General features: G+C 38.0%; 4 protein-coding genes across 12 annotated transcripts; 3 read left to right on the top strand and 1 right to left on the bottom strand.

Moving 5' to 3' along the window:
- Positions 1-16,536: 16,536 nt before the first annotated feature.
- On the bottom strand, positions 16,537-18,644 carry ugt5d1 (UDP glucuronosyltransferase 5 family, polypeptide D1). The gene is made up of 2 exons (XM_055208499.2): positions 18,361-18,644; positions 16,537-18,165 (listed from the first exon to the last, which is right to left on the bottom strand). Exon 2 carries the CDS (start codon positions 18,156-18,158, stop codon positions 16,557-16,559), a length of 1,602 nt encoding a protein of 533 aa, XP_055064474.2. The 5' UTR covers positions 18,159-18,165; positions 18,361-18,644; the 3' UTR covers positions 16,537-16,556.
- Positions 18,645-22,947: 4,303 nt separating this feature from the next.
- On the top strand, positions 22,948-34,440 carry scaf4a (SR-related CTD-associated factor 4a). 3 transcript variants are annotated; one of them, XM_073874255.1, is made up of 20 exons: positions 22,948-23,125; positions 24,783-24,869; positions 25,045-25,086; positions 25,167-25,328; positions 25,421-25,550; positions 25,643-25,791; positions 26,176-26,355; positions 28,711-28,799; positions 28,908-29,001; positions 29,100-29,255; positions 29,339-29,409; positions 29,529-29,719; positions 29,823-29,923; positions 30,045-30,158; positions 31,928-32,084; positions 32,186-32,289; positions 32,386-32,545; positions 32,706-32,786; positions 32,863-32,925; positions 33,020-34,440. In XM_073874255.1, the coding sequence occupies exons 1-20, from the start codon at positions 23,096-23,098 to the stop codon at positions 33,859-33,861; spliced, it is 3,003 nt and encodes a 1,000-aa protein (XP_073730356.1). In that variant the 5' UTR covers positions 22,948-23,095; the 3' UTR covers positions 33,862-34,440. The 3 variants fall into 3 exon arrangements, with proteins under 3 accessions (XP_073730356.1, XP_073730358.1, XP_073730357.1); XM_073874257.1 differs by having other exon boundaries at positions 22,949-23,125; positions 25,649-25,791; positions 29,100-29,254; positions 29,338-29,409; XM_073874256.1 differs by having other exon boundaries at positions 22,949-23,125; positions 25,646-25,791; positions 29,100-29,254; positions 29,338-29,409.
- Positions 34,441-35,061: 621 nt separating this feature from the next.
- sod1 (superoxide dismutase 1, soluble) lies at positions 35,062-42,399 on the top strand. Its single transcript, XM_055208500.2, has 5 exons — positions 35,062-35,219; positions 37,247-37,346; positions 37,511-37,580; positions 38,139-38,256; positions 42,077-42,399. The coding sequence occupies exons 1-5, from the start codon at positions 35,148-35,150 to the stop codon at positions 42,182-42,184; spliced, it is 468 nt and encodes a 155-aa protein (XP_055064475.2). The 5' UTR covers positions 35,062-35,147; the 3' UTR covers positions 42,185-42,399.
- A 4,877-nt stretch (positions 42,400-47,276) lies between these two features.
- tiam1a (TIAM Rac1 associated GEF 1a) lies at positions 47,277-142,143 on the top strand. 7 transcript variants are annotated; one of them, XM_073874254.1, is made up of 28 exons: positions 65,236-65,396; positions 92,823-92,915; positions 94,516-95,452; positions 96,412-96,889; positions 99,264-99,436; positions 100,179-100,403; positions 102,731-102,916; positions 105,709-105,855; positions 106,179-106,253; positions 107,291-107,461; positions 109,798-109,902; positions 110,595-110,676; positions 112,336-112,422; positions 114,419-114,631; positions 116,451-116,566; positions 126,676-126,723; positions 130,335-130,562; positions 131,021-131,089; positions 131,263-131,388; positions 132,545-132,658; positions 134,142-134,316; positions 135,224-135,342; positions 135,413-135,521; positions 135,880-135,938; positions 136,669-136,765; positions 137,911-137,998; positions 138,704-138,876; positions 140,675-142,143. In XM_073874254.1, exons 3-28 carry the CDS (start codon positions 94,526-94,528, stop codon positions 141,202-141,204), a joined length of 4,920 nt encoding a protein of 1,639 aa, XP_073730355.1. In that variant the 5' UTR covers positions 65,236-65,396; positions 92,823-92,915; positions 94,516-94,525; the 3' UTR covers positions 141,205-142,143. The 7 variants fall into 7 exon arrangements, with proteins under 7 accessions (XP_073730351.1, XP_073730350.1, XP_073730355.1 ...); XM_073874250.1 differs by lacking the exons at positions 65,236-65,396; positions 126,676-126,723 and adding an exon at positions 47,277-47,447; XM_073874249.1 differs by lacking the exons at positions 65,236-65,396; positions 126,676-126,723 and adding an exon at positions 52,762-52,895.
- Positions 142,144-144,179: the final 2,036 nt, after the last annotated feature.

Below are 144,179 nucleotides of genomic sequence, written 5' to 3'. Positions count from 1 at the left end.
CCTTCAAGTACAACCTGGACATACAAGGTGAGACCATTCCCTCTATTAAAGATAACCCGATTAAGTATTTGGAGAAGTGGTATGATGAGTCACTAAAGGACCACAACAATGTCCGCACCACTGAAAAGCAAGCAGAGCTGTGGCTGAAGAAAATAGAAATATCTAGACTTCCAGGCAAATTCAAAGCATGGCTGTATCAACATGGCCTGCTCCACAGACTGATGTGGCTACTGACTGTATTTGATGTCCCTCTCACTGCAGCGGAAGGGGTAGAGTGTAAGATCAATAAACACCTTAGAAAGTGGCTTGGAATTCCACCTAGTTTTACATCAGTTGGGCTATACATCAGATCAGGGCAACTTCAGCTACCTCTCTCTTCTGTGGTTGAGGAGTTTCAAGTAGCCAAGTGTAGGGTGGCCATGACGTTCAGAAAATCCAGAGATAGGAAAATCAGTGAAGCAGGTATAAGAACAAGGTCAGGACGGAAGTGGGATGCCACTGCTTCGCTAGCCCTAGCTGGAGGGAACTTAAAGCTCAAAGATATCATTGGAGCACCCTGTGTAGGACGGCAAGGCCTAGGTATGTCCCACTTTCATATATGGGGGAAAGCCAATTCGGTGGAAAGGAAAGCCATGATCCAGGCAGAAGTAAGGGATTTAGAGGAAGAGCGAAGAAGGGCAAAGGCAGTGTAACTTGGATCCCAGGGTGCCTGGACTCGGTGGGATCTCCCTAAGCGGAAAGTGTAATAGAATGATCTCTGGAGGCTGGAGCCATACCGAATATCCTTTTTACTGAGGGCCGTTTGACACACTTCCTTCCCCTGTAAACCTCCACAGATGGGGGTTAAGGGAAGACCCTCTGTGCAAGCTCTGCAGGAAGAAAGGAACAATGGCCCATGTCTTGACAGGTTGCAGCACAGCACTTGCTCAGGGCAGATACAGATGGCGCCATGACAAAGTCCTAGCAGTCGAGGGAATAGAGGGAGGAGTCGAGCTGGCAGCCAGGAGGGAGTGAGTAGTGTCTGGCCACCACTGCTGACCCGCCAAAAGGAGAGTGTTATGGTCAGGGTCGAAACACTCAATGATAGTTGGTAACCATCTGATGACACAACCTCCTGGCTAAGAGCTACAGTTATTGCAAAATGACTGAAGGAGTAGCATCTAAGGATGTATGCTATCACTATCCAAGTTAATACATTGTAGGGGTTTCTTTTCTCTGAGATTAAATAAATCCAACCTGCACTCATGTCATTAATGAGAAATTGACACAATGTTTCTGAATGATCGTGTGGTATGAACACACATTCACTGCAAAATATCTCCCTGGCTGTACAGGGTGTATTTCGGTGACCATTTGGCTGCAAACTACAGTGTTATATATTTAATTTGTTGAGTGTTCCTCGTAATTTCCTTAAAGAAGTTGCCAAAAATCAACCGTAAGGGTGAGGATTTGTTCTGTACGGTAGAAAACATGAACATTAAGAAACAGCAGGAGACAGTGTGCTTAGCTAACAAGCTGACGCTGCCAAGAAGAGTTCATTTGAATGAATCAATATGAATATGCAAGCATTGGGTGTCTGACTAGATTTTAACTTCTAGGGGATGCCAAAACTATTGCTCTTCAGCATTTTGAATAGTAGCAGATGTTTCTTTTCTGTGTATAAATACTTATCATAAAGAGATCTTTATTCTTTTTTGTCTTTGCTGAAATAAACCAAAGGTTCAATGATATGCCGTATAAAGAGTGAAACTGTACTTGTTTGTGAATTTCATCTTGTCGGCAAAGGAGGTCTTTTGAAGTTTCTGAATGGTGTGAGTTTGACGTTCACATAATGAAGCAGTGTTCAATACTTTTTCTTTCTCCTTTGTGTCTCTAAACTCTCAATTTTTTTCTTTCAATTAAATCTTGTCTGTGTGTCTTTGTTTTCGAGCATTATGATTCGCATAAGCATTTAATGTCCCCTACTGTGAAACACTGTGTTTTTCCATCAGGGCAGAAATGTTTTGCTCTTGCCCTAAAAACGAAAAGAGGGAACCAAGTACACATGTGAGGATAAATGATAGCAATTATTTTACCCTTTTATCAATGAGCAGTTACAATAATTTGGATTTTACTGTACCTTTTTTGTCTCTGTGGTGGTACCCTCAAAGGTTCAATATTGTACCATTATAGGTATCTTATAAAACACGTTAAAAAATTGCCTTTGGGGGTACAATGTTATACCTTAAGGACACCAATGGTGTACCTAAGGAACAATTTTGTATCAGTTAAAATTTAGGGGTACAAAACACTTAACTATACCTTCAAAGGTACATAATAGATCCTTAAAGCGATACTCTAGCCAAATTTCAAAAGCAATCTGAGATAAATATGTCCATCATCTTTTAGACAAACACATTTGGAGTTATTTTAGTAAATGTCCTCTCTTTTACAAGCTTATAATTGTAGAAAACAGGGATCAGGGAATCTTTTGGCATTGAAGCCCAAAAAAGTGCATCCATCCTTCACAGAAGTAATCCGCACGGCTCCAAGAGGTTAATAAAGGTCTTTTGCGTGTAATCGATCCAATTTTTTAAGAAAGATATCCATATTTTAAACATTATGAACTATAATAACTAGCTTCTGGTAACAACACCATTTTGGAGTCACTGCACAACATACCCATGGCAACCAAGACTCACTACGTTAAAAACTCTCTCATGAATCGAAAGTTCAAGATGGCGTTGTTACAGAAGCTATACATATAGTGAGTTCAATAGAGATTATAAGTTTAGTGAGTCAACTATGAGGTCACAAGGTCTAATTTACATATCAAAATGTTATCTATCCTTTATAAAGATCATTTAATATTGATTTGTTAGTTAATTTCTCATACCACACTAAACCTCCTGTTTCTGTTTGTTAATCTGATGATGTTATAATGTAAAGTATCACTATCTCATGGCAATTCGAACGTATTATGAGGTGGCTAATAGGGGTGTAAATCGGACAGTTCATTAAGATTCAAATACGAAATCGATTTTCGCCAACAGCAATGCAATTTTTGTTGATACATCAAAACTTTTTCTATGCAATTACGATTCGATCCGTTTCGATTAATTTGGCGATATTTTATGTTGCGTGCCTAGTTAAGCAGTTAAGATTTTTACGTACAAATGCAACCAATATATAACTTGAACATTTAATTAAACTCTTTAAAAATGGCACAATCTCTGTCTCAATTAGAACATTTACAACAACAAACGAACAAAAATAAAATTTTTTAAACAAAGAAAATGAATAATGAGGGACAAAATGTCACATAAAATTAAGCTTATATGGCAACAGTCAAAGTCTTTCAGTATTTTGTGCCAAAATGTGCAATAGTGATAATGGTGTGGTAGTATTAAATCTAAAAAATAAAGCTAGCAGAAGAAAATAAACAAAAATGTGCGCTTTGGCGGAAATGCGTAGAAGGACGTTACGTCAAGGAATGAGGACGTGGATTTTTTACGTGTAGCATCGATGCATCGGATCCATATATATGGATTGTTACACCCCTAGTGGCTACTTCATATTAATTTGTACAAACACATTTTTTATGATTTGTTTTTGCCCCTGTGACATTGCGGTTAAGGGTGAGGTTTTCGTTAATGTTTTTATGATAATTGTACAATTTACTTCATGCGAATTAGCCAACTCATAAAATCTGTACTAATTCTTCTGAGTTCAGGCTGGGTAAAGATCTCTGTTGCACCACAGGCGCATGTTCACCTAAATTCATTGACTGAGCTTATTTTCAATCTCACAACATGAGTCACCATCTGAAAGCAGGCCTAGTTGGCGAGTCAGGCCATAGTCAAGACAGAAATGTTTGAATTGCCCACAGTGACATAGGGCAGAATGATGTAGAATAGGCATTGAATAAACAATATACATCACATTACTATATTTTAATTACAACATGACTTATGGTTCATTTAGAAAGTGAGCCCCATTACAATGAAGTTGGGTTTCAGCATGTTTTGTAACCATGTACACACACGATAAACATTATTGAGTCATTTTTTTCCACAGATTTTGATTTCAACGTTTATGCAATAACTAATGTCTTTTTATAACACTATAATAAAGTCAAGATTTATTACTCAATAGCTTGTCTCTTAAACGTATAATAATGGCCATATTCCAATATAGATTTCAGTGAGATAATATTTCATCGGCAAAAAGATTGATGGGCACTGTATGTGTTTAGATGCTTAAAGGCTTATAGCCTGTATTGAATGTGTATACATGTAACTCTTTTAAGTAAGGCCTTTGCATTGTTATCTATATCTTTTGGATTGCAGACACATTAAGACAGTTAGACAGATTGATCTGAATGTGTCTCAAGTTGGATCATCATCATTGAATGACGCAGTGTATGGGCTACACATGGTGTTTGTGCAGGTTTGGTGCATATTTGGTGCAAAAAGGTTTGTGCGAATATTAAAGCTGCAGTGTGTAAATTTTAGCGGCATCTAGTGGTGAGGTTGCGAATTGCAACCAACGGCTTAGTCCACAGCTCACCCCACGCTTTTGAAACACATAGAGAAGCTATGGTAGCCGCCACCGGACAACTTAGTAAAAAAATGTCTGTTAAGGGCTTCTGCAGAAAAATGGCGACTTCCATGTAAGGGGTCCTTCAGTGTATGTAGATAAAAAGGTCTCGTTTTAAGGTAATAAACACATAACGGTTCATTATGAAAGGTTTTTATACACACCTGATAATATAGTTTTGTATATTATTTTGCATTTCTGTCAAGAGATCCTTCTAAAAATTACACACTGCACCTTTAAGATCACTGGTCCACGGGCATCATGTTGGAGACCACTGGTGACAACTCATTTGTCTCTGTGTGAGGTCCTCAATATATTTTTTACAATACTTGTTAGTAATAATTTCACTTTTCATACTGGTATGTTATTGTATTAGACAGTGCTGTAAAATATCTATTTCACTATTTCACAATTATATTGCAAAATGTTTCTTCATGGAAACAAGAAATATGTTCATTTTTGTTTGTAAAGAATATTATTTTCTTTTTTCGGATGATGGAAAAGATTGTCACTTTGTCGACAAAATCCACACAATGAAGGCAAATGTATTTCTGTGTAAAATTGCTGTATTGAACTGAAAGAAAATAATGCTACAAACAATTTATGAAGAATGAGGCCCGATGAGATTTACACAGATGGCAGAGGTCTGTTTTCTAGTTCATGAGGAAATCATTGCATCATTTCCATTGAATTTCTCATTTGCTTTTTATTTTCCTAAAGCAGCAAGCAGCTATAGGAGGTTTTTCATATGAAGTTATTTCGTCCTTCAACTGTGTAACTCTTCCATCCAGGCTAAAGAAATATGATTCCATTTTTAATGAGGATAATCATCTTTTAGCCATTAAGTAATGATTGTGAGTCAAACTCAATTTCATTCAAACTAATAATATTTTTACAAGCGCACAGTTAAATGACAGTCAGAATGAGTTAATTGTTGTAATTTTAGAAATTTATATTTGTGGAGTAATAGAGAAAACTTGGCATCTGACCTCCAATCTTTGAAAATTGTTTTAAGATTGGCTGGTTAGCATGGACAGCCAATCGGGCAGCAAAATTCAGCATTTTTGTCAAATTAACATATATTTTTATGTTATATTAAATTTAAACAATTTCAACTCATTTAAGTAAGTTATGTTAACTTATCAGAGGTCAAAACATAAAATACTAGGTTGCATTGACTTGCAAAACCAAGGCCCTGTCCCAAATGGCACAATTCATTTGGACTTTTGGTCTTGTGGTCTTAAATTGCGCGTGCTCGCTTACTCTACGAGTCCGTAGGGTGTCCCATTTGTAATTTTTAAGCTCTGAAGTGTGTTCATCAGTGCCCCCTTTGCATCAGTGCCCTTAAGTCGTGTCAAGGGTCCCTAAAGTCTGCACTACATGATGTTATCAAAGTGTGTACTGTGAGGAAGTCCACAAGTCCGGAGTGTGTCATTTGGGACAGGGCCCAACTTCATGCCGCATTTTTTATAGTGTACATAAACATTCAAAAGCAGCCATACTGCATGTTCAGCCAATCAGTATCATGTTTGCAGTGATTAGTCACATGATGTGTACGACTGTGAGATGAGATGAGCCAAGCAACTACCAGCAAAACTAATTTTTCACCATTGATGAACACTTCATTAACCTTCATCTTCATTTCTTCATCAGCAGGTTAAAGGATTGCCAAGTATAACATTCCTGCAACGACTAGTAATGCATCTAGCGAGGTTGTAAATTATTACAATGTCTGTGTTGTCAATCTCTTTATAAATAACACTCACCTGAGATATGTTTTTTTTCTCCAGACAGTCCAGCTGTAGTGATGATTAATGTTGCCTCATGTCGAAGGAAAGAGAAGAGCTCTGAGAGGTTAAAACAGCCATATCTTGCCATAACTCATTTTTGGCTTCTAAAATGTTAAGGGCTAGATGAAACATATTCTTCAATTTCCTGAAACGTAGCCTTTTACTCTTTAATAAAGACCTTGGATTTTAATAACATCAGTATACTTTTACAAGCATGACATTTCAATTAACTTATTCACTGAGTGGTTAAGAGGACTTTATTTGTTGATCAGTTGCCATAACTCTCTTTCATTAGTACACCATCTGAGCCGAACCAGAAAGTATGGTAGATCACACTTCATATTTCTTTTTTTTTATTGCATCAAGGAAATAAGATAAATGTATGTGTCACTGAAAAAGATATGAATGTTCAGCTGTAAGTTATGTGTATGGTGGGTAATTTGTCAAAAGTTCAGTCAAACTTTCTGCAACACCCAAATTCACAAACAAATCATAAATTGTTTGCTGACTTATATTTTTACGTATAATGAAATTGGCTGTACAATTCATTTTAGCTTACTGTTTTAAATCTTTATTTGTGACGAATTGCTATACATAAAAAGAAAAGTTAAAACTGCTCAAATTATTTTGATGAGTTAAAGGGGACATGTCACAATAATTTTTTAAGATGTCAAATAAATCTTTGGTGTCCCCAGAGCACTTATATGAAGTTTTAGCTCAAAATATCATATAGATAATTTATTATAGCATGTTAAAATTGCCACTTTGTAAGTGTGTGCAAAAATGTGCCGTTTTTAAATGCATGGTGCAAATGATGGTGGTTTGTTGAAATTCAAACTCAATTGTGCTGTCAATAATTTTTTCTCTTGCTCTTTCTCTCTGCACTAAATGGCAGAACTGTGGTTAGATAGTGCAGATTAAGGGGTGGTATTATTATAATAAGATCCCCTTATGACATCATAAGGAGAGCCAAATTTCAATTACCTAATTTTTCACGTGCTTGCAGAAAATGGTTTACCAAAACTAAGTTTTTGGTTCGATCTTTTTCACATTTTCAAGCACTGGGGACCCAATTATAGCACTTACACATGGAAAAAAGTCTGATTTTTTTCATGTCATGGCCCCTTTAAAACAATGTAAAAATGTTTGCTGCATAACTTACAGATCACATATTTTTTAGTTCAGGGAGGACAAAAAATGTGACCCTGTCTGTGAAAACCAGGCTAAAGTCTCATAATTATGATATCAAGGGCATAACTCATCAGTCAGTATTAAAGATATCACGGTTATATTTTTTACAGAATATTTTTTACTTTATGTAGGAGGATTTTATGTTGAAAACTTTAAACCACAAAAATGACTTTAGCTGGGTTTTCACAGGCAAGGTCACAAATCACAACCCAAAATTTCAAAGAACTTCTAGAGCCTTACATCTTATCTTCATAAGAAGTTCATAAATCATTTGGTCTGCATGGTTTTACTTCACTTTATTTTGGATGATACATGATGACATCATCATGGTGGGCTTTATGCGTCTCATCAAGCATCTTAGTTTAAACTCGTAGAGGCTTCTTGTATTTGAAAGTGACATAACACAGTCAAGGTTTTTGTTTTTTTAAAGAGTGTGATATCTTAGCTTGTTCGAATTCGGACATGTGTGTTTTTCTACTGACTCAATGTTTCCGTTTCCCAAAGGGTGTGGGAGTTGAAAAAGACAAAAGAAAAAAATAGCAACAGCATCATCAGGAGACTTGACCTATACATTTATTTAAATATTTTTAAAACTTGAATCCAGATTTTTAAACTTAAATCCATCTCTCCAGGCAGTCAAAAACATGAGTCAGGAACTCAACGGAGCAAATATTTATAAACATTAAAATGACTGTTTCTCGTGGAGGAAAGCACCAGATCCCTTCCAAAAATCAATTTATTTCAGCTGACTTTACCATAGCAAATCGCTAGGGCAGATGTGCAATCACTTTTATGTTTTGTTAATCCTGCAGAAATTCTCTTCTTTGACAATTGTCTGACATAACATAACATTTCTATTAACACATACACTTTTAAGCAGACTGAAATAATAGCTGCAAGCGATGTTGTTCCACTCATCGAATCATCTCACAAAGAATTATTGCTTTGATAGAAGTCAATGAAATACAAAACATGCTAAACTTCAAGAAAATGTTTTGTAATGTAACCTTTATGCAGGACAGGATTATCGCACAAGGCGACCGGACAATCCGTACATGTGAATTCTGTTTTTAAATGATATCAACATATATTTTATGTTACTTTAACTTAACAAATTAAGTTGAACAATTTCAACTTATTTTTCTAAGTTATGTCAACTCATCACAAATCAAAACTTTAAAAGTAGGTTGAATTGCATAATTAAGTTGTTTAACCTTATGCTGCATTTTTTTACAGTGTGTTTGAATTTTTATCTAATGCCTTAAATTTGTACCTTAGTGTTATTTTTAGCAAAGTTATAACAATTTTCAGATAAATCAAGATGCATTAGGCACTCTGTTAGCTTTCCACATAAATACTTGATCTATAAAAATCCCCCTGAACACACAATAGATATATGAGCACCTTCTTCCATATTTGGTTTGATTCAAACCTCTAATGGCTCGTTCTGACATTAAAATATAGTTTTGGTAAACCACCTGGCAAATGATGTGCTGTATCTAACACAGCTTTATGATACGTTTGTAGCTCAGTGAACATTTATATAGCGAAGCTTTTAGATGAGATTTACAATAAGTTAATCCTTTCCTGCCCGAGATTGTGCCAAAGTCATACAACTTTACTCCAAAGAAAAGAAACAGGATATATTCATAGAGACCTTGTCTTAACAGTACAGAATAATAGAGGTAATATTGGGCTGCAAACGACTGCATGTGCATGTTGAAACAGAGACTCTGTTGAACCCTGATCATAAACATGTCCAGATGAGATGAGGTTGTTTGAGGCAAATACAGTTTTTTCTGTTTTTATTTCTGTCCATTTACAATTATGCACTTGGCAATGGCAGACTATTTTATGCAAAGCTAATCTCATTGCATTCAATCTAAACATTTTTTCATTACAGCATGAATGTTCCCTGCAGATGATTTTTTAACAATAAATATTTTATGAATCATATCGTTGGGATCACTCCCTGAACTTTTTTTTCCTAACTGATGAACGATAAACCATTGACAGCCAAATAAATCTATTTGAACTTCAAGTGCATGCGCATTTGAAATGACAGATGACACCGTGGAGAAGTTTGCTGAGGTCTAACATTAGTTATAACATAAATTTACCTCAGGTATCCAGCGCTGATCCAGTTGCTGTGAAAATCACTTTGTAATGCTTTTTTCTACTACATTGACTACGCCAAAAGGTAAAATGTTAGATTACACAAACTACTAGATTCACCGTTTAGAGATACACAAACGGCGCGTGTTGAGGACATCTGCTGGTTATCCCCGCTGTGTAAATGCATCAAAAACAGCATATTTATATTGACACATGAACAATTACAAGCGTTTTAATAAAAGAAATATACAATATTAGTTAATGCTATTAAAGGTAAATTATCTGTGCGAGTTGGCTACTGCGCATCACGTGCGAATTAGCATAAAGTTATCATTTGGTGGTGTGGACGCTAATATAGTAGTTATCGTCAGTGTTGGGGAAAGTTACTTTTAAAAGTAATGCATTACAATATTGAGTTACTCACAAAAAAAGTAACTAATTGCGTTACTTAGTTACTTTCCATGGCAAGTAATGCTTACGTTACTTTTTAGTTACTTTTGTGTTACTTTTTCTTGGCTGAGGCTTATCTGTTTCAGGCCTTGCAGTTGTTTTTTATGACTGAAAAATTGCATATTTCACCACAAAAATGTCGAGCTCTGGCCTGCCATCTCAGTTTCAGACTCCCACACAGGCGTGTACGCATAGAGTGCATAATGTGACTACGTTCAGTTTAATTCAGTACATTTTTTTATCAAATTAATTAAACTAAAAAAGTAACTTGCATTACTTTTTTAAAAAAGTAACTCAAATATTAATGTGTACATTTAAAAAGTAATGCGTTACTTTACTCGTTACTTCAGAAAAGTAATATTATTACGTAATGCACGTTACTTGTAATGTGTTACCCCAAACACTGACGGCCTTTATCACTTCACACCTAACTTACAGCAGAGCTGTCACTTTCTGCCACCCGTTTGGCTCCGCCCACAAAAAAAGTCATCTTTGTTTACAAACACGCAATAGGTCTATAGCCCTGTTGTTTAGTAGCAATATATCCTTTTGGAGCTGAACAAAGCTCTTACTTTTTCTTAATGATCAGTTGTTTTGGTTTCTGTGTTCTTCAGCTATTCAATGCTTGCTCCTGTAGCTTTGTTTTTCTGCCTGTTTAGCATTAACACATCAGGAACACAGAACAGTATGTGGTTTGGTAAATGCATAATAATTCTGAAAAAAAAGATGTTTCTTTGTTTTGAACATGATTTCATTCATCACGTCATTATAATTGAAAGATGCAGTTGGACAAACTAAATCAGTATGGTGACTTGCTCTTTTGTATTTATGAATATTAAATCAAAATGGCAAAATCCATCCCACATGAGCGAACATAAAACATTACCAACACATAAATTTGTTTCCCTTTCTTCCTACATAACAATAAGTACAATGAAATAAAGCATGAAGTAAAAGAAATGAACGCAGATTTGGAAACACGGATCCTAGGTGGAAGAAACAGACTTAAAAAGATAGCACACCCTAAAATAATAAGATTAAATATTTCATTTGTTTTTCTAAGCACAGAAAGTTATAAAACTGCTTAAAGGTATATGAAATGCTATAAACCAATGTAAAGTTTTGGGTTTACTGTCTTGTCGAGACCCCATATAGTGTCCCACTCCCAACCCAGTATCCCGAAGGTATTGACGTACCTATAGTCACGTAAATTTGTGAGTCTTTTCCGTGACACTGACACGTTTTTCCGCCTTTTTGCATTAACATGTCACATATTTCTGTTTAACGTGTCACTGTCACGTATTTGTTACTGTTTTGTCCCATTTTCTTACTATCGTCGCATTTGTTTAGGATTAGATTTACATAAAATGACATCCTTACCCAGACCCCCAAGGTGAACGTGATTTCATCAAGTAAGATGTGATCCTGGATCAACACCATTGTTGGTCCTGGATCAACATTTTCATTAACCAATCAGATTGCAGGATTAAGATTAGTGTGCATGTTAGATTTAGGTTAAGGATTGGGTTAGGGGCTTTTAAGAAATACTCCTCAAACTATTATTTCACACTAATTTGAGGGTTTAAAAATGGTTAGGGTTTGAGTTAAGGGTAGGTCGGGGTATCTTTGATTAAAACGTTGATCCAGGATCAACAAAAAATTTTAATCCGGGATCACATCTCGGCGACTCAAACGCAACTCTAAACCGAAGCGTGAATGGTTTGAAAATAGGACAAAACTATTAAGTAACAAATATGTGACAACACGTAAACAGAAATATGTGACATGTTTACGCAAAAAGGCAGAAAAACATGTCAGTGTCACAGAAAAGACTCACAAATTTACGTGACTATATGTACATCATTTCGTGATACTGGGTTGAGTGTCCAGTAAGAACCATAGACTAAGAGAATAACAAAGAAGGGGTTAAGAAAACCATGACTTAATCGAAGGAGGTCTGGCCAAGTTGTGATGTGGCTGCTTGGATGGAGTTTGGATCAATGATTGGCGTTCATAATCATTAAATAACTTCTGCCAATCAAATCACTTCCACTTCCAGAGTAAAATGCTGGAATCTCTCAAAGGATCTTAAGTTTTTTTCCCTTTTTCGAGTTCCAGAGTCATTGAAGCCCAGAATGACTCAATATACAGTATACACACACATTGATACACCTGCCACAATAAAACACTTAACATCTTTGATATGTCAATATGATTTCATCTGTACTTTCCATATTAAAATGAACATAAACATGAGCACAGCCGTAAAATTTGCATATGTTTCCATATTTTTTGCAGTCCATCCTTTCTTCACTGTGATATGTGAATGTACAACCCCACTTTTTTCCTTCCAAACTTTTATCGATGACAGATCCGCTGTTTTTTTACAAACATTTTCACATGCTTTTACATGTGCACCCTGGACAGTCTTGTCAAAGGATACTGCAAAACTCTACTTTACAGTTCCTGGCTAAAAATGCTGAATTGTTTCAATCCATCAGTGTATAAAATGTTGGTTTATATTAACCTATGCTGGTTTGTTTCAATCTAGTGTTGATTCAAGTATAGACATATAAACCAGCGGTTAATAAACTGTTGGTTCAGCAGCCTTTGACCCAGAACAGTTTGTTACGGCCTGTTACAGCTGCTATGTATCTGTGCATTGGTCAACGATGTGCAGTTATGTTCACAGTCTGTCAAGGTCTCCATTCAACAGCAGAAATTCAGCAATCCCTACACATTAGTACACATACTCTGCACAGAGTTTACAAACATTTCCTGTATTAGTACATTGTGGATTGCTTTTATCACTCCTGCATCCTGCTGCAGTTGACAGTTAGGTACCGTCTTTAATCTTTAATGCACTATTGAGAACTTTGAAGTGCGGTATGCATTTATGGGTATGTGTTGTATGACGAAACATGGACTTTATCCAGGACTGACATAATGTTTTTACTCAGAAGTGAAACACAATTTCTCTGGGAATCAAACAACATGTGAAGCATTAGGGAAAGATGTTACTAGCTCCATAAACTCTTTGACCTCATAGCAAGCTAACAGCACGCGAAAGGCCTTGTTTTAATAGTTGTTGAGTCACTGTTCTGTATACAAAATACATTGACTATTGTTGCCCAATACATAAATGAAAGTTTTTTTAAACGTCAATAGCTCATAAATCACACTGCACTTAAAACGCAACTGCTTTCAATGCAACCAACCCATATTATATGCTGGGTAGTTTATGGTAAAGAAAATGTACATGAAGGGTCTCTCGCTCTCTCTCTCTCTCTCTCTCTCTCTCTCTCTCTCTCTCTCTCTCTCTCTCTCTCTCTCTCTCTCTCTCTCTCTCTCTCTCTCGCGCGCGCGCGCGCGCGCATGTTGGCACATGTGGCACAATAACCAATAAATATGTGACCACCATGAAGCTTAAATGATTCCTAACCATGACACATTTATGAAGTCTCTGTCAACCGGTTTTGAAAAAGTACTTCGACCTCAACATAGATTTTTAAAATAAAGGAAAGCACGTGGATTTTGCCAGCTGAATGAAATCTGAATCAGAAGACAGAATGCCCTGCTCAAAATAATACACTGGTATGTTACAATATGATACAGCCTATATGGATGAGAGCTGGGGCATATGCAAACAATTACACACACTCTTTTTATAAGCAAACTATGAGATATCTAATATACTGAAGTAGTAAAAAAGTTGGTTCAACTTTAAAAAAAAATAGTTACCTTACTACAATAGTATTTACATAATAAATCTTATTCTTCTGTTAGCAAAATGTCATATACACAAATGTAAATTTTCTGGACAAAACCCCTGTTTCATATCATTTAAAAAAGAAATGGACATCTATATTGATTCTATAAGATGCTCTTTTAGAGCAAAGGCACTGAAAACTTGTCAGTCAGCGCAGCCGCAGACGTCGCGTCTGAGCGCGCTCCTTTGCTGTTGTTGCTGCTGCTGCATTTGGTTATCTGAGGAATTAAAACGTGTAAGAAACGCTCACAACATTTCCAAACCCCAGTACGGTAATGTGCAGTTATCCTCCTTTGTGTAGAAAATGTGTGGTTTAAAATGTGACCGTCTCATCGTTATATTAGAAAAGATTTATAGATTCATCTTCTTGGTTCAACGCCAAAGTTCGCCAGAGTTCACGGGGGCGCGGAATCACACATGCTCATGAGGTAAATTTTAATGCAAAAAGTCCGTTCCTCTAATAAGTTTATCTAAACATTTTTTTTAAATCATTATTGAACATTAAAATTAATCACGTGGCTATAGCTTATGTCATTTTCGTTGTTTATATACGTTATGGATTTAAAATTACATTAATTTCATAGGATAATGCAGTTGTTATGCAAAATGCATTAATGACACAATTAAACAAGTCATTAAGACTTAAATAAAACATGCCGTTTCAGATGTAAATATGATGCCGATATGTCATTATTCCGATTTAATAGTATTTGATATACAGTCGTGGCCAAAAATATTAGCACCCTTGGTAAATGTGATCAAATAAGGCTGTGAAAATTCACCTGCATTGTTAATCCTTTTGATTTTTCATTAAAAAAATTCACATTTATTGGATAATAAGAATTTAAATGGGAGGAAATATGATTATGAAATACATGTTTTTCTCAAATTCACATTGTCCACAATTATTGGCACCCTTTTATTCAATACTTTTTAAAACCTCCATTTGCTAGTTTAACAGGTCTAAATTTTCTCCTATAATGCCTGATGAGGTAAGAAAGCACCTGACAAGAGTTTAGAGATCATTCCTTCGTCCAGAATCACTCCAGGCCTTTTAGATTCCCAGCTCCATGTTGTCGCTTCTCCTCTTCAGTTCACTCCTCTCATTTTCTGTGGGGTTCAGGTCAGAAGAGTGGAATGGATTTAGCAGAACCTTGGTTTTGAGCTCAGTGACCCATTTTTGTGTTGTTTTTGAGGTTTGTGTTTTGGTTATTGTACAGTTAGAGGATCCAAACATGGCCCATTATAAGAATTCTAACAGAGTCAGTCACTTGCAGATTTTTTATCTGTAGGTATTTGATAGAATCTATGATGCCATGTATTTTACCAAGATGTCCAGAACCTCCAGTAGAAATATAGGCCCACAACATCAAAAACACAGCAGTATATTTCATTGTACACATGGGGTACTTTTTTTCTCTGTGTTTACCAAACCCATCTTGAGTGTTTGCTGCTAAAAGCTCATTTTTTAGTTTCATCTGACCATAGAAGCCATTCCCATTTAAAGTTCCAGTCATGACTGATAACTGAATATGCTTTAGTTTGTTTTTGAATGAGCTAGGAGAATTTTTCTTGTAACCCTCCCAAACAACATGTGTTGATGTAGGTTCTGTTTGACAATTTTTTTAAAGGTTTTCTGAAACAGTGACTCAACAATTTTCTGCAAATCTTCAGCTGTGACCCTAGGAGAATCTTTAGCAACTCAAACTTTCCTTCTCACCGCACATTAGGACCATATAGGCATAGGTCCTCTTTCAGGCAGTTTTGTAACATTTTCTGATGGTTGGAAATTCTTAATTATTGCCCTGATGATGGAAATGGTCATTTTCACTGCTCTAGCTCTTTTCTTAAAGCCACTTCACCAATTTGTGAAGATCAATTATCTTTTGCTGCACATCAGAAATATATTCTTTGGTTTTTTTCATTGTGATGGATGATTAAGGGAATTTAGGCTTTGTTTCCCCTCCTCTTTATATTTTTGTGAAACAGAAGCCAGAGCTGAATGATTTTGTGTTTACAATCATGCTGGAGTTCTGAAAATTGTGAAAATGAATGGGAATATACTTCAGAGATATTTTACCAATAAGAATTTGTAGGGGTGCTAATAATTGTGTCCAACGAGTATTTGAGAAAAACATTAATTTCATAATGATATTTCCCCTCCATTTTAAATTCCTATTATCCAATGAAAGGATACATTTTTGTGATTTTTTTAAATAAAATGAATTTTAGATGAATTTTTTACAGCCTTATTTGATCATATTTACCAAGGGTGCTAATATTTTTGGCCACGACTGTAAAAGTTAGTCAACACTTTTATTTTGGAGGTTTTGCATGAAGGCAGGGGCGCTCAGATTGTTAGAAATGTAAGTGCCATGGAAAAGACTGAAAGTTCTTACTGTAAAGTTTTGTAATTGTTGTATGTTGCTAATTCAATTTAATAATAATAATAAAATAAAAAATAGTTGGAACAACAATTTTCAACTGATATTTTTAAGTTGAATTAACTTTGTTTAAATGAAACAGGTATTTTGGTTTTCTAAGTTGAATCAACAAATCTTTTTTCAGTCTAGGAATGAAAATCTGTAATTTTTTTAAAGTAACTGTACATTTAGTGCATGTAAATAAGCAGAAACATCTTAATCACCCTCAAATATGATTATTTATTCATTTTTCATTTTTCGTTTACAGCACAATCTATAACATAGACATCTGATGAATGCAACTGTAGTCAATGTAAACACAGCAAAAACAGACAACAATACCACAAGCACATCCACCGAATGATAAGAGTACCATGACATGTTGTAAAACTCAGAGCGCAAGTGCGTAGCTCCTTTATGTCTGATCACATGCTCGATCCAGAAGATGGCTGTGTCTAAAGGTCTCATGGGCTGGTCCCTGTGCAAATTAGATATTAGCTGCATATTTGTCCTGTAGGAGGAATTGCTAATCAGTTCCCGTAAGGTTCGTCCAAAAGAATGAACGTTTATCTCCGACAACTTTAGAATTGCGCCACCTCCTTTCTCTTGAACCCGAATTAAGTTGTCAAACTGGTCAAAGAACAAAGGGATGCCCAGAATTGGTACCCCATGGTATATTGCCTCCTGCACTCCATTGGTTCCTCCGTGTGCTACAAAAGCTTTGATCTTTGAATGTCCCAGAAGGTCATTCTGTGGCATCCATTCTACTAAAAGAGTATTGTTGCCAACATTGGATGGGCGAGGTCCTAGATTTCTCCAGATGACTTTTTGCGGTACACTTGCGAACGCAGCAGCTATTTCATTCGTCATGTCAACAGGAAGGCTTTTAACAAGCGTCCCCAAAGACATAATAATAAAGCCATGCTCCCCTGAGCTCTCTACAAAAGCCTCCAGATCTTCAGGAAGAGGTTTGGAGGGTTTGCATTGAAATCCACCCATGTACACGACATTTGGCATGGTGGGCCTCGGAAACTCGAAGACAAAATCGACCCTCATGAGCCAGATATCTGCAGCTTGCGTAAGACTCACAATGTCTGTCTTTTCACCCAAGTACTTTTCTATGACAACATCATAATGTGGACCGACCACATATCTGTTCTGGATCAAAGTAAAGCTTTTGAATAAGACATTTTTAACCCTTTGCGTAAAACTCATTTTATCTGTATTTCCAGTGCCTGGTAAAGGTACGTAAGACATGGGCGATGGTGCAATGAGAAAATGTGCTTCGCCACTTGTGGTCCACCGCACGTTAAGAACCAGAGGAAGTTTTAGGTAATGTGCCAAAACCACCCCACCTGCTAAAGCAGGATCTGTGAGGACCAGGTCGTACTGCTCATCCTGGAGTCTTCTCACAAGCTGCTTATCTTCTAACATGGACGACAGCATTTTACAACCAAATTGATGCGCTTTCGACAGCATGGATAGTAAATCGGCTTGAAGTTTTAAGAACGACAGTCCGGAGCTTTCGCCTCTCTCTATCTCTATCGTTTTCTCTAAATACTCGTCCCAAAAGTCCGCAAATTCATTTATTTCATCAGGTATTGTGATTGAGGAGTAGAAAGGGGAATTTTCTGTGATGTACCAGCTGGATTTGGGTCGGACGACGGTGATGCTGTGACCCCTGGTGTGCATTTCCTCTATCAAAATTTTCATATTGACCCAGTGGCTGCCATCAACAGGATACACCAGCACTTTACCCCCGCTACAGCTCAGAGTAAAAACAGACAAACCCAAAAATAATCCGATTGTGATGAAATGTCTCGGGATGGAAAATGACTTCATTGTGTACCTGACAAAAAACATGCAATATTTTAACATACGGTATTTTTAACTACATGCATACATTCACACTAAATAGACATTTATTTATTATTTTAATAAAATGTTATTCTTTTATTAATTAATAATATACACAATTAGAGAAAGACAACTCTAAAACAAACACAAAATAGTTACTGACTGACAAATCTCTTCATTTACTTACTCATGTAAAACCAAAAGGCTACCAGTGTGCGTAGAAATTCCCCGGCTCCATTCATCCACTGAGTTCAAATTTCAAGCTTGACCAAGATTATGCAAAGTCCAAAGAAATTTCTGACATATAAATCAATTATTAACAGGCCGACACTGCAGATTTTTTAACATACATGACACAAGTTCAAGTTAATGCCTTTACAACTTGCAGCAATCTTATCTGCTTAATGAAATAAAGATGTTGAACATTTCTTTTTAGCTGATATATTTATACATTTATTTCAATAGCGCTTTCTCAGCTTATTAGAAATACAGAGTCGCACAGGCAAGAAACATCATATATAACTAAAACTATATTTATAACATTATCAAAGAAGTCTGTGTATATGAAAATTTCTATCAAATGTACACTCACCTAAAGGATTATTAGGAACACCTGTTCAATTCTTATTAATGCTATTATCTATTCAACCAATCACTTGGCAGTTGCTTCAATGCATTTAGGGGTGTGGTCCTGGTCAAGACAATCTCCTGAACTCCAAACTGAATGTCAGAATGGGAAAGAAAGGTGATTTAAGCAATTTTGTGCGTGGCATGGTTGTTGGTGCCAGACAGGCCAGTCTGAGTATTTCACAATCAGTTCAGTTACTGGGATTTTCACACACAACCATTTTTAGGATTTACAAAGAATGGTGTGAAAAGGGAAAAACATCCAGTATGCGCCAGTCCTGTGGGCGAAAATGCCTTGTTGATGCTAGAGGTCAGAGGAGAATGGGCCGACTGATTCAAGCTGATAGAAGAGCAACTTTGACTGAAATAACAACTTGTTACAACAGAGGTATGCAACAAAGCATTTGTGAAGACACAACACGCACCACCTTGAGGTGGATGGGCTACAACAGCAGAAGACCCCACCTGGTTCCACTCATCTCCACTACAAATAGGAAAAAGCGGCTACAATTTGCACGAGCTCGCCAGAATTGGACAGTTACAGACTGGAAAAATGTTGCCTGGTCTGATGAGTCTTGATTTCTGTTGAGACATTCAGATGGTAGAGTCAGAATTTGGCATAAACAGAATGAGAACATGGATCCATCATGCCTTGTTACCACTGTGCAGGCTGGTGGTGGTGTAATGGTGTAGGGGATGTTTTCTTGGCACACTTTATGGTATACACTGCTTGTCGTACAGCTTCAGGCAACTTTCAGAAGTGCGAGCTTTTGCCACCTGGCAGCCAATTTCTATCTGAATGCGTTATACAATATAGCGTCACCTAAAGTTTGAACATTTTCCCTATTCCGACATCCTACATCAGACGGCGTGCACACATTCGAATATAAACATTTTGAACTATACACACACACACATGCACAGACACACTTAGTTTTATACTTATGGCTATACAAGTGAAGACAGGACTCATTCTGTAATGCTAATTTCTTTGGCACTAAATATTGTGGCCCTCGGGACAAAAATAATAAATCAATGTTAAAGAATGAAAGCAGGAAAGGAGAGTGACAGATTGCTTAATGGTGAAAAATTGTCCTGTGAGCTCATGTGGGCACTAAGTTCAAGTCTAGCTTGCATCATTTCCCCATCAAAAAATGTTTCATTGTTTTTTATTTGATCTAGACATGAACTTGAATTCTATATGCGGGGCCCCAACCTTGAAAGTCTTTACAAAGGAAGTAGGTACGGCAAAATCTGGCAGTCCCCAATGCCATTTTGGATCCCGCCCTACAACTCGCACTTTGCATCTGGTCGCAGCACGAACCAAAAAACTCTACAGCGGACAGTAAACACGGCTGCAGAGTTCATTCTCTCTCCTCCATCCTGAACATTTGTTTGTCATCCGAGAAATTTGACATCGTGGAAATTTGTTTCACAATTAGAGGGATTATACTCAAAACTGGTGCAAAAAAGATGCCATTGTGAGATTGATGTTGTGCGATGACTCAAAACAGTTTTGGTCTTCATATATATGTCCAATGGCAAAGTTTTTCCTTCCCCAGTGAGTTTATATATCATCTTTGAAAACTGCAGCCAAATATGAGGCCAACATCATGGTTTTGATTATGTGGTATTACACAATGTCTTTATGTAAACTAGTTACTATGGCATGCGGATCAAACCATTGAAAATATGGACACAATAGCTGGGACCGGTCCAAGCAGTAAGAGGCAGGCATATAATCAGTTCCCTGTCCAATCGCCCTCTGAAGAACCCTGAGAAAATAAGACCATTCAGAAGAAAATATTCACGCAAAACCGTCTTTTCATGTAATGTAATCTGCATTAAGTTTTAGGTATGCTGGTGCATGGTTCTTGTTTTCTCATGCATGCTCAACTGAATGATGTCACTCTTGGATTCGTGCCATTTATCTCACATGAGAATTCGTGCATGAAACAGAACCATACTGTCAATCAAAAGTTCAACCCTACAGCAAAATACTGTTTTATTTGCATTTGAGCATACGTAAGGAATTTCAAATGATCTAATCTCCTTTTCGTTTACAGATTTTTCATCAAATATTGAACTTACTGACAAATGCATGTTTTAAACTTGATGTTGTTTGCTTTACAATATTACATTTTACAAAACACATATCCAAACCTGTTCAGCATTACATTTGTGAATGCACTCCTATAAATACATTTAGTCTAAATCATTGAATAAATCATGAAATGCACATTCAAGAGTTCTAAATAGCGATCACATTCATCATACTTAATCTTAATAAATTGTGACATTGTTTGTAAAAACACAATGGACTCTTTTGGGGTTACAGCTTTAGGAAGGTGCTAATACCGTTGCACTGATGGTGTGTTTTATATTCATAAGTTTATATGTATCATTTTTAAAATCATTTTTAAAATTTTTAAAGTCTGGTGACTTCCAGAGACTCCGGTAAACTGGTGGGGCGTTTCTAGACACATGGTCCAAGGGTGTGGAAAAGTCTCTGGGCAGAACTAACGCTTTGTCAGGAAAATTTAGATGCATTCAATGTTTTAATCCTTTCTTTGGCTTTTCAAATTATACAGAATCCTCATCTTAACAAACAAGATCAGCTGTTTCCCATAAGAGACCTAATGCAAGATTCAAATGATTGCAGTTGTTCAGAAAAAAAGAGACTGGATCATCAGTTTTATCCACACTGTTGAGGATTTGTTTAAAATGAAGGCCAGGCAAACTTCAAAATGTAAGAAAATAATGAGCTGCATTAAGTAATAAATAAACTGTGTATAGCAGTGGTCTCCAACATGGTGCCTGCATCAGGTTGCCCACCAAAGCGCATACTATTAATAGCCTCAATTTTATTATTTATTATATATATATGGAAGATAATTCTTATAACTGTTCTTAAGCCCTATTCACTTCCATAGTATTATTTTTTCCTACTATGGAAGTGAATGGGGTCCACAAACAGTTTGGTTGCAAAAATTTCTCAAAATATCTTCCTTTGTGTTCATCAGAATAAAGAAATGCATGCGGATGTAACAACATGACGGAGATGCGTATAAATAGCACGAAGTGTAAAAATCGTGCAATACATACGCCAAATTCCACTTTGGCGTGCATATGACACACCAGTCTTTCCCATTCACTTAAACAGCGCATCTTTTTGTCTTTTTATTTATTGCTTTCTCAATTTTTTGCTTTTTTTTACCATTTTCGCTTGGGTTTAGGGTTAGAACAACTTTTTGTTATATAAAAATGACATCCTAAACCAAACCCCAATTCTAACCCCAACTCCAAGCAACCATGGCTTAAATATAGACGGTTTCAGCAGTAACAACATAAACAAACGGCTGCCGCGGTCCGCACGTAACTTCCGGTAAAATTCGCTAATAATAAATAACAAAAAGTACTTTAAACGTAGTTTATTATATAACAAGCAAAAAACCAACACATAGATTACATAGGACACCAAAACATGTGTTATTTTCGACGAAGCATTTGTTCAAGAGATCAGTTTAGCAACTAGTCAGACCATTAAAAAAACAAAACTGTAAGTAAAGTTCGGATTCAGACGTGTATCACGTGCGTCCGATGAAACTGTCTATAGACAAAAACATGGAGAAACCTGTATATTAAATAACCTCCTTAAGCAAATCTGAAATCTAACCCTAAACCCAAGGGAAAATGGTTTAAAAAACAGAAAAAATGGAGAAAGCAATAAATAAAGTGAATGGGAAGGACTGGCGTATCATATGCACGCCAAAGTGGAATTTGCCGTATGTATTACACGATTTTTACACTTCTACATGAGACTGGGTAGACATGAGAGTGAGTAAATGATGACAGAATTTTCATTTTTGGGTGAACTATCCCTTTAAAGGTCCTCAACTGGGCCTGTTTGAGAAACACTGATATAAACCTAAAAAGTAAATTTATTAGAAAACATAAATGAAACCCTGCATCCCAATTTGCATACTATCAGTACTAAATAGTATTTAGATTTTAGTACTTTCTATTTAGTATTTAGTACCTTCCCACACAAAATCAGTAGTGTTTAATGGCCAGCCTTACTGTTAATGTATACTTCCATCTCCATCTAGTGGTGCAATATGAAAAGCACAGTCCCTCAATCCCATCCTGCACCGCGAGCACCGCGCCGACTCCGAGTCCGAGCTGTCTGCTGCCAACACAGGGGCGGACATGTTGGGGCGGCCTACTAGAGGACAGTACCGCATACATTTCTGATTTTACCGGCTAAAGTAGCGGCAAAGCAGGGACGGGACATCATGGATGCCGTCAACGCTTTTAATCACGAGGTTAGTGTGCTGTAAACATGTATTAACCACCGTAAGATCTTGCTTTGTTGTGCACAAGCTATCAGTGCTCCCAATGGCTCATGCAAGATGAAGGCCTCGCTGTTTAAAACACGTACAGATGCATGCTGCCAGTTGTTTTCGGTTCAACATACGAAGCTGTAGTTTGAAAATACATTTGGTGCTTTTTGTAGGTTTAGTCGGTGTGTTTGGATCTTCTGTATTGGACGCTTCGCTAGCCATGGCGAGCAGCTAGCCGTTTAGCTTGTTGTGATGCTAGTACACAGCATAATCTGTAGTTTGCCACTTTGCACGTTAGTATGTTTCTTTGCTTGTATTTATGCATTAGCTAAGATTTATTAATGCAGTTTTGATGCAAAGTTTTGAGGAGACGGGACCGAGTGTCAGACTTATGAGTGTTTACATTTAATGTTTACATTAAATACACGTAAATTTGTTCTCCTGCTAACGTACTATGAGTCTTCATCGTTAAATAGTTTATGGGCACACCAACCTGTTACAGTAAAACATTTATACTTACGTTATAAAAACACGTTATTAATGGGTTATATGTTGATTTAGGACTGTACTTACACTTGTGTTACATTTTATTCTTTCCCCCGAATAAAACAGTCGTAATAGTTTTACATCATAATTTCCAGCCTATTTCTGACCTATAGTCATATAGCTTTTTGTTGTTAATGTGCCTTTAATACTTGTACATGTTAATAAACTGTTAATATTGACAAAATCTTTGTAGATATGGGAGTGTCTATGTTAATTGTGTATTAAGTTGTTTACATAACGTGTGTACTCTGCGATCATTTTGTAATGTTTAATAGTTATGAGATTTATAACATATAATGCACCGTATATAAACCTACCCCTTAAATGGATAGTTCACCCAAAAATGAAAATCTACAATCATTTAATAATGAAGGTATTTTGAGAAATGATCTGGGGCACCATTGACTTCCATAATGTTATTTTTTCTTACTATAGAAGTCAATGTTGTCAGAGAGATTGGTTACAAATTTTTTTATTATATCAAGATATCCTTATTTGTGTTCAGCATGACAAAGAAATTTATACAAGTTTGTAAGTGAGTAAATAATGGCAGAATTTTCATTTTTGGGTGAATCTTCAAATATGGTTTTATTACTGTGACCATAGTTTAACCATGAAATTTGTAGTAAAATTGTAATACAAATGGCAATTAGTCTGACAAAACAGTCACACAATTTTTTTAAGGGAATGAAATATACTGTGTCTAAAAGTCTCAGTTATGCAACAGTATATAGTCATTTGATATCATGTTAAAAAAAACTATGACTAGAGCTCACTATTAAGTTATAATAATGCTCTTCATGTTGACAAGGGGTTCACTTTTTGCTTAAAGTTTGGAAATATAATGCTGTATGTATGTTGATGTGCTAAATAAAATTTAAAAAATGCCCAAAAACTGTTATAGTATCAGATGCTGATACACTATTACAGTTTCATTGGCATTAAATCCAAGGTTGCTTTAATTCCAACAATGCACCGAGTAATAGACAACACATCAGTTTATGAACATACAGTTATGATTTACTTCTTTTATTACCACTTATTATCATCATTTGCCTCCCATGCCTAAAATAAATGTTTGACTTTATTGCAGTTGTTCTCGTTGATGGACACTAAGCCTCCCATCTCGAGGGCCAAGATGATCTCTATCACCAAATCTGCTATAAAAGCCATTAAACTAAGTTTGTTTATTACATTGCTATAGCGCAGTAATAATACTCAGCACAAATGACACTTGATGCTGATTTGGTAGTATTATAATACAGAAAGATAAAGAACAGACGGCTGCTATTTTCGAAACTACATTTCTGGATGGACTAAAACATTCAAAGTCTTCTCTTATTATTTTTCAGCTATACAAGCATGTTGTCCAAATTGTTGAAAAATTCATAAAGAAGGTAAGGTAAACACTGAGATTATGTATGTTGGTCCTCTTAGCTTATTGAATGCATCCTTAAATGTCCTTTCCTCATATCAGTGCAAGCCTGAGTACAAAGTTCCAGGGCTCTATGTGGTGGATTCCATCGTGAGACAGTCAAGGCATCAGTTTGGAGCGGAAAAAGATGTCTTCGGGCCCAGGTTTACCAAAAATATTACAGGAACGTTTGAAAACCTGTGCTTGTGTCCCACTGAGGATCGGGTGAGGAAGCAACGTCTTACCAGTTATACCTTTTTGTATGGTTTAATAATTCAAATAGCTTTTTTAATGTTTTTCGTTCTTTATGTTTCCAGAGTAAGATAGTGAGAGTGTTGAATCTGTGGCAGAAGAATGGAGTGTTTAAAATCGAGGTGATCCAGCCTCTATTAGACATGGCAGCTGGATCCAGCAGCTCAGCTGAGGCGGATGACGGTCCTGATGGAGGTAAGGCACAGCCGTGTCCGGAAAATATTGTTCTCTCACTTTAAACGGTTCACGTATAACATAAAACTTATTTACGAATGCCTTTTTTGCAGCAGCAGCATCTCCGCCTTCTCCTGTGCGGGAGCAGGAGTCTCATCCTGTGGTGACGTCAAACTCCATTGCAGCAGCTGTGCCTCAACTTCAGAATTCGGATGCTTTTGCAGCCGTTGCACAGCTGATTCAGTCCTCTCAAGGACAGAAGGTTAGTCACACCCAGATTGGTTCAATTCTGCTTCATGTCTAGTGTTTTCGAGAGATGAAGATATATTTTAACACATAATGACGGGATTAATTTCATAATTTAATTTTAAAGCTCAGATGAACCTTGCTGTGCCGTAATGGCTCATGCATCGTTATTTTAGTCTTTTAAGTTGTACTGCGTGTGTAGTTTTCACAGACACAGTATCTATTGCAATAAATAGCATAGTAATCATAATGTATGCACAAATGGTGTGCACACAGGTGCTAGAAAAATTGGCATCATACGAACCGTAGTCGGACTCGGGATGTTAAGGAATGTGGACATCAAAATCAGAAATCACTTTTATTCTTTCTGAGGGTTTATGTGTTTTTTTATTTTGTGAAGCTTCAGCAGATTCTGCAGAACTTTCAGGCTCCAGGAAAACCTCAGTCTCCAGCTGTGGATAACAACAGGAGTCACAGTCACCTGCAGGCTCAATCAACGACCGCAGCTCCTTCCACCCACATACATCAGCACCAACATCACACACCACAACCGGTGGAGAAGAAGGCCACTTTCGACACCGTGAGTGCATTTACTTTCAGCAGTGATGGCCTTTTGCTAAGCTGCGCCCACCTTCGGTAACTGTTGCCCACTCAGACAAGCTTTACAGAATGCAATATATATGAAGAGTTTGGTTCCAAAACGCAATAAATCCATTTTGACAAATTTTGGTGACAAACGTGTTTTCTATACCAAGAAAGTGACAAAATGAAAACAACTATTTTCTGTTACAAACTTTCACATAGCATCTTTAGGTTGTATAAACATAAAAAATTCAAATCCATATGTTGATTTTCAAAGATTTATTATAAAAACGGATTATTTTTTCCACAAAATGCAATAAATCCATGACAAGTTTTTATTCAAAATGTTAAAAATCTATTGAATCAATAGCCTATATAAATGTGCATTCATCTTTGCCATGTTACATTCATTTAATTGACTAGTTGTACACACTAATTAAAAATATAAACATTAATGTCATTAATCAAAATACTTACTTTGTCATATTAAGAAAACACTGTCATTGCGGTTACTTGGCGTCGTCGCTTAACGTTTTTCACAGCGATCATCTGTAAAATGTTTTGGTCCTGCTCGATTTTCATTGACTTTGAGTAAAATTATGGAAAGTTTTTCATAAGATCTCCTGGGGTCAATGTGTTAGCATGAGAAGCTTGATGCTGTCGGGAGAACAAGCAACCGTCTCCCTAGTGCCTCTCAGGGAAATTATTAGATGTTGATGGCTTACGTTTCTTTCCCGTCACAGAAAACCACCAGAGGTTTATGAATGCAATTAAAGTATTATTTTGTTTTGTTTGTTGATCACGAAGTACAAAGTAGATGAGGAAAACTAGGACTCCATGTACTCAGCGCGCCGCCATGTTTGTTTACATTGCGTGAATGGTGCGCTGTAGGATTTATTGCGTTCTGTAAAAAAGGGCGAGTGGCGCTTATCGCATATTGGGAAAAAAGGGAGAAAAGATGACAGAATAACACGGCGGATATTGGATTTTGCGTAAAATTAAGAATTTACTTTTAACTACTGACCTGATATAATACTGATTTTGGAAGTAACTCATTTTTTTCAAAAATGGCGTTTATCGCGTTTTGGAACCAAACCCTTCATATATATATATATATATATATATATATATATATATATATACATACAAAAATGAATAAATAATTGATTTGGAGTTAACCTTAAAATATAAAAATATTTTTGTCTACCATCCTTAAGGAAATTGTTAAATTATGCAGCATCAGCTTAAAAAATGGAATTAAGGCATAATTAAGAAAAGGTTAATTTAATTGGGGTTTCAGCTGATAACATTAAAGTTCCTACAATTTCTGCAGTGTATTCAATGTGGTGCTGTAAAATCACTTGCTGTTGCCTCTATTATAACCTGAACTTAAAGGGATAGTTCAGCCAAAATGGAAATGAGACATTTATTCTTTAGCTGTCAATCACTAATCACAGCTAAACGTCGCCAGCTAAAAGTGACTTTAAATGAACTCCGCTAAGGTAACTTAATATTACAGGATGCTCCTCAACAAAATGTAGCGGCTGAAAACAATCGCTTTGGTTGCTATGATACTTCTGCTTTGTTTATCAATCATTAAATGATGCGCAGGGTGGATGTTGTGAAATTTGAAGAGTTTGGTTCCAAAACGCAATAAACGGCATTTAAAAAAAAAAGAGTTACCGCCAAAATCAGTATTGTATCTGGTCAGTATTAAAAAGTAAATTCTTAATTTTACCCAAAATCCAATATCCGCCGTGTTATTCTGTCATCTTTTTTCCCAAAACGCGATAAATGCCAGTCCTCCTTCTGTGCAGAATGCAATAAATCTTTTTTTTTTATTGAGTTTTGGAACCAAATTCTTAATTTATCCTGCCCCCTTCAATTGTGATTGGACGGTAGAGTGAGAAGTGACATTGAAGAGCTGAGATTTTCACCAAACTTTAAAAAATGTTCTCGCTGATAAATAAACACCACCTGCTTTTAACTCTTTCACCGCCAGCATTTTTCATGATTTTCACAAAAGTTTAATGCCTTCCAGAAAATGCCCCTTTTTAAATATATAAACATATAATATATAAAATAAAAGAACAGACCCTTCATCCTACCTTCATGTGTTCTGTTTTTATCACCTCTAAAATATGTGTAGGTTTCATCAAAAACAGCAAATTTTGAGCAAAAAGCTGAGATAATTCCATTTTTGTGAAGGACTTTTGATAGAGATCAGATGCAGAGAGATCTTTAAAACATACACGGACTTTGGAGTGTCCATTGGAGACAATTGAAAACACGCCGGCATAAACATCTTTGTACATGCTTTCTAACACTTCTTGACCGATTTGACTTTTTTTAGACACTTCTTGACCGATTTGACTATGACGATGAACCAGAAACTGGCGAGGAAGTCAAGAAGGATGAAACGCCATCCATTCAACCTAATATGTAAGTGGCGGCTTTTTTTTCTGGAATGTGTAATTCATTAATAAAAACTGCAATCCGTATCCCTTGGTCAGTTTCGTGTTGCAATTTTCATTTATCATTTCTTCACAGAGTATTTCCTGAGCAGACTGCCGCAGGTTTTCCTCCAACAAATCAGATGCAGCACTTTCAACAACACATGATGGGTGTATCGCAGCACCAACAGGTACGTGGCCTAAAACTAATATTAACATGCCGTTTAATGTTACCTGATGTTTTCCTGTTGTTAAATCAACACTTTGGTTCTCGCTGGTGTGTGCTCAGGTTGTTATGCCTTCAAATGGACAGGTCCAAGGGTTTGGTCTTATGACCTCACAGCCTTTCCCAGGCATGATATCTCAGATGGGGCAGTCTCACCCAGCTTTCCCCCCTCAGAACGATAACTTCAACCAGCTCATGGCTGGACATCATCAGGAAATTATTTGTGAATCATTTAGTCGGTCATGACTAATTTGATGTTATTATTTTAATAATAATCATGATACCGATCTCATCAGGAAATGCAGACAAATTCAGATGCAACTTCGAGTCATTACCCCGATGACAAAAGGTCAAGATCACGCTCAGGGTCAAGGTATATAAAACAAGCTCAACTAATTTTAAACCATGTTTATTTGTATATAAGCCACATACCAAGGCTAGATGCTATCATGACACTAGACTATTCTAGCACTCACTTTACGTGTTTTTTAGGTCTCCTAAAAGAAGAAGGTCTCGTTCAAATTCCCGCGGCAGACGAATGCGCCATCGCCGTTCTCGATCCCGTTCACGAGAGCGGCGGCATCATTCGCCTCACTCACGGTCTCAGGAAAGGAGAGATAGGGAGAGAGAGCGAGAACGACGACAGAAAGGTCTTCCGCCTGTAAAGGGTAACACTCTCAGTGGTAAGCAAAGACGCATTTATTCCTGTATCCAGTAGCACCGCTGATCTCATATATATATTTGTCTAAGATTGTACAGTTTATCTAAAATATTTCTCCCATTCAGTGTGCAGTACAACCCTTTGGGTGGGTCAGCTGGATAAAAGGACGCATCAGCAAGACGTGGCTTGTCTGCTAGAGGAGTTTGGGCAGATAGATTCAATTAACGTAAGTTTAATATAAAGTTTTCTTTGCATAGCTATTAACATACATTAGTCCTTCTTAAAACTTTGACATGCTATTTTGGATTTCCCTGCTATGCTCACTTTTTTGTTTTTGATTTGGGTAGATGATTCCTCCTCGTGGTTGTGCCTACATTGTCATGATCCATCGTCAGGACGCTTATCGAGCTCTGCAGAAGCTTAGCAGAGGTCCAAACAAACTTAACCAGAAAGCTATTAAGGTACCAGACAACTGTTTTTTTATGGTGTTAGGTTTGAAACATGGTTACTTTGTAATATTGCATGGTAGATCATTGCATGTTTAGACAGTCAGATTTGTCCAACACAAACGATATGTGTATTTTAAAGGGATAGTTCACCCAAAAATGTAAATTCTGTCATCGTTTTCTCTGAACCTGTATAAGTTTTTTTTTTCTGATAAACACAAAAGAAGATATTTTGATGAATGATGGTAAGCACACAGCTAATTGTAACCATTGACTTTCATAGTAGGAAAAACAAAAACAGTGGAATTCAAACTGTGTGCTTACCATAATTTAGCAAAATATCTTCTTCATCATTTATCACATTACTTCCATATTTGTTTTTTACTATGGAAGTCAATGGTTAAAGGGATAGTTCACCCAAAAATGAAAATAATGTCAATAATGACTCACCCTCATCTCGTAAGACCTCTTGGGAACACAGTTTAAGATGTTTTAGATTTAGTCGAGAGCTTGCTGACCCTCCATTGAAAATCTATGTACGGTATACTGTCCATGTCCAGAAAGGTAATAAAAACAGCATCAAAGTAGTCCATTTGACATCAGTGGGTCAGTTAGAATGTGTTGAAGCATTGAAAATACATTTTGGGTCGGAGCCGATGGTGTAGTGGACAGTGCTCCGACATATGGTGCAAACGCACTTCCGGCGACCCGAGTTCGAATCCCGGCTCGAGGTCCTTTGCCGATCCCATACCCCTCTCTCTCTACCCTGTACTTTCCTGTCGCCTTTCAATTACTACTTTCTATCAATAAAGGCAAAATGGCCCAAAAATATAACTTTAAAAAAAAAAAGAAAATACATTTTGGTCCAAAAATTACTACTTTATTCAACATTGTCTTCTCTTCCACGTCTGTTGTGAAGTGCATGCGCGAGACTAAAGTCACGTGACTGCGGCGATGCGGATGACTTGTTATCTTCAGACATGTTTGCAAAATGTTTTTTTTTTTCAAACTTACAGCATGCGTCTCCCTTAGACTGTAAACGAAACCTGGGTGCACACAAAAAACAGCTGGGGCGCACCAGATAACACGTCAGCTGCGTCACTACAGTTACGTGATTTTAGACTCGTGCATGCGCTTCACAACAGACACGGAAGAGAAGACAATGCTGAAAAAACTCTTAATTTTTGTTATTTTTGGACCATGGTGTATTTTCGATGCTTCAACACGTTCTGGCTGACCCACTGATGTCACGTGTATGTACTACTTTGATGATGTTTTTGTTGCCTTTCTGAACATGGACAGAAAACCGTACATAGATTTTTAATGAAGGGTCAACAAGCTCTCGGACTAAATATAAAACATCTTAAACTGTGTTCCAAAGATGAACGGAGGTCTTACGAGTTTGCAACGACATGAGGGTGAGTCATTAATGACATGATTTTCATTTTTGGGTGAACTATCCCTTTAAGGCAGCTGTGTGCTTTCCATCATTTATCAAAATATCTTCTTTTGTGTTCATCAAAATCCAAAAACTCATACAGGTTTACAGCACGAGGGTAAGTAAATGATGACAGAATTTTCATTTTTGGGTGAAATTTCCCTTGGTGGAAACCCAGGGTTTCTCTTTTTCCGCCCATTGACACAGTATCTCATTAATTAAGAGAAAACGTTATCCCCTGCCAATGAGTTTTTAGGGCAATCCCTATTTCCGCTATTATCCACCAGGTTGGCACTCTTACCTAACTTAATAAAACACTCAATAATGCATTATTATGTTTCTTCAGATTGCCTGGGCTCTAAATAAGGGCATTAAAGCAGAGTTCAAGCAGTTCTGGGATGTGGAGTTAGGGGTCACCTACATACCCTGGTCCAAAATCAAACAGGAAGACCTTGATGTGTTTAGAGAAGGAGGGATGTTGGATCCTGATTCTCTTGCACCAGGTAACTGTTTGATTCCCCTTTGTACTGGTTTCCTGTAGAGAAAACTTTTACCCATTAGAAGTGATGATTTTATTTAGCATTCGACTTATCTTTGTTGACAGAGTGGAGAGACTCTCAGAGTGAGCTGGAGAAACCAGAGGAGTCCCAGAATGGCAGGGCTGAGGTGGGGAAAATGGAGGAGAAGCCTACGGTTGTACCTATGCAGGTAAGCCCAATTATTTTAAAATTCAAAAAATACAATTGATCTTTTCCCAATAGGAAAGTATACAACATATCTATTGTTTGCTATATTTTGTATTAGCCTCAGGTTCCTCCGGTCCAGCCAATGGGAGCAGTTGGCGTTCTACCGCCAGGATTCCCAGGACACATGAATATGCCACCCCCCTCATTTCCACCAGGGGTTCCCCCACCTCCGGGCCACTTTATACGGCCAGGCTTCAATCCCATGCAGATGCCACCGGGTAAGACTAAACTTTCACAATATTGGTGCCTTTTTAAGTTGTTAATCGCTTATTGAATAAAAAATATGCATGTGGTGGATCAGGATTAAATATTTCTTGTTTGAAGAACTTTTTTCACTCAGCATATTAACTGAGAATCATGTCTTGGGTTATGCTTCAGGATTTCTGCCTCCAGGTGCCATGCCTCCACTGGGCACTCCTGGACCTCATCCACCTACAGCAGGGATCAACATGCCTCCAGGTATGAGCATTAGCTTTTAGTTATTATTTACATTATTGGCATCGTTAAGCTGATTTTTCCCATAATTCATTTGCAGTTGGCGGCCCAGTCGAAGACATGTCAAGTGATCCGGCAAGAATCAACAATGACGGAACAGATGGTGAATCTCAGCATCTTTGATTCAGAAAAGATGTACTTTTAAATTTTTTTTCAACCTATCTGTGTTTTAATCTGTGCTTTCATGCATTTTGCAGGAAATCAGGTGCCTCCTGGAGGTCCACCCGGGATGGGCATGCAATCACCACCTGGTCTTTTAGGTTCAAGGCCAGGTTTAATGCCTCTGCAGCGCCCCCCAGGGATGCCGCCCCCGCACATGCAACGATTCTCCATTCCACCTCCTCGACCCGGCATGCCACACATACCTCCACAGATGATGCCACCCAGGGGTCCACCTCAGATGATGCACCGTGAGCCACCACCCAGAGGTTTTGGGATGCCGCCCCCTCCTCATGGCATCCGGGGCCACTTTCCTCCTCCTGGACCTCCCTTTATGAGACCCGGCGGTCCAAGACCAGATGGGCCAAATGACCACGAGGGCAGACCGTTCAGGGGCGAGCGCCCTGGGTTAGGAAGGGGAAGAGAGCGGGAACAAGAGTGGTTTGGAGGGCGCCGTCCATTCGGGGAGGGTCACGGCGGGGAGAGGTCAGAAGGTCGAGAACGATTTGGGGGCTGGCATGAAGAACCTGATAAACAAGGCGGATGGGAAAGAGAGAGAGAACGGAGTGATTGGAGGAGTCCGGAACGAGAGAGGGATCGAGCAAGGGACGGTGGTGAGGAGCGGAGCAGGCGCTCGACAGGGAGTAGAGAACCAGGGACTCGAGAGAGAAGCACACGCTGGGATAAAGACGATAGACTCGATCGACTGGGTCAAACTGTCGAAGAACCCACGGAGAAACAACATCAAGATTCAACCAATACCAATGAGTCCAATGCAAACTCTGCTAAAGAACTTCCTGAAGCCATAGTAGACTCAAAAGCCTCAGAACCTATAGCAGATAACGAATCTGTCCAACAAACACATACAGAAGAGTCATAAATGGCTCTAAATGTATACATTAAGTGTCCCTGAGTCAAAGACCTTATAAGTTTTTCCCCATGTCAGTGCTAATCATGAAAACTGCTGGCTGATTAAGAAACAACAAAGCAGCGTTACTACACCTGCTTGGATGCTTTATACATGTAATACTTGGTTTTTCAGCACAAACCAAGATTTGTTGAAGTTAATTGTATTTAGCGTCTTCGGCACACGTGGAGCGTTGCCTTGTGAATTATTGTCCCAGCTCAACGAAGCTTGAATGTTGTATTAAAACAAAAGAAAAAGAAGCGATTAATGAATTTCTGCTGTAAATATGCTAACATTACTCAAATAATATTTGTAGATTTTGACCTGGAGTTGTTTTCTTTTTTTTTCAGTTCTGTCCCCGTTGAGTTTCAGTAAAGGAAACATTGACTAAAATATGACATTAAGACCCCTTTGCTGTAATGTTTTTAACTTAATGTTTACAACATACAAGAAATAAGATGTTTTTATAATGTTTACGTTTCTGGATGTAGGAACTTCAATATTTCAGCGATAGGGAATTGTTTTTAATAAAATATTTTCATACCAAATGAATGAACTTTTATGCAAGTAGCTTCTGTTTACCCTAGCGTGTTTGATAAGTTTGTGCCAACTGGTAATTCTAGTAATAATAAGGTTATTAAGTTCATAATGATAATGAATAAACTGACCACACTTCACTGGGCCATATGCCATACACAACCAGTTTGCCTCGATTTTGTTGAATTAATCGTGTGTGACATCTATCACAAATGGTTTGTTATATGGCTTCAGTAAAGAAGTGACAACCATGTGATATGATTTATAACTAGCATCTATCATATGTACACATACGTTTATCCTGGTGCAATGCATCAATAGGACTCGAGAAGCTGCCTTGAAATGTGCAGCTTCCTAAAACCGGAACTTGGGGCGGGACATGGTGAGTAGCTCCTCCCTTTTAAAATAGCCGTTTAGTTTATTTCACAGCATGGAATCTCTTTAATGTAACAGAATAAAATATAATTCAAATATAAACCGTGAAAACATTTAAAACCTTAATCCCGAACGGTTTGTATACACTGCATAGTATCAAATTAAATGCAGCATAAAAGATAAACGTCAACTGCATCTGACACACCTGACTTTTGACCAATCAGCGTCCGCCTGTCTATTCCGCGCCTCTATTGGTTAGTTCAGCTCAGGCTCCTCCTTCTCTTATCAAACATTTTCGAGTTCTTTGACAGTCGTAACTTCGTCGCCTTGCAAAATCCAAAGGAAACATGCCATCAAAAGCGGTTTGCGTGCTCAAAGGAGACGGTGAGGTGAAAGGCGTTGTCCATTTCAACCAAGAGGTAAAAATGCTGTGTTTTATGCGCGTGTAACTTACGTTTTAATGACGTTCTCGGAGAGGCTTGCACGCACGCTAGAAGCTAACCTGCAAACACAGCACGAGCTCATTCAGACCGTTATGAGATTAATATTAAATTGTGCAACAAGTGATTTGCTTATAGTTGCATTACAATCAGTGTGGTATTACTGCATAAATTGTGTTTTTGCTAAATCGGCTAATGAACTAACGTTAGAGTGACCTTACGTGTTAATTAAGTGATAGTGAATCTCAGTGTAATTGGATGCGGTCTCAAAATGTGCAAAAACGGTAGTACGTTTAAATGTCGACCTTTAATATGGTGGCAGGTTGGCGTTTAGGCGACGCCCCCGTGCACGCGCATACAATTATGTCCTTATAGCAGATTAAGTGTTCTTAACATGAAATTGCCACGCGGTTTACTTCTTAAATTAAAATATGTATGACTCCGGTGCATAATGGAACCAACAGTTAGAAATATGTTGACAAAAAAAAACAGAATTAAAAGTTTGCTGAGTCATTATGATGGCACTGTTTGATGTTAAAATTTAGCCAAGTAGGACACGGATCATATATTACAATTCACGCTGTTTATCTAGTTTTCAACGTTTTTGTAAGCCGAATCCCATTGACCCAAGTTACGTGTAGTGCCCTTTAAGATTTTAAGAATTTAATAGCACATTTGCATGTTTACCTGGAAAAAAAATTATTTATTATTATTACATTATTGTGCCTTCATCTGGAATTTTCTTTATTGTGACAATGTATCTGTCCATTTTGCAGGCGCTTTCAATTTTCTGTAGTGGTCACATGACATATTAAACGAAATGTATTTTAAATATTCATTTACATTTTATGATTTAATTTTAATTGGGCATTTTTTCATCAACTCACAAACCCCCTGCAGTTCCCCCCAGTTTGGGAAACGCTGAACTAGTTAGCAAGACTGAAGTGATGTTGTTGCAGGTTCAGTGTTAAAGGGATAGTTCACCCAAAAATGAAAATTCTGTCTTCATTTTCTCACTGTCATGTTGTTACAAATCTGTATAAATGTATTTTTTTCTAATTAACACGAAGGAAAATATTTTGAGCAATGGTTGTAACCAAACCGATCATTCCCCCAATTCATTTCTATAGTAGGAAAAGGAATACTATAAAAGTAAAGGGGGCTCATGAATGGTACTTCATTATTACACCCTTATTTTGAGGTAGATCACACCTAGTCTCAGCCTCAGACGTCACGCCCACAAACTGTTGGCTGAACGTCTGATGTTTTTCGTACACTTTTCTGGAAACCCTGTGAGAATGTTAAAGTCGTCTTTGATTGGTTGGAAAAAAACTGATTTTCAGGAGACGCGAGTGTCGCGATTAGTTTCAGTCCCTGGAAAACAAAGCTATGACGTTCCATTGAGGAAGAGAATCAGTCGTGTTCACGTGGATAATAATGAGCAGGTATCATGATCAGCTAAACATTGGATTCTCAAAAATATGCAAAGTTCGCGGCATCGACTCTCTAAAAGACGTCCAAGAGTGTTCTTTAAGGCAGTTAGTGGAGTCAAAAAGTTTGGTTCTCCTGAATTGCTTGTATGTGTTTAAAAGTGGAGAGATATGCTTCAAACAGACGTTTAACGGGAGCGTCTCATTGGTGTGGCTGTTGATGAAGTGCACAACGTTGTCCTATGGTGAGTAATGTGGTTTATTTAGATACTATTTGGTTGCGGCTGGTTATTTCATTAACTGACTTGTTGCCAGCCGGCTCTTTATTGTGGGGAGTCCGAAACGTGACGCTAGATGAAACAAACTGTGATTGGTTGTTTGACATGTCGGTCAAACAGCTCGTGGGCGGGCTTTGTCCCGAAAAAGCAGCGAAAAACACCAGACCTTCAGTATTGAAGGTCTGGCTACGCGAGACTAGATCACACCTGTCACGTTGAGAAGTCAGTACATATGCTGTTCACAAATTAAAAAAAGTTTTAGTTAAACTAAACAGACAAGTATTTTGTTTGTGTTTAGGATGGTGACAATGCTCCAGTGGCGGTCTCAGGCGAAATCTCTGGTCTTACACCTGGAGAGCATGGTTTCCACGTCCATGCTTTTGGGGACAACACAAATGGTGAGAGCACCACTGCTCCTTTCATGGACCTCGAAATATAGGTTAATCCTATTAGGCCATTTAGATAAAGTTACAATTTTCATTTAAGTCTTTGCTAGTAAAATTACATTATAGTTATAATTGATTCCAGACATGAGCTTTTATTTCCTGTGTGTTGTATGCAGGCTGCGTTAGTGCAGGACCACACTACAATCCTCATGATAAGACTCACGGGGGACCCACAGATGCAACCAGGTGAGATTTGTATGACGTTGCTGACATAGGAAATGCTGTAAAGCAATATAAGCTGTAATGGTATAAGGATATATGGTAAATAAAACTTGCAAAATATATAATTTATGCATTCACGGTTTATTTGGGTATATATTCAAATTTCACTTTTTAATGTTTAGTTTTTGCTCTCTGTAAAGTCTGCCTATTCACCTAGTTTTAAAATTACACAAACGTACCTTGCGTACTTATGGCATATCTAAAGAGCAGTAAATCCACTTTAACATGCATTTTTCAATGCTTAGGAGGTCACATGACATGTGTAAAGTTGTCACAGTACAATAGTACAGAGATACAATCAAATGGTACTATGAACATGGGGGGGGGGGGCTAATGGTTAGAAGGCGGGCATATAATCGAAGGTCACAAGTCTCACAGCCATCGGGTTGTGACTGACATGCATTTGAGCAAGGCACCTAATCCCCAATTTCTCCCTAGGCATTGCAGTGATCGCTGCTCGGTGTTTACTAAATTGTATTTTAGCAGATGTGTGATTTCATTACTGTAATGTACCTGCTTTAGACATGTTGGCGACCTTGGTAACGTGGAAGCGGATCCTGACGGTGTTGCAAAAATCAACATTAAGGACAACATGTTGACACTGAGAGGGCAATACTCCATCATTGGGAGGACCATGGTGGTAAGAAAACAAGAACTTAATTACATGAACTCTCACAACTTAATGCTGCATATTTATAACAGGGTTCCCACGGGTCCTAGAAATCCTTGAAAGTTTGTGAATCTGGGGGGGATTCAAGGCTCTGGGAAGTTTTTGGAAATATACATGCATAGATACAGGTCATTGAGAGTGCTTGAATCTATTTTATGCATGAAGTTTTCTGGAAAAAAAATCCATTCCCTGTGTAGTGTAGGATGTTATCTTAAAAATTCAAGACTTTTTAAGCGCGTGCTGAACTGTTCGCTTTAAATGCTTATATCTTCTCTATGCGATTGTTGATTCATACCAAAATGCTTTTTTGCATAGTTGTGTTTGACACATGAAAACGTCTCTTGTTACGTATGTAACTGTTGTTCCCTGAGAAGGGAACGAGGTGCGGCGTCTACCTTGCCATACTTCCTGCGTCCCTGTAATGCCGTCTTTGGCAATATTTCAGATAGCGATATACTTCCTGGCTCCCGCGTCACCCTGCCTTTGTAGTTAAGCCTCACCATTGGTTGAATTTTATATACACATTCATACGCTCTTACCCCCTGGAGGCGTCCCCAAAGTGTCACTGCAGTGACGCAACGTGAGTTCCCTCAAAAGGGAACTGTAACAATGTATCTTAAAAGTTAACACGATGTAACCTTGCTCTCACTTGAACTGTGTCCCCACATTTAGTCCTTGAATTTTAGAGTATTGGACTTGGAAAGTCCTTGAAAGGTCCTTGAATTTGAAGTTGACTAAAGTGTGGGAACCCTGTTAAAAATAAATCTGTGTACTATGCATATACTTGACAATAATACGATGAATTGTTTATTGTGTGTGCTTGTGTGTTTACACACAAATACTTAAAGGATAATTCCGGTATTTAACACTTTGAGTCTCATTTCTGGTTTGTTTTGGATGGACTGCAGTGATGGACACAGAGGTGTTGACAATGGGTCGTGTCTTGACTTTTCGACTGGTTTGGAGGCGTCTCTTGACTGCTTCAGAATGGAGGTCAGTGGCCATGCACAAACATGTCATTAAAACAACACTTAACGTTCATTTTCAAAACTGTACTACTCACCGAGTGGTTCGTGGTGTTCGTTGATGATTAAAAACAAATATATTGGCGCAATGTATGATTTCAATCCGTGTTATTTGCTATAGTGGAACTATTTTTTCAGATACCTCACAACCGCGTATATACTTCCGCTCTATATTTGAGTCTGAAGCATGAATGAACGTAGTCCAACAAACTGTAATAAAACGGTAGCATACTTTCAAAATCAAGTTTATTTGTAACACTTACACCATCCAATATGTTTTTTCATCAGCATAACAATAAAGAAGATATTTTGCAGAAACCCCAGTGCTCCGTCATGCAAGTCAACAGATCCGCACACTTTAAGAGCTAAAGCATATATATCCAATACAACAGCAATCCCCCATAACTCCGTGTGACATATTGACATCTTGTGAAGCAAATCAATCAGTTTTTGCAAGAAACTGAACGTTATTTACAACACTATTAGCGTGAATGACAACGCAGGAAGCGCGCTTTCCGTTTGAGGCGATCTCTTGCACTGGTGAAGTTTGGTGGCTGTTGGCTATGGATGTTGGTCTCTCTGCGCCACCTATAGAGCGGGAGCGTGAAGCGCACTTCCTGCTTGGCAAAAGCTCTGCATTAACGCTGAAAAATATTTATATATATATTCGAATCTCAAAACTGAAAATCGAATGTCAACCCACGGAACGAATATTCAAATATTCTGGTTCAGCCCTACAAATATGGGAAAAATTTCTTCTGAGAGAAACCAAGCGAAAAAACTACAAGCACATGTAAACCGACCCTTTTCTGTTTCCCGGCGGCGGAGTGATATATCAGCAAGCAATGAGTCTTCCAATTGAAGTCAATGTAATTTTACAAAATGCCAAATAAAACACGACAGAAACTGTATTTCGCTACACAACTTGTTTTTAATCATCAACGAACACCACGAACCACTCGGTGAGCAGCACAGCTCCGAAAATGAACGTCAAGTGTTGTTTTAATGACATGTTTGTGCATGGTCATTGACTTCCATTCTGAAGCAGTCAAGAGACGCTTCTAAACGAGTCAAAAACTCAAGACACGACCCATTGTCAACATTTCTGTGTCCATCACTGTAGTTCATCCAAAACAAACCAGAAATGAGACTCAAAGTGTTAAATACCGGAATTATCCTTTAATGACTGTTGTTGCAACATTACTCATGAGTTGCACTATATTTAATTTATGAATGGCACATTTAATGCCTGTTTACCAAGAGATATTAAGAAATGATAGAAGTTGAGAAATACATATGCAAATCTTGTTGATGCTTTGAATGTGCATTTACAAATTCTACTTAGAAAAATGATTTTTACAGATATTTGTTATGCTTGTTATTACAGCTTTTTTACAGACGCTAGGACACATTTCTCAATACTTGGGTCACACTTGCAAAACTCTTCACACAGTTCTCATAACCAACTTTCAGCTTGGCAAAGCAGTTCATTTCACATTCAAAATGCACTACAAATACCAAAACACTTTATTCAGGTCTCAGATCAACTCATTCTTCCAGAACACTAGCAAAGGTTGACAGCCGACAAACACAAGCCGTTTCTCAATATGCGTTCTTGTCTGTACTTGCGTTCTTGTGGACTTGTGAAACGTCATCAGTCGCGGCCCAAGTACTGTTCCAATTCAAAGTTCGCATCAAGCCCAAGTTCACATAAAATCCAGAAATTTTATCGAGGATGCATCAGAGGCGACTTGTGTGGACTTATGAGAGCGAAGTTTCCCAGAATGCATTTCGCGTCAGCAGTTCGTTCTTCCGAGTCCGAACTTGCAAGTTCGAACTACGAAGGACACAAGTCCGAGTTTGGCGTACTTGGTATTGAGAAACGGCTACAGTTTGTCACCCACAAAACAATGACCTAAAAAACACTAACAACATGTAGCATTATCGAATGTTTTCTTGTGTAAAACAAGGACACATCTGTTTATAATTCACTGCAATATATTTTACTGGAATGAATCAGACATGACGCAGAATTCGTCAATATTTTATGTAGTTTATTTAAAAAATTTTGTCATTCCAAAATACAACAATTTGTATACACACCATCCACTGATACAGATACAATAGTAATCTCCATCTACTCTGTCTTCTCCATTTGGCCAACTGTTTTTATAGCATTTAATTTTAAGATTTAAAATAAATTTCATTAAAATATTAGCAATTTGCTGTCTTATTTGTATCATGTTATTGTTTTGAACATAAGTTTAAGAGTTTTGAAAACAGTAGTAAGCATGTGCAAATTGGCCTGTATAAAGAGTTTTGGCAGTTGTTGTGTCTGAGTGAGAAAAGAATTCATGAAATTTGAGAGATGTAGTCATTGAATGCATTTTGTGCCAAAGCAATGATAATTGATCCTCAGTTTAGCCCACAAAGACTTCTGTTGTGCTCACTGTGTGAAGAGTTTTGCAAAAGTGACCTAAGTATTGAGAAATGTGTCCTATAGCGCCTGTAAAAACTGTATTTAATGCGGCATAATGTCTCTTCTCAGGGTGGTTTTAATAAAGATCATGAATGATTATTTAACAAAACTAAACTTAAGAGAATTGCCATGACTTCAAAACCACAAATTTATTTTAGCATTATATATAGTATATTATGAAATAAATGTTACAAATGCTAAAACAGAGTAGATCTAAACTAAAAGCACAAATTGAAATAAAATTGAAATAATAACCCCATTCTGATTTGTGTATGTTCTGCTTTAGATCCACGAGAAGGCAGATGACCTGGGGAAGGGTGGCAATGAGGAAAGCCTTAAAACTGGAAATGCTGGAGGTCGTCTGGCCTGTGGAGTTATAGGCATCACCCAGTAAAGCCCAAAGCCAGTTTAGAAATCTTGGTGACCAATTGCCTTCTGAAAGCACTTAGTCCGTAAATAATTCATTTCTATTTTTACAAAATATTGTTCAAAGAGTAGTTTAGCCATACTCTACCTGTGCTTTTCGTAATGCACGTCTGTATGTTTGCATCTGTAAAGTGACTTTCATTTCTGACATTTGCTTTACTCAATAAACAAGACCGTTTACCAGTTGTGTGTGCATGTTTGTTGTGTCATCATGTGAACTACAGACTGTGAAAAAGTTGTAAACCGGTTCCTGTTACTTGAATGAAACGGCTTTTGTATGAATACATTCCTATTGTTTCTGCCATAAAAATATTTTCTGTTACTACAATAAAGCTATTCTAACATGTGATTAGGTATCACTAAACAGCAAGTTGTGTAGTTTTAGTAGGACCCATATCTGGGGCAACTGTGATTTTTTTTGGAAGCTGTTTGTCATGGTTAATGTTTGTGAGGGAAGTGGAACGTGTTTGACAAGTTCAGGCCATTATTCATTATTTAGGTTATACCACTAGATGGTGCAGTATTCACATGCCTGCATAAAAGACCCACACTATCAGAAATGAGGTACAACAGCTGACATTGGGACTGTATCCTTTGAAAATGGTCCTAATTTGTACCAATTAATTTTATCTTTCTTGACTAGTGAGGAGGTGCTATAAATTATAAAGGTAAAAAGGTATATTGTGTAACTTTTAGAAGGATCACTTGATAGAAATGCAATATAATATACATATCTATATTATCAGTGGTGCATCAAGACCTTACATAATGAACTGTATTGTTTTTATTACCTTAGAATGAGCCGTTTTTATCTACATACACTGCGTGTCCCATTACGTGAAAGTCGCTGCTATGTTTCTACGGTAGCCCTAAACTGACAAACTGTTCTACAGAGCGCATTTAGTTCCTACAACGACATGTTTGTCCTGTGGCAGCTATCATATGCATTTTAAAATTAAAGGAAAACACCACCATTTTTTCAATATTTTACAATGTTCTTGCCCCAACATAGACGAATTGATACATACCTATCTTTGTTCAATGTGTGCATTTAATCTTTGTACAGCTCATCGTGAATGGGTTAGCATTTGGCCTAGCTCCATTGGTTCCTTGGGATCCAAATAGGGATGAAATTGGAGGCCACCAGGCGCTTCCATGTTTTCCCTATTTGAGGACTGTTTCATGAGTGGTTGCACGAGTAAGTTTGAGCGAGAGGGGGAGTAGTCAGGAGTGATGATGTTACTACGCGCCGAGATCGAAGTGCTGCAAACTAAGTGCTCTTCCGCCATACAATAGTTCTAATTTTTTATCCGCTTAAAAAGTCGCCACATTTTATTTTGTCCCACCATACTTACTCGTGTAACTACTCATGTAACAGTATTTAAATAGGGAAAACATGGAAGTGTTTGGTGGCTTCTAAATTCATTCCTGTTTGGATCCTAAGGAATGAATGGGGCTAGGCTAAATGCTAACACATTCACGACGCGCTGTAGAAAAATTAAGTGCATGCATTGAATAAAGATATGTATGTATTAATTTGTCTAAGTTGAGGTAACAACATAGTAAAATATTGAAAAAAGGTGGTGTTTTCCTTTAAGGGGTGAGCTGTTGATTGCAATATCACAATCTCACCACTAGATGCCGCTAAAATTTACACACACCACCCAAGCTAAATTAACTTAATTTTTATAATTTATAGCACCTCCTTTTCTAGTCAAGAAAGTTAAAATGAATGATTAAGTCGATTAAACTTAAAAATGTAAGTGCAATAAGGATTTTTTTTACAGTTTGTTCCTGTGAGGTACTATTATACACTTTTTAAGTTAAAAAGGGTACAAACCCAGTGACAGCTTTTGGATCTTTTCTTATGAGAGTGTAGGTGTGCTTTCATTAATTTTCAGGTAATTTCAGAAATTTGTTTTGACATTTTTTAAATCATAATAATAAGGTTTATAATTACATAATTGAATTGAGAAACGTCTAATCTCTCAAACTTGTATCAAAATTGCTAATAGTAGAGAAACCCTAGCATTTTAAAGCCATTTAAAGATTTAAAATGTTTTTCTGTCTTGCAGGTAGTTCCCCTACAATTTATTAAACATTTGGTCATGCGCATCGAATCGTGAAATATATAAAAGTAACCCCTCTGAGTTCTTGAGATTGAACTCTTGTTCTATGAATATGATTTTAAAGTGGGTGGTCGTGCCCTTGACATCAGACTCTATATCTGATACCACTATTAAACAGCTGCTCCCGCCGGTGCAGGCCAGCTTTTGCAGATGGCTAGCGGATGGCTGCTGAAATTACATGCTCCAAAACATTTTTTTTTCTTCTTTTAATGGGCCAGTCTCCCATGTGAAGAAACTTGGCATTTTCAGTTTCCTCTCCAGAGGAAACGAGATTCCTCACATCCCCAGAGAGTAAAAAACTGAAACCTACAGAGATGAGTTTCACACTTCAATACAAGCCTTACAGTCAATTTCAATGTTTATAATAAATGTCTGATATTATGGCGCTCACGCAATACCTATTTTACATTTCACACACCATGCATGTGTTGATTTTAGTGGTTGTACTGAACTGCCAATTCATGCCGCCTTCTCAAAGAGAAGGAAAAACAGAAATTGCTCCATTACTTGGTAATAATTTCTTCTGCCCATTGAAGTTGGAGCAGCATAAAAGACCTTAAAATGTTTTGAGGAAGCTCAATTTTGGTCCTCGGATGAACAAATGTTCAGAAGCATACAGAGTCACTGGAGCATGATGAGTCAAAATGCTGGTATAAATAGCATCAGCATGGCAGGCCATGAATAATGAAGAAGTTGCCCGTCCCACAGGAGCGAGAAGGCACAAGTCACGGGCCCTACCCAATATTATAAACACAAACTAACATCCACTTCAAAGGTTTACAGTGGAAATTGGATGGGATTCAGGTGGGGTGTGCTTGGTTGAGACTTTTTGTGTATGTTTGTGTGAGATATAAATGAAGGTTACTGTAAAATACTTTTATTGTTCATGTATAATTATTGTTTTGATACCAAGACTTGGCTTGAGGCTGAATCGTAAAATTTCCTCCAAAACAAAAAGTATATAGCACCCATTGTTTAGTTCTTCAAATACTTCACAGGAATGTACAGCCTCAGAAAAAAAGGTACAAAAGTTGTCACTGGGACGGTAAAAGGTACACATTGGTACCATAGAGGACAGAGATACTGGTACCTCAAAGGTATGTATCTGTAAACTGGTACCGTCCCTGTGACAACTTTTGTACCTTTATTCTAAGAGTGTACGAGGTTACTTCATGGCTTTTATTTAACAAAATCATTTTATAATCGATTATGTCTTCCTGATGGGTCACTTGTACTCGTCGTTCCCTAGCAACACAGTTGGATATTTTAGATCCTTGTAGGTGGAAAGTACGTATTGGTGGGGATGTTTGGTTCGCTGTTATTGTTGCATAAGAGCTCCCTACGCTTGAAAGAACCTACAATGGTTTTATTGAATCACTGACCCTTCTGCTTTATATTTAGATCTCAGTCATCGCTTTTTTTACATGTCCATTTGTACAGACTGAAATAGGATATGCTTTTGTTTGCATAAGCCCGTCGCTACTAATCCTCGGATCCTTGCATTCAAGACATCCTTTATTATTTTATTCCCCACGGGATCTTTTACAGTCTGGAGGTATTTTTGAACCAATGTTAGATGTCTAAGCTAGAGGTCAGATGCCATACATGTTCTCCATACTACAAGGCAGGGGTCAGTAAAAGCTCAATTACAAATAACTGCAGAATCTCCCAGACCAGACCTTTGCTCCCTCGGTATGCGTGTTATTTAACCAGAATCTCGACATGTACAGTGCCTGTGATGTATAGAGTTGCTGTGTGGTCCACTTTCAACCACATTTACTGCCTGAAAAAGTTTCCTTTCTGCTTCGCTATCAGGTTATGGCAGAAGTGAGTTGAAGATACATCAACCAAGCTTTACCTCTGGGCTTTTAGTCTTCCATGTTGTATAACTCTTTGCCTCATATGACTCAATTCTCTTTGACACTAAGCTGGACATGAACGTCTGTTTAAATGAACGTGCCGTGATCCATATTTACTGTATGTCTGCATTTGATATATTTGCTCCACAGGTTAAGTGAAATTGCTAACAACTGTTCTTAAATTTCTGATCTTGTTGGAAGAATAACACATAAAATGTGTAATAGCAATAATTCTTAAGTGTTTTAATTTGGCTTTTTGTGTGTTAGATATTTTTCTAGACTATGTACACTCTCAGAAAAAGGTACAAAAGATGTCACTGGAGCGGTACCTTTTCGCTTTTAGTACACTTTTGTACCTAAAAGGTCCATATTGATACCTCAAAGGGTGGATGAAATAAATAAATAAGCTGGCACAATCATATTTATGTCTACAAAAGTAATTTAAATTGTTTAAAGTTTAAACATACACCACCAGATTTTTATGAAACATTTTATGTAAATATTTCAGTCATTTCAACTTTTGAATGGTTGTGTGCATTTAGTTATGTAATACTCAAGCCTTCTTATATGATGTCGAAACTATATTGTGTTTTATTTGGCATGCATTAAAGGTATGTGCTTGTTCACTTCTACTTGTTATCTTATCAAAGTCTTGCTTTGGGCAGGTTCTCACAGCCGTTACAAAGCTCGACTTTCGACCCTACAATGATAGTCCATATATGCAGATAGGAACTGATCCCTGGTGTAAACTGTCCTTAGCAAATCAATCAATCAATACAATAGCCAAGCCAATCAATACATTATCACATATACAGTCTTCTATACAGTACATCCCAAAAGTCTCAGTTCATGATATATTCCTCCCCAAATTACCAAATGTTCCACACAGTACTTTTCCTATATATAGCAGCCATAAATCCCAACATAAATTTGGGATTGTGGGACATTCCGACATAGCGCAAACAGAAAGTAAAATTAAAAAAACTTATTGCACAAGATGATAATATAAGGTCAGTAAGAGTACTTGCCTAAACTCATACCAGCTTCATACTTTGACTCTGTTTTACATTTACCCTATTTGTTTACTGTAGGGTTGGAGGATTCTGCAGAAGTTCTTATTTAAATAGCAGTTATTTAAATTTCTAATATTAGCACAAAGGCGAATGACCGTTGCAGGTGTGGCCACAGAAGAGAGAAGAGAGGAGAAGGAAACAAACAGGTTTACAGCTGAACGTGTTAAAGGGTGAGTTAGAATTGTTTACTCTCTTTGTTTATACATGTGTTTGAATCTACTTAAAAAAACATGATTGGTGTTTGCCTTACATGGAAAACAATCGTTCTTCATATTTGCATATTTATTTAGAAACTTTTAGTTATTACACAGAGCAGTTTTGTTTATATTGTGTTGTGTATCACATATATTTTAGAAAATAAAAACAAATATAAGAATTAATATTTTGCATAAAGGAACCCGATTTTCAATCTGTTTATTTTTACATACAAAATGTTTGTAAACTTACAAAAATATAGATATATTACACGTAACATTAGAAAATTTGTCGCTGTAACATTATTATGACAACATCCAGTACCATTCTCAATACTGTAATAGTTTAAAGCACAATGACAAATACACTTTCAATTGAAATCAACATACATCAATGCCAGTAAAACAATTACTCTAATCTTAAATTTTACAAACATACATATTTTACAATTGTAATAATATACACTACCCTTCAAAAGAGGTTATAAAATGTTTTTTGCATTGATGCCATTTTTGGTTCTTTTAGTAAAGATTCTTACAAGATTCATCCTTACATTAAAAATGAGATAAAAAGCTTGCAAAAACTTATGCTACGTACACCAAACGCAGGGCATCGCGTTATGCTGCGTTCAGACCAGCCGCGGTAGAGGCGTCAAGCGTGAGTGATTTCAATGTTAAGTACACGTAAAGATGCATTGACGCACGTCTGGAGGTCAAGCGACAAACTTGAACATTTGACACCCCAAACGCGGCTTAAAACGGTTACTCACTCTAGATTACTTGCGGGATTTAACTTCGTGTCATGCTAATTTTTGCTTGAGTTCAATATTTTCAACTTGGGCGAAGACGCGCATTCGCATCGCTCCACGCCACGCATCTGATTGTGTCTTTGCATTGACTTTGTATGTAATCTACTCGCGCAAATCGTTGAACTCACGTCTGTTAGAGTGTTTTGCAGTGAAAGACAGTAAAATTTGTTATTGAAATGACTAAAGTAACGTTTGTTAAAAAAATAAGTTTTTTTTAAGAGGGTTAGATGGTTTTGCATCTGAGCTCTTCAATACCTTTCTTACCTTTTGTCTGAATAACCTTTATCCACTACGAAGAACTTTTGTTACAACAAAAAGGTTCTGTGGATCTTTAAGGTTCTTTATAGGACCATATAGATTTTAAATAAGATTTGTTGGTTCAACTTGAAAAATATTAGTTGACTATTAGTATTTTTTGGATAACTATTCACCCAAAAATGAAAATTCTCATCCTCATGTTATTTAAAACCTGTATTAATTTATTTTTTCTGACGAACACAAAATAAGAAATTTTGATAGATGACTGTAAACACACAGCTGATTGTAACCATTGACTTCCATAGTAGGAAAAAAATATATGATGGGATTCAATGGGTACCGTCAACTGTGTGCTTACCATCATTTATCAAAATATCTTCTTCATCATTTATCACAATACTTCCATAATATTTGTTTTCCTACTATGGAAGTAAATGGTTAAAATCAGCTGTGTGCTTACAATCATTTATCAAAATATATTCTGTTGTGTTCATCAAAATAAAAAAATCTCATACAGGTTTAGAACAACATGAGGTTGAGTAAATGATGACAGAATTTTCATTTTTGGGTAATCTAGGCTGAACACTTGCTTACCAACAAATCTTTTTTTTACAGTGTAGCTTGACAAAAACCTTTTAGGAGGCTTTATTCCTAAGTGAATATCAATTATTTTCCCATTAAGGTAATTAGAATAACATTAAAGTAGTGAGAGCTGATGGGAGAAATGCATAAAACCACATCATAAAAAAATCAAAAACACAATCCCAATAGTACTAAAAAGCTACAGCTTTTCTAATGCAAAATATGTTTCATTTTTATCTTTTCAGAGTTAGTATGACCCAGACATGCTCCATTGCTTTAGGTTAAGTGTTTTTATTGTCAGTATACCACAGGCAGGTTTAGTCACCCCACCCACACATCATTCCTGACCTCTATCTCTAGTTTAAGGTTATTTCAGACCCCGATAAAAACAGCCGTCTCGCTTTCTCCGAGCTCATTAGACGAGCCAGGCAATTAGAGACATTAATTGCAACGGGGGCATGAGGAGGAGGAAATGTACACCTGGAGGCGAAAGGGAAAGTGGGCGGGACTTAAGAGTGCAGGGGTGATTGGACGAAGCCATCTGTGTGTGCGCGTGGATGTCTGCATCTCTGATGACTCTCAGCATCCTAATGAAGCATGCAAATATAACCGCATAACAGAGCAGGCAGTGTTTTTTTGGTTACGTTCTTAGCTGACCTTGTAGACTGTCTGTCAGTGAGGCTTTGTGTAGTAGGAGATGTTTTTTGTGTCTTTGTGGTGTGCCTTCAGACTGATTTTGAATTGGTTTTCAGGACACTCGGGTCAGGTCTCTAGGGGGAGAGGTTATACTATTGAATATCTGTGCCAACTGTATCAGCAGCCAGCACATAAAACCTATTTCTGTCTCATAAAAGTGTCCTCAGTTGTTTTTTTATATGTATGTACTGTCTAAGTAGAAGAATTTGTGCTTTTAGAATGTGTGTGTGTCAGGTTTTGCCAAATATCCTCAAAAGGATTGAAAAACTTGAACTCATCCGGCCTATAGTGCAGTTGGTAGCACATTTGCACTTGTGACATTCAGGAGCTGTTTGCATATGAGGACTTCTGTTTCTGTTCTGTTTAAACATAAATAAATGTTATAAATGTATATAAATAAACCAACATATGCCATAGAAGAACCGTTGGATGTGTATGTTGGGAGTGTATGAAAATAAACAAGTGTAGGTCTGAGAATAATGCTTTGGTTGGCGAGACTTTAAAAAACTGTTACTCTGGCTTTATTTATCGAAGGATGGTCCAACATCAGCACCTTTAAGAATATACAGGACAACAAACCAGTAAAGGAGTGTAAATGTGCTTGCTCAGCCACCGCGTGTGTGTTTTCGCATGTGTGTGTTTTCGTGCGTGTGTGTCTGTGGGTGGTAAAAGTGCAGCTTGTCCATTTAAGGAAGGGATTATTCCTTCTTTCTTTCCTTTGGGACGGAGCATCAGTCTGACTGGGGGGAATTTTTACCTTCTGATGTTTTAATCCTTCCATTTCTCTCTTTTATCTCTCTGTCCTTACTCCCTCTTTTCTGCAATCCTCATCAAAATGGTGCTGGAGCATCTCCAAAGAGCAAACACTGAGAGGTTTTGATGGGATTTCAGCTGCCTTGTATCATGTGTATGTGTTTGGGTGCTTGTTATTGTGTTTATAGTGGACTTTGTTATTGCAGACAATGTTCAAAAGTGGATTTATGACTTTGACAAACAGCATTTAATGAGAGTCTGTAAGTGTGTATGCGTATTAATGTGTGTGTGAGTGAGTGAAAATGTAACACACATTTCATATCCGGTTAGTTGTAGATGTACAAGACAAACAGGCAAACTGTATGAATGGAATCATGACAGAATACATCCATTCTGGCTGACCTGGAACTGGGAGAGAGAGAGAGAGAGAGAGAGGGAGAGAGGGAGAGAGACCAGAGGCAGACATTTCCAACACCACCGCATCACTTTGGATTTGCATGCTCTATATCTCCAAGCAGTTGTATTTGTGTTTTGCATTGTATGGTCATGAAACTAGAGCAGGACTATTGTGCTGTGAACTAGTAACAATGATGAAATGCAATGAGAAGAATATCATACAGTGTTTGCCAGCTAGATACATTTTACATAAATCCCTTATTTTTCCATTACGCTAAAATAAATCAGACATTTGCTGATAGCATTAAAAGCATAAAAAATATTCTTATAAAAATATTTGCTTGAGTCAGAGTCAATGGTGTAGTGGACAGTGATCCGACATATGGTGCAAACGCACTTCTGCCGACCTGAGTTCGAATCCCGGCTTATGGACTTTTAAGAAGATGTAATTTAAGTCTCATGTGTGCCCAGAATTTGTCTGTGAAATGTCAGTTCAAAATACCTCACATATCATTTATTATAGCATGTAAATGTCCCTATTTGGGTGGGAGCAAAAACGCGCTGTTCTGTACATTTAAATGCAAATGAGATACAGCCTCTCACTTCCTTACAAACAGACAGTGAGCGCTTTTAGTTAAAATAGATCTGATTAATACAGTCTGAGAAAATTGTATCTAGTGGACAGGTTACAATTCGCTGAGGGTGGAAACTATGGTAATGCAGGACTGTAAGTGGGCGGGGCTTTATCAATGTGACCTCACATTGATAAGAAAATCAAAACGGCATGTCGCATGAGACTGCTTTGGTTTAATGGGGATTACAAAACAAGGAGTGGGTGGATTTTATTCATCATAGGGTTGTTGTGTTCACTGTCAACACGCATATTATGTCCAAGCACCTTGTAAAAGTGGATTTTGCATAATATGTGCACTTTAAGATGTGAGACACAATTGTATGTTTTTCATTATCACACGGCTCATTGGAATGTTTGACTCTCATTGGCCAGTCGTGACATTTGCAGGTTTGTTATTGCCAGATAACAATCGCTCAAAACTAATAACACATGCATGTTATTAGTAACCATGGTAACCCGAATGCTGCAAATTATTTTACAGGTACAGTTTAATATTACATATCAAACAATATTATAATATTTAAATATAAATATGTCTTTTGATAGCATATATGACATTATATTTACAAATCATTAAAACAAATAGCGTGTTCGTGACATTAGAACAACTTGTCCTGTGTTAAAACCGAAAAATAAATCGGTTTTCCTCGCGGATGGTCTGCATTCGTTAAAAATAGCTAATAAAATATTTCAAATCAATATTTAATGTTCCTTACTTTATTTATGAAGTAAATAGCCATTAAATAAACAAGATAATATACAGGCAGCCGGATGTTATAGTGAAATAAATCACAAGTCTGTTGGGGTTTATTTCTGCGATAATAACCGGCTGCCTATACATTATATCTTACCCATCAAAGCTTCTATTGTAAATATAACTCTTCAAATCAAAGAAAGATGTTAACCACAAATAAATAAACACGAAGACCTGTGCAGACAGTACAATAGTTATTCTAAACCCGAGTTAACGAAATCCTGGGTTAACTGTCACCTTTCACACTGTTCATTCCTACAGGTTAACGTTGCGTATTTGTGGTGTCAACAGTCATGACTGGATATGACTGAATTAAAATAGCGCGCTACCGCTTTAAATAAGTGATTTGGCGCTTCCGGCGCCTCAGTGAAAAAACAAGTCGCCATGCAAATATTTTTTTAGACACTAGATTTTTTTTAACTACAATTCATGAATTTTCATAACATTTGACAGTATTTTTTACGTTTCCTTAAAATGATGAATCGACTGTTTACACAATGTGCAGAGTTTCAGCAAAGATTAGTTACAGTTCGTGATGTAAGGTACGTGCTCCTCAGTTTCTAATTGACTGTCTGTTGCTTAGCATCGAATCAAAGTTGATGACAAAATATTTTTCTGTCAAGAAATAACACGCAGTGTTTTTAATGTTTTATTTATTTTACATTTGAAATTTAATTTGAGGTTGGTTTATGTTTTTTTATAATTAGCCAAAGAGCTTTCCATTTAGACAGCTAACGTTATGTAGGCTACTGTAAACACAGTGTGTGTACAAAACAGCACGATTGTAGCATTGTGATACACTATATCACATAACCTCCTGGTGCTTTTTGGCGTTTTGGATTACGCTGGCCCAACTGACTGACTATCCAGATAAACCACAACCAGCACACACAGTTATGCACCTGCTTCACCCGCTCTGATACACATTATCCTCTGTCCAATCTTCTGTGAAACCCGGCTTAACGTCAATGGAGGTTTCAGTCTGTCTTAAATGAGTTTTCTTTCAGAATGCTCCAGGAACAGAATGAAATAGTATTTATATTGTATTTCCAGTCCCAGATACGTGAATATTATTACTTTACAGCCTGCAGCTCAAACTCTTATCATTCCTATTACAGTTCTCTAAAATGAGTCTTTTTGAGCCTTTCTGCAACCAACCAGAAATCATCACTAGCTCCTGTGGTTTGGCGTATGAAAGCTGTGTTGATTATGAATCATATTCGGAAGATATTTAAATTTATATTGTTGGTTCACTCTTTGAATCACAGGCTGAATTTACACATTCATACCGTTATTTGTGTATTTATTGAGAATAGTTTCACTTGTTGGTATGTTGTTCTTTATTCATGAATATGTGTTTTGATTGTGTGGGTGGTTAAAAAAAGCAATTTTATAAGAATTTTGTTGAAAAGATATTTATGGTTTCATAAATATTTAAAGAGCACCTATTTCATAGCTAAAAACAACGTTATTTTGTGAATTTGGTATAATACAATATGTTTGCGTGGTTTATGGTTAAAAAACACATTATTTTTCACATACCGTACATTTTTGTAGCTCTAGATTTCACTCTCTTCCTGAATCGCACGGATTTGTAAAGCGCAGATTCCCTGATTGGCCAGCTAATCTGTACAGTGTGATTGACATGAATACCTCTGACGTCACCCGGAAATGTGATGCTCCTTACCATGTTTGAAAGATTTGCGCACAATACAATGTTAATAGTGTTTAACTTACAGGCTGTGAGTCCGAAAAGAGAGGAATTATGATAATGTCGGTCTTCTCTACTTTACCAATCTTGGGGAGTAAACTGTTCCCTACAATCTGTGTGTTTGTTGTAGTCCAAGAAAAGAGATTTACGTCGGAGACGATAACTCGCTTCATCGTTTACTTTGGGGTTTGCACCTTTTGCATATCATTAACATGTATTAATACACACCTACACATCAAAGGAAATGTACAATTTTGAATAGAACCATTGGTGCTCTTTAATTTTATATTTTAATAGATTTATATTTGTGTACACAAAACAGCACCTGGGGTTGTGTAAGTGTAATGTAGACAGACCGTTGTCAATCACAATGCTACAGTTGTGTTTTTTTATTGTTGAATCTCTGCCAAATGCTGAAATGTTTAAATGTAAATACATCTCTGAGCAATAGTTGTGAAGTACACACAAGAAATACAAGACTCATCAAGATCAAATTAACCATTCATTCATGTCAGAGTGTGTGCAAACAAGATCAGAGCAAATGTGTGTACAATGCCTGAAGTGCAGAGGAACAAAACACAAACCACAAAATAGTTAATAGAAATAATTAACTGAAAATAAATATAAAGAAATTATTAAAATAACAAAAGTCTAACCAGAATTGCCAGCTTTGTCTTTTTTAACTGCAGAAACAAAAAGACAACTGTCTTGCTTTGCACTTTTAAAAATATTTATTGAAATTGAATTATGTGATAATGTGCACCCTTATATAGCCAAAATTGAATGATCCTCATTTCATAACACATCTGCGACGATTCGACTGTAATCATGCTTCTCCTATGAATGCATTGAATCTTCGACTATTCAGGGTCACCCCTAGTTTTTTTGTGCCACTCCTAAGTATAATTTTGACTTCTTATAGGGGGTACCTAATGCCTTATGGGGGGGTCCCGGATCCCCCCAGCCCCCCCTTCAATTCAACATTTCTCACAGATTAACAGATATCACCCTGAAGACCTCAATCATGTCAGCCATCCTCTCTCCCTGCTCCTTATATTTAGATTTGCATATCTCATTTTTTAGATCATAATGTGACCCATAATGCTGTTTGGTCAAGTCCCAAAAACCAATATCGGCCTGTGTGTTCACAAAATTAATTTTTCTCAACCCCTGATGCACAGACCTCTCTTTTTCTGCATCACTTAAACGTTCAACTCGATTTTCTTTCTGGTCTTGTGTCCCGGGGGTTTTGATGTAAATTGGACACAATCTGAACACTTGGACACTCCGGCTGGGCTCTCAGCCTAATGAGTGTGGCCTGGGTCATAACTGTACCTCTTTTTCTCTCTCGCTCACTGACTCTCTTTTATCTGACTGCCTTCCTTCTTCATAAACCCCTTTTTGTCTTTTCACCCTATATTTCATTTATCATCCCCTCCATGGCTTCGTGTTTTTATGTAAACACACACATTCTACTTATCCCTTTATTCATTTACACACATTTGTCTCATCCGTAATACACATCCCTGAAGAGGAAGAGCCATAAAACTAGTGGTTTCCTGCCCTCTGTAGACTTGGCCCACATTTCCAGCTTACTGTCAGATGTAATAATGTAGTAATGTTCATACATTAGCGAGTTGTGGTTAGAAGGCGCCCATCAGCCTTTAACTGGCTTAACTGGGGCTTGTGTAATTCACACAAACCCAGCACATAGAAAGCTGTGACTATTAAACTCTACAGCAAAGAAATGCACAAGTAGTTTCTTTTTATAATATCTGTAATGATAATGATTAGTCTACATGAATGTTATTATAGCATTATCAGCTACTATACTGGAAAAGTAAGAAAATGTAATATTCATTCATAGTAGTGTCAGAATTGTGTTAGTAATAACAATTTGGTCTAAATTCATTTAATCGCTTTGCAAATAATGTTTCTGAAACATTACTGCTGTAATGCTATGTTGGTAACAGAATCCACATTTTTTTTTACCTTTCAAGGGTACCTTGACTATGAAGACTTGTATGCTTTAATACTTTATATATGCCTTCTACTTCTACAATCTATTGATAGAAACACATAAAATTCAGTCCCTACGGAAAAGCGCGATTATGCGATCACGATTCAACGAACAATCAGCCAAAGTCCACATATTTATGCGGGGGGCCGCATTTTTTCAAATACGACGCACTTTCGCAGCATAAATTGCAGATTTCAGTGTGCAAAATATGCGGGGCTTGCATGATTTCATAATCCCCGCATTTTCGGGGATATTGCAAAAATCTCATATATCTTAGCAGAAAGTTGAAAAATGTTGCATTTACTTCACACATGCGCAGCAATGTCCCCTGTTGGCATGGCAACGTCATGAAGTGACGTATACATCATTGAAAAGCTGCAAAAGCTGCAAACAGTTTTTGCAAGTTCCCGCCATTTTTGCAAGTTCTCGCAATTTCATCGCATAAAATTGCATAAATATCTTGCATAATCACAAAAATAAATGCCATGCTTTTCTGGAAGGACTGATTAAATACTTTTGTGCTACTTTAAAAAACAAAAAACACGTAATACTCATTTCAAGCTGTGGAGGCCGCTATTTTGTTTCGCGTATATAGTGTATTCTGGGACAATGACGTGTAATGGTTGTTTACTGTAGTTACTATTTTATCATCTACTGATTAAAGACAATAGTCTGCCATGTTAACCTGGCTGTAGCGCTAATAGACCAGGTTTTGAATGCAACCTTTAGACGTCATGTGTTGTGCGTAAACAAAATGGCGGCCTCCAAGTAAAAAGATTTGTTTAAAGTTTGTTAAAACCAAGACATTGGTACTGTTTTTAATTTCACATTCATATAGCCAATCCCAGTGTTAATCTGTTAAGCAATACATGTGTTTATAGTTGGGGTACCCTTTAAAGGGATAGTTCTCCCCAAAATTATTTTATAATTTACCCACCCTCATGTTGTTATAAACCTGTATAAATGTCTTTGTTCTGATGAACACAAGAGAAGATTTTTTGAGTAATTTTTGTACCCAATACTATTGAAGTGAATGGGGCTCATGATCGGTTTGGTTACAAACATTGTGTTCATCAGAACAAAGAAATTATACAGGTTTGTAACAACAGGAGGGTGAGTCAATGATGGCAGAATTTACATTTTTGGGTGAACTATCCCCTTAAGACTGTAAATAGTACTAAAACAAACAATTTAAATATTTTTTGTTTGCATTGAAGTGGTCAAATCCTCATGGTGCATTCAGACCAGCCGTGGTAGAGGCGTCAAGCGCGAGTGATTTCAATGTTAAGTCAATGTGAAGACGCGTTGACAAGCGTCTGGATGTCTCGCAGCGTGAATGAGGCGTTTAGCGCGGCGCGATAGATGCGATTCCGCCTAATTCGCGCGTCTAGTTCGCACGAATGGCGTGAATTGAGCATTGCCGCGGGAAACGCGTGGGTTGAAAAATGTTAACTTTTGCTGAAAAATGCGCCACATTAACCAATCAGGAGCAATCAGGAGTCGAAGAAGCCCCTCCCATGACGCGAATTTCCGCATGAATGTATCGATGACTATAATTTCATGCGCGGCTTTCACGCGCAAATGAAGCGAGTAAACTCAAAATGTTCAATCGGCAAACTAGGCACGGTAGACGCAAATTTGACGCCTCAAAAGCGGCTGGTGTGAACCCACGGTCATACATCACATTCTACATTAACATTGATTTATTTAGCAGATGCTTTCATCCAAAGCGACTTACAAATGAGACATCCTTTTATCAGAGAAATAAATGTCCACGTGGGGGTTTGTATATTTTCCACATTTTACTGCCAGACATGTTTTAGGTCTATCACTGAGGTTGCACATTTGTAATAATTTTACATTAATGCATTTAGCAGACTTTTATAGTCTAATATGTTATGTAATATAATAGTGACATATACAGAGAGAGGGAGAGCGAAATCACAACGTGCCTGTGTGTTCCTGTCATATTTCATCTTCGAAGAAAAACTCTTTTTAATAAGTTGTTTCTGTTTTTAGAAGTCATTTTGTGATTCAGGGCCCTTCAGCTGTACTGCGTCTGTGGTCTCAGGTGTTTATAAGATGATTTATTCATTTGTTTATCCAGGTGGGCTCTGTAGCTCCGGGCTGTCCGTGCCAACCTTGCCGTGGGTAGAGCGGGGGGAGAATGATACCGTTTTTTTTTTTACCTGTGTGTGGTCTGTGTAATCATAATGGAGACACTGACAGGTTTGGACAGTCGTCAGTTAGTTTAATTATGATTCTTGGCCAGAAACCGTTTGCGTTTTGATCTTAATGGTCTCTGGCGGTCTTTGTTTTAGATGCGTGTGAACACATCATGTTTGTTTGGGTAGTGTTTGTGTATTTTTTGTGTACTAGGTTTTTAGAGGGTTTGGCTGGAACTGAGCAGCTTGAGAGGTTTCTTGCTAAGGGAAGCTCAAACAGTGGGTTATTGTAGATTTTCAATTTCGGCGCACACCATTTATATAAGGCAGTGTTTGAAATAAGTCAGGGCTCTTGGGAGGTCCTGACCCTAACGTCCCTTAAGGTCTGATGTGTCTCATTTTAAATGCTTTTCAAATCTTCCAGAATCTTGGGAAAGAAATCAATTTAGATCACTGATAATTAAATAAATAAATAAATCATATAAAATCCTACTATAACATAGAGAATATTGTGTCAAAATATTACATTGATATCTTTAAAGAGACACTCCACTTTTTTTTTAAATATGCAAATTTTCCAGCTCCCCTAGAGTTAAACATTTGATTTTTACCTTTTTGGAATCCATTCAGCTGATCTCCGAGTCTGGCTTACTTTTAGCATAGCTTAGCATAATCCATTGAATCTCATTAGACCATTAGCATTGCGCTAAAAAATAACCAAAGAGTTTCGATATTTTTTCTATTTTAAACTCTTTCTGTAGTTACATTGTGTACTACGACCGATAGAAAATTAAAAGTTGCGATTTTCTAGGCAGATATGGCTAGGACTATATTCTTAGTCTTAGTACACGATGTAACTACAGAAAGAGTTTTAAATAGGAAAAATATCGAAACCCTTTGGTTATTTTTTAGTGCAATGCTAAAGGTCTAATCAGATTCAATGGATTGTGCTAAGCTATGCTAAAAGTGGTAGCGCCAGACCCGGAGATCGGCTGAATGGATTCCAAAACGATATAAATCAAATGTTTAACTCTAGGGGAGCTAGAAAATGAGCCTATTTTTTTTAAAGTGGGTTGTGTCAAAGATTGAGATCAATATGAAATCAATGATTGAAATAACACTTAGATAATTAGATTATGAGACTTTAGCCTGGATTTCACAGACAGGGTCAAAAGTAATATCAGGGTAATAACTGTACCTTTGTTTAAACATCTGCTCTTTTATTAGGAAGCTCCCTTAAATTTTATGGACCTTACTTTTAAACACTGTACAACTTGATGGAAAGCGGTGAAATATTGCTTATCTAACTGGACTGACAATTACCAGGTAGACCATAAAACCTTTAAAAAAACAGACTTGCCCTAAGAAATAGACCTGTATCTAGGAAGCAGAATGTTATAGAGATTGCTTTGACGTTGGCTAAGCAACCATCTTATAACCACCCAGATAACTGTAGAAACCACATACAGTAACAACAATATACCAGACAACACCTACGCCTCTGAATAGCAACGTCTTGGCAAACAGCCACCACATGCTAGCATTGTGAAAGCAGGTTCTGCGTGGACAAATATATCTTTTCTTTATGTTTGTTTTAGTAGTGCGTGGGAATAAATCTACACAAAGATCTTAATGTTTAGTTCTATACTTATTATTAACATCTGACATTATATTCATTATTGCTACTCACAACTGCAATCGATCTGGCAGGCCGAAGGCCAGACACGGTGCATATGTTGTATGTTTTACAGTAGGTGTGACCTCACTTCCACTCTGTGGAGATGGTTTGAGATTACAGAGCTGATAATGTCAGCAGGTGTGTGGCTTACCGGAACGAAGCCTGAGATACATGAAAGAGGAAACTAGCTGTTGAATTACATTGAGATATGGAACTAGATATGGACACACAAAAGTAAAAAAAAAACATATTGAAAGGCTGTGATTTGAAATGTAATGCAACCAGATCAGATCAGAACATTTTGGGTTGAACATTTTAAAACTAACACTATATTTAGGGCACTACTGTATATAGACCCCACTGCACAACAGCTGGGACCGAATGTTTGCCTTGGTCGGGCCCATTGTGGGAAAGTAATTCTGTATATGCCACCTGGGAGTTGCAAATCAAATGAATAATCCATGTCAATCAGAAGTGCAAAAAGCTTCTTTCTCTCATTTTTTTCCTTTTTCTCATTCACTTTCTTTATCTCCCCTTGTCATCTCATACTTTTCTTATTGGAGGTTTTATACAACCCCCATTCCCCATCCCAGTGTCTCGCATCTGTTATCAGAATTTGAGGTCTGTCAAGATAGGCCTACCTGCTCTATTGTGTGTGACAGAGACCATTCTTCTCACTGTAGCTTCAGTCGGTTGTGAATTTTAGATTTAAAGCCAGCAAAGGGCTCACCAGTATGTGGAAATAGGCTTGAGGTAAAATATGCTATGCTGTATTAAATTTGGCACCATTCACTTCCATACTATTCTTTTTTTCCTACTATGGAAGTCAATGATGCCACAGATCTGCTGTAAAAATACATTTCTTGGTATCGGTATCACTTAAGCCCAATTTATACTTATGGATCGATTATATGGCATAGCCTACGCATAGACTCGAACCGTACACTGTAGCCTACAGGGCGAATTATAGTTGACCTATGCTCACTGTGATAGGTCCGCTAGAACCCCTCCCATCAGGTCAAAAAATCTGCGTCACATTTCCTACATCAAAAGTCGCTGTCTATTTACCTCCACCACTGCTGATGCTTTTCCAACAAGGTACACAAGCTGCTTCTTCTTCAGCTTTTGCCTTTAGTGCCTACTAGTGATTTCCATGTGTAAATGCGCATCGATGCAGACAACTACGCAAAAGTATAACTGAAAACTGACTCTTATGCAAAACTATAAATCATGCTTTACATTTAAAGGGACATTTCACTTTTTAAAAGAGGAACTATATTTTATGGCGTAATAGCACTTTTATGGCGTAATAGCACTTTTGGGAGTACTTCGATTTGCCTGAAAAGTCCGCTCCCCTTCTCACTCTCATAATGGGAGAGGGAGGGTGTTACTGCGCCAGGTCGAGGTGCTCCCAAAGGTGCTGTTGCGCCATGGAATGTGGTTCCTCTTTTGAATCCGCTTGGAAGGGGCGCTGCGTTTTGTTTTGTACCACCAAACTTGCTCGTATAACTACTCGTCTTAAATAGGAAAAACGTTGATGTGTTTGGTCACTTCTAACTATCTCTAAATGGTAGCATTGAATGAATGGGGCCAAGCCAAACGCCATCGAAGCGTCGCAGCGCGCTCCAGCGCCCACGTGCACGCACACAGATGACAGAGGGATGCATCAACAACTCCTAGCTAAGGTAATAACACACTTCAATATTGAAAATGAGCAAACCATTCCTTCAAGAACAGCTGTCCAGAATAGTTTTCTGGCGTTATTGTATTTATTTTTCTGATTTGGCAATTTCTAAGCTCATGTGGCCTTATGGGATAAAAAAAGGTGTTCATCTTATGAATACTGAGAAATCGCAGATGCAATTCATTTTGCATACTAGTATTTAAGTATGCAATTTTGGACACAGGGCTTTCATACATAGGTAATCATGTGCCCCATATTATATATTGTAAGTGCATTACTGTACAGTGTACACACAATTTTTTTGTATAAATTAAAATTATTTTACTTAGAAGCTTAATTGAAAATCAGTCATGCCGCAGATAACCAGTCGACTACCACACAAACCGTCTTACAGGATATTGTAATGCTAATTACCAATGTGTATTTGAAATCTCTGTGTGTGTTTGAGAGGAACAGATTGAAGATTTGGCTGACAATGTGCTAGACACATGGGAACAACATACAGGTGGAGCATCTCACACCTTGACTTGTTATTCTGTGTGCTTGTCTAAACATGTTCATCACAGCTGTATACGAATCGTTCTAGAGTGGCAGTCAGTGGAGGAGTGGAACCATACACATAGATGTTCTATGTTCCTTTAGCAGAGAGGAACTTCCTTTAAAATGTTCCCACTCCTTGTGTCAAATACAAACGTCATCGGGATTCCTTTGAGCTTGTTTGTTGCATGAATGTCACCAACACCCTGGGGGTAAAAGGTGTGCGGCTTTGTTCTATGGGGAGGTTTGGTTGATGTTGAGGAGCATTATGGGATAGGTGCAACTCTCCGCTCCACCCTTCTTCTTGCACAGACATGTTTGGCTCTCACGCTCGGTGTGGTGCTGAATCGGTTCCCATCAGACGTGCTTTAGGCCAATCCACCTGATATTCCAATGAAGACCTTCAGGTGCTCGTGATGATGTGCGTGTCTCCTGTTTTCAGTGTCTGTAGCATAAGGGTGGTTTAACAACACAGATGCTCATTACTTGTTTAGTGAGTCTAAATATGTAGTTAGTAGAAATACTTACAGTGTCAGACTGCTTTTTTACTTCAAGACATAAAAGTACAAAAAAATATATTTTTTGAAAGAATATTTATTTTTTCTTTCTGTTTCTATAGATCTGTCTGTCTGTTTTTTCTCTTTCTTTCTTTTTTCTTTCTTGTCTTCACTTCTATTTCTAGATCTGTTTGTCTTTGTTTCTTTATTTCTGCTTCCATAGATCTATCTGTCTGTCTGTCTGTCTTTCTGTTTCTTTAGATCTATATGTCTGTCTGCCTGTCTTGCTCTTTCTTTCTTTCTTTCTTTCTTTCTTTCTTTCTTTCTTTCTTTCTTGTCCTTTTTGTCCTATCTTTCTTTCTTTCTTTCTTTCTTTCTTTCTTTCTTTCTTTCTTGTCTTCTCTTCCTTTCTTGTCTTTCTTTCTTTCTTGTCCTTTTTTCATTCTTGTCCTTTTTTTCTTTCTTTCTTGTCTTCTCTTTCTTTCTTGTCCTTTCATTTTTTGTCCTTTCTTTCTTTCTTTTCCTTTTTTCCTTCTTGTCCTTTGTTTCTTGTCCTTTCTTTCTTTCTTGTCCTTTCTTTCTTTCTTTCTTGTCCTTTTTGTCCTTTTTTTCTTTCTTGTCCTTTCTACCTTTCTTGTCCTTTCTTCATTTCTTGTCCTTTCTTTCTTTCTTGTCCTTTTTTCCTTCTTGTCCCTTCTTTCTTTCTTTCTTTCTTGTCCTTTCTTTCTTGTCTTCTCTTTCTTTCTTGTCATCTCATTCTTTTTTTGTCCTTTCTTTCTTTCTTTTCCTTTTTTCCTTCTTGTCCTTTGTTTCTTGTCCTTTCTTTCTTTCTTGTCCTTTCTTTCTTTCTTGTCCTTTTTGTCCTTTCTACCTTTCTTGTCCTTTCTACCTTTCTTGTCCTTTCTACCTTTCTTGTCCTTTCTTCATTTCTTGTAATTTCTTTCTTTTTTGTCCTTTCTTTCTTTCTTTCTTTCTTTCTTTCTTTCTTTCTTTGGTTCTTGTCCTTTCTTTCTTTCTTTCTTTCGTTCTTTCTTTCTTGTCCTTTTTGTCTTTGTTGTCCTTTTTGTCTTTCTTTCTTTCTTGTCCTTTTTGTCTTTCTTGTCCTTTTTGTCCTTTCTTTCTTGTCCTTTCTTTCTTTCGTTCTTTCTTTCTTTCTTAGATCTGTCTGTCTGTCTGTCTTTTTCTTTCTGTTTCTATACTGTCTTGCTCTTTCTTTCCTTCTTTCTTTCTTTCTTTCTTTCTTTCTTTCTTTCTTTCTTTCTTTCTTTCTTTCTTTCTTTCTGTCTTTCTTTCTTTCTTTCTTTTATATCTGTTTCTATGGATCTATAGATGCATGTCTGCCTGTCTTGCTCTTTCTTTCATTCTTTCTTTTTCTTTCTTTCTTTGTTTTCTTTATTTCTTTTTAATGCCTTGCACTTTTTCTTTCTGTCTGCTTCTATACATCTATCTGTCTTCGTTTTTTCTTTCTTTCTTTTTTCTTTCTTTCTTTCTTTTTGTCTTTCTTGCTTTCTTTCTTTCTGCTCCTATAGATTAACCTGTCTGTCTGTCTCGCTTGTCTGTCTGTGTTGCTCTTTCTTTTTCTTTCTTTCTTTCTTTCTTTCTTTCTTTCTTTCTTTCTCTCTTTCTTTCTTTCATTCTTTCTTTTTTGATGTTTCTGAAGGTCTGTCTGTCTGTCTTGCTGTTTGTCGGTCTGTCTTTCACTTGTCTTCCTTTTTTTCTGCTTCTATAAATCTATATGTCTGCTTGTCTTGCTCTTTCTTTCCTTCTTTATTTCTTTCCTTCTGTATTATTTATTTTTCCTCCTTGTCTATCTTTCTGCTTTCATAGATCTGAAATATGAATTTTGGTCAATATCCCCCAGACAGACATAATACCTCTGTCTTCCTCTTTTCCTTGTCCAGGATGAGTTCCGTATTGTCACACATCAGTTTAGCTGTCCCAACCTATAGCTGAAGCACTTGTGGAATGCACCCACGCATAGATCCTCCTATACTTTCTATTCATTGTGCCGCATAGTTACTCATTCACCACCATTTACAGTGGGGTCTCTGCAACAATAATAATGACTCTTTGTGCAGCCGTGACTCCCAGCAGCTTGCTTTGGGTTAAATCCTCGATTTCCACAACATGGATCAGTACAGAGTTTCCCACGCTCCCCCCCCACTCCCACTGATATACTAGCCAGAAGCGGCTATAATCAGGAGAATTGCACAACTGAATCTCTATTGCACCCAAGAACGTTTCTTTATATAGACAAATCCCACAATACACTCAAAAAAACAAATAGAGGTGCTGTTCTCAGCAATGCCATAGAAGAACTATTTTAGGAATCCACAGTTTTTGCGTACACAAGTGTGTGTGTTATCTTACGGGCTCACAGCAGTCAATTTAAAAGGAAACAGGGGGTGTCTAAAAGCTTTGGGGCAAAGACCCGGGATACTGTTGATCCAGAGGAGGTGAAATGAGAGAGAGAGAGGAGATAGGAGAGGGGGAGGTGAGAAGAGGAGGGGGAGGAGAAGCAAATGGAGGAAAGGGGAGGGTTAAACAAATGGGTGAGAAAGAGAGAGAGAGAGCGAGCGAGAGCACACACACCCCTTTCAGTGGATAGACTCATCCTCACATGGTTGGAGTGTGTTGTGGACTTCAGAGAGACACAGATACAGGAATAAATCAAGTACTCAGAGGAAACATTACTTATACATTCATATTGCTGAAACTTGGATACTTGGATACCTGCTCTCTACACCTGAGGTATGAAACTCTGCCAACTGTATTTCAATGCTGTGTTTTACTCTCTTTCAAGACTTTTGAATTCAGTGTTTTTGGTTGGATGTCTCATTATCCCCCAGTGGAGGACTGACAGTGATAAATGCCACCCTGCTAGGTTAATAAGGTTTACTCGCCCGTGGAGGCTTTGAAAGTCTGTCTGGTGTGCTTTTGTTGGACAATCAATATCCAGTGTGTCTGTGAGTTTGTTTTGGGAGATATATGTAACAAATGGTCTTGTGGTCATAAAGCCCCTCATTCAGACGGAAGTGTTTGGAAGCAATATAGGAGTTGAGACTCTCAGTGTTTTCTCTTTTTCACATTGTGTGTGCGTGTGAATTTTCTCACTGACTGGGCGATATTATTACTTTGCCAGTAAAGAGTAAATGTATGTGCCTTACATGTTTTATCATTATTTGACTCATTATTCAGTTTCTATGCAAGTAGTAAAGTAGTGTGACAACATGCTTCAGTTCTGAATGTATTGGGTGTAAAGTTGGCACCAAAAATGACTTTTGTGTTTGTGTCTGTGCTTTGTTATCTTGTGCTGTGTCAAATGAATACTATCACTATTTTAAAGTTTTACTGTACACCATCAGGCAAGCTTCAAGATAAAGTGAGTATGTGGGAATGTGTGTGTTACTATGTGTATGTGTGTGTGTGTGTGGTCCAGTTGTGTGGTATGTCATTCATTGTGAGTCGATGACTGGAAAGACAGCTGAGCACATAAGATGATTCTTAGGAAAGATGGACAACAACCATTATGAGTTGCCAGTTTTATAGTAAAGTCAAAACATAGATAAGAGCAAAGATATATTGAATCTAGTGATTTTAGCTGTGGCGCTGCAGTTTGCATGCTAACAATGTGGTGTTCGACAGTTTGCACTTTAAAAACTCGCCTGATAAAGTTGTCTTTAAATTCATCACCTGTTTATTTGGTCATTGCGTGGCATCTCATCTACAGTTTGCGTTTACAAGTTTAACATTTTACAACGCATGCATGTAGACCCCTCCATTCTGTTTAATATCATTCAGCTTCGTCCAGGTGCTTCTGAATGCCTTGCATTAAATTGACATGCCAGACGCTTTTATCCAAAGCAACTTACAGTGCATTTACACATTACATGTTAACAGTATATGTGTGCTTCCCTGGAAATCAAACCTACAACCGTTGTGCTGCTAGCGCATTGCTCGACAATATGCTAACATCCTATAAGGTCTTCCAAAAGCCCCCATGTGCTTTGCACATCCCTACCAGACAAAGCAGAGGAAAGGTAGCCTACACCAAAATAGAGACTTTTTTTTGGCACTAATGTCTTTGTGAGGTTTAAAATAGGTCTGTCTGGGCTCACAGGGTCACTGTTTCAGGTCTCAGCTGTGCATTTTCAGACACAGACAGCGAAAAAGAGAGAGATGGGTGCCAGATTCCTCAGTCACCCTTACCGAGAGTTTCTCTGGTGCTCTGTTGTCTTTATGAATGGGTTACCTTACCTTGCTCTACAAAGAAACCCAGGCGGACCAAACAAAGACCCCTTCATATACTTACCTCTAAGAGCAAACACAGGAAACAATGAAATGCACTCGTCCTACTACACCACTGTGTCTCTAACTTCCCCTGCTTTGCACAGAAACAGAGCTTATAGCCTTAAAACTACATGTCCTTCAAAAGCTCATATCTGGACTTTATCATCTGCGTCTGTATGGCTACTATCATATACAGCTTAATAAACATCATAGTCAAATAGATTTTTAACCCAGTATAGCTTTGTGCCAATATGTAGCAGACAAAATGGTTTGCCAATTGTGTAAACAAGAGACATGTGAACGTTACAACTAATACATTAACATGTCATTACGGTGGAATTACAGATCTTGGTTTTTCTATTGAAATGGGACATGAGTGTGTGTCAGTTTCTAAATTTATGTAGAAGTTTGCATGTGTTCCTGAAGCTCAATTGGTTAAGGATTGTGTTAGCTATGCAAAGATCATGGGTTGGCATAGGCTGATAAAACATGTATAGTTTGAATGCACTGTCACTTTGGATAAAGACACTTGCCAGATGTGTAAATGTATTGTATGTGAGGAAAGCTTATTAAAGCCTACCCTTGCTTTGCTCTGTAAATGTGTTATTATGAGGAACTGAATAACAGAATGGCGTCTCTGACCTGAGGGCATTTCTTATTCCTTCTGCCCCACTGGAATAGAGGGCATCAGGGTGAGACGTGGGGGGTAAAAATGTTTCTTAAATGGGTCACAGCATGCGTAAAGTATACACTATTAAAGCTAATGAAATGTGTGGGGAGATAAAAAGAGAGAGAGAGAGAGGGAAGAAAAGATCTTGTTTTTGTTTAAACATTGCAAGTTTCATCCATTGTTCTGATTAGACACAAGCATATCATATTGTCAATAAACGTTATGGATTAACTGTGCCATTGTGACACCCGTTAGTAACAACGTGTGCTGTGTGCTGTGTTATAATCCTCATGTTAGATGTTCCCCATTCTCTGCAGCTAATGTGTTTTTCTTAATGCACCGTGTCCTGTATTCATTCAGCGTGGCCGTCTTTTTCAATATTGAAACATGACGGCGGGTCTGTGTAAAAGTAGACCCCCAGGAGGACAGAGATGAGATGTGACATGATAGTTGATAAACAGAAACAAAAGCTATGTTTACACGACAACATTTCAACAAAAAATGGCTAACTTTTTGCATTTTGGATGTTTGTTTACACAACAACATTGTTTTTGAAGTGCATATGAACACAACACAAAATGTTATAGTTTCTATGTAAACTAAAAAACAGAAATCTGTTAGAATAGAATAGATGTTATGCATATAATATGTTCTGTTCACAGGCATAACAACAATGGCAGCCTATAGGACTTTGTTTGTGCTACTCAAGATACTGAGTTTATTCTCCGACAAAGTTTACAAAATTTTGCCAATTTATAGTCGAGGGTCACTAATAGGGTAGTAATAAAACAACCTCATCAATGGTCCAAACTAAACTGCTTGATGCTTTTGCTATGCAAAAACACAACTGTTACAACACTGCTTATTCAATGTACAATAAAGAGATGATAATAATAACAATAATAATGTTACTAAATTCTGAACAAAAAATGTAATTCAAAATAGTCTATCGTGATGCGCATCGTATCGGGACCATTGTATCGGGATATGTATCGTATCGGGAAATTGTTGGCGATACACAGCCCTATTTGCTATCTTGTTTGTATATACTGTATTGTTCTGTGGTACACTGTAAAAAAAAAGATTTGTTGGTTTAACTTAAAAATAAGTTACGTGGTTAACTAATAAAAATATTAGATAATTTAAAAAACAAAAACATCTGTAAAAATGTTGTGCCAATTAATAAGAGTTGAATTTAAAGGAAACCAAGTACCAGCTTTTTTACAGTGTAGAATATGTATGTGTGCAGGCGCGTAGTGTTTCTTTACAAGAAACATCGCCATTTACTGGCCTGGCCTGTATAATACAGCATTTTTTGGGGGTTTTTTGCGGATCTGTGTGATCGCAGATCATTTTGACATCATTGTGGCGTCTACACAATTGAAAAAACAAAAAACGCAAAGGATAAACCTTTTAAGTTCAATCTGTTTTACGTACAATCATTGTCATGTAAAATGTTCAGGCATACATTTGCTGTTTTGTTTGTATTCGGATGTTCGCATGTGTTAATGTAGAAGTCTTTGCATTTGTTAAAGGATTAGTCCATTTTCTTAAAAAAAATCCAGATAATTTACTCACCACCAGGTCATCCAAAATGTTGATGTCTTTCTTTGTTCAATTTAGAAGAAATTATGTTTTTTGAGGAAAACATTCCAGGATTTTTCTTATTGTAATGGACTTTAATGGACACCAACACGTAACAGTTTTAATGCAGTTTAAAATTGCAGTTTCAACGGAGTTTCAAAGGACTTTAAACAATCCCAAATGAGGCATAAGGACCTTCTCTAGCGATAATTTCTCGTCTATCTCCGGTCCTGTGATGCACTAGCGTGACCTCACGTAATTCCGTAATGCCGTGGAAAGGTCACGTGTTACATATATGAAACGCACATTTTCGGACCATTTGTTAAACAATTAACTGACACAAAGACATTAATTAGTATCATTCGACATACAACAACGTCGGGACTGTCCTCTTTCTCCGCACTTGTAAACACTGGGACGTAGTTTTGCATACGTCCTCCGTGACCTCTCGACGTATTGCGTGAAGTCGCGTCACATGACCGGAGATATATGAGAAGTTGTGGTTTAAAAGTGCATATTTTTGATTTTTCTTGTCAAAAATGACAATCGTTTTGCTAGATAAGACCCTTATGCTTTGTTTGGGATCATTTAATGTTGAAGTCTTTGCCAGTAATATAAGTGGTATATAATGCTGTATTTACTATTTACAGAATTGTTGTTCGTGTAGGTTTTACAATCTACATTTTTTTTAGAAAGGAATATACCATGTGTGTGTATATGAAGAGTTTCGTTGCAAAACTAGATAAATCCATTTTTTAACATTTTTGTCAAAACATGTTTATTATTATGTTATCATGCTATTATTTTGTTTTATGATGCTACTTAGCTGTATTTTTTAAGTTATGAAGGTTTAAATCAAAACAAACTAGAGCTGCAAATTTCGACTATTTTTTCAACCGATTAGTCTATCGATTATTTTTTCGATTAATCGAATAGTCTAAAGATTTTTTTTACAAATAATAAATGTAACATCTGCTATTAATGCCAACATTTTATTGAAGCATTTTCTCAATTAAACAAATGCACAAACAGTGCCAGTGCCAAGGAAAATATAACAAATCACATAAAAACAAGTCTAACATTAATTCAGCCTAACATAAACAGTGCAAAAGGGGCATTATTCACCTTAAACAAATAAAATATATTAATATTAAAGAAGTAAAATAAAAATAAATCAAACTGAATAATAACTCCTTATTAATATAAAAACATGTCCCGCTCTTTATTGTTCCAGCCCTAGTGCTAATCATAAACTAATGAAGAGTCATCATTAACTACAAAATGACTCACATGAAATCATTGTTTATTAATACATTAACTAAAAAACATGTCATGTTGTACTTAATGATGACTCTTCATTAGTTTATGATTAGTACATGCATTTACTCAGCATTAGTTCAGACTGAAGTAAAAATAAGTTCATTGTGAATTATGAACCCTTATTATAAAATGTAACCATTATATTATTACTGTTTATATTATTACTATCAGTAGTAACGTTACTGCAACTGCATTCTCATTTAGCATCAACTTTAACATTTAACTATTCTTAAGTCTCCGGTAAATACAAATTTAGTTAACATGATCTTCTAATATTTTATAAACGGCGTTTACGCTGCTGTTACTTTAAATAAACGCATGTCAGGAATACCTAATGAGACGAGCTTTTATAATATCTGCGCACATAGCAAAAAAATAAGCTATGGGAACTCCGCGCTGCCAGCTGGCTTTCAGTGCACGCGGGCACATGCCTATCTCAGTGTAACACAGTAACTTATAATTTCATAACTTCTTAATATAAAAAGTTAAACATGTCCCGCTCTTTATTTACTGTTTCAACATACTGCCCAGACGCGATGCAATGTCGTGTCTGTCAGGCGTCTCGCAGCTCGTATTAAACTAAGATGTAAACACAGCTGTATTAAGCACCAAATATGCCTGCATTGATTCTATTGTTGTATAAAAACTTACTGTAAAAATTCAAATACTTACGCTGCCGTCGCGTCATTCTGAGGTCGGAGAGCTCCAGGTTGTTTTCTTTTAAGATGATCATGCGCAGATGTTGCGCTGCTGTGGTATGCCATTTCAGTTTTACACAGTATGTGTTTTATTTGGTCTCTGCTTAAAGTATTTCCACACTTTTGATCACGTTCTGGCTGTTTGGTTTAACACTTGTATTATCCGGTCAGAGCTGAAACCGCCTTCATTTGAAAACGTAAACAATGCGACGCATCGACGCATTTCCGGCAAATCGACGTAATTACGTAATCGACGTAATCGACTACGTCGACGCGTCGTTCCAGCCCTAAAACAAACCAACTGCAGTTGCATTGAAATTAATTGGAATGCACAACCAAAAAATGAGATTTTTGAACAATTAAAAAAACGGTGGTTATCTCGTTTTGCAACGAAACTCTTCATATATAGGTGTTACAATTGTCACAATGCCTTTAGTAAAAGCAGGAGATTTAAAGGACATTATTGTATAAGTTTCATAAGTTTCTAAGAAGAACATGCCTACGGTAAGGGCGTGTGTGTGTATATATCATGAGTGTTTGTGACGTCCACATCATGTTTCATAGACTATGAGTATCTCCTTTGAAAACCCTGTAAAACTGGAAAAATTACATTTCTTTCTAACTGGCACCCATGCAGCAGTTGTTTCAAAAGTCGAGCTCCATAAGGAAGTGCTTGCAGCAAAGACAAACAAAGGAACATGCGTGTGGCCGTGGATAGAGGAAAATGCGTGTGCGCGTGTGTGTATTTAAACATTAGTAAGGTGATCTGTGTTGGAAAGTTGTGAATGGACTGCTAGCATCGAGATCAAGCTTGCCTGGGTCACGCAACTATTATCAAACCCATTTTACCATTTAAATGTACCTGTCACAACATAAACCTTGATCTGACACACATCTGATATCACTTTAATCTGTAAAGATCTTCCGACCGCAAGCCTGTGGAGACCGGTCACACAGCTGCAGGCAATCCCACAAATTATTCTCTCATTTACTTAACAACTTTACAGAGACGATTGACAAGAATATTGTTCGAGAGAAAGAGAGGTATAAGATTTTAGCCATGTGAAGTATTCTACTCATCTGAATTTGTAAGTGTGTCCGTCTTAAACTTGTCTCTTCACTCAATCCAAGCTGTGATGAGTCTAACCTCCTTTCAGGCCGAGTACAATAGAGACCACGGGCCATCGAGAGAAAGAAGATTGGCTCTTTCAATATTCTTTACTGACCTGGAAGAGATGGGATCTTTGGCTCAAAGGAGCGACTGCTCTTGCATGCTGCTCTATTTTACTTTCTAAATTAGCTTTCTTTTAAGGAGACTCTTGAGCGTCTTCATGTCTTGTGGCGTGCGGGTGGAGGTTTTGTTCGGACTCTTCTGCTTATTGAGCACGGGCAAGAAGTTATGTGGATAAAGGAGCCTCTTGCTTTAAGCAAAACCTTTCTTCTGTGATCCTAGCAAGCTTCCTTGTGGCTTTTACATACGGCAGGGTCGGAGGATTACAATAATGTAAAGTCACACACTCCTGCCTGGGGCACCATGGTCCCGTTCAAGAAAGATCAGATGTTTCTCTTAAAGCGAGATGTATGGTGTCCTGTTGTGAGCTTCACAGTGAAAGTCCTTCAGGGTCTGATATTATATTATCTTAGAGGTCATCTTTGAATCATGTTTTTGGTATGAATATTTAACTAAACTTGCACCCTGTATTAAAGTCTAGTGCCACAAAAGTAATGGCAAAAGTAGCTGCGTTTTCATTTCCCTTCAAATTGCGCAAATTAAATTCGCAAGTGAATTAAAAAGGCGCCCAATGGAAACACGGCAATTTCACATAAACTCCTATATAGTGCAAAGACAGTTTTAACGCTCTGGTGACTACCCAGTCTCACGAAATTATGTAGCTATAGTCACGTAATTCTTTGATTCTTTTTCGTGACACTGTCACGAATTTCCGCGTTCCTTCGTGACCGTATCACAAATTTCTGTTTACGTGTCATCATCGCGGTCGTATTGGTTACTCAACTGCTTTTTTCTATTTTCAAACCATTGTCGCTTCGATTTCGGGTTAGATTTGGTGTTTGCGTTAGGATGTCACTTTAAGTATTTGTTTATACTAAGGGCTAGAGTTGGGTTTGGGTAAGGATGTAATTTTATGTAAATGTAACCCTAAACCAAAGCGACAATGGTAAGAAAACAGGACAAAAGAGTTGAGTAACCAATACGTGACAATGAAACAGAAATTTATGATACGATCATGAAAAAACGCGGAAATTCGTGACAGTATCACGAAAAAGAACGACTATAGGTACGTAATTTTGTATTTCGTGTGACAGGGCTGCTGGTGACGTATTTTTTTAGGCAATTCTAATTTTTTCCGCATTTAAACGTCACCTGATGTGCGTAAAAGTCACATGATCATTGTTTAAATATGGCGCGGGTTTCGTTGGAGGACAAGACAAAAGATGTGTTTTCAACTTCATGTGGTGTCACAAGAAGCGACAAGCGCATGACATCAAAATACCGTAAGATAATTCTTTGCATGCTTTTGCGTCACGGTATTTCATGTCATCTGCATGTTAGTCTGCACCGCAATAAATCGAACACACCCGTCATGGTTGTTGGAATGACTTATCGCAAGACAACAAAATTACGTTTTATTCACATAACATTAGTTAATGAATATTTTGCAATAGTTTTATGTCGACATTTAGAAAATAACGCTAAAATTTTGCGCAAATCTTTAATGGAAATGCAGCTAATGATTGCTTACATTTAGTGATCTTTCAGATCTTTATTAAATGTAACACTTTACTGTAAAATGTTATTTATCCACATGAAGCCTTCTTGACTTTTTTACTTATCTACCATTGTTGTGTCTGCTAAGCTCTTTATCTCACAAAAATGAGATTACAATTCTACTTTACAATCCGTTGACTGCCTCAAGACAATTTAAAGTTGGGTGGCAAGCTTAATGGATGTATTGTATAGCTACAGTAGTGCACCTTAAGTCTTTATGACTATTATGATTGGCTAACAACAGCATACAGTCATTCATCAGGACAGGGCAAGTTACATGAATACTGAATAACTATTGATATGTAAATGTGGGCAGTCATACGTTAATGTAGGCACTGATGTGACTTTAATGCCGTGATGGTTTCTGAATGACCTATTTTTGCTACTTCCACAGATAATGTAGGTTGCTTGGAGGAGGCCTTGTGTCATAAACATTAGATTGTGTCATTTACATTCATGCATTTTGCAGACGCTTTTAAGTGACTAACAGTGCATTAGTATCTGTGTTGCCTGTGGATCGAACCCATGCCCTTATGCCCTGCTAACACAGTGTACTACCAATTGAGCTACTGGATGTAGGGCGGCTACTGGTTTCCATGATATGTCTCAATTATAATGCTACTATAACTAATTGTATAATATTTGGCAGAATGAGCAGTCTACTCATTTACAGTCTGGTATAGCATCATCAGTACTGATGCACTGTGATGAGACACCTTCCGTGGGATGCGAACGCCTGCTGTGGGGGAGAAAGGTGAGAACTGTGATGTATGTGAGTGCGAGTTGTGTATTGGTTGGTAAGTGTGTAATGAAAGTAAGTTTCACTCTAGATTGAGTCTGAATAGTGTGTGGCTCTGATGTGGTAATAGGGTATTGATTTGTAATGGTTTGGACGATGGCAGGCGTGTGTCTTATAAGCAGCTCAATTGTGCTTCAGTAAATGGTACTTGTGGAGTCGTACTGGCACACACACACACAAGAATGATGAAGAGATAAGATTCATTGCCTTTCGACCATATAGAAATCATGTGCTGAGATAAATCGATTGCTGCTTCACACACAACCACAAAGAGACTCACAACACACCCACAGGGTAGTTTCGTGAAGGGCATGGACACTTCTTTAAAGTTAGTTCCTGTTTCCCCGAAAAGCAAACTAAAGAGTTACACAATTAAGCAATATTTTTAGAATGTGTTATAATAAGGCAATTTTTAAATAACATGCAATCTTTGGGATTAGTTGCCAAATTTTAAAATTACAACTTCATCAAGCAAGTTTTTGCTTTGTTTCACTTTCCTACTACAAAAAAATAAATGAATGACTAAATGCACCACGTCTCTCTCAAAACTTTTCTTCTGAAGACTTTTTGTCTGCTTCGGCTTTTACAGTTTGTCTGCGTCTGACTGCTGTTTGCGTGCGACATTCCGATGCTCACATGGCCCAAAACAAAAGCTCACGTCTTTCACCTCCCTTCCTATTTCTGTCCTCTTTCTTTTCTAGAAGGAGCACTTTGTTTGCAAGGCTCTGTTTGTTGACGCAGGTGCGAAGCCCCGATCGAATAAAAGTGTGGAAGAATGAGAGAATGATGGAGCACCGGCACTCAAAATGACCCCTCCTTCATAAATGAGGTCTCTAAGGCCTTAATAGGTGGTTTGGAGACATATGAGCATGCTGGTTTCCTCTGGCCCTTTCTCTCTCCCCCTCCACAGACCTGTCAGGACTTGTAGGTTGTTCTCATCAGCTGTAAAAGTTTCCGTTGGTTGGCCTCAGGTGTGCTGAGGAATGGACTGAGGGTTGTGGAGCACCGGTATGGCTTTCCTCACACCTCCCCTCTCTTCCTGTCCATTGGGGCTTCCTGCCAGATGAGAAGTGCCGTGAGCACTGAGCCAAAATGTTGATCCTACCTCTCATTCACTGTCAGCCATAGAAATCCCAGCGCTGTTAGTGTGCGTGTGTTCGTTCTGGATGTATCAACAGCCAGCATTTGGAGCCATTCTCTCACATAATACTCGATACAGAACGGCCGTGTGTGCATTGAGCGTTTGCTCAGCTTAAGCGTGCCACAGGGCTGTGGACCAGATATAAAGAGACTTGAGTGGATATATTATGGTGTGAAAGTGGTTTTATAGCTCTTTTATACTGAAATATGACCTTGGAGCTTTGCTTTATGGCGCTTTTCCATTGTATAGTACCCCACGGTTTGGTTGGGTCAGGTCAGATTACTTTTGGGGGCTTTTCTACTGGGTTCAGTATGTAGTACCCAGTACTTTTTTAGTACCACCTCGGTTGGGGTTTCAAGCAACCCGAACTGATACCAAAACGTGACACGAAAACACTGTAGATCACTGATTGGTCTGAGAGAATCGTCACTACCAGCGCCATCGCGATAATATAAGATTAGCTTTACCTTCATGCTAGCTTGCACTGTCTCGAGCAAACATGTTGTCATCTGTGCTCTGCTATAAGTTCCCAAACTCCCTTTTGGCTATGAAAGACATCCACAGGTTGAGATATTAGAAACAAAATAACTTTTTTTTCAGACTTGCAGTTTGTGGCGGCACATTCGCGACGCGCACGTCCGCATATATGCTTAAATGCAACTTAAATGAGGCTCAGCGGAGCGTGTCGACTGACGCCACGGTGTTTGTACAGAAACTGTCATGTGAAACAGAGGTAGTGATAAACGCGATGTGCAAACATTTATTTGTGGTGGTCAATTTTAATTTTGTGGCAGACTGAGAAATAAATAAATGTATAGGAATGTACAACGACACTCTCACTTGTATGATCTCACAGCAGTAGGCAGCGCAAATATGACGACACGCCTATAATCCCTCCCACTCAGAAGTGTTACTAAACTCGATGAAAAAGCTAACCAAGGCAAAGTGAGGTGAGCTGACCCGACTTGACCCAAACCAAACCATGGTGTACTATGCAATGGAAAGCGGCATTAGTGGTTAATGTAGGTACTCCTAATAATTTGGTGTTTTTTGTGTGCTGCTTTTAGATTTCTCAATGAAGACGTGTAGTTGTATGTAATCTAAACAAAGACACACATGTTATCAAATTATAAATGATGGGAAACTTTTCGGACTGGGTCACAAATGTTTAAAGTATACTTCTCATTTGCCCAGATATGATCTTCCCTGATGACTTTTGGTGCAATGTCTTAGTACACGTACAAGTCAAATAAACTATACTTTGCAAGGCTATGCATTGAACCATGCGTGTACATTTGTGTAAACATAAAAAAACGACATGTACTCTGAGCTTTATAGTAATAGCATCCGTTTAAACAGTTATCTATTTGTCAATAGGTTTGCAAGCACACCAATCTCCCTTCCAGACAAACTCATCCACATTCGTCCTTTTGTTTCACACCCTCCCCATTTTCTCTCTATCTCCCTCTCTCTTATTTCCCCCAAACTGGCACTCTTTGTTCAAGCATGTCATTGGAAGTGTGTAAATCTCAAGCCCTTCTGATCAGTGAGAGGACCCATCTGCACCGCTCCTCTACCTCCTCTTTTCCTCCTGCATGTCATCACTCCATTTTCCCCAGACAGAGGACACAAATTAGCCCCATTTATACTCCATTTCCCCCATCTTCACTGCCTCTAACCAGATAATGACTGCTGCATCGAGATGAATTGGGATGATAAGGATGATTTGTGATTGTGTGTGTGCGTGTGTGTGTTAGGCATTACCATGGCCATTATACATAAAATGCTTTCTTTCTCACACACACACCTGATGAAATTAAGCAAAAGCCACAGGAGTTCTTGTGGTACGTTGATTTTACAACCAATGGTTTTAGTCAGTGGCACAACACAAAACAGTGCCCTTAAAAGGATAGTTCACCCAAAAATGATTACTAAGTTGTTAAACTTGTATACATTTCTTTATTTTGCTGAACACAAAGGAATATATTTGTAATCAAGCAGGAAACAAGAGCACCATTGACTTCCATAGTAGGAAAGAAAAATACTGTGAAAGTCAATGGTGCTGAAAAACGCTTAAAATACGGTATCTTCCTTTGTGTTCAGCAAAACAAAGAAATGTATACAGGTTTGTAACAACTTGAGGGTGATTAAATGTACAGAATGTTTGGGTGAACTATCCCGTTAAAACCCCATTCAACAATGAAAAATCACTGTAATGCGGAAAAAATAGCTTTATAAAACAGCGACACCAATATAACAAAGGCACCACTGCTTACTAACCAGTTACATTTTTTCATATTATTCTTTAACCCATTTGCACTTACATTTATGCATCTGCCAGATGCTTTTATCCAAAGTGACTTACAGTAAATTTGAGCTATACGTTTTCGTTATAGGAAAAAGTTAGATTCACAAACCTATTCTGAGTTTGTTCGTGATTTAATTTCTGCATTTAATCGGTGGTATACAGCTTCTGAAGTTAGCACTTTTGAGGATCTAGCTAACTTAATTGTGTTGGAACAGTTTAAAGATTCTGTGTCGGACCAGGTTGCTACATATATTAATGAACGTAAAGTTAAGTCTCCAAGTGATGCAGCAGTTCTTGCAGATGAGTACAGGTTAACACATAAAAGCTATTTTGAGTCAAATAGTGCTATGTACCATAAAAATAATTTTATTCCTAGGAATAGTAGGTCCTCTTTTTCTGGAGCTTCTTTCCAAAGGCCGCAGCAGAAGGTTGGTTCTGGGGGATATAAACCTTCAGTTGATGATATTTGTCGCTACTGTTTAGTTGAAGGACACTGGAAGAAAGATTGTCCTCTACTTAAATCAAAGCAGTCAGGTCAAATTAAACCTGCAGTGATTGCAGCTCCCGTTACAGCTTCTGACTACCAATGTGAGCTTTTTCAGCCACTAGTTCAGTTTGGTTCTCGGTCTTCTCATGGTGATTTTTCTGCCTTTATTTCAGATGGTGTAGTGTCCCTGGTAGATGGCAGCCAAGATGTTCCAATTAAAATCTTAAGAGACACGGGGGCTTTAGATTCTTTTATTTTAGAATCTGTTTTGCCATTCTCTAAGGAATCTGATACTGGCAGTTGTGTAATGGTATGTGGCATGGGTTTAACTCCATTCTCTTCTCCTTTACATAAAATAACCCTAAAATGTGGTCTGATAGAGGGTAATATAACTGTGGGGGTTAGACCCCAGCTGCCAGTAGAGGGCATCCATATGATTTTGGGGAATGATTTGGCAGGTAGTAAGGTGTGGGCAGTTGGTAAACCAAACATCTTCAAGAAGCTACCTTCAGTGTCCTGTGCAAGTGTAGCTCCTGATTGCAGCAGTGCGTCTCCTGAGGTATTTCCAGTTTGTGTTGTTACCCGCTCTGCCTCTTGTAAGGAGGTTGAGAGTAAGCCAGAAAGTCTTGAGTTGCCAGTTAAACTCCAGATAGAACAATTGATTAGTTCTAGAGATTCATTGGTAGCTGAGCAAAAGGCAGATATTACTTTGACTGACCTGTTTGATAAAGTGGTTCCTGATTTAATGGTGAGGAATAGTGCTCAGTGTTATTTTCTTTTGGATGGGCTGTTGGTCAGAAAATGGGTTCCATACTGTAATCAGGGTCTAGGAGAACCAGTTTTTCAAGTAGTTGTACCTACTACTTTACGAAATAAAGTGTTGCAAACGTCACATGGTGATGTGGCAGGTCATATGGGTGTTTGTAAAACTTATGATCGCATACTCCGTTACTTCTTTTGGCCACGTTTGAAGCGGGATGTAGCTCAGTTTATTAGAACTTGTCATACGTGTCAGTGCACAAGCAAGCCAAACCAGGTTGTAAAGCCAGCACCTTTATATCCAATCCCAGCCATAGGGCAACCTTTTGAGCATCTTCTTATTGATTGTGTTGGGCCTTTACCACGGTCCAAGTTAGGCCATAGCTACTTGTTAACTGTTATGTGTCAAGCAACTAGATATCCAGCAGCTTTTCCCCTGCGTAACATAACTTCAAAATCAGTAGTTAAAGCATTAACTCAATTTATTTCAACATTTGGGATTCCAAAAATCATTCAGTCAGATCGAGGGTCTAACTTTACATCTCATTTATTTGCTCAGGTTCTCAAACAGCTTAAGGTTAAACACAACAAGTCTACTGCATTCCATGCCCAGAGCCAGGGAGCTTTGGAACGTTTTCATCAAACGTTAAAGTCCTTGCTTCGTGCATACTGTACAGAACTGTCTGCAGATTGGGAGGAGGGGTTACCCTGGCTGCTACTGGCTGCTCGTGAGGTGGTGCAGGAAAGCACAGGGTTTAGCCCTAATGACTTGGTGTTTGGTCACAAGGTTCGTGGGCCGTTAGCGGTACTACAGGATGGTGGTTTGCCTGAGGAACCACCTCGGAGCCTTATTGACTATGTAAATGGTTTTAGGATGAAGTTGTATAAGGCTGGTGAACTGGCGAAAGAAAAACTACAATGTGCTCAGAAGAAAATGAAACAGAAATATGGCAGACAGGCTGAGCTGCGTGAGTTTAGTCCTGGTGATCGTGTACTTGCTCTTTTGCCTCTGGTAAGTTCACCTTTTCAGGCAAAGTACTATGGTCCTTTTACAGTGTTGCGCAAAGTTTCAGATTTGAACTATCTTATTGAAACCACTGGTCATAGGAAGTCCTCTAAATTGTGCCATGTGAACTTGCTAAAATGTTATTATTCCCGTGATTTGAGCAAAGTGGAAGGTACTCTAGCAGTGAGGTCAGCGTTGACTGCTGCTTCAGTCACTGCATCTTATGGCATTAACTTTGTGGAGGGTGGAGAAGAAGAGGTAGTTAGGGTTTCGGATGAGGTCTTACAGGGTCGGTTGAAAAACTCCCAGACTTTGCAAAACCTTGATGTTTTGATAGACCATTTAGACTCTGAGAAACGTGAGGAATTGTTATCTCTTATTAGAAGCTACCCCGTTTTGTTTTCTGACACTCCATCTCAAACCCATTTAATTGAGCATGACATAGACATTGGAGATGCTAAGCCTATCAAACAGAGATTCTATCGAGTATCTGAGGAGAAGAGAAAGCAATTGGAAACCGAGGTGCGGTATATGTTGGACAATGGTATTGCTGAGCCAAGTTCTTCAAATTGGGCTTCACCCTGTATTCTGGTCAAAAAGTCTGATTCCACTTTTAGACCCTGCACTGATTATAGAAAGGTAAATAATGTCACTAAGGCAGACCTTTACCCTCTTCCAAGGATGGAGGACTGTATTGATCAAGTCGGGGCAGCAAAGTATGTTAGCAAATTTGATCTTTTAAAGGGATATTGGCAAGTACCCCTTACCAAAATGGCTCGTGAGATTGCTGCCTTTATCACTCCATCTGGATTGTTCTCTTACACAGTGATGCCTTTCGGCTTACGAAATGCTCCAGCCACTTTCCAGAGGCTGATGAATCAGGTGGTCTCAGGTCTGGAAGGGTGTGCTGTGTATCTGGATGATGTGGTCGTCTACTCAGACTCCTGGGAGGACCATGTCCAGAGAGTTCAAGCCCTGTTTGAAAGACTGGTGTGGGCCAGGTTAACTGTTAATTTGGCAAAGTGTGAGTTTGCCAAAGCTACTGTTACATACCTAGGCAAGGTTGTTGGCCAGGGTTTTGTTTGTCCTGTGGAAGCCAAGGTTCAGGCTGTGAAGCAGTTTCCACAGCCTTCTTCAAAGAAAGAATTGATGCGCTTCCTGGGAATGGTGGGGTACTACCGTGCTTTTTGTAAGAATTTTTCTGTAGTAGTGGCCCCATTGACCAATCTATTAAAGGCCAAGGCTGAATTTATCTGGTCCACCCAGTGTCAAGAGGCATTTGATGCAGTTAAGGTTCTTTTGTGTTCGGCACCCGTGTTGGCAGCACCACATTTTGGGAAACCTTTCAAATTGCAGGTAGACGCCAGTCAAATAGGTGCTGGGGCTGTGCTTTTCCAGGAAAATGAGGACAATGTTGAGTGTCCAGTTAGTTTCTTTTCCAGGAAATTTAATAAGTACCAGAAAAACTACTCTGTAATAAAAAAAGGAGGCGTTAGGACTCATTTGGGCTCTACAGCACTTTGAAGTCTATGTTGGTTCAGGTTTGACTCCTTTAACGGTGTTTACTGATCATAACCCACTCATTTTTCTGAAGTCCCTGCAAAATCCCAACCAGCGCTTGATGCGGTGGGCTTTGTTCTTACAACCATTTAACCTTGATATTAGACACATTAGTGGTAAGGATAATATCATTGCAGATGCCTTGTCTCGAGCTCCTTTAACCTAGTTTGTATCTCTTCCCTCTGTTGACCCCTGCTTGCTGTCTTTTCCTTTCTCTTGAATTGCTCCCTAGGTGCCAGGGCTGCTGAGTTGGAGGAGTGGACACTCAGTTGGGGGACACAGGGAAACCACTAGGAGCTGGGACTTGTTTGTTTTTTTTTTTTTTTTTTTTTTTGGGCTGAGGGTGGGACCCTCATTTTAAGGAGGGGGGTGTCACGGCTCCTCCCCTTTCTTGCAGGCGTGGTTCTTACTGCAGGCAGCAGAGGGTTGTTGGTAATTGGAGCCACCTGGGCTCAGTGTATTTAAACTGCCACACTAACCATTTTTCTCTCTCTCTCTGCTCCTCCAGGTATGATCCTGTTTGTTTGTTCTTTTGTAGTTTTTACTTAGTTTTCACTCAGTCATGTTTACACATACAGACTTATGCATCCATGCACTTTACATACATCCTATATTATGACATTTTCACATTTCATTCTTTTGTGTTAAGTTTATAAGTTTTGTTTATAATAAAGAAAATACCTTGTGGCCTATACCTGTAGTTGTGTCCCCTCATTATTTGCCACAGGCTATGAGTCGGCCTGTGACAATATGATCAGTATGTGTGTATAGGAACCTTTAAATTATTTGACCCCGGTGTAACTCTGCTTTGTGTATCTACCCTTACAAAAATTAACCATGGTTTTACTACAGTTAAAACCAAAAAAACATGGTTTCTGCAGTAAATCCATGGTTTTGCTGATAGTAATCAATACACCAAAAAAAAACATGTTTACTACACTTTTACCACAATAAAGCCATGGTTAATTTTCGTAAGGGTATACATATAGAATATAATGCTTATCATATGAGTCAACATATTACCTTTTTACAAAGGTAAAATCAACAAAAGTACAGACCAAGCTTTATGCTTTACATGCAAAAGTGCTTCATGTCCCCTAAGAGTCTATATGTGATCCCTGCGGTCAGGCACAGTTAGCTTAACTGGCACAATTACAGAACCACAGACTCCCTGCTTCACCCCTGAGAGGTTTAAATGTGTTAAATAAGAGCAGAAGATGAGATGCTAAGTTCTGTGTTGGAGATGAGAGGTTTTGAAGACTTTAGAATGTGGATCTTGTAGTCCAGAGAGACGTTTTACTCTCACGGCAGGTCTTCATTTGATCCCTCTTCATCTAAAGGATCTAACGTGAGAAATATTTTGAAGTTCCCTTTAAAGGTTGTGACAAATGTCTGTTGTTTTATTTGACATTGATATGGTTTGCATATATTACAGTGATGTAATTGGATTATACGGTGACACTTTACAGTAAGGTTGCTTTTGTTATTAATATTAGTTAATCCACAATGAACGAGCATTGGTATTAGCATTAGCTGATATTAACAAAGATTAATAACTGCTGAAAAACAATATATATGTTCATGTTAGCTAATGCATTTACTAATAAAAATACAACCCTGCTGTGTGCCGATTATGTTTTCAGTGCACACAGAAACACAAACCAAGCCCTCAAAGACATCCAACCAATTCTTGTTAACCCCTTATAGTGTAACTTAAGTTTTTGCTTTGCAGCCAATCTATTCTACATGAGTTTCCATTTATTAAACAGATATCTTAGCCATGGGATCTCACCCTGGTGTATTATCAGTCTTTTTTCTTTGTTCATACAGAGACAAAAGGAACTGAGATAACTCAGCATTCCCTGTCATAGTGAATTACTAAGCAAAAGAAAAAAACTGGTTTGGCTGGAGCAAGTAGTCACAATCCTTCACCACTTTAACTGGTGGCAAATAGACATTGATAAGAGTTCACAATAAGGTTATATACGTATATACATAAACTAAAAATAAACTATTTTTCATAGCATTTATTCAGTTTGGTTAATGGTCATATATAAGTACACAATTACTTAATGCATAAGTCATCAAACACACATCTTTAGTATTATGTGTGGAGAATGAAAGTAACCAAGATTAATACCTACTGTAAAAAGTGTCTTGTTAACATTGTCTTGTTAACATTGTTAGTTGCAATGGTATCGCATAGCAACTCGTACGTTTTTACAAGGTGGCTAATTCGTACAACCACATTCGTATATGTACAATTCGCTTTTGCCCCGTGACGTTGGGATTGGTGGTGGAGTTTCGTTATTATTTTTTATGATAATCGTTTGTTTTGTACTATTCACTTTGTAAAAATTTGCCAACTCCTAAAATACATATAAACACCATAGACCGTAAAAAAATATGGACGTAGTGTCCGTGACATCACCCATTGGTTTGTGAAGATCGCTTTTGAAGCTTAAAGTAGGCGTTGCCTGCCGTCGCCATCTTGGCCGCGCATCCACGCAAATTACTCGCGGAAAACCGAAAATGGGTAAAGAGGCGGGACATGGGTGAATCTGAGGTGAAACCACGCCCGCCTAGCGCGAGTCTAGTGACAGCAATGGCTGTTCAACCGACACTCAAGCGGCCACGCCCTTAATTATGCAGAAGTTTAAGGCTTAATATAATCTAAACGGATGAGTTACAAAAAAATTCACCCCCCTCACAGTTGTCATGAAGGGCAAAATTAGCTATATAGGCCAAAAACACTTTTTGTACCAGGCTGTAAACATATTATTTTCTACTGTAAATTTGGCCATTTTTAACATGGGAGTCTATGGGAATTGACTCCCTTTTGAAGCCAGCCTCAAGCGGCCAGTCGATGAATTGCAGTTTAAGTCACTTCCGTGTTGGCTTCATTAGAGAGATCGGAAGGTTGCCCCTCGATAAACACTCATAATATCAGGCTGGTTCCTGTTAACTATTACAACCTTACTGTATAGTGTGCATTATATGCAATGTTTTTGTTATTGTAATTCCATATACTCATTGCTGGATAAAAAGTGAATCACATTTTTAGTCTAAATATACAGAAGCTATATTTAGCCATTTGCTAAGTAAACAGAATAAGAGTCTAAATAATAATTCAACAGTGTCTCTGTGCCCCTTTATTAAACAAGACTGGTTGTCTTGGGTAGGAGGGGGTCAGCACCGGTTGTCTGCGTATAAAGCGGTAAACTCTCATTACTGGCTTATTGGGCTCTGCCGAGCACAGACACGGTCAGGGGCCTGGGGACATGAGGGAGGAGTCCTGTCACTTCATTTGGATTAATGGACGGGTAATATCTCTTGCCTTTGAAGATCCTGTCTGCAGTGCCGGTCATACGGAAATGCGTCTTCATGCTGTCACACACAAAGGATATATGATAACACCTCCTGCTTTTGGATGTGTAGAAGATGGCTATGCTTATTGTTGTCCGTTAGCAGTACTTTCATATTGCAGGCTTTTTGCATTGATATGAATCTTTGCATTAAGATATTTAGGTTGCCCACCTTACTTCCTCAGAATAGATTTTAATCTTTCTATTCTGAATTGTATAACGTTTTCATGCGCTGCACGTCATGTACATGCAAAAACAGCGCTGATAAACTTCTTATGAACTCTCTTTAAGCTCTTCTTCTTTAATCTTACTATCTGATTCTGTTTCGTTCTATCTCTCCTACTGCTTTTTCAAGAGTCCCAAGGGAATTTTGTTATGGCTTTTAAATCCCTCTCATCTCAAGTTAAGTTGGTCATTCCCCTGTCGGGAATCCGTGAAAGAATGCGAGAAATGGGAAGAGTCGCCCCTGGGCCGGGGTTGGTTTCAAAGGGTTTAGGGTCAGTGGTGGGTATTGTGTAGAAGGATAGTCAGTGAATCACATGCGCCAATTATCCGTATATGTGGAAGCACTTAAATTAGTTTCCCGGACACAAAGGTCGACACTATTACACTGGAAGTGGATTTATGGAGCTCCCATAACACCCCAAGATTTGCATTTATACCATCAGCATTGCTTGGAAAAAGCTGGCTGTGGATTTCCTCTAAAGTTAATTCTAGCACTTTTTTAAAATAGTTTTTTGCATGTTGACTAAGCACAATTACATTTAAGGAGTACTGAATAGAAAAGCAAAGCAGAGGAGAGAGATGACATTGTTCCCTTGTTGAAACATGTTTGGAGGTGAAGGAAAATGACAGAAGGCCATTATAAGCAGATACCTGAGAACCTTAAAGGGACATTCTAGTTTTTTTTTTGAAAATATGCTTATTTTCCAGCTCCCCTAGAGTTAAACTTTTGATTCTTACCGTTTTGGAATCCATTCAGCTGATCTCCAGGTCTGACGCTAGCACTTTTAGCATAGCTTAGCACAATCCATTGAATCTGATTAGACCATTAGCATCGTGCCAAAAAATAACTAAAGAGTTTCAATTGTTTTTCCTATTTAAAACTGCCCAAAGATAGTCCCCTTGGTTACTTTCAATACCAGGGGACTATTTTCGGGCACTGCGTAATATCACTACGCCTGCTGCAGCCATGTTACAACAGCAAAGTCCTTGATTATTACGCCAGAATGAGAGTATAGTTCCTAACCATATCTGTCTTGAAAATCGCAACTTTTAATTTTCCGTCGGTCTTAGTAGACGATGTAACTACAGAAGAGTCAAGTTTAAAAAAAGAAAAATATCGAAACTCTTTGGATATTTTTTAGTGCAATGCTAATAGTCTAATCAGATTCAATGAAGGTGCTAAGCTATGCTTAAAGTGCATTTCATCTATATTTCATATCTGGCATATTTGTGCTGCTTACGTAATGATTTACTAGGTTTAAAAAATCCATTTGAATGTTTAAGTAACAAATTAATTGTAAAATTTTTATAATTCTAATTTAAAATGATAAATTTTTTGTTAAAGATGAAGAATTGCCTGATGGACTCAATGTTGAGCAATATTGATGTAAATATCTATGGGATAGTCAGTCAGTGGAGAACACCAGAGACGGACTGGGCTGTGATTATCTATGTGTCTTTGTCTGTACTCTCTCAATTAGACTAACAAGAGCTGATCGAGCACATGCAAAATTACAGATGCCATCTAAAAGAACAATGGATAGCATTTCTAATCCACTCTTACTCTCTCTCTCTCTGATTGAGGAAGATAAAAGCCCTGTAGCTTTCCCACAACTCTATGCACCAGAGCTGGGGTTTGGGGAGATTTTAAACCTTGCTCTTTGCTCCAGGCTTTAAAGACATTCATAGACAAAAAAACGTGAAGTACTAGACTAATGGGAGCGGACTTGGAAAGAAAGGGAAAATGCTTTTCTTTTGGCTTTTTCTGTCCACAAATGGCATCGCTCACAGCTTTTCTTTGTTTGTCTTGTGAATATATTCAATCATAAATGAATCTCTTAGTGCTTTTTAATATTTTCTAATAGAAAATGTATGATATTATAAAATCTGCCTAAATTAAGTTTCATAATCGAGTTATTCGACTTCATTTCTGAGCACCATTTTTTCCATTTTGAGTTATTTCTAAGCACTCCTGTCTGTACTTTAATCATTTATAATATGATATACCAAGCCATTTTGGATGATTATACTTCAATAATGATAGATTTCGTGATGTGTAGCAGCAGAATTTAATTTTAAAGTCTGTTATTTGTTTTCACACCGCCTTGCTTCCCCATCATCTGTTCACGTTTCACTTTTGATAGAGTTAGAGAAGGTAAAGTGAAGTTACTGTGCGGTTCAGAGCTATAGAGAGTTATAGTTGCATTCTTTGTAAATGATGTTGAAGCCTTTTTGCCATTTTTGGGCTGTTTTAAGATAGAAGCTAAGGCAAGAATTAACTAGTGGCATATTATTAATAATAAATTGTATTAACACATACAAACTAAATTGTAAAAAAAAGGAGAGAAATAACAATCAAACCCCTCCCCCTAACTCCAACATTTCAGGGACGAAAGCAAATCATAAAAAACTTAAGAATGTGGTCATACGAATTAGCCACCTTGTAAAATTGCCATGAGATTGTGTTGGTCAGTCAGTCATTATTGCAAAATAAAACCCGTTTAAAGGAAAACACCACCGTTTTTCAATATTTTACTATGTTCGTACCTCAACTTAGACGGCCTTTCAATGCGTGCACTTTTTATCTTTGTACAGCACCTCGTGAATGTGTTAGCATTTAGCTTAGCCCCATTCATTCCTTAGGATCCAAACAGGGATGAATTAGGAGCCACCAAACACTTCCATGTTTTCCCTATTTAAAGACTGTTACATGAGTAGTTACACGAGTAAGTATGGTGGCACACAATGAAACTTTTGTTTGGAGCCATAGCAATTAATGGGGCTAGGCTAAATGCTAACACATGGAAGAAGCGCTGTACAAAGATGAAAAGTACACACATTGAAAAAAGATAGTTATGTATTAATTCATCTAAGTTGAGGTAAGAACATAGGAAAATATTGAAAAACGGTGGTGTTTTCCTTTAATGACGTCATTATTTATTTTTAGCATTTTTGGACTAGCTGACTGTACATTAACCTTTATATACATTTTTGGAGCAATATTCATGTTTGTGCATGTGCGTTTGAGTATGACCACAAACCTGATGGTATGTGTATAGAGAATATGTCTGTGTGTTTTAATAACAGAGCCCAGGCTAGCACATCCCTCATAGTGCGTGAAATAAAGTGGAGGAGGTGTCCATCTAAGTGCCTGTGATTAAAGTTTCACAGTGAGACACAGCAAGCCATTCCACCATCTCACACCCTTCCTCCATCCTTTCCACCTGCTTCCACCCCGCAGGAGTCGTCCGGCTCAAGGCTATAGCACATTGATAAGCAGCAAGATGATATTTTTCTGATGTCTTAACCCGGAGACGTGAGCTTTACATATCAATCGTCATTGAGGTTTTTGTGCCACCGTGAGGCTTTCTGTAATTACCCTTCGATTTATCACAGTTTATTACTTATGAATCCCACCAGGGACGCACAAGAATATCACGTAGGTGAGGAGCAGGAGAGAGAGAGTGGGCTGGGGGTCACTCGGTTCATTCGCTGACTCACGTTTTCGCGGTTTCTCATCGATTTTCGCTAACCTTTCAGTTATGACTGCAGTGACATTTTAGCTCTGGATTCCCGCTGAGATATTCCATCTGTGGTGTTTTTTTTTTTTTTTTTGAAGTCCAAGGTTCGATATTTAATGGAATCGTGTCAGATGGTATAAAATCTGTGTTTGATTAACACACATATGTTTATATGCCATCACAACGCGCAACATGAGAAACACAGTGAAAATCATTGCATAAAGAAGATGGTCAACATCCCTATTAGCCATGTCAGTTTACCTGGAGGCCATCTTTAAAGAAAAAACACCACCGTTTCCAATATTTTACTATGTTCTTACCTCAACTTAGACAAATTAATACATTAATACATACATTTTTTCAATGCGTGCACTTTATCTTTGCACGGCACGTCGTGAATGTGTTAGCATTTAGCCTAGCCCCATTCATTCCTTAAGGGCATCGCACACCGGCCGAGGAGCGTCGCGCCTAGGAGAACTCGGAGGTATTGTAAACCGGAAGTACACATTAAATAGCGCAAGCTTCGTCAGATAGCGTCTACTGCAAAATGCAAAATATACATTAGCAGCCAATGTTAGTCGTTAATGTTTTGGGACAAATATGATGTTATTTAATGTTAAACTATGTGAGTGGCGCTCTGTGGCGCGACAGGGATTTGAACAACTTCCTGAGTCACAGCTGGGCGGCGCGGACAGGTGCCACCTGGCGGCGCCAGTGTGCGTATACTCATAGAAAACAATGTGTTCGATTTTTTTAGAACGCCGTGGCACTGGGCGGCGCGCTGAGCTGCGCGGCCGGTGTGCGATCCCCTTTAGGATCCAAACAGGGATGAAGTTTTACAAACACATAAAGTCTTGTCTAGTTTCCCATTAACTTCGTAGAATCCAAAATTTGCACATATGTCTGCTTTCCATGGAAAAGGGTGTGTTTTTATTGTCCACTCGAGGCCAGAAAATACACGGTGACAGAATCGATTATGGCACTTTGGTCCATCGATGCTGAATCGGGCATGCGCACATTGTGATGCATCGCCGAATCAATTATTGTTGACACCCCTAACTTCCATGTTTTCCCTATTTAAAGACTGTTACATGAGTAGTTACACGAGTAAGTATGGTGGCACAAAATAAAACGTGGCGATTTTTTAAGCGGATTTTTTTTAACTATATTGTATGGCGGAAGAGCACAGTTTGCAGCACTTTGATCTCGGGCGCGGTATTGCACTGCAACACATCTATCGTGATATCATATCGCAAGATTCTTGCTGATACCCAGCCCTAGTTATCACTAAATTATGTTTTATTAACAAAGTTCGGGAGGAGCACGTTCAAATAATCAACCTAATTACCTTGTAACTATGACCAGCTGTCGACAATCAGCAATCAGGTCTTCACCTGATAGGCATAAACATAAACCTATATAGACTGAAAATCAACTCACCCACATACCTAGATAGTTCAGCATCCCTCCACCTCCCCTTCTCCCCACGATACGCATATTAATAACCCTGTTCAGAATTATTTGTAAGTGTGAACTCGTGAAGCACATCAAGTGACCTGAAAAAATATATCATATGTGGCGTTTTTTCATCTGACGAAATTATATTTTTCAATTTTCCCCAGCTCATGAAATACCTTTATTTTAAATCAGTAAGACGGGACTTTATGTTATGCTACAGCTGCATATGCACAAAGGTAACACTTAAAGTTTAAGTAAAGGGCAGACCTTGTAAAAAAAAATGGGGTTAGAGTTACATCATTTTCCACTATGAAGTTCTGGAGCTTAAACATTCAGTGAAAGGAACCCAAACCGAGCATCCGGTTGTTAAGTGATGACGTAAGGAATACTGTTTCCAGGTCCAAACCTCCACTAATTTCAATAGAGGATATTATTTAAACAGATTATGAGCATTATTTATTCATATCACACATGTAAGCGAAAATTTTATAAACTCACAGTGTAAACTGCAGTCTTGGGCTCCCAGAATCAAAGACAACAATATATTAATTATTCTTAAAAAATCCACGTTCATGAATCCATGTCTGGTCATCTCGGATTTTGTTAAGAAGATAAAAATTAGGATTAGGTGTTTTTCATTATGATACGAGTGTATTAGAGCTGTGATTTTTTGTTATTTCTCTATGACATCTGTGAGCTGTTGGACCCGGAAGCAGCGCATAACGTCAGACTTAACAACCAGATAGCAAAAAAAAAAAAAAAAAAAATGGGGTCAGCTCTAGTTTATGTAACTCTGCACTGCAGTAAGTCCACTCAACCTTGCTATAGAGCTTTTTTCTATTGCTGCTCTCATGTACACAACCAAGCATGCATATTTCTCTGCAAACTGTCATCCGGAGAATAGAGAGCATCGTCTGGGTCTTTCTCTTTGGTTTTGTCTCTCTGTTGCCCTTAAGGTTTTGTTGACCCTAGCTGCTGAAGCTGGACCTGATCCAGAGATCTACACATAAACACACACAATCTCTAGCCTCTGTTAAACTCATTGTTTGAATCACAAACCCTCTGGCGGAGAGAAACAACAGACTCTCACACACACACAATATAAAACTAGATTTTTTACATTATCTGTAAAAAACAAAAAAGTGCTTGGTTATGGAAAACATGCCCAATAATGTAAAAATACACTTTAAAAAAAGATTTGTTGGTTCAACTTAATAATGTAAGTTACCTGGTTGTCTTAAAAGTTTGAGTTAATTCAACATAAAAATATTACCGTACTCAAAAAAAATTTTGTCAACTAATATTTTAAATTTTAACTTAAAATTAACTTTTTTTTTTAAAGTTGAACCACCTTTTATTTACATTGTAGGATATTGTGGATGTTGCTATAGGGTTTGCTTATAAGTTTTGGTCTAGGGTGTTCCTACACTGACACTGGTCAAAAAAATGGTTTCTTGCTGTCACTGGGGCAGACCCTTCAAAGCGTTCCTAATATGTGCGATTTAGGTGCACCTATGTATACATTTGGCACTAATATAAGTATAAAGGTGTACTTTTTGAAAGTACCAGTCACATAGGTTCCATATCTGACCATTTTGTCTGACAGTGGTGTTCTGGTCATGTCCCAAAGTTTCTGTATTCAGTAACTCCAGACTTTAGAAATTGTCCCTAATACACTTTCTCTTCAGCCTCTTTTTCTCTCACTATATCTATCTCTGGTTATTTAAGGAAGCCCTGGTGTCTTTCTGATGCTTATCCATAAACTTTGCCAGGAGCGTCCGATCCATCTTCTCATTTTCATACCTGCTGCTGCAGTATGGAGATGAGGTTCCTTTTTCTTTCTCTGTGCAGGCTTTGCATTGAAAGAAATGAGGTCAGATCCATATTGTAACCGAGGTTCAGATTTAAGACTACTTCTAGACTGAGTTGATTTTCTGTCATAATTAACTTATTGTTGGCTTCTTAAGGAACTGAGATATATCTCAGAAAGTTCTTCCTCTCATGCAGCATGAAAGGTCTTGCACAAGAGAAACAACAGCAAGTACTGTTGTATGAGTGTTGTGTGTGTATCTGTGACGGCATATTAGACCAGGTGTTGTGTAATCAACCTATTACATTTTCAGAAACCTAAAACCATCTGATTCGATCTTTGTTCCCTTTGTTTATAAACGTCTATTGTATGTGTTTTTTTTTTGCAGGGAAAACTACCATAGCGCTGACCAGGACCATGCGGTCTAAAAATAGGAATATGGTTCACTGGAAATGCATCTGATCCATTGGTTCTACCTCAGGTACTGCTGCTGATCACATAAACATGACGTAATACAGTAAAGCACTGCACAAATATAAAATATTTATTATGCATAATAATATATACACTGTTAGAAATGGTCCAAAAGTGGTTTCAAGCTGTCACTGGTGCAGTACCCTTTAAAAAGGTCTTAATATGTACCATTTAGGTACAAATATGTATACACTTGGTACCAATATGTAACTTTGAGGTACTAATATACACTCTTTGGTACCAGTATGTATGTCTGAGGTATTAATTTGACCTCTTTAGGTGCAACCCATAAGGGAAAAATATATGTATTTTTAAATATAATTTATTTTTAAATATAATTTTGGGCAAAAATATAGGTGCTGAAATATATTTTTAAATATGTTTACAAAAAGTATTTTACCAGTATATTTTACGCAATTTTTTGTATATTTTCAAATATATTTTAAAAATAAATATATATTTAAAGCATATACGTATATTCATGTTTGAAAAAAAAATTTTCACCAATATATTTTTAGGTATTTTTTGTAAAATATATTAAAAAAATAAATATATATTTAAAGCATTTATATATATATATATATATATATATATATATATATATATATATATATATATATATATATATATATATATATATATATATATATATATATATATATATATATATATATATATATATATATATATATATGTTTATTTTATTTACTTATACATATATATTTTATACATACATTTTATACTTATACTTTACACATTTTATATTTTGGCCAGGAATTATTTTTTTTTGCCGTATGGGTTGTAAAATCAGAAATGTATTTTTTGGCCCTGAAATACATAAAAAAGTTTTAATATATGAAGGTTAAAATTAAATATATTTTCAAATAAAAACAAAATATTTAATTAAGCTTTACTTTCTACAAAATGTATTTAGCATATTGTTTTTCTTTTTTTTGCCGTATAGGAAAGATGTAATTTTTTTTTACCTTTTTTGACAGTGTACAACATATTGACAAAATAATATATGATTCAACATTTTACCCTAAATAATGAAATATGATTTCAGAACATTTGGGTTCTACATACAGAATCTGATCACATTACTGTGTTTTTTTTTAGGAGTGTAACAAATTATATTTGAATTAATTCGTTCCAACAATTTCAACAGATTATAACTGAAACACACATACCATGAAGTGTCTAATGGAGGTTACAGAAAGGTTTCACATTCCCCCGCCTCTCCCTCTTTCTCTTGCTTTATGTGCATCAATTTGGTTCTGATCACATGTATTTTAGCACTAACTGTGAGACTGATTTTCTCCTCCATCTTTTTGGTTTAGTTGCTTTCACTCTGTACACTGTGAACTTTACAAACTTTTTTTAAATGACACTTTACATCTCAGCAGGTATGCTGCCCCTGGGCTGCAAATACTTTTATGAGGTCAGTTACAAATATGGTGTTTTTTGGTCATTCAGGTTTAAGAGCCCTAAAGACCGACAAATCTACCATTAAAATGTTACCCAGGCTCTCTAGCAATGTAATCCACATGTGCTTTTAAACACATCTTTATTGATCTGCACTCCACCTGTGTTTTTGTTTTTCACAGACGTTAAATCATGGGAAACGTGGAGAGCCAAAATGGAGACCACACCTACTACAGTGAGGGGCAGGGCCACCTATCACGAAAGCACATGACCCGATCACTTCGAATCAAGCATTCTCGCCGATCACGTCAAGCCTCGTCCAACAAGGGTGAACACCGCGACTCTGAGACCAGCACGAGATCCAGCAGCACCCCTTCCATCCCACAATCCCTTAGTGAAAACGGCCTTGAACCATTTAAAAAAACAGATGCTCTGAAGGGCTATGGAGGAAACATTTGGGTGGACCGGATGGCTATGAATTTGCGACCGGTTTCTTTCCACGACAGCACTGGGGATCCCACCATCACGCCAGGCTCTGAGGATGGCGTAGAGATGGACACGGTGGTGCCAGAAAGCTGCGATGAAACCAGACTTTTCGTAAGTAAGGACACGTACCTACAGAGAACCAAAGATGGTCCTCGGGAAGGAAGTAGCTTCAAGAAGAAGCGATCCAAATCTGCAGATATTTGGAGAGAGGATTCAATGGAGTTCTCATGTTCGGATCTAAGCCAAGAGCATCTGACGAGCACAGAGGAGATCATCGGGAGAACCGAGGTTGTAGATAAAGGATTCGCTAAATGTGGAGGAAGACGGCGCACCTCCACCCCACGGACGCTTGAGTCTCATCCCGGAGAGAGAGCTAACTCTTTAGATGAACTTTGCACGGAGAGGCTACCTTCACTTCATGGCTCCCACCATCACTATAACGGTCATGGTCCCGAGAGGACCAAAGGGGGCATAATGAACGGAGAGGTCTTGTCTCCGGAAGAGGAAGAAGGGAATGGATACGCAGCATACACTCTTCCTTGTCGTCGCTCCCACTGCCTGTCAGAGGGACTGTCCAATCACAAGGCTACCATCCGTTCATGTATGCAGGGCCGACGTGCACAAACGACACATGTGAGTTATGCTTCTTACCCAACATATTATAAAAGTACCATAAAAACGGTCCATAAAGAGGGTGCACTATATAGCATGTATTCTAATGGTATACAATAGCTTTGTGTAAGGAATAGACATACATTTGAATTTAATATTACCCTAATTAGTCTTGAGGAAAGATGGACAGCCCCTGTTTACCATTCACCTTCATTGTATGATAAGAAAAGGGACCCTAAACCTCTCCTGCTCTCCTTTAATGTGCCATTAAAGTAACAACATGTTGGAACAATACGTGAGTAAAGAATAAAAGAGTCATGTGACCCAAGAACTGAATAAAAACAACGTCCTTATGGGATTTGCTGATAAAAGCCTGTAAAAAGCTTCATATCATCTCCATCATTCTGGATCTTTAGTAAACTGAAAGCCCAAAAATCTCTTGATCCTCCATTCAAACACAGCTTTTTTGTGCATATTTGATGTGTTCTTAAAAAGGTTTGAATTTTGGAAGGTCTCAGGGGACACTTCTAACATAAAAGCCCTGAGTCATGCTAAAGCTTTAAATTCGGGCCCCTGCCTTGAACTTTTGATTGGTTTGAAATGCGATATTTCCCACGATCAACCTGAAAGGATCTTTAGGAGGTACAGTAAAAGTGTTTTTTTTATGCCAGCAAAGGGAAGCCGCACCTTCTCTGTTGCAGTCGTCTTTTTTCAATTCCTCTTTCGTGCACAGGTAAACAAGTTGAGAACAAGTAGAGATTAGTTTCATTCTTTGTTTCTGCTTAAAGTGGAAAGTAAGAAGAGCTGTTTTGCTTCCGTTGACATTTTTCTAAAACGTCAGACCTTTGTTTGGTGTAAAATTTGGAGGAGTGGTTGTGCAGAGGATGTCCCAAATGATGTTCTTCCACTGTAAAGGGAGTGTCTTGTTTTATCCTTATTAAATTGTGCACTTGGGTTTATGTGTCCACACATGCATGTAGGATATCACGGCGGGTGAGGGTAGCGAGTATGGAGACAGCGGTATCGACGGAGGACTGGCTGAAGTCGAACACTCGTCGCGGCGCTGCAAGGCCATGTCTGCGTCTTTCTCCGTGTACTCCACTGCTAGCGAGAGCATCTTCGCAGGAAGCGACAGCGGGAGCAGCAGCGGAGGTGGAGGGGATCAGCGACAATCGGGTGGAGATCAAGGAGTGTACGAGAACTTTCGTCAGGAACTGGACTTGAACTCCAGACAAACGCGGGATTGCTTAGAAGAAGCAAGTTCGGCTGCTAGCGATGAGCGGAGCAGTGGAACCCTCAGCTCTGTTTACCCCTCGGACATTTTGCTCACCACGGCCCACGGCACGGTGCGGAAGGCTGGCATACTGGCTGTGAAAAACTTCCTGGTGCATAAGAAGAATAAGAGGGTGGAGTCGGCAGCAAAAAGGAAGTGGAAACAGTACTGGGTGTCACTCAAAGGTGAGACAAAGGCTACTTTTAAAAAGCAAGCTACCATATTATTTTGCAGCACGAATACAGCGTTTATTAGCACTTCTGTATGCATGACCTATTATATATGCCAAAATGTGTGTCCCAAAATTCAATGCTACCATTTCTAGTGTGATAATATCAATTGTATTAATTTCCATGTTTATCAAGATTAATTATTTGATCATACTGCCAAAGTTACAGAAATATCAAATCTGCTTCAAATCAAGTTATTACTGCATTTTCTGACATCTAAAAGCTAAGACCTCATCTTCTTATGACTATTATGGTGTCTGGGTCAATGGTGTGACGTTAATTATTTTGTGTCATTATGGTTCAATTAAATGTAAAAGGGTTAAAATTTCTAAAAAAAATTGCTTTTTACTTGCATTCATTCTTTCTTTTTTTGAGGACCAAGTCTAAAATTTCTGGTTTTATTTAATTTTGAAAGAATATTTGGGGGATAATGGCAAAAATGTCAGTGTGGTGTAACTGGTCTGTGTCAACTGGTGTAACTAGTGTTTTTTAAAATGAAAATATAAATATATTCATTAAAAAAACGTGGAATAAAATATAATCATCTAGTTTAGTGTAATATGATTTTTTTACATACAAGATTATTAAGAAAACAAAGCTGCTTTCGCATGTGTCAGAACAAATATTACAAAAACGCATTCAAATTTACATTAAGAAATAACTAATGAAATGATATTATAAAATTATTATTATTATTATTATTTGATAATGATTATGCTTACATGCCATCAAGGTGGATAAAATATTTAATATTTCTCATTGACATGACATTTTCAGATCCATTCAGTCTTAACTTTCATAAATTTCAGGACAAATTTTACAAAAACACATAAAAATTTAGATTTAGAAAAAAATAATGAACGGATATTATAAAATGTTTTTTTTTTATGATAATGATGATTATGCGTACATGCCATCAAGGTGGATAAAATATTTAATATTTCTCATCCTTTGGCATAGTTGCCGGTTACACCATTTGACATTTTCAGATCCATTCAGTCTTAACTTTCATAAATTTCAGGACAAATTTTACAAAAACGCATCAAAATTAAGATTTAGAAATAACTAATGAACGGATATTATAAAATGTTTTTTTTATGATGATTATTATGCGTACATGCCATCAAGGTGGATAAAATATTTAATATTTCTCATCCTTTGGCGCAGTTGCCGGTTACACCATTTGACATTTTCAGATCCATTCAGTCTTAACTTTCATAAATTTCAGGACAAATATTACAAAAACACATAAAAATTTAGATTTAGAAATAACTAATGAACGGATATTATAAAAAGTTTTTTTTTTTTTGATGATGATGATTATGCGTACATGCCATCAAGGTGGATAAAATATTTAATATTTCTCATTCTTTGGCGCAATTGCCGGTTACACCATTTGACATTTTCAGATCCATTCAGTCTTAACTTTCATAAATTTCAGGACAAATATTACAAAAACGCATAAAAATTTAGATTTAGAAATAACTAATGAAAGGATATTATAAAATGTTTTTTTTTTTTGATGATGATGATGATTATGCGTACATGCCATCAAGGTGGATAAAATATTTTATATTTCTCATCCTTTGGCGCAGTTGCCGGTTACACCATTTGACATTTTCAGATCCATTCAGTCTTAACTTTCATAAATGTCAGGACAAATATTACAAAAACGCATAAAAATTTAGATTTAGAAATAACTAATGAACGGATATTATAAAATGTTTTTTTTTGATGATGATGATTATGCATACATGCCATCAAGGTGGATAAAATATTTAATATTTCTCATTCTTTGGCGCAATTGCCGGTTACACCATTTGACATTTTCAGATCCATTCAGTCTTAACTTTCATAAATTTCAGGACAAATATTACAAAAACGCATTAAAATTTAGATTTAGAAATAACTAATAAAATGATATTATAATTTTTTTTTGGATGATGATGATTATGCTTATATGCCATCAAGGTGGATAAAATATTTAATATATCTCATTCTTTGGCGCAATTGCCGGTTACACCATTTGACATTTTCAGGTCTATTCAGTCTTAACTTTCATAAAAATGGTGCAAATGTAATTTTTTATTGCAAAAAAAACAATCTACATAAAAACACTATGTGCATTGAAATGATGCATGCTTTTAAAAGTTTTTTTTAAAAAAGATTTTTCAATTTCTCATCTTGCCAAACCGTTTTTTGTCACTGACCCATTTCTTTTAAAATACCTATTACCCATTATGCATTCATTCTTAAAAATAAACGACCCAAAACTTTTGAAGATTACATGTTTCAGATTACAGTCCTCCTTCTTTCTTTAATTTCCCAGGATGCACTCTGTTTTTCTATGAAACGGATGGCCGTTCGGGGATTGACCATAACAGCATTCACAAACATGCGGTCTGGGTGGAAAACAGCATTGTACAGGCTGTCCCAGAACATCCCAAAAAAGACTTTGTGTTTTGCTTAAGCAATGCACTGGGAGATGCCTTCCTATTTCAGGTAAGTCATCCTGAATCTCTTATTATTATCTAATATTATTATTGCACATAAATCAAGTTACTCCTCCTAACTCAAATTGTGCTGCAAACATTTGAGTACCTTTGGTGATGCTCTCATCCAATGATTTTTCATCACAGACCTAATAGTTTAATATGCCTTTGGTCTTTAAATTTACTTTAACTGGATCTCATTGCCAACAATCTTCATTTAGTATTAGTGACATAGAATTGTGCAAAGCTGATGCTCATGGTCCATTGTTTAATAAATCCTAAGCTGGTGTATTTCTGAATGTCTTTGGCACTCAGTGACATTTTTATGCAGTGACAGGTGACAACATCCTGCATACCAGGTGACATTTTCAAAGGGTACCATCATGTGAACTATATTTGATGGACAGTCAAATGTATATGCGATTTGGTTGCAAATATTGAAGGCTCAGTGCAGACCACACAAAGCATTTTAAAATTACATTACAAATGTACATATATATATATATATATATATATATATTTGTCGAAGATATGGCTTAAACCTAGGCAAAAATGTACATTGTGTAAATCATTTTGCAGTATTACATTTGTAATAAGAAGTACAAGTAAATGCCACTACTTGCAATGATCCCTTCTCGTCCATTATGCTTCTGGTTTACCGCATGGCATTACTTTCATTGGTGCTATTTAACTGAATCATGTCAATAACAGGAAAAATGGTGACGCCTTTCTTTGGATCTACTTGTTTTCAGACTTCAGGTCAAACAGAGTTGGAAAACTGGATAACCGCCATCCACTCAGCATGCGCTGCAGCTGTCGCCCGCCAGCACCACCGCGAGGACACCGTACGACTCCTGCGCTCCGAAATCAAAAAGTTAGAGCAGAAGATCGACATGGATGAGAAAATGAAGAAGATGGGTGAAATGCAACTCTCTGCTGTCACAGATGCAAAGAAGAGGAAGACTATTCTGGAACAGGTATGTGTTCTAGATTGGTGGAGAGTCACCATTAACGGTATTTTGAATTAAGTTTAGGGATGATGAAGGATGCTTAATCCTATTTTGTTAAGTGAGAGATGTTCTTGAGTCAACATAGTTTGTTAAACCCATAGACTGTAAAAAAAGATGGACGACGCCTGTTTGCTCTATTCCATTGGTGAAAAGAGAAGCCGCCAGTGTCCCGATACGGCACTGACATCTTGTGTCTTGTGTCTGTGCAGTAGCAATTTCGGGACCAGTCCTGCGCAGTAGTGAGCAGGAAGTAAAGCCGCGAAATCAAGGCCCCGCCATCGCAGATTGCGCATATCACAGCTATCATGACGTGATACTACCGTTTTTATAGCATTAAATAACTAACTAAAAACAAACTTATTTTAAAAACAAACACTTGAATTACATCAGCGTGATAAAAACTACAGTTAATGACAGAAACCAGCTTCGGAAAAAAGATAATTGAAGTGAAATTAAATAGACCTTTTGCGAGTCGACGTCACAGTTACGTCACATGCGCAATGTGGTGGCAGAAAAACAGTGGAAATGAATGAGACACGAGTCAAATGAACAATATAACTCACTAGAAAATGTCTTGTTGTGCTGTTTAGTGTCAGAATAGGAATGCCAAAATAGTTGACCTTCATTTTAATAGTATACCGTCGTCGAAGACACCATTTGAAGATAAAAGTAGGTGTTAATGGTTGCAATAAGCCCTCAACCGGACAGACTGGAGTGATGAAATCATTTGGAAATCTTTTAATAATTATAATAGAAAATAATTATAGAAGATATATGGTGTTATGTCGAAGTCTGATCCCTCTATGTGTTTCTTATAGCGTTTTCATCACGTTAAGTTTATAATTTATTTAGAAATATTTAAGATTTTAATTAGTTCATAATATCAATAATATTACCATTTATTAAAGTTTTCGTATTCTATTACTTCTTTTTACCTTCTATCTTAGCCTATGTCTTCTTCCTGTTTGTTCTAAATTATGATGTTTACTAATAAATATATAAACATAAAACACACACACACACGATGTAAAGTGTTACTAATATATAAACAAATACAAATTAATTTGTATGTAAACATAATAGTTTTAGATCAAACATGTAGGCTAAAAATATAAGGAAGAAATTGAAAACAGGAAATGATGAAATATTTAATAAATGAAATTATACAGAATACATGATAGTATTGCTCTTATAAGTACTTCAGCGATTTATACTTTAAAAATAATTGATTTACCAATAAAGAACAATACATGTACATTACATACATGCACACATATCAGTAGCCAAGCCATTTAAACTTTTAATTTATTTAAAAAATAAACGTAACTTGGTGAAAACGTTATAAGAAACATTACACTTAAGAGAAATATAGGGGAAACAGACTTCTACAGAACACCGGATCCTTAAAAATTACAGTTTAATGCTAAAACACTTCACACAGCTATTGAAAAGCATTCACTTTCTGCCACCAGTTGGGCTCCGCCCACAAAAAACGTCATCTCTGTTTGCAAACACGCAAAAGGTCTATACTGAGACTAGTCACTGGGGGGAGATTGAGACGTTTTGGCTTCACTTTTCAAGGCTTGGTTAAACCTGGCCGTTGAAGGATATAGTGACTAAATATGCTTTTTTCATACTAACGTAAGTGTTCTCACAGGTTTGGCTTTTGTTCAATGATCCCTCTTTTTCTACCCAGATACACAACTAAACCCATATGACTTTCCTTTCGTGTTTTTTTTATCTTTTTCGGGTGAACTTTCACCTGTTGTAACAGCCTACTCTCTGTAACAGTCTCAAAAAAAAAAAAAACGATCCCTTAACAGCAGTTTGCTTTTATTAGCCACATAAATAATGATGCTTTTGTTCTTCTCAACTTACATGCCAACTTTAAGATAATCTAATAATTGTTTAGGTTTCTTGTGGGATATGTTTATATATTGGGGAGTAGGATTATGTGTGTATTTAGATTTGGTCTTTCTGTGAAGATTTAATTGTTCATAAAAAATGATGTAAGAGTGTGTTATTGTATGTGTTGGGTACCTCTCCAGTGGAGGTGGGCAGATACTCCTCCATGGTCTCTGAATAGACTCAGGTCATGCTGCTTTGGAGGAGGGCTGCTGACTAATGATATATCCCAGCAATCTCGTCCAACACACAATGCTGTACTAGAACACTGCCCACACTTTAATAGTTAGCAGCTTAAGGGCTCTCAACAGTGTACAATCACAGAAAAGCACATTTAACTATTAGAACAGTAAAGCTATTTTCAAATATGAGTCAAATCTTTCTTTCAGATATTCCTCTGGGACCAGAATTTGGAGCAGTTTCATATGGATCAGTTCCGGTACCGTTGTTACCTATCCAGCCTGCAGGGCGGCGAGCTTCCAAATCCAAAACGCCTGCTTGCGGTGGCTTCCCGCCCCACCAAGCTGTCCATGGGTCGTCTGGGCATTTTTTCAGTATCATCCTTCCATGCCCTGGTATGAAATACACTCACACACATACATAGTGTACAAAACTGCCCCCCATATGTTTTTCTCTTGTGCATATATCTTTACACCTATTCCAATATTTTATGCAATATTTCCTCTTTTTCATTTGGATATTCAAATGCTTCATTTTATTTCAATCCAAACCACAAGAGGCTTGTGAGCTCTGAGCTGCCATGCAGCTTGTCTTGCCCTGGTCCCCGCAGAAACTGCGTAACAAAACATGCCAACATCATTGTATATTTGTCATTCCTGTGGTCCAATGTGGAATGTACAGAATAGCGTAATACGTAAACGAAGAACCACAATTGCCACCTCAGGAAATCTCATACTGTCACTCAAGCATAGAAAACCAACTCCTATGGTGGCGTAACTCAGGAAAACAAGAGCAAGTTTGACAGAAAATCATTGAGGTTTTAAATGACGAAATAGGGAGCGTTTATATAACAACTGTACTAAAGCGTTGGATCAATAACTGCTTTTGCTGCCCTTCCTCATAGCAATATTCCTACATAATTTGCCTTGTTTTAAAATGTTGTATCACTAACCAGTACCATAAAATCAGTCTCTGTCTTCCCAAGACAGCATTCCACACTTATCCCCTAAATATCCAAGAGATTTTAGTAGATTTCCAACAGTACGACTCTTAGGTTTACTGAGGAAATCCTGTATGACTTTAGTGTTTATTATCCCAGAAACGTCAGTGCGGTTTTATGTCTGAGAGTGTGAACAGCTGAAGACCATCCGCTCACTGTAGCGCTTTATGTGTATGCTGCTTTTAAAATTTGTCATAGTGTTAGATTTTTCCCATTATTGATCTTGATTCGAGGCATGAAGGCACAGTTTTTTCTCTTATTTTTCCAATTGACCTTTCCTTGCACTGTTAATGATGTAGTTTGTTCAATGATATTGGTGCTAATGGAGGAAAGGTTTGTGGAGCTATGGCAACAATACTCCTGCCTTTTGATGTTATCTGATGCAAGTACAGGGCAAAACATGCCACTTCTGTAGTCATTCTGTAGGTCCGAAATCGCATACTATGGCAGTTGTACAGAATTAGATCCAAGTACCTACTCATCGACCATTAAAACAATAAGTTCTATAGACGGTTTTCAGCAGTAACAACACAAACAAGTGGTTGGCCCATGTAACTTCCGGTAAACTCCGCTAAGAATAAATAACAACAAAGTTCTTTAAACGTAGTTTATTTATATAAAAAGCAAAAAAACCAACACATAGATTACCTAGGAAACGAAAACATTTGTTATTTTCAACGAGGCATTTGTTCAATAGATCAGTTTAGCAACTAGTCAGACCATTAGAAAAACGAAACCGGAAGTAAAGTTCGGATCCAGACGTGCATCGCGTCAGCGCACGTGCATCCGATGAAACCAACTATATAGTGTGAAAATGGTATGAATGAAATTTGGACGTATTTCATCTGCCATGTTAATACATCACATGACATACTTCATCATAACGAGTGAGCCAATTTAAACGAGTGATTTGGCCATTTGAATAGAGACACGTTCCGACTTTCTGGCATTTTTGAATATGGCGACACCTCTCCTTCTTCTTTTTGGTTGGGTGACTCCTGTCCCGGGGGCTCACTGAATAGTAAAGTGTCAATTTAATGCACACTTCAAAATATTGCCGCAAGGACATAGGCGGAGTTTGGAAGGGGGGCAGACCAGAGCCAATTATGAATTTGTCAGAGCTATTAATGAAAAAGAAGGATTCATATTTTATTTGTCTAATCTTAAAGGGACATTCCATTTTTTTTGAAAATATGCTACTTTTCCAGCTCCCCTAGAGTTAAACATTAGATTTTTACCCTTTTGGAATCCATTCAGACGATCTCCGGGTCTGGCTGTACCATTTTTAGCATAGCTTAGCATAATCCATTGAATCTTATTAGACCATTAGCATCACGCTAAAAAATAGAGAATAAAGAGTCTCTTTATTTTTCCTATTTAAAACTTCACTCTTCTGTAATTACATGGTGTACTAGGACCGACAGAAAATTCAAAGTTGTGATTCAAGAACTTTGCTGCTGTAACATGGCTGCAGGAGGCGCAATGATATTATGCAGTAGCCGAAAATAGTCCCCTTAGAAACTTTTAATGGCAGGGGACTATTTTCTGCTGCTGCGTAATATCATTGCGCCTCCTGCAGCCATGTTACGGCAGCAAAGTCCTTGATTATTACACAGAATGAGAGTATAGTTCCTAGACATATCGGGCTAGAAAATCGCAACTTTTAATTTTCTGTCAGTTTCTTAGGACACTATGTAACTATAGACGAGTCAAGTTTTAAATAGAATAAATATCGAAACTCGTTGGTTATTTTTTGGCCCGATGCTAATGGTCTAATCAGATTCAATGGATTGTGCTAAGCTATGCTAAAAGTGGTAGTGCCAGACCCGGAGATCAGCTGAATGGATTCCAAAATGGTAAAAATCAAATGTTTAACTCTAGGGTAGCTGGAATATGAGCATATTTTCAAAAAAAGTGGATTGTCACTTTAATATTTTAATAGGTAGACTGAGTAATGTAAGGCTAAAACCGTGAAGCCGCACTCTCGCGCTAATCTCAAAGTAGCGTGAAACTCCCCTATGCGCAGGTATTAGGTCATTTGGGTACTTTTCGCAAATGATGACCTAACTTTAATTTAAGGGTGATCCTATAGGATGTCCTCACTGTCTAATGGTCCATTTCTTAATAAGAAATCGTAAACATTTTTTAAAAATCTTATGTTTATCACTTATTGTTTTTGTCATGCAGGTGGCAGCGAGAACGGATGGTGGAATTCGGAGACGCACTCAGGCTCTGTCTCGCTCCTCCAGTAAACGAAAGAGCCGTTTTTCCTCTCTCTGGGGTCTGGACACTACCTCAAAAAAGAAAACCAAAGGCAGACCCAGCATCAACCAGGTTCACATCTGCTAGACATCTGCTATGCAAACCTCTCACAGTCAAATTATATTATTATTAAATACAACTGATCTTTGTTTATTTATTACACAATTTGCCGTTCTTAGTTTATGTGTGATGTAAGGACATTGGAAAGTAAAAAAAACATTCCAGATTTGTTTACACAGTTGTGGTGGGCTCACAACTGCGGCTCATTTATAGCATCTGTCCGTAACAGATTGTTCTCTTCACAACACATTAATTCACAGCCCCGAATTTCTCAGTGTGAATTCTAATTAAAACATCAAATTCATTTCTAACCACCAGCTTTGTCTCAACCGCAGGTGTTTGTAGACGGTGAAGAGCCAGTTCAGAGGAATCTTGATCACATGTTTGAGGACACTGCAAAGGAGACCCTGGTGAGAGAGACTCTACACTAATACTTCCCAGCATGCTTTGCACAATAAAACAGGAGGTTAGAGCTATGTAGAGACCTTAAAAGTTAGTGTGAGCTAAAGCAACCAAGCTTGGCTGTAGAGCTCGGGATCTCCTTAGGGGACTGCAGAGGGGGCCCGGACCCCTCATCCGCACGCCGCATCCATTAAAAGCCAGAAGAGGAGGCAGATGGCGGGTGTTTCGGGAGGGGTGTGTGTGTGTGTGCAAGCATTTGCGTTAAAACCGAGAGAGAAACAGAATGTTGGAAAGTTTAATGTATTGCGTGCATGTGTTTTCCAGCATGAGTGTTTAAGTCCCCTGACCCATTTTCTCGCTCACCCACTCTCTTTCACAATGTGTGGGCTTGCTTGTCTCTCCGTGATGGGGGACCACCATCATAGCCGCACTGTGGGCAGATTGTTGAGTGGAAAGGGGAGGGTGTTAGGCTGTCACTCGATAGCGGGGGATAAGCTATCTTAGCCAGGCAGCATGCCGTCGCTGACAGCCAGCCAGACCCACTGACAGACTAAAGAGCGTTGGGGGCCAGAGACCCCAAGAGCCCTACAATGCAACCCGCCATTCACAGCCCAGCCGGTTTATGTCAGATCATCGATCACTTGCCAGACGTTGTCAGAGAGAGGCGTTGGGTGTTACGCAGGCCTTGCGCATTTCTGTGGAGCCGAGTTAATTAGTTGTCTCAGATTAGATGTCATCACATTCCTCGGTGGCTTGATGCTTGTATGCCGCATCGATTCGGACGGCTCTGCTTAAGTATGATAAGACGCACACGTCACCGCATAAGTGACACCTCGGTTAATTTGCATATAGTGTAGATCTACAAGAGGCTGTTGAGATATGTTGAGAAAGTCAACCTTGACCTTAAGCCTCCTTTAAAGTAGGTGTGGACTTGGATCTTTTAAAAGAGGTCTTTATGATCCAGTCAGTTCCTGCTGGATAAAATCAGTTACGAACACGAAGACTTGTTTTATGCACATTCCTGATTTTTGTTATATTTTGGCAGAAGGACCAAGATGGTTCATTGTCAAGCATTCCCCAACACAAGACAGACAGTGACGTTTGGGTTCCAGACTACCTCACTCCATCCTGGGTCTCTTTACCTGATGACCGGCCCGTGTTGGCAATCATTCAGCCGGACGAGACTGCCATGGAGGTGCTGGAAGCCCTGTGCAGGGTAAGACATTTAGCAAAATCATAAATCGAATTTTCTGTGTGTCTTCCTGTACTTAGTCATACTTTTATGCCCTGAAGCGAAGGCACAGTACAAGACACAATTTTCCTGTTCATTCCATTTATTCTTCTCATCGTATCATGCTGAACAAGAAGTTTCACTTTGTCATATCAAATCACATTATTGTGACACACAATATCCTAATTTTCATGTAAATCATGACTAACATCTCACATAACACATTTCTCAAAAACCCTTCTTCCTTCTTTCTCAAGAACTTTATTATATTGGGGGAGGCTGTTTAGAGAACTTCCCATTTCCATGAACCCTCCAAGGCAAACCGTCCTGCAATAGTGATCTGTTTTCTGTCCATTCTTGGCTGCAGTCACACTAGAAAGTTCTTGTCAAAGGTGTCAAGTATAGTTTCATCTTTGAAAAATGACTCCTGAACCCCTGCATCCGGTTCCACTTCATCCAGGTGCTTTTGAAAGCAGTAACACTTGCCAAGTGCATGGCTTCTTCTCATTGTGTGCTCTCTGTCAGTGCAGTCTTCTGAATTCAGACTTACTAAGAAAGATAAATGTCTCAATTGTATTTACAGTACATATGGGTTAGGGGGCTGTGATATTTGCATAGATTTTAAAGGTTCACTCAAGGGACACTCCACTTTTTTTAAAAATAGGCTAATTTTCCAGCTCCTCTAGAGTTAAACATTTGATTTTTACCGTGTTGGAATCCATTTAGCTGATATCCGGGTCTGGCGGTACCACTTTAAGCATAGCTTAGCACAATTAATTGAATCTGATTAGACCATTAGCATCGCGCTAAAAAGTAACCAAAGAGTTTCGATATTTTTTCTATTTAAAACTTGAATCTTCTGTAGTTACATCGTGTACTAAGACAGACGGAAAAATAAAAGTTGCGATTTTCTAGGTAGATATGGCTAGGAACTATACTCTCATTCTGGCGTAATAATCAAGGCCTTTGCTCATTTACATGGCTGCAGAAGGTACAATGATATTACCCAGCGCCCGGAAATAGCCCCTTTAGTAACTTTTAATAGCAGGGGACTAATTTCAGGCACTACGTTATATCATTGCGTCTACTGCAGCCATGTTACGGCAGCAACCGTTTGTGTCTACCGTAGCTTCTCTATGCGTTTTAAAAGAGAGGGGTAAGTTGTGGACTGAGCCATTGGTTGCAATTCACAATCTCACAGCTAGATGCCTCTAAAAATGTACACATTGGACCTTTAATGACATCATTTTCTTTCTAATTAATCACAGTAACGGTACATTCACGGGGCGTAAGCATTGGCGCTTCCCATTAACTTTTAATGGGTGACGTCATGCGTTGCCAGACTGAATTGAGGATCCGTCTGCGCCGTGTCAGTGCCATTGCAGTTGAACATTTCTCAACTTTTCAAGCGGCAATGCGTGCGTCAGCCAATCAGATTGCCTCATGCAAATAACCTAGGCAGGGCCAGCCAATTACGTTTATAGAAGACCGGAGCATGTGCTGCGGCCACTGTGATTGGCTGTTGGCCACACTTCAGACAAGCCTTCCGTCAAGCGTTAACGCTTTCACCCCGTGTGAAAAGATCCTAAATTGACGGCACTAGTTTTTATACACGTATTGAACTAAAAAATAATTGTAAATATGTTTTTAATGATTTGTGTAGATGCTTACACACTCAAATACCACTTCTGTGGTTTCTATGGTCTATAGCAGAGTAGCATAAAAACTAAAAAATTATAAATAAAATTGTACCCAATTGGGTACAGTGGCTACACTAAATCCAATAAATGGTTTTCTGTCAAGTGCTGAAATAGAATATTAACCAATTCACATGTGAAGTACATCCACATACATAATACACTCTGTCATGGACAATTTATTTTTAGCTTTTAAGATGTGCGTAAGTAACAGCACAGTTTAAATGCCAACTTGTACTGTAAATGGATTGCAGAAAATGGGGATACATCAAAAAAACATGAAAACCCAGCTAAGGTCATTTTTTGCGATTTGCTGTTTCCAACATAAAATCTTTCTACATAATGTAATGAACATTATCCAAAAATATAAACTTGATATGTTTAATACTGACTGAGTAAGGAACATTGAAATCAATGTGAAAGCTATAATTGAAAGCAAACTTTGATGCTCCAAATTTCTCTAGAATGCTTAAACCAAGTAAGCCTTTCTTATCTTTTCTACTACATGTTCACACAAAAAAACTTTAAATTCATAATCCATTCAGCAAATACTATGTAAAATATGCTTTATATTTTTTATGACTAATTGTAATTTTAATATAACATTGTTTTTTGTCCTCTCAGACTCATGGACTGGATCATTCCAAGTACTATTTGCGGTTAAAGGTCCTCATTGACAATCAAGTGCGGTTATACATCCCCAAACCTGAGGAGGACCTGTGTGACCTGGTGAGTCCAATGCAAAAACCCTGTCAGCGGTCACACTGTGTACTAGACAGCTAAGAACACTTAGCGGTCAGATACACAGTGTGGGGTGAATTTATTACACTGTATGTGACAAACTGAGAAAAACTATGGACTGTGGTGTGCTGGGGAGTGTAGAAGTTTAGGGAAGTAAGTCTAAAATCTACAATGCTCTTGCGACTGGTACGTATGTTATGAATTATGGAGAAGATGCAAGTCCTGCATAATGTACTTTGAATAGTTCTCCTATTCTAATAGCTGTGTGTGTCTTGGGAAAACCACATTGACATCTATGCAACCTCAAAAGTTAATTTACTTTGCCAGGGTTTTTTTAATTCATGGTCGTTCTTCTAAGATGACACACTAAACTCGTTTTAAAAGGGTCTTTGTGCTTTCCAAGTCTCATCTCTTTATGTTCTCTCTTAAGAGAACTTGACTGTCTCTTACTTTTTTACTCCCTGAAATGATCAAAGTCCCAGTTTTGTTTCGGGCTCCCACGAGAATGGGCTGATTTTTCTTTAGCATATGTATTTAAGCCACGGATTTTAGCAGACTAAGACATTTCACTGTTTTTTTGCAATGATGTATGTGATCACTTTCTGAAGTCATACTGTAATTTACTGTACATCCTTAAAGTGCAATCAATATGCTTTTGTGTCTCTTTTTTCTTTGTTCAGCTCTACAAAGAAATTGAAATCTGTGCCAAAACAACCAAAGTCATACAGTTTGATAGAGATGAGTCCTGTGCCATTGGTTATGGTAAAGATCTGTCTGTCTGTCTGTCTGTCTGTCTGTCTGTCTGTCTGTCTGTCTATCTATCTATCTATCTATCTATCTATCTATCTATCTATCTATCTATCTATCTATCTATCTACCTGTTCAATCTGTCTGTCTGTCTGTCTGTCTGTCTGTCTATCTATCTATCTATCTATCTATCTATCTATCTATCTATCTATCTATCTATCTACCTGTTCAATCTGTCTGTCTGTCTGTCTGTCTGTCTGTCTGTCTGTCTGTCTATCTGTCTATCTACCTGTTCAATCGATCTATCTGTCTGTCTGTCTGTCTGTCTGTCTGTCTGTCTGTCTATCTATCTATCTATCTATCTATCTATCTATCTATCTATCTATCTATCTATCTATCTATCTATCTATCTATCTATCTATCTATCTATCTATCTATCTATCTATCTATCTATCTATCTATCTATCTATCTACCTGTTCAATCTGTCTGTCTGTCTGTCTGTCTGTCTATCTATCTATCTATCTATCTATCTATCTGTCTGTCTGTCTGTCTGTCTGTCTGTCTGTCTGTCTGTCGTTCTATCTCCTTCTATCTCGTTCTATTGTATCTGTCTGTCCATCCGTCTGTGTCTCTCTGTCTGTCTCTCTGTCTGTCTGACTTTCTATCTGCCTTTCTATCTGCCTATCTGCCTATTTGCCTATCTGCCTATCTATCTGTCTGTCTGTCTGTCTGTCTGTCTGTCTGTCTGTCTGTCTGTCTGTCTGTCTATCTATCTATCTATCTATCTATCTATCTATCTATCTATCTACCTACTGTATCTGTCCATCCGTCCAATCGTCTGTGTCTGTCTGTCTGTCTGTCTGTCTGTCTGTCTATCTACTGTGTCTGTCTGTATGTCTGTCTTTCTGTCTGTGTCTGTCTGTCTGTCTGTCCGTCCAATCTATCTGTCTGTCTGTCTGTCTGTCTATCTATCTATCTATCTATCCACTGTATCTGTCCAATCGTCTGTGTGTGTCTGTCTGTCTGTCTGTCATTCTATCTCCTATCTCATTCTATTGTATCTGTCTGTCCATCCGTCTGTGTCTCTCTGTCTGTCTGTCTGTCTGTCTGTCTGTCTGTCTGTCTGTCTATCTATCTATCTATCTATCTATCTATCTATCTATCTATCTACTGTATCTGTCTGTCTGTCTGTCTGTCCATCGGATCCATCTGTCTGTCTGTCTTTCTGTCTGTCTGTGTCTGTCTGTCTGTCTATCTACTGTATCTGTCCGTACGTCTATCTATCTAGCTATCTATCTACTGTATCTGTCCGTCTGTCCAACCGTCTATTTTTGTCTGTCTGTCTGTCTGTCTGTCTAGCTAGCTACTGTATCTGTCTGTCCGTCCAACCATCTGTCTGTCTGTCTGTCTGTCTGTCTGTCTGTCTGTCTGTCTATCTATCTATCTATCTATCTATCTATCTATCTATCTATCTATCTATCTATCTATCTATCTATCTATCTATCTATCTATCTATCTATCTATCTATCTATCTATCTATCTATCTATCTATCTATATCTGTCCATCCGTCTGTCTGTCTGTCTGTCTGTCTATACAGTATATATCTATTGTATCTATCCATCTATCTACTGTATCCATCCATCCATAAAAAAATTATCTTTGTCTTCTGCAGGTTTCTCAGTGGCTGTGGTGGAGGAGGACGGTAGGCAGCAGGTTCATATCACTGACGTGAAAGCCGGGGGTCTGGCATTTGCCAAAGGTGTGTGAATAAACAGATAGTTATTCTTCATTACAATTGACACATTTAGGCTACATTATCCATTATAAGTCCCTTTAGGGAAGTTGTGTCACTAGGTGGCCATGTTTGCTAAGTTTATTGCAAAGCAGTTATTTTAGTTATACAAGACTGAAGTTCTATCTACTTATTCAAAGCCTTTCAGATGCTGAATCGTCAGTCTTTATTAATTGTTGATTGGTTTCTGGAAGTGCCAGAGCGCCCATATTGAGTGTTGCAGTGTTCCCTATTCATAGTAATATGAGTACTTAATCTTGTTATATCCAGTATCTTTGACATTATCCACTACCTTAGATATAATGCAATCACCTTCCTCAAAACAATCAAAACACTTTCATTAGCACTATATATGGCATGCAGCCATTTAGCACTCCTCTCCGAAAAAACCTAACCCTATTAATCTACATGACAACCATCCATAGCACCCTAACAATACCTCATAGCAATTGGTTAACCTATACAGCCTCTATTTAGGAGCGGTTCCAAGCTCAAAAATAAACCTTACCGTCCAACACTGTAAATGGTTCACCTGCAGTAGTGCATAAATCTGCTGAGAAATTAACAGGGGAATATGGAGTAGTTATGCAGAGAACAGCACTGACTGACCCAAATCTCCACTGGACTGGATGGAAATGATTCAGAAACCGCTCACAGGAGTACAGGATTACCAAAAAGAGCAAATGAATGCCATTACACAGCCTATGATATCTGTTCCAAATGAGTACATCCATGAAAAGCAGATCACAGTCCTGACAAACTCTATTACAGTATAAAGTCCAGGTATTAAGTATTTAAATTAATAGTGCCTGCTAAGGCAAGCGTCACTGTTATGATCGATTTTTATAAGGGATGGGGATTTGTTCTAAACCTCTAAGTATTAACCTTAGTTGTGTAACTAACCCTGCTAATTTTCCTAACAGCTGGCACCCCCTGATATATATAAAAAAAAAGGGAAATATAGTTATTCTGAAACAGGAAGTACATTTTGCTTGTCTGAATGAGCAAATGATACTAGTTTGGAAAGTCATTTTTTTTGTTTTAAAGAAAATGTCCTGAATACACAAATTTCATGTTCCTGTAGCTCAGTTAGTAGGGCATTATGTTAGCAATGCAAAGGTCATAGGTTTAACTTACAGGGAACCCACATTCTAATAAAATGCATATCTTGTAATGCACTGTATTAATCTGACGCGTTGGATAAGAGCGTCTGCCAAATGCATAAATGAAAAATTATTAAGACATTAAGCTGTCCAAAAGGATCAATAAAATCTGTTGGCCAAAGGAAATACTAATATTCAGGACTGTTTAGCCCTTGCGGATGACATCACTCAACGTTCATCATCACTTCATTGCCAGGAGCAGTGCAGAGCCATCCAATAAAAAGCCTTTATTGCGGCTGACATTTTGGTCCATGCAAAACTGGGTCACACTTCAGGCAGTGAGTTCATGCGTGCATGTGTACATACAGCATTTATAAAGACAGCAAAGGAAAAAATTCAGGCCAATAATCAGTTAAAGCGGCAGATATTGTTTAAATTTACATCTAAAAGCTATAGATTTAATCAGTATGCATGTGATCAAACCTGTGACCTTTGTGCTGCTAACACAAGAGGTAGAGGAACACTTATTGGAAACTAATTAAGTGGCTTTGATTGGTAATTGGTAATTAAGAAACAGAGAGTAAGGTGGATTTGGAGGCGGAGCAAACAACAACCTTTCTAGTTCTAGTCTTTGTCATCCTTTTATGAACAACACGCATACAAAATCAGCTTTGAAGAAATTGAAAAGTAATGTGTAATAATTTCCTGTGCTTATGGAAATAATTAACATCTTACGTTAATAATTAACCCTTTCAGCAGCAACACAATGAAAAATCTTGTGTGGTTTAAGATGGATCTATGAATGTCATTGTTTTTGTTCACTTTTGTTTGAGATATTATCTGCACGTTTGTGTGTTTAGGTCTGCGAGCGGGTGATGAGATTGTAAAGTTGAACAGTAAACCGGCGAGTGCATTGGAGTTGGCAGATATGCAGGCTGCGTTCGCTTTGCCCTCTCTTACCCTTACTGTCAGTACACTGCCTACCGCTGATCCACACCAGCTGTGCCTGCAGCCTCCCCGCCGTTCAGACGGAGCACAGGAATACTGCACTGACATCTTCTCCCAGAGCCAAGGTAAACTTTACTTCATTCATTACCATATTTTCTTTGTTTCTGAGGCGACTGATCAAGTCTAGGGCATCAACAAAGAAACTATTTATTAAGGCACGTATGTTTTTCTTAAATGGAAAGTGTGTCGTTATTTCTACGCGAATCAATTGAGATATATAAAATATTAGATAATGTATTTATTATTCAGCTGTGAAATCATTTATGTTAATTGCTAGTCGATGCAGGTGGAATTAGTGGGAAGGAAATTTTCTTTCTATAGATCATTTGATTGAACGAATATGAATGTAGTGCAAGATGAGTCATCAATCTTTTTGTTCATGTTCTCAGAAGAGCAACACTGTATTTTTTGCTTTTAAAGGGACATTCCACTTTTTTTGGAAAATATGCTCATTTTCCAGCTCCCCTAGAGTTAAACATTTGATTCTTACCGTTTTGGAATCCATTCAGCTGATCTTCGGGTCTGGCCCTGCACTTTTAGCATAGCTTAGCACAATCCATTGAATCTGATTAGACCATTAGCATCGCGCTAAAAATACCCAAAGAGTTTCGATATGTTTCCTATTTAAAACTTGAATCTTCTGTAGTTACATGGTGTACTAAGACCGACGGAAAATTAAAAGCTGCAATTTTTTAATTAGTTTTTAATAGACTTTGCTGATGTAACATAGCTGGAGCAGGCGTAGTGATATTAGACACTGCCCAAAAATGGTCTACTTGGTTACTTTCAATAGACGGTTTCATCGGATGCACGTGCGCTAACGCGATACACGTCTGGATCCGAACTTTACTTCCGGTTTTGTTTTTTTAGTGGCCTGACTACTGATCTCTTAAACAAATGCCTTGTCGAAAATAACACGTTTTGGTTTCCTATGTAATCTATGTGTTGTTTTTTTGCTTGTTATATAAATAAACTACGTTTAAACAACTTTGTTGTTATTTATTCTTAGCGGAGTTTACCGGAAGTTACGTGCGGACCACGACAGCCGCTTGTTTATGTTGTTACTGCTGAAACCATCTGTAGCAGGGGACGATTTTCGGGAAGTGCGTAATGTTATGATTATTACTGCCTAGAAAATTGCAACTTTTTAAATTTTCCGTCGGTTTTAGTACACAATGTAACTACAGAAGAGTTTTAAATAGAAAAAAAAACGATATTTATTGCGCAATGCTAATGGTCCAATCAGATTCAATGGATTGTGCTAAGCTAGACCAGAAGATCAGCTGAATGGATTCCAAAACGGTAAGAATCAAATGTTTAACTCTAGTAGAGCTGGAAAATGAGCGTATTTTCCAAAAAAGTGGAATGTTCCTTTAAAGCTAAAGGTAAATTTAATCAATGTTTATGAGTACACTAGCAGCATACAGTTAATGCTAACACACATTAACCAAAAGCCAGAAACGTCATTGACTTCATAAGGTCATAAGATTAATCCACATCTTCCTGTAACAAAGAGGTTTTTGCAAAGTCACTCGGTTGATCAAGTTAAAGTGATCATCAGAAGCCCTATTGACATCTGTAGTAGGATAAAATAATACTATGGAAGTCAATGGTTTGGTTACAAACATTCCTTAAAATATCTTTCTTTGTGTTCATCAAAACAAAGAAATTTATAGGGGTTTGTAACAACATGAGACTGAGTAAATGATGACAGAATTTTCATTTTTGAGTGAACTATCCCTTTAACATCTAGCAATGACATTGATATTTTATTGAAAAATTTTATTTAAAGTTATATTTAATTTATACAATGACAAGAAAAGCGTGTTTACAGATAATACTCTTGCTCATCCAGTCTCTATCTGCCTCCTTTGCTCCCTCTAGAGGACATCTTGGATGAAGGTGTTGGCTTGGTGCTGCACAGCCCGACTGACACAGGGGAAGATCTAGCAGCTGAGAGTCCTGCTGACAGCCCAGAGGACGAAACCGATTCACACAAGGTGAGAGACCACCTGCCGTAAAGATTCATCAAAATGGGCTTTGCTGTATTGCTCATCCATCTGTTTAGGTTTTGAATCCCAGGGCATGTCACCCCACTTTCTTTGGTATTGGGGTCATTTTAGTCATGTGATTACATCCCATTACCTGCAGCGCTGTTGTTGGCATTGTTTCAGTTGAGTAAATATAGTCCCTTCTTTTCTAATATGAAGGGTGTCTTATGGGGGTCAGGGGTCGAGAGGAATGTGATGGCTGGTTAAGAGCTTTTGGTCATGTGATCTCACGTGACCTTTGATTTTAAGGCTGCTTGATGAAGGCGTTTGGAGACTACAGCAGATGGGAAGACAGGTTGTGTTGCCTCTTGAATCTTCAGAGAGAGAGAGAGAGAGAGAGAGAGAGATTTTGTGATGCCATATTAGTTTGTTTTTTGGGGTCAAGGAGATCAGAAATGGCTATGTAACTAAGAATGCATAAAATCTGTCAGCGGGGCATTTAAAGGTGCAATAGGTGATTCTCTTCAAAAACATTTTTGTTATGCTGGTCTAAAGTCTCCTTGTATCTTAATAGCAATCACTATATTAAGTGATCGAAATGTTTTTTAATACTTAAAAATTCTATGGAAGGTGTGGGACCATAAAATGCTCGTTCAGTCATTGCATTCGGTCTGAATCATAGACTGTAAAAAAAGATGGATGACGCAAAGTCGCTTCCTCCCATTGTAATCAATTGAAGGCAAAATGTCCGACCATGGCCATTTGGAACCAGGACACACGCAGTAGGAATCGTCCGTAGAGCCTGGAGGCTGAGCCGCGGTATCAAACTTCCGCCTAAACGCTTGCACGCCCAATTCAAATACGCCCCTTGGATATCTCATTTGACTGGTTTGCTGAAATAAACCCATTTTGTTGGTGTGAAATAACACAGAAGTCAATAATAAATAGTTATATTGTCAATCTTCCCTTGAAGCTCAGAAAATCTGCTTAATGAAGCTGTCAATCACAAATGTCAATCATTAATCACACACCCCATTTCTATAGCATCAAATTGCAAGCTTAAATAAAACTTCTGACAAAAATCAACAATTGAACATATATCAGCATGATAACAACTACTATCTTTCGATTTTTATTTTATTTTGACCCATTTGTTTGAATGAAGAGGGCGGGGTTTATGACTTGTACTGCAGGCAGCCACCAGGGGGCGATCAAAGAGCCAGCAGCTTCACTTTTTGAGATGTATGGGGCTGTTTACACTTGGTATTAAGATGTGTTTTCATCGATCGGATCACAAGTGGACGAGAGAGACACATTACGTTTACACCTGGTATTTAAATCCGTCTCTTTTCTCCACTTTCGACCGCTTCTGTGCTGAATACTGTGAAGGGGTGGTCTGTGAGACGGTGGGCGAGTCTCTCTGCTGTCATTCAAACCCGAGCGGGAGTAATTATGAGTTTATATGGACGCAAACTAATATTATGTCGGAGTGCACTGCTTGTTTAGCAAGTAAACATGCTGCACAGTGTTTTGTACATGAGTATGTAAGAGCTTTCTTTGAATTTTCAGCGCAATTGATGAAATAGGATCGCGCAACTTTCACACGCTTTCAAAACGAAACTACGGAGATCAGCCGCTTAGTTTTATCAATGAAAGGCTAAAAATAGCGCTGTTCACCGAATGTTCACGCCAGAAGTAAAAAAAGACGTAAAACTTGTGTTTAATACCTCAGATTAGATAAATGGGCGGAGAGAAGGCGGTCGCGTGTGGCTGTTCGAACGCATTCAACCACATGTGCGTTCCGCAACTCCAAAGCGATCCGATCGAAAGTGGTTTCGACCACCTCTGGATGTGGTTGAAAGTGGTCGAAAGTGGACGAGCTCAAAACGTTTTGAACACCGTTTACACCTGGCATTAACGTCGTCCACTTGTGATCCGATCAACGAAAACACATGTTAATGCCAAGTGTAAACAGCCTCAAAGAGGCACACCCGGTCTGAATGGTATGATAGTATGTGTTCCCTGCAGCCTGTTCACACAGACATCATACATAAGTCATCTGTTCACATACATGCGACAACGCTGTCAAAAAGATCTGCATTTACACAGATCCGATTAAAGCCAAATGTATACTAGGGACGTCCGCGTATGCGCGCCGTCCGCATGACGTCATTTTCGTCATCAGGAGGCTCCGTGGCCGTACACGCGCACTGTTCGCGTGCTGCCCAAAATTTAGCTGTATTAAGTATGCCAGGTGATACTTAAAGTAACGATGTTACTTTGTAAAAAACACTGCATGCCTGTGCACATACGCATTCATCTACAGGGATGAATCGTTTAAAATGGGTGGTATGTAAATGGTCCCTAAAACTAAAAAGTGAACATTCCTGCTATTTCTCACAAACATTTTTTTTTTTAATTAAGTGTATTGCATGGTGGGTACTCTACACACTTCATGTATTGACAGTAGCAGGAGTATATTGGTTTTGGCAAGTGTAGAAGATTTCCTGGGTATTCTATTGATGTTTTGCATGTTGTGTGCACAGTATGCATGCTACATACTTGAGAAATAGCAAATGTAGTGAATTGCTACAGTATGCTCTTTCTATCCTAGCATCTGTCTGATTTTTAAACTCATTCGCTGTCCTGCCAGGATTCTCCAGGAACGTTTAGAAAGTTGTCATGCTTGTCATCTCGATTATCGTGACTGGCTTTCAAAAACTAGTGTCCGCTGGTAACCAACATAATGACACGATTCTCCTAGATGATAGTGTCATATTCGATAAAATCAGTCGAATCTTCAGTTAAGGGTTTTTCAGGGTTACCAGACTGTGTCTCAGAATTTGTGTCTGCCATGACTGTGCACAACACAATATTGTGTTTGTAGCAGTAGTCTGTGTTCTTTCTGTAGGTCACCCTGATTGTTTTTCTATGGTTATTGACCTGATGTCTTGCCATCTTTTGCCCTCCCTCTCTCTTTCTCTCTCTCTCTTTGTCTTTCACACCGATGCTGTCAGCCATCCACGGCCCCTCTGCTCTGTTCTCCAACACACCATCTGCTACTGGAACACATTTAGCCCTAATAATAATTCACCCACAGCATTGTCATATTCAGTGTATTTCTCTTTCTCACTTCCCATCTCTCCCACCCGAGTGTCATGTTGCTTGCTCACTGGGTTAGACGTGCGGTTTGTGCTGTGTCTGGCAACAGGACGGTCACTTGTATGCTCCAAAACAAACTTTTGGCACATTGGCCATTTGCAAGTGAACTGTGAAAATTTACAGACCATAAATATATTTACTAATTGCTCTATTTTACCTTATTTTTAATTGAAATAAAATGTATCAGCCATTACTTGTTAACAATTTTTTTTCTCACCAAAGCTGGTTTTTAATCCCATTAGCCACTTTGGGATCGGTAATATTGGACCATGGTAACATGATCAACTGCTTTTTCTGAATTCAGAAGGCTGTAATCCTGGGATGCTAAACCCCCCGAAATCTCCCTTCTGTCATGTAGGAAATCCCTCCATCAGTCATTAACTCTTTCAGTTTTTCCCACAGGATGGTGATGACGTCACCAGCCAATTAGCATATATGTGACGTCATCATGTCGTGTTTGCGTTTGATCTAGTTTTGGCACCTGAAATATGTTTACTTCTACTCTTTGATCTGTATCTGTATTTGATCTGTATTATATATCAAATAATATTTTAAGCCGAATTAAGCTGTTTTAAATAGTGAAATAAAAACGTAAATGGGAATCATGAAAATTCTATTTGTGGGGGCCAGTGTTGATTCTGTGGTGGGCCACCACAAATAAATCAATGTATGGGAAACACTGTCTTTCCCCGCCAGTGTTTTAAAAAAAAAGTTGCCCATCAGTATTTTTCATGATTCATGCCTTCCAGAAAATTTTCTTAAAATATATAAACTTACAATATATCAAATAAAAGAAAAAGATCCTCTGCTTTAAAAAAAAAACTTTCATCCTACCTTCATGAGTTCTATCTTTATTACCTCTCAAATATGTGTAGGTTTCTTCAAAAACACCACGTTTTGAGCAAAAACCTGAGATAACAAAATTTTTGTGAAGGACTTTTGATAGTGATCAGATGCAGTGCGATCTTCAAAACTTACATGGACATACAGCTGTTTGCCCTAGGACGGTACTTCTGGGTTTTATAAGTTGCGAAAGAACGGCAACTGGTAGATAATAGCGGTATTGCGGAAAGCCGGAAATACTCATCATTAAAATTGTGCAGAAAAAGTGTATGATCGCAAATACAATGCATGTCATGTCTACAGGATCTTTACGCAGTACATGTGAATGTGCGTACAAATTCCGGAAATCACCGGTGGTGTGAATGAACCAAAATCAAATTATCCTGGACAAATCACATGGATGGATGGATGGATGGACAAATGAGTGGATGGGTGGACAGGTGGGTGGATGGAGTGATGGATGGGTGGATGGATGGATGGATAGACGGATGGATGAGTGGCTGGATGAGTGAGTGGGTGGACGAGTGGGTGGATGGATGGACGGATGAGTGGATGGATGGACGGATGAGTGGATGGATGGACGGATGAGTGGATGGATGGACGGATGAGTGGACGGATGGACGGATGAGTGGACGGATGGACGGATGGATGGACGGATGAGTGGATGGATGGACGGATGAGTGGATGGATGGACGGATGAGTGGATGGGTGGACGGATGGGTGGACGGATGAGTGGACGGATGGGTGGACGGATGAGTGGACGGATGAGTGGGCGGATGAGTGGGCGGATGAGTGGGCGGATGAGTGGGCGGATGAGTGGGTGGATGAGTGGGTGGATGAGTGGGTGGATGAGTGGGTGGATGGATAGACGAATGAGTGGATGGATGGATAGACGGCTGGACGAGTAAGTGGATGAGTGGGTAGATGGATGGACGGATGAGTGGATGGATGGGTGGACGGATGGATGGACGGATGAGTGGGCGGATGGACGGATGAGTGGGCGGATGGACGGATGAGCGGGCGGATAGACAGACGGATGGGCGGGCAGATGGACAGACGGATGGATGAGCGGATGGACATACGGATGGATGAGCGGATGGACATACGGATGAATGAGTGAGTGGATGGACAGATGAGTGGACGGATGAGTGGACGGACGGACGGATGAGTGGACAAATGGATGGATGAGTGGACGGATGAGTGGGTGGATGGACAAAGGGATGAATGAGTGGATGGACAGAGGGATGAATGGGTAGATGGACAGAGGGATGAATGAGTGGAGGGACAGATGGATGAATGAGTGGATGGACAGACGGATGAATGAGTGGATGGACAGACAGATGAATGAGTGGATGGATGGATGGATGAATGAGTGGATGGATGGATAAATGGATGAGTGGATGGATGAATGGATGGATAGAATGATGTATGGATGGATGAGTGAATGGATGGATGGATGGATGGATCAGTGGATGGATGGATAAGTGGATGGATGGATGGATGGATAAGTGGATGGATGGATAAATGGATGGATGGCTGGTTGGATGGATAAGTGGATGGATGGATAAATGGATGGATGGGTGGTCGGATGGATAAGTGGATGGATGGATGGATGGATGGATGGATAGACAGATGAGTGGATTGATGGATGAATAGATAAATGAGTGGATGGATGGATGGAACGATGGATAGATAAATAGAATGATGGATAGATGGATTGAACAACGAATGGATGGCTAGATATCACTGTCTGTAATACTGTATGTGTGTGAAAGGGCTAAACTGATATCCCTGCTGAAATAAATATGATTTTCTCTCACATATGCAGTGAAACAGGCTTGATCAGAACAAAACAAATTAGATGAGCTTTTTCTTGGCTGTTTCCTCAAGCAATATGTGCTAATTTTTTGAAGTTTAAACACATTCTCTGACGCTTATACAGATTTAAGAACTTGAAAGCACTTCGGCAAGCTTTGTCTTTTATTGCAGTCGGACATGGTTCTGTGTTTGACTGAACGACAGACAAAGACGAGCTGATTCAGCTTGGCAATAACTGATGGGATTCATATTCTTTCCTCTGCCCAGATTAATCACACGGCCGGTTATCATTATTATCTCACGTCGCTTCTGTTTTTCTTTCCCGGCTTTGAGGCGCGGGAGAAAGAGACGGGGACATCTCCTTTAATTAGCTCTGCTTTCTAATTGCTTGATTATGCACATCGATTCACATCACTTAACGCTGATAAATTATGGAGAGACCCGCCGGAGGAAACAGACAACCTGGAAGACAAAGGACAGTAGGACTTCATTATTCTTCAGGCTTCGTAATCACGGCCTGTATCTCGCAGGGAGTGGGGGGAATACATCATCCTGCAAAACCCAAAACTTGAGTCTTCAGACTTATTCAAAATGTAGGTTCAGCCAGTTAAGCAGCTTTGCCCTCAGGTCATCACTCTGTAGAGTAATAATAAATGCATGTTCGTGAATTTGGGCTGTTGACTGTCTAAATATTGACTTTTCACATCAGCATGGCTTTTCTTGGTGTGTGTGGAAGGGAGGGGATCTATTATTCGAGGACACTCACAGCATGTTTCAACCTGCGTCCTACGAAATGTCAAAAGAAACTTGGATTAGTTGTACATGCCCACGTGTGACGTGAGTTGAAAGAGTGAAAGGGAGAGAGACATTGGATAAGTGAAGGTATTTCTCGCCTCAATAACTTTAACTCTTTGCAAACCAGTCATTAGCAATGAGCTACTTTTATCCAAAGCGACTTACAATGTATACATCAGTTTGTGAAACCCATGACCTTTTGTGCGGCTAATGCACTGAGCTAAGAACGACAAAAGAGTTCATGCTTAATGTTGAAAAAAACATTTAAACTCTATGATGGTTTGTTTTAAGACTAGGCGTTTTAACGTTTTCTTTTACACACCCATGCAGTTTTGACAATGATAACTTGAATGTAGTTTAGAAATGATATGGTGACACATCTTTGCTGTCTGTGGAAGGAAATATGACTTCCTGTCTCCTGTGCATTGATAAGATGAGTCTATGAGCCTTTAAATGCTCCCTACAAGTGTGTGTGGTGGTTATTGCTTTGCGTAACTTTGTGTGAAAGCTGAGCGATTTGTCTTAAGGTACAAGCAGGTTAGGACTTGTGACCATGAGTGTTAGGTGAATGGATAAAGGTATGTCATGTAAACTGTATGCTTTCCATTGGGAATCGTTTGGTTTGTTGTGAATATCTTGTTTAGTCCTGTAATGCTTTTCTACAGTGGTAGGGCAAGTTTGGGGAGTTGTTGTTAAACAAAGCATAAAAATATAGTTTCGATGTTTTACAGTTTGTCTTTATTAACTTATCAAACTACTATTTATTAAGCATTAGCTCTGGAGAATAAAATTATATATTTTTTAGTTTCATGTTCAGTAGCAAGTGACAAGAAATTACAGAAAAAGCAAAGACGACAAGTGTTCGTACGTTTTTAAATTAATGCATTTAGATTTATGCATTTAGCCGGTGCTTTTATCCAAAGTAACTTGCAGCGCATGATCTTACTGTTGCCAATACGCTACCCAGTCTCAAGAAATTTCGCAATATAGTCACGTAACTTTTTTTGTGATATTGTCACGAATTTCCACAGGTTTTTTGTAATATTGTCACGAATTTCCGCATTTAGATTTATGCTTATATCCGGTGCTTTTATCCAAAGTAACTTGCAGAGCATGACCTTACCGTTGCCAATACGCTACCCAGTCTCAAGAAATTTCGTGATATAGTCACGTAACTTTTTGATTATTTTTTCGTGATGTTTTCACGAATTTCCGTGTTTTTTCGTGATATTGTCACGAATTTCCGCGTTTTTTTTCCTGTGATATTGTCACGATTTTCCAAGTTTTTTCGTAATATTGTCACGAATTTCCGCATTTAGATTTATGCATTTAGCCGGTGCTTTTATCCAAAGTAACTTGCAGAGCATGACCTTACCATTGCCAATGTGTTACCCAGTCTCAAGAAATTTTGTGATATAGTCACGTAAATTTTTGGTTCTTTTTTCGTGATATTGTCGCAAATTTCCGCATTTTTTCGTGATATTGTGACGATTTTCCACGTTTTTTTCGTAATATTGTCACGAATTTCCGCATTTAGATTTATGCATTTAGCCGGTGCTTTTATCCAAAGTAACTTGCAGAGCATGACCTTACCATTGCCAATGTGTTACCCAGTCTCAAGAAATTTTGTGATATAGTCACGTAAATTTTTGGTTCTTTTTTCGTGATATTGTCGCAAATTTCCGCATTTTTTCGTGATATTGTGACGATTTTCCACGTTTTTTTCGTAATATTGTCACGAATTTCCGCATTTAGATTTATGCATTTAGCCGGTGCTTTTATCCAAAGTAACTTGCAGAGCATGACCTTACCGTTGCCAATACGCTACCCAGTCTCAAGAAATTTCGTGATATAGTCACGTAACTTTTTGATTCTTTTTTCGTGATATCACGAATTTCCACGTTTTTTGTTGTGATATTGTCACGAATTTCCACATTATTTCGTAATATTGTCACGAATTTCCGCAAGTTTTTTTTGTGATATTGTCACAAATTTTCGTGTTTTTTTTCATGATATTGTCGCGATTTTCCGCGTTTTTCGTGATCGTATCACGAATTTCTGTTTATGTGTAAATGTCACGTATTGGTTACTAAACTGCTTTTTCCTGTTTTCTGACCATTGTCATTTCGTTTTAGGGTTAGATTTAGTGTTTGCGTTAGGATGTCACTTTAAGTATTGGTTTATAAAAATTTTTTCTGAATTATTTTTTTTTATATTTTCTGATTATTAAACCATTGTCACATGGCGTTAGAGTTGGGTTTAGGTAAGGATGTTATTTTATGTAAATCTAACCCTAAATCGAAGCGACAATGGGAAGAAAATAAGACAAAACAGTTGAGTAACCATAACCAATATGTGACAATTACACGTAAACAGAAATTTGTGATACGATCACGAAAAAAATGCAGAAATTCGTGACAATGTCATGAAAAAAGAATCAAAAAGTTATGTGACTAAATCATGAAATTTCGTGAGACTGGGCTGCAATACAATGCACTAACAGTTGAGGTACAGAAAAGCAGATTAAAGCTAGAAGTATAGTTCAGTTTTTATGCTTAGGCAAAGGTCTACATGCTAAACGTGCGTACTTTGTATGCGTAGTTTGCGTATGCGTGTACATTAGAATGTACTATGTATATTGCATTTTGTTGCAATGCGCATGTTTCTGCGTACCCATACAAGTCAAATAAACAATACTTTGCAAGGCTGTGCCCATACGTTCGCATACAAAAACAAACTATACTCCGGGCCTAAGGCACAGAATCAGGCTAGGCCTTGTTGCAACCCAAACCTGTGCCAACTGGATGAGCACCTACAGGAGTCTGTGCAGGTTGCTGCTTCTTCAAAACAAATGTTCTGTTATGTTTATTTTACAATCACATTCAGCCAAACAAAGACAAACATGGTGTGTAACAAGTCCGAATTTGTACACATCTGTCTTCTTTGTTCCTGGCTTATAGACCTGGGAGAGCTGTACTGCATTTCTCAGCTGTGTTATCCTGTGCCAACAAAGGGACTGAATAATGACTGGCAGTTCTAGCCTGCCCCCTCCACATGTGTCTTCCTCATCCTGTTGAGGACAAGATTATTATTATTATTATGTTCTCTTCCATTTTCTCTCTCTCTCTCTCTCTTTCTTTTTCTCTCTCTTTGTTTACTGTACCACCACAGCTGTCAGAGCCCCATTCCATCCATCCGGCTAAAAACCAGCTCAGACAAGCATAGGGAGAAATTCTTGGAAAGAAGGGAGGAGGCTTTATGGATAGGGAAGCTGTCAAGGATTGCACAGAGTTATTGGTGAAGAAGCCTCATTCTGTCTGATTCTGTTGAGCTGTTTGGAGTCATTTTGTTCTTGTTCTCACGGTTGGGTGGTAAAACTTTTAGCCTTCTGCGTAAAGATAAGGTGAAGGTGGAGGTACATCCTGTGTTTTTATTGGGGGGAGCTGTGCTGTGACATCCGTGGCCTTTGAGAGAGCAGGATGTCTGTGCTCTGGAGACAGAGAAGCTCCAAACGCTCCACAGAGTCCATCTATGATATGCTGCAGTTGGTGAGCCTATATGTGTTTTTCTGTATGTGTCTGTGTTATACTTTAGTCAGTGCTCGGTTTTATAATGTGTATTATCTTGTCAGATTTAGCAGATTACTATGTTTGTATCAATGTTACGCATGGTGCCAGCTGTGCAATTTAAAAGAATATTCTGGATTTAAATATATAACAGTCTTTATGATGCAAGGGATTAAATTGCTGACTTGTCAATCAGCTTGTAAAGTAAAACAAAAATGTGTTTAGAGGCTAAAGCAGGGGTCTCAAACTCAAATTGGCTTGGGGCCATTTCTGAAATTGACATTTCATCGGAGGGCCGCAGAGCTATTTTAAGGTTAAAAAAGTACAATATTTCTGTAAATGTACTGTTTAAATTCTATTATTTAATGTATAAAAATAGCAGTGGTTTTTATCTTTTAAATATACATTTCATATAGGTAAATCATTTCTTAATGATTTAATACTTTAATACTAGGGCCTATTAAAACCTTGCACTAAACTAACAAATAAAATTTCTTTATACATTTATAAACTATTATAAAAAATTACCATCAGTAAGTGTTTGTGTTTTGATTTATTTTGGATTGTTTTCAGTCATAATATTGACTTTATTATGTTCCGTCTTTGTTATTCCACAGTTTAATGAATTTGCTATTATATGTGGGAAAATATGAATAAGTGAAAGTGATTCTAAAACTTTTAAATGGGTAGTCAATGTTACATAAGCTCGTTAAACACTAACAGAAAAAAATTATAATACTGCCCTGTGTAATTGCATGGTAAGCTACATAATAATATATTATACTTCATTGTAGCAGTACATACTATTATTCTCTGTATGTTTCTCCTCATCTTTCCTCTTTTCTTAACCTGGGCACTTAGATGGCTCTTTTTCTTATCTGTAGTTTATGTGTTGCAATACATCTACGGCTCTGCATCATATGCGGTGTCTCCAGAAGGTGACTTGTTGATGTGAACCCCACCGCGGCTCTTCTCTGAGTAACAGCTGATATCCACCCGGAAGTAACAAATACTCTCTGGACAAACACTGCAAAGTCCCGTCCAGATTAACTGATTGCATGATATGATTGACGCGAGGTTCACTTCAGATGAGGAATTAAAGTCCGATCACGCATTCCGCTATCCTCGTAGTCACGGAGCGCGCGCGCGGCTCATGGTTGCGTAGCAACGGGTGAGGCCACGCCACGGAGCGCAACTTCCGCTCCCGAGCACTTTAGAAAGTAAGAAACGCCTTGACCGTTTTAACTTTAGTGTGAACAAACCCTTAAACATTTAAATTCAAATTGAATAAAAATCTTTCTGCGGGCCAGATTATGTTATATTGTTGAAAGGTGCCGCGGGCCGCAGAGAGGGGGAGGGCGGGCCGCAAATGGCCCGCGGGCCGGGAGTTTGAGACCACTGGGCTAAAGTATCACTGTAAGTCAATTGGTAGAACATTGTGTAGGTCAAGGGTTCGATCCCATGATCAAATGTATACCTCGAATGCACTGTGCAGTAAGTTGCTTTGGATAAAGGTGTTTGTTTACAAAATGCGTAAATATAAATGTAAATATAATGCACAACGAATTGTAGCCAAGAGCAGGCAAGCATACCCTAAAAATGTTTGATTATGCAACTACAATGCTGTTTGGAAAGTGTAGCATTAACATTTTAACAGAAACACTTTACAATAAATATTAGTAAATGCATAAACTAATATATAAAAAAAGTTTTTTTGCATTTATTAATTCTTGTCAATGTTAGTTAATGTCAATAAAGATATTCATGTTAGTTCATGGTGCACAAATGAATGTTAACGGCTACAATGTGGAAGACTCAAAAATGCTGAAATTAACATGAACTAAGATTAATCAACTCTGTAGAAGCACAACTCTGTTTCTTTGCAAGTAACCATGCAAGAATACTAGAAAAGATAGATATATATGAAGAGTTTGGTTCCAAAACGCAATTAATCCATTTTGACTAATTTGGGTAAAAACGTGTTTTCTATACCAAGAAAGTGACGAGATGAAAACACTATTTTCTGTTACAAATGTTCACATAGCGTCTTTAGGTTATAATAACATTAAAAATTCAAACCCATAATTAGATTTTCAAAGATTTATTATAAAAACTTGGATTTATTGCATTTTTTTGGGGGGGGGTATGCGTTTTTTTTCCAAAATGCTATAAATCTATTTAATCAATATTTAAATGTGTATTCATCTTCGCCATGTTATATTTATTTAGTTGACTAGTTGTATACACGGATTAAAAAAATAAACATTAATGGCATTATTAAAACACTTACTTTTTTGACAGGGATCAGCTGTAAAATGTTTTGGTCCTTCTTGATTTATATAAACTTTAAAGGTCAAATAGCAACTTTTTCATAAAATAATTTGTGTAAAAGCTTTAAAAATTTGTGAAATATGTGTTACATCCTGCTTTTAAAACCACAGGAATGCTTGCCCCATAGACTTTTATTGTCAAAAATGTTTTATTATAATCATCATCATACCAGAGAAAACTATTTTTTTTATTCATATAAGTTTTAAACCAAAATCTCTTTGCATTATCTGTCCATCTCTCCACATTCGCTCCACCTCTCTTCAGGCTGTCCACGATGGTTAAGGCATGCTGGGATATGCAGGCATTTTGTCAGTCCGTCACTGCGTGTTTATCAGAAAATCCCATCATCTGTCCCTCGTTGTCCCTGTCTGTGTGAATCCGTTCCAGTTCTTTCAGAACATCCCCCTGAGACTGTGATATCAAAGTAATGCTGGCTTTAAACTTCATCATTAAAGTGATTCTGTCATGTTGACACACAAACTTTTGTGGATGTTCATGTAGGTGGATTTTTGTAGTTTGCATCAGGTTTTCTAGAAGGTACAGTAACATGACATTAAATGTGCTGCTTCTGTATCTCTCTTCTTGTTGTATTTCCAAAAATCATAAAGGAACAGTATGTCTTGGTATAAGAAACAGAGGCTCGTAAAAAGAAGTTTCTGTGCATTTGTGTGTGTGTGAGAAAAATTAGGTGTTTGAAATGTTATGATGCAGAAATAATCTTGACTAAAGGGAGGGTTTGCTCATGGAAAACTTGTTGACGTTCACTTTGTGCCAGAACTCCCAAAGAAGACAAACTGTTCAGTACTGAATTAGTGTGAAGTCATTTTAAGAGGACTGACATCCTAAAAGTTATTTATCTCACAGAAACATCTAATTATAGTTCATCCAACCATTTTCACAAGACATGATGTGCCTTGTCTTGGCATTTCAGGCTGAGACTAGCTGTGTGTGTTCCTGAACTTTCTGATTCTTGCTCCAAATACCAATGCGTGTGAATGTATGCGTGTTGGGAGGGTGTATCGTGGGGGAATATTTTGGATATTGTGTCTGTCTATATTTTATGTACATTGTAAATTTCTTTAGCTCCCTGAAATTTAAGTTTAATCTAATTTGGCTGTACACGTCTTTTTAATTTGGTATTTAACATTTTGACTTGCTATAACTCATCATAGTTGTTGTACTCATACACACTGACCTGATACACATTTTATTCCGCCCTAAAACAATGCTCATAAGTACGATAAAACTTTTTGTCTCCGCAGAGTACAGAGCAGATGACCACTTTTTGCCGTAACCTCCATGATATGAATTCTCCTGAGGGACCGGTTTCCTGTTCTTCTTTTTCCCCCACATCTTCCTCATCTTCATCCTGCGTGCCAAGTCCCATCTCACCCTCGCCTGTGCTCTTCACTCCCCGCCAGCTTTCTGATGCGGATAAACTACGCAAGGTCATCAGTGAGCTGGTGGATACGGAGAAGACCTATGTTAAGGTCAGCATCAAAACAGCATATCACTATATTACTTGTATTACATATAATTAAGGCTAGCAATGTCAAGATCATGGGTTCCTAAAATGTATATCTGAATGTATTTGAAGTCACTTTGGATAACAGTGTCAGTCAAATATGACCCTGCTTGTGAAAAAAAAAAAAATCTGTGGCTAAAGAACAAAAATCTAAACGATTTAACCAATTAATTTCATTATGATTTAAATATTTGGCTTTACTCATGTTAATATTAAAGATATCAAGGTTATATTTTCACAGAATGTAGGATAATTTTATTTAGAAAATAGTACATGACAAAAAAAATGACTTTAGCTCGATTTTCAAACATTCAGTGTTACAAATGTGTATATGCATTTAACATCTATACAAAATGCATCTGCTTCTAAGTTGCAGCTTTAAGTCCAAATGTGAACATGAAGTCTTTGTTTGTCTTTCTGCAGGACCTGAACTTTTTAATAGAGCGATACCTGAACCCTCTGCAGAAGGAAAGCTTCCTCTCACAAGATGAGGTGAGCTACCACAATTCCCTTAGATCCATCTTTAAATGTTGTATTATCATTTATAAAGTAGGCTACATTGTTTAAACATGGTTTGATGGTCTATTAACACAAGTAAATGATGTGTACTGTATGTGGTTTTAAACATCTGTGTATTTATTCTTGGGTTCTCTGTGTTATCCTAGCTGGATGTGCTTTTTGGGAACTTGGCAGAGATGGTTGAATTTCAAGTGGAGTTTCTCAAAACTCTGGAAGATGGCACCAGGCTACTTCCGGATTTAGATAAACTGGAGCGAGTGGATCAATTCAAGGTGCGGTTATATAATATGATCATCTCAATTATAGTTTATGGTATTTAAAATAAACAAAAAACATATAAAGTACTGTGCAAAAGTCTAAGGCCACCATTAGTTACCAAAATACAGTCACCATATATTATTTTTCCTTTTTATTAGAATACTACAGGAAATTACAGGTGCAGTATTTATGTGCAGTTTTAAAAAAAACATTAAGTTAAAGTGTCAAATACTTAGTGTGATTGCAGGCTCACTTAAACCCAAATGAAATAAAACCCTATTTTCTACTTCTATTCTTATAACTTCAGGTCTCCTTAACATTAAATTACACATTCAACTAATTACAGTGTTGTTACAATGCTAATAACAAAGTTGTGACTGCTGAGTTAGCGCTATATGCTATTTAATGCTACAGTATATGTTAAAGGCGGAGTCCACGATGTTTGAAAGCCAATGTTGATATTTGAAATCACCTAAACAAACATGCCCCTACCCCAATAGAATCTGGACCTTTTGTTGATAGACCCGCCCCACACATACGCAACCCGGCAAGGATGTCGGTTAGTAGACACGCTCCTTACTGCTGATTAGCTATAAGTGTGTTTTGGTAGTCGGCCCGTCTCCTTTTCCAAAGCGTTTTTCAAACATCGTGGACTCCGCCTTTAATGTTTAGGCTGAAGTTCTACTATTGACTTTACATGTACATTTTGCAGGTTCATACTAGAAAAAAAACACAATCTTACCTACCACTCAGAAACGTCCATTAACAATCTCAGAATAATTGATACAGTAATTACTCAAAAGCTACTGAAACAAGCTGCTCTGAAAAACAGCCAATCAGAGCAGAGCTTATATTATTCATTACCCAAATAAGGCAATAATAGGCCATTTCATTCTGAAGGCAAATCCTAAGGTTTTAAATGAACATGTATAAACTTTCTGGATGATTTTTGTACTTAATAAAGCCAGATATGAGAGAACAATTGAACATAATATTTCAATGCATTCTTTGGCACCTTTAATAAAGAGAGCGAAAATTAAAAAAGGGATGGTCATAAAACTTTGCTAAAACAACAAAGCAGATGGTGGCCTTTTGCACAATACTGCATATTTTTGATTTAGTAAAAACATGTAAGTTAATTGCACGTTTTTGGTCTCTTCCAACATCTAGAAAGTTCTGTTTTCTCTTGGCGGGTCCTTCCTGTACTACGCAGACCGGTTTAAGATCTACAGTGCGTTTTGTGCCAGCCACACAAAAGTCCCCAAGGTGCTTTCAAAAGCTAAATCACTGCATTCTGCATCTATAGAGCATTAGCACATTCAGCACTGTTCAAAGTGTACGCGACCCTCCGGTTATTTGACGTCTCTTGGATACAATTTTTTGCAAGTTTAAGTGCTTGCACGCACTCCAGAGTTTGCTACCACCTGCCACTGGTGCATTTTTGCTTTCTTTTGTGCAAGTTATGTACCCTGAAGCGTTTCTTTCTTAGGGTTCTTAAAGGGATAGTTCACCCAAAAATGAAAATTCTGTCATCACTTACTCTCATGTTGTTACAATCCTGTTGAACACAAAGGAAGATACTTTGAGTCATGTTTGTAACCAAACTGATCAAAGACCCTATTGACTTCAATAGTATTTATTTTTCCTACTATGGAAGTCAATACGGTCTCTAATCGGTTTGTTTACAAACTTCCTCCTTTGTGTTCATCAGAACAAAGAAATTAATGCAGTTTGTAACAACATGAGTCAGTAAATGATGACAGAATTTTCATTTTTGGGTGAACTATCCCTTTAAGTGCTGTCTTCTCTTACTGTAAAAATGCCATTTAGGGTGTGTAATATGAGAATGTACAGCGGTTGGCCATGCCTTAAAGGGACACTCTACTTTTTTTTAATTGTATGCTCATTTTCCAGCTCCCCTAGAGTTAAACATTAGATTTTTACCATTTTGGAATCCATTCAGCTGATCTTCGGGTCTGGCTGTACCACTTTTAGCATAGCTTAGCATAATCCATTGAATCTGATTAGACCATTAGCATTGCGCTCAAAAATAACCTCAAAAAGAGTTTCAATATTTTTTAAATATTTAAAACTTGACTCTTCTGTAGTTACATCATGTACTAAGACCGACAGGAAATTAAAAGTTGGGATTTTCTAGGCAGGAATATGGCTAGGAACTATACTCTCATTCTGGCGTAATAATCAAGGACTTTGCTGCTGTAACATGGCTGCAGGAGGCACAATGATATTACGCAGCACCTGAAAATAGTCCCCTGTTGTTGAAAGTTACTAAGGGGACTATTTTCAGCTGCTGCGTAATATCGATGGGTAAAATGGTACACGATTTAACTACAGAAGAGTCAATTTTGAAATAGGAAAAATATCGAAACTCTTTGGTTATTTTTTAGCGCAATGCTAATGGTCTAATCGGATTCAATTGATTGTGCTAAGCTATGCTAAAAGTGGTAGCGCCAGACCCGGAGATCAGCTGAATGGATTCCAAAACGGTAAAAATCAAATGTTTAACTCTAGGGGAGCTGGAAAATTAGAATGTTTTATAAAAAAGTGGAGTGTCCCTTTAAATCTTAGTGGAAACAGTGGAGCAGATTCAATGACAGTAAAATACAAGGTTAACACAGATGAGAGAGCTAAGTGCTGATTTATTCAAAAGCAGATGCCTTTGTGTTCTCCAAGTTAGAATTTAAAACAAGTCTATGAATTTGAAATATTGTACCATCTTGTAATTTTTCATTTCGCTGCAGCTAAAACCGACCCGGAGTTCAAGGCGTTCCTGGCTGAGAGGAACCCCAGACAACAGCATTCCTCCACGCTGGAGTCCTACCTGATCAAACCTATTCAGAGAGTCTTAAAATACCCACTGCTGCTCCGAGAGCTGTACTCTCTCACTGACCCCGAAAGCGAGGAACACTACCACTTGAATGGTAAATATCGAGTTTTTCAATGTAATTCGTCTGTGGGTGGATTTACTTGTAATGTGACACGGCTCACTTGTGCAGTTCTACTGCTGAGCCAGGTGAGCAGGTTTTGAAATCAGGTTTTAAAATCTTAGGTCATGGGTTTGATTTCAAAGGAACGCACAGTTCTGAAAAAATGAATAGATTTTGAATGTACTGTGAAAGAAGCATTGGATAAAAGCGCCTGCTTAGTGTATAAACGATATGGACATTTTCCGTGAAAATAAGGACAAAAATGTTAAAATATTAACTTTAAATTTTTTACATTGTTTACATCTAAGCATTTAGCAGACGCTTTTGCAGTGGCGGCCGGTGACTTCTTTTTTCGAGGGCGCTCGATGCGAAGATCGTCACAACATGTATGTAGCCCGTCATGTGTGTGGTTCGTGAGTTCAAGGTGTGTGTTCTGCACGTCGGGTTGTCCTATGTGCATCACGTGCCTTGTCAAAATAAGTGCCTGTTGCAGACACGTCTAAAGGGTTTATGATAAAACAGAGGCTCGCGTTTGCCAGATACTCGCATAATGTCATGCGTAATCAGAGTTTACTGTAAAGTGAGTGTCTTGCGTGTGTTTTGTGAACGCGAGCGTCTCTTTTGTCATAGACGGTTTTGACGCGCGTGCGGCGGGCACTTATTTTGACAGGACACGTTGTGCACATGGTTTACGTGATGCAACAAATACATATTTTGAAAACACGAGCAACACACATGACACTCCGAACACTTATTTTGAATTTGCGCCCCTCGGATGAGCAGTCACGAGCCGCCACTGCGCTTTTGTCCAAAGCATCTTGCAGTGCATTCAGTCTATACATTTTTTTTTATTCACATGTGACCCAGTCTGTGTTTATTAAGTCTCTTGTCTCTTTTGTAGTTGCCATGAAAGCAATGAACAAAGTTGCCAGTCACATCAATGAGATGCAGAAGATCCACGAGGAGTATGGGGCTGTTTTTGACCAACTCATCAATGAACAGAGCTTAGACAAAAAAGAGGTAAGTCACTGTTTTCACATCTTACAGTACAATCATTATTTTGCTCTTATCAAATTGTGTGTTCTCGCAGGTCGCCGATCTGTCAATGGGTGACCTCCTACTGCACGACACGGTGGTCTGGATAAACCCACCGTCTGCTCTGATGAAAGGGAAGAGAGACCCGGAGCTGGCTGCCTTCAGTAAGTGGAAGCGTACCTAAAAATAGAGTCCTGCTCTCTTATTCATTACTATGTTCTCTGCAGTAATGGTTTCCTACATAAGAAATGCCAGCTGTGTCTTTGGGCACAATGGTATTAGAGGAAGCATGGCTCTTAAGGCATTAAACTTGCATTCATCAGCATTCAAAAGACATTTTAAGGATTCTTGTAAATGTTATAAAAATGGGTCAGTTTGACAGTGATGCAGTTTACCGCCCGGTCACGTTTGAAAAGAGCCCCTGAGTTTTTGTGTTGTGAATGTTCAAAGTTACATGCTGATCTGGGACGGTTTCGTGAGTCTTGAATAAATTTTTTATTTCATTTTCTCATCTCTCTGCAGTTTTCAGAACGGCGGTGGTCTTTGTGTATAAGGACTGCTCCAAGCACAAGAAAAAAATGGTAAGTGCTTTTTGCTTTCTTCATTATTCAGGAAGAGAAAAATGACAGACATGTAGTCATGCACAGTAAGGTTAAGTGCACGCAGACTAAGAGATGCAGGATTTTTATTGAAGTGCACACTATCAAGTGTGAAAAGGGGTTGACCTTTTATTAGGACAGTTTGGTCATTTCAGACTCATTGATTACAGTCCAGTTAGCTACAGTAGGTGAACCAAGCAGTGATATGGAGAGTATATTCCTGCAATGCATTGTGGCATATCCTTTTATTTTAAATCCTGACCTGTTTTAAAGGTGCATTGTGTAACACTTAGAAGGATCTCTTGACAGAAATGCAATATAATATACATTACTATATTTTCAGTGGTGTATTAAGACCTTAAATTATGAACTGCATTGTTGTTATTACCTTAAAATTAGCCTTTTTTATCTACATACAACGCGGGTCCCCTTACATGGAAGTCGCCGTCATGTTTCTACAGTAGCCCTAAACGGACAAACTGTTTTATAAAGCGTGTTTTGTTGACTACATTGTCTCAGACGATGACGTGTTTGTCCTTTCGCAGCTACCGTAGCTTCTCTATACGTTTCGAAAGGAAGGGGTGAGCTGTGGACTAAGCCATTCACAATCTCACCACTAGATGTCCCACATTTTAAGCTTTTTACTGGTCGCTTTATGTAATTTGTGATCGCTGCTGTGATGGTTTATTTTATCGTGTTTATTGTTTTATAGGGTGGATCTCACAGAGCATCAGTCCTGGATGAGAGAGATCCATTCCGCTTTAGACACATGATCTCTACCGACGCTCTCCAAGTTCGCAACCTCCCAAGTAAGTGATTTAGTTAGTAAATTCAGAGAAGGTGTGCAACATCACATTCATACAAACAGAGCTTTGCAGGGTTTCCCGCAGAAAATTTGTTAGTTAAGGTGGTAGGGTTGTGCAGGTGGGCGGGGCAGGGGCGTGGCATTCCAAGGGGCGTCATGATGAAAATATTTTTATTTAAAACACTCAAATAAAAGAATATTTTTTAAGAAACTATGACAGAAAATGAACACATACTAGATTATTAATGAATTAAATGTTTTATTAACAGGCTAGTTATCCTCCAGACAGTGACGGATGTATTTTTCTCAATTCGGCCATGTGGCGCGTGCCCGCTCACGGTGTGAAGCGCCACCACGCTATTCTCCGAGATGCACTTGACAGCCTTTTGTGCAGCAAATTTTTTTTTTTGCGACCTTGTTAAGGTGGAAGGGTTTCCCAGCTTAGGTGGGCCGCCCGAACTGAAAAGTGCTGCGGGAAACCCTGCTTTGCAACTTTTACATGGATCTAGAGAGACTTTATATTTGCTATATAGACGATTTCAGCAGTAACAACACAAACAAACTTAACTTCCGATAATCTTATGCAAAGAATCAATAACAACAGAGTCCTTTTAAAGAATTTATTTCTGAAAACAAGCAAAATAAACATGAAGTAAAGTACCTTAGTTAATATATCATAGCTGGAGCGTAAAACAAACTTAATGGGAGAATGGGCTTGCAGGGTGGGATCTGAGGATGATTCATGTTGCTTTGTTTTATAAGTCTTAATATTTTTTGCCGTATGCCATGTTTGGCTTTTGTGTGTACATAGACTTTTAGTAAGAATCCTCCACACAGTTTTATAAATGAGACCCCTGATGTTAAGTTCAAGCGTGTAACCGTCCAATGAGAACTTATCATACTTTCTACAGTATATGAGTGAGTTAACGAAAAGTTTGTTTACAAAATTATTTTGGTTGGGATTCCATTGATTCCCTGTTGATGATGGGGTCTGCACTGGGTTCATAGCACTGGGGGCTGTGCTTTTAAAGGACATTAGCTCTGTTCTACTCTTGTGGGATTTGCTACAGATGTTTCTGTTGGGTTTCCAATTGCATTATCTACACTACCATACAGTAGATGGTTAACCTGATGTTTTTTGAATTTCAGATTCAGAAGGATCTGCAATGTGTGAGATTGTTCACGTGAGGTCAGAATCTGAAGGAAGACCAGAGAGGACTTTCCATATCTGCTGCAGGTGAGCTGAGGTCCAAAGCTTAAACCATCAGGGCATAAATAAAAGATATATTAAAGACCCAAAAGGGTTACTTTTAATTACGTAAATGTATTAAATAAAAAAGTTAACATGTTAATTATTGATCTCTCTGGCTCGTGCCCTTCAACTAAAAATTAGTTTTGCTATGTCAAAATGTATATTAGGCAGTGGCCGCCGGTGACTTCTCTTATGAGCGGCACCAATTCAGTGTGTTCGGAGTGTCTCGTGTGGCTCTTCATGTCAAAATCTGTGTTCGGTACATCATGTAAACCATGTGCATTATGAGTCATGTCAAAGTATACCTGCTGCAGACGCATTGAAAGGGTTTCACGTTTACAAAATACTCGCAGGACTCTGATTACACATGAGATGATGCGAGTATCTGGCAAACGTAAGCGTCTCTTTTATCATAAACCCCTTGGAAGCGTCTGCAGTAGGCACATATTTTGACATGACGCAAGATGCACATAGGTTCACATGATGCACATATTTTGACATGATGAGCTACACAAATGTTTTGATGAGCTTTGCATCATGCGCCCTTGAAAAAGTCACCGGCCGCCACTGATATTACGACTTATCTTCATATGATGCTTTATTCCAATTGCCTTTTATGTTATATAACAAAATAAGACCTAAACTAAATAGTTTTTGGCATCTGTAAAAAATGTGAATGTGATTTTTCAGCTCTCCAGAGAGTAAGAAAGACTTCCTGAAGACGGTTCATTCCATCTTGAGAGAGAAACAACGCAGAGAGTTAATGAAGACTGATAGTTTACCTCCAAATCAGCAATATATTCCCTTCGGAGGAAAGCGGCTTTGCGCGCTAAAAGGCTCACGACCCATCATGAACAGAGCGGGTAGGTTAAGATCTCTGACGCAGATTGAACATTGATTATTTTCTTCACAGCACTTTCCTTTCTCATGTTCTTTGTCTCTGCAAAACCCCCTTCCTTAAAGGAATAGTCTACTCATTTTCAATATTAAAATATGTTATTACCTTAACTAAGAACTGTTGAATCATCCCTCTGTCATCTGTGTGTGTGCACGTAAGCACTGGAGCGCGCTGCTACGCTACGATAGCATTTAGCTTAGCCCCATTCATTCAATGGTACCATTTAAAGATAAAGTTAGAAGTGACCAAACACATCAACGTTTTTCCTATTTAAGACGAGTAGTTATACGAGCAAGTTTGGTGGTACAAAATAAAACATAGCGCTTTTCTAAGCAGATTTAAAAGAGTAACTATATTGTATGGCGTAATAGCACTTTTGGCAGTACTTCGACTCGGCGCAGTAACACCCTCCCTCTCCCATTATGAGAGTGAGAAGGGGAGCGGACTTTTCAGGCGAGTCGAGGTGCTCCCAGGGGTGCTATTGCGCCATAAAATATAGTTACTCTTTTGAGTCCGCTTGGAAGGGCGCTGTGTTTTGTTTTGTACCACCAGGCTTGCTCGTATAACTACTCGTCCCAAACAGGAAAAACGCTGATGTGTCTGGTCACCTCCAACTCCATCTCCAAATGGTACCATTGAATGAACGGGGCCAAGCCAAATGCCATCGTAGCACAGCAGAGCGCTCCAGTGCCCACGTGCACACACACAGATGACAGAGGGATGATTCAACAGTTCTTAGTTAAGGTAATAACATATTTTAATATTGAAAATGAGTAGACTATTCCTTTAAAGGGGTAGTTCACCCAAAAATGAAAATAAGGTCAATAAAGACTCACCCTCATGTCGTTCCAACCTCAGAAGACCTCCGTTCATTTTCAGAACACAGTTTAAGATGTTTTAGATTTAGTCCGAGAGCTTGCTGACCCTCCATTGAAAATCTATGCACGGTTTACTGTCCATGTCCAGAAAGGTAATAAAAACATCTTCAAAGTAGTCCATGTGAAATCAGTGGGTCAGTTATAATGTGTTGAAGCATCGAAAATACATTTTGTCCAAAAGTAACAAAAATTACGACTTTATTCAGCATTGTCTTCTCTTCTACGTCTGTTGTGAATCGAATGCGCGAGACTAAAGTCACGTGACTGCAGTGACGCAGCTGACGTGTTATCTGGTGCGCCCCAGCGTGTTGTTTTTTTGTGTGCCGAGCTTCGTTTACAGTCTGAGGGAGATGCACGCTGTAAGTTTGAAAAAAAACTTCGCAAACATGTCTGAGGATAGCACGTCATCCGCGCCACTGCAGTCACGTGACTTTAATCTTGCGCATGCGCTTCACAACAGAACCGGAAGAGAAGACAATGCTGAATAAAGTCGTAATTTTTTTTATTTTTGAACCAAAATGTCTTTTCGATGCTTCAACACATTCTAACTGTCCCACTGATGTCACATGAACTACTTTGATGATGTTTTTATTACCTTTCTGGACATGGACAGTATACAGTACATAGATTTTCAATAGAGGGTCAGCAAGCTCTTGAACTAAATCTAAATCATCTTAAACTGTGTTCCGAAGATGAACGGGTCTTACGTCTTATGGGTTTGGAACGACATGAGGGTGAGCCATTAATGACATTATTTCATTTTGGGTGAACTATCCCTTTAAGATCACAATTTTCTCCACTGGCTTTAGGGTGAATGATTATGTAATGTACTTTATTTTAAATCCACCGGTTTTGCAATCCTAAAGTTATTTTTTACTTTCACAGTTTCGGACCCACCTCGAACCCTCGGTCGCCGTAAGATGATTCGAAACCGTTTCACCATAGACACGGATGTGATTTTCAACGACGGCTCATCCCAAGACCTATCCCCCGTCACCCCAACAGACTCTCCACCGTCAAAGCTGTCCTCTTTGCTCCAGAAACCCCAGCATCCGATCGGAGACACGGACCGCTGGGTGGAGGATCAGTTCGACCTGCAGATCTTCGAAAACCAGGACGACGTGAAGGAGACGGACATCCTCAGCGACGACGACGAATACTGCAAATCTGTCCGGGGGCCTTCATCCGAACCGAGCCTTGAGGAGTCTTTGGAGGCCCTTAGTGTGGAGGGAGACGAAGAAAAACAGGATGAAATCCTGGAGGACAAGCCGTCTCCAATGTCTCACGCCCCTCTGAAGCTGACCCTTCTAAAAAAGCAGTGCGCGGTGGAGAGCGTCGCATCCGAGAGGGATTGTGAGGTCATTTGGGTTCGCAGAGACGATTTCAGCAACGGCTGCAACAGTGACATCTTCTGAGCAGAAAGGAAAATGACACTTTGACTCTTAGAGATGCGAGAATGGAGCAGATAGCTACTGAGTCCAAGCCTTTATGGGCGCAATGCACTGACAATCCTGCTGAACTCAACTTCAATCCAGACATCACAAGAACATCCGACTGTACAGCCGATGTATTTATAGAGGCTTTGTGCTGATATGGTGCCTGACTTGCACGTGCAGAAAACAGGCAGCTACACTTATTTTTGTTTATCATGTGCTTCATATCTCCTCCACCCTCTTATTATTCAGGAAAATTGTGACTTAACACTTGATATAATCTTGCTGTCTCACTGTAATGGCGACACGCAGGTGCTTTTTAGTGTCACATTCCCTTAAAAAGTCACAATAGTTGTTTAATGCCACCCCCTGTTACAAGCCCAAGAGTTGCTTGCTTGCTTGCTGTCTTTATTCCCTTTTGATAGGTCAGAAATTCAGTATTAAAAATTGCTGTGCATAAACACTGATGTTTTTTTACTTGAATTTTAAAGAACTGCAATAATGTTATTTCATAATAATCCATAATCCTTGCAAATATCACGTTAAGTAAGGCATTACAAATCAAACACCCATATAAAGTACAACAGTCACTCACTATTGGATTACTGTATGTAGCAGACTTGGTAAGAACATGACTTTTTTTAGGATTTTGAATCTTTGATGTTTTGTACATTTGGTAAAGAATATCGATGGCCATGGTGAAGCCATGACGGTATATATTTTAAACATGAGAGATGCCCTTTCACTTGTGAAATACAATCATTTGTACTTTAGCCATGAAACCCTTTTCACTGTTTGTACAATTTGACTGCTTTTCTTTCACCCTCTGCCTTTTTGAAACCGTGTATGTTCATACTGTGGAAATACTTATTAACCTAAAATAAATTTTCCTAATTTATATTTGCAGTTTTATCCAAATAACTTTGTCCGGTCTGTTTTTTTTGTCAACAGGCATTTAAGGTGTTTAAAGTATACGTATAATCTACTCTTCTATTCAAATCTATTGAAATTTAGCATTGTTTTAGCCAAAATTGTTTGCTGGGTTGCTTTGGATTAAATGCATAAATGTAAATGTACTTTCCTATCACTTATGACCAGAAGGTGGCGGTGTTGGACCGTTTTGTGAGACAGCATAATTTTCCTTATGAAAATGCATTGAAAATGCAAAGCAAAACATGTCGTCTTGCATTTTTCCACTTGCAGAAGTGATACAGATGAGTCACAGCTCACAAACAGTTGGCCAGTGTTTCTTCATCTTTCCTTTGGGTTATTTTTGTACTTTCTGTGTTCAAGCCCAGCCAAACTTTATAGCTCTGAGATCCTATTAGTATGTTTCTTCTTTTGGTACATTAATACATCAAAAACAGTTTGAATCAATAGCTGTTCTAATACTCGTTGAACGCGTTTTGTTTAACTTCATTTTCTGAAGTCTTCGTGAGAGATTTGTGAAGTCATTCAAGCGCAATAGAAAGAAATGGGTTTGTCTCATCTGATTGTAAATTTATATTATGGAGAGCAAATGAATGTGTACATATAATCCTATTAGATTTATGCCTAGCAGGGCTTCAGTTTAGTTCATATTTTTAAGATGGTACCTGTTTGGGGTCTAAAACTATTTCATGCATTCTGACTTATCAACACAGTTTGAATTCCTGATGCTAAACATAGGCAAAGTATAGGCAAAAAAGCTGTATTTCTGTGGCAAATGCATTTTGCCAGGGTTCAGAAAGTTATTTCGAACATAAAAAAATTTATACGTAATAATCTTGCTGTATTTCTTTTATGGACCATTTCAGTGCTTAAAGGGGCCGTGGCATGAAAATCTGACTTTTTCCATGTTTAAGTGCTATGATTGGGTCTCCAGTGCTACTATCAATTTGGAAATGTGAAAAAGATCAACCCAGTAACTAAGTTTTGGTAAACCATTCTCTACAAGCACATGAAAAAATAAGTTGTTGAAATTTGGTTCTCCTTATGATGTCATAAGGAGCTCTTATTATAATAATACCACCCCTTAATCTGCACTATCCAACCACAGCACTGCCATTTAGTGCAGAGAAAAGCACAATAGAGTTTTAATTGCAACAAACCACCATCATTGTGATCAGTGTTTGAATTTCATCAGCTCATTTGCATTTTAAAGGACACACCCAAAACGGCACATTTTTGCATGCACCTACAAAGTGGCAATTTTAACATGTTATAATAAATCATTTATATGGTATTTTTAGCTAAAACTTCACATTATGTTCTCTGGGGACACCAAAGATTTATTTGACATGTTAAAAAAGTCTGTGCCATGGCCCCTTTAAGTACAGTGGAAGTCTTTATATGGGCACTTAAACCAAAATAGCGCACACACACACATAATTTTCAAACCATTGTTGCTTCGGTTTAGGGTTAGAGTTGGGCTTGGGTAGGGATGTCATTTTGTGTAAATCTAACCCTAAACCGAAGCGACAATGGTTTGAAAATGGGACAAAACAGTTGAGTAACACGTGACAATGACACGTAAACAGAAATACGTAATACGGTCACGTAAAAACGCGGAAAAACGCGACAGTGTCACGGAAAAGAATCACAATGTTACGTGACTATACAGTAGGTACGTAATTTCATGATATGGGGTGGTTTACTGTTAAGGGCTTAACCTAATCCCAGACTTAAATGCATGTTTAAGCTGCCGTATTTTAAAACATCTTGCACTAACATATCTTAAAATATATCAGTGTCATTATTTTGTCACAAGATGCAAACCAGTAATGTTTTTTGTAAAACTACTTAAATGTCCTAATATAACTAAGGCCTAGTCCTGGAGTAATCTAAACCCTGTCCAGGAAACCGCCCCTAAAGGTACTAAGGATTAATATGAGATTAGCAGAAACAGTGTGTGTATGTGAGCTTTAAATATGTACAAGAATTATCAGTCTTTACCTAATATGTACAATTTTTCAATT

The sequence above is a fragment of the Misgurnus anguillicaudatus genome, chromosome 12, assembly GCF_027580225.2.
Source record: "Misgurnus anguillicaudatus chromosome 12, ASM2758022v2, whole genome shotgun sequence".
In the NCBI taxonomy this organism is placed as follows: domain Eukaryota; kingdom Metazoa; phylum Chordata; class Actinopteri; order Cypriniformes; family Cobitidae; genus Misgurnus; species Misgurnus anguillicaudatus.
Note: the sequence above shows the minus strand (reverse complement) of the source record. Positions and strands in the feature narration are given on the sequence as shown.

Excerpts from the sequence above, each read along its gene's own strand:
- ugt5d1 (XM_055208499.2), bottom strand. The coding sequence starts at position 18,158 with ATGAAGTCATTTTCCATCCCGAGACATTTCATCACAATCGGATTATTT.
- scaf4a (XM_073874255.1), top strand. The coding sequence starts at position 23,096 with ATGGATGCCGTCAACGCTTTTAATCACGAG. Across the intron at positions 26,356-28,710 it reads AGAAGGCCACTTTCGACACC|ACACTTCTTGACCGATTTGA; the intron begins GTGAGTGCATTT and ends GACTTTTTTTAG. Across the intron at positions 32,787-32,862 it reads AGGGATCAACATGCCTCCAG|TTGGCGGCCCAGTCGAAGAC; the intron begins GTATGAGCATTA and ends ATTCATTTGCAG.
- sod1 (XM_055208500.2), top strand. The coding sequence starts at position 35,148 with ATGCCATCAAAAGCGGTTTGCGTGCTCAAAGGAGACGGTGAGGTGAAA. Across the intron at positions 35,220-37,246 it reads TTGTCCATTTCAACCAAGAG|GATGGTGACAATGCTCCAGT; the intron begins GTAAAAATGCTG and ends GTTTGTGTTTAG. Across the intron at positions 37,347-37,510 it reads TTTTGGGGACAACACAAATG|GCTGCGTTAGTGCAGGACCA; the intron begins GTGAGAGCACCA and ends TGTTGTATGCAG.
- tiam1a (XM_073874254.1), top strand. The coding sequence starts at position 94,526 with ATGGGAAACGTGGAGAGCCAAAATGGAGACCACACCTACTACAGTGAG. Across the intron at positions 99,437-100,178 it reads GAGATGCCTTCCTATTTCAG|ACTTCAGGTCAAACAGAGTT; the intron begins GTAAGTCATCCT and ends ACTTGTTTTCAG. Across the intron at positions 126,724-130,334 it reads TCTATGATATGCTGCAGTTG|AGTACAGAGCAGATGACCAC; the intron begins GTGAGCCTATAT and ends TTGTCTCCGCAG.